This window comes from Schistocerca serialis, chromosome 9 (genome assembly GCF_023864345.2).
Source record: "Schistocerca serialis cubense isolate TAMUIC-IGC-003099 chromosome 9, iqSchSeri2.2, whole genome shotgun sequence".
Classification (NCBI taxonomy): domain Eukaryota; kingdom Metazoa; phylum Arthropoda; class Insecta; order Orthoptera; family Acrididae; genus Schistocerca; species Schistocerca serialis.
The window spans coordinates 25,991,387-26,135,565 of record NC_064646.1 but is presented as its reverse complement, the minus strand read 5'-3'; the positions used below and the strand labels follow the sequence as shown (position 1 = coordinate 26,135,565).

Sequence of the window (144,179 nt, the reverse complement as noted above, 5' to 3'; positions counted from 1 at the left end):
CACTCCTCAACAGCGATTCTGAGTAGATCCCTCAGAGAGGTTGGTGGGGCACGTCGCCCATAAACAGCCCTTTTAAACCAATCCCAGGCATGTTCGATAGAGTTCATTTCTGGAGAACATGTTGGTCACTCCAGTCGAGCGATGTCGTTACCCTGAAGGAAATCATTCACAAGACGTGCACCATAGACGCCCGAATTGTCGTCCATGAACACGAATGTCTCTCCAATATGCTGCCAATATGGTTGCACTATCGGTCGGACGAAGGCATTCACGTATCGTACAGCCGTTACGGCGCCTTCCATGACCATCATCGGCGTAAGTCGGCCCCACATAATACCACCCCAAAACAGCAGGGAACCTCCACCTTACTGCACTCGCTGGACAGTGTGTCTAAGGCGTTCAGCCTGACCAGGTAGCCTTCAAATACGTCTCCGACGATTGTCTGTTTGAAGGCATATGCGACACTGATCGGTGAAGAGAACGTGGTGCCAATCCTGAGCAGTCCATTCGGAATTTTGTTGGGCCCATTTGTACCGCGCTGCGCGGTCGTAACACGACGTCCTGTGGTTGCACGAAAAGCATTATTCAACATGGAGTCTTTGCTGTCAGGGTTCCTCCGAACCATAATCCGTAGATAGCAGTCATCCACTGCAGTAGTAGCCCTTGGGAGGCCAGAGCGAGGCATGTCATCGACAGTTCGTGCCTTTCTGTATCTCCTCCATGTCCGAACAACATTGCTTTGGCTAACTCAGAGACGCCTTGACACGTCCCTTGTTGAGAGCCCTTCCTGGCACAAAGTAACAATGCGGAAGCGATCGAACCGTAGTATTGACCGTATAGGCATGGTTGAACTACAGACAACACGAGGCTTGTACCTCCTTTCTGGTGGAATGACTGGAACTGATCGGCTGTCGGACCCCCTCTGTCTAATAGGCGCTGGTCATGGATGGTTGTTTCTATCTTTGGACTGGTTTAGTGACATCTCTGAACATTCAGAGGGACTGTATCTGTGATACAGTAACCACGGTCAACGCCTAAGTTCAGGAGTTATGGAACTGGGATGATGCAAAACTTTTTTGAAGTGTGTAGATAAGGCATAAAGGAATGCCAGATTAAAGAAGAAGCAAGGCGAAGGTATGCCTAGTCAACAACATCGTTATGAAAGTCAACATGACTTAAGACCCTGTTCCCCACCATGTGTGGCGTTAAACCCCGAAAATGTCACCTTTCCTAATATTCTGGTCAATGAGGGGTAGATTTTCTAGCGTTTTCAAAATGAAGGCATGTACCGAGAAGTTACCTACATCCGATTCACATTCCTGTTCTGTCTGATTATCAGTTACTGAGAAGTTTACAATAAAGAAAAAACAAAAATTGTGTGGTTTTACCCCACAAAACTGGGGTAACCAGGCTTTTTTCTATTTTTTTTTTTTTTTTTTTTTTTGCTCTGATGTAATGAAATCTAGCTTCTGCCATTTTGCATCTGTAACATGCTCTTTGCTTTCTTTAGCATGTCCTCCCTTTTTAGGAGTAAGCATTTTTACCCTTGCATTCTTCTTCCATTCGTTCTTTACTGGGTGCCGACGTTAGAAGCATAGATTTCGGTGCCTTGCCTGAAAGTTTCACCTGCATCTTTATTTTAAACAGGAGAACTAGATTTTCAGGTGGGTTGGTCTCACGCAGTGTATGTCGAATGTCATCTTTAGCAGGAGGAACAATTTAAAAATTTGTTGTGACGTTGTTGGAACACCGTGTTTTACTCCAAAACACCGGCTGCGATCTGCCCCAATTCATCATTTTCTGACAATTGGGTCTCATTATTGATTTTGTAGACCGTCTGTAACATTTATTTCCGTGGAAAAGTGTGGAATAAACGTAGTAGCGTCAACGAGTAATTCTTTGATTCACCTATTTCAAACATGAACTATACAATGTTCAAATAATGGATTAGAATAGTTATATGTAAGCAGGAAAATACGGATATCCCTTCTTTCCTGACCTCTGAAGTGCCCTGACAGGACTAACTTCCGTGGAACGAAAAGTTACAATAACAGAGACCTGCCACCTGATAGTCGGCTCCTGAACCGATGGCAGTCAGTTCAAAGACTCGGTACGGTTTTTTACCCTATGCGGGGCTTTACCTCACCTATCCTAAGATTCCACCGATGTTCATAAATATACTACTCCCTAGGCTATAGTTATATACAAACGACATGAATCATTCCAAAATTAAATATGGAAACGATGTCGCCATTTCGAATATACACTCCTGGAAATTGAAATAAGAACACCGTGAATTCATTGTCCCAGGAAGGGGAAACTTTATTGACACATTCCTGGGGTCAGATACATCACATGATCACACTGACAGAACCACAGGCACATAGACACAGGCAACAGAGCATGCACAATGTCGGCACTAGTACTGTGTATATCCACCTTTCGCAGCAATGCAGGCTGCTATTCTCCCATGGAGACGATCGTGGAGATGCTGGATGTAGTCCTGTGGAACGGCTTGCCATGCCATTTCCACCTGGCGCCTCAGTTGGACCAGCGTTCGTGCTGGACGTGCAGACCGCGTGAGACGACACTTCATCCAGTCCCAAACATGCTCAATGGGGGACAGATCCCGAGATCTTGCTGGCCAGGGTAGTTGACTTACACCTTCTAGAGCACATTGGGTGGCACGGGATACATGCGGACGTGCATTGCCCTGTTGGAACAGCAAGTTCCCTTGCCGGTCTAGGAATGGTAGAATGATGGGTTCGATGACGGTTTGGATGTACCGTGCACTATTCAGTGTCCCTCGACGATCACCAGTGGTGTAGGGCCAGTGTAGGAGATCGCTCCCCACACCATGATGCCGGATGTTGGCCCTGTGTGCCTTGGTCGTATGCAGTCCTGATTGTGGCGCTCACCTGCACGGCGCCAAACACGCATACGACCATCATTGGCACCAAGGCAGAAGCGACTCTTATCGCTGAAGACGACACGTCTCCATTCGTCCCTCCATTCACGCCTGTCGCGACACCACTGGAGGCGGGCTGCACGATGTTGGGGCGTGAGCGGAAGACGGCCTAACGGTGTGCGGGACCGTAGCCCAGCTTCATGGAGACGGTTGCGAATGGTCCTCGCCGATACCCCAGGAGCAACAGTGTCCCTAATTTGCTGGGAAGTGGCGGTGCGGTCCCCTACGGCACTGCGTAGGATCCTACGGTCATGGCGTGCATCCGTGCGTCGCTGCGGTCCGGTCCCAGGTCGACGGGCACGTGCACCTTCCGCCGACCACTGGCGACAACATCGATGTACTGTGGAGACCTCACGCCCCACGTGTAGAGCAATTCGGCGGTACGTCCACCCGGCCTCCCGCATGCCCACTATACGCCCTCGCTCAAAGTCCGTCAACTGCACATACGGTTCACATCCACGCTGTCGCGGCATGCTACCAGTGTTAAAGTCTGCGATGGAGCTCCGTATGCCACGGCAAACTGGCTGACACTGACGGCGGCGGTGCACAAATGCTGCGCAGCTAGCGCCATTCGACGGCCAACACCGCGGTTCCTGGTGTGTCCGCTGTGCCGTGCGTGTGATCATTGCTTGTACAGCCCTCTCGCAGTGTCCGGAGCAAGTATGGTGGGTCTGACACACCGGTGTCAATGTGTTCTTTTTTCCATTTCCAGTAGTGTATTACGACCATGCAAAACGAACAGGAAAATGTCATCTAATGCAAAACTTACAGACTAACATTACACGTTCTGAGAAACTGCAAGATGTATACTAACTGTAATTCCACCCATACTCTCACAGTAATTAAAAGAGTCAGTTTTTCAACGCTACTCGCCGTATATCGATCACTCATGTTGATACAATGAAGATGTTTTACCTGTTTCCATGTCAGAGAGCGGAAACGAGTTTCACGCCCCTCAAAGTAAAGTGTAAGTAGCATTTGTCATACCTGAAGGTAAGCCAGGAAAGTTTCTGAAACTAGTTTATGCCAATAAACAAGATTATCCATAAAGGATAACCTTATCTAATTTTTCCCTGTTGTATAGCGTATTACGTATTTAACACTTTAGGATACTAAAATGCATACAGTGTGCAAATAGAATGAAATTATATTCTTCTATCTTTCTTATGAAGCACAAAAGACAAAACGAACGCAGCACACAAATATTTACCTCCCGTTGAGAATACTCTACCAACCGTGTAACACGTGACTGATCTCTCCAAACGACTCTGTACTTCACTCCGATACTGCAATACATCCCGGTTGGCGCTACTGGCAGGCACAAAGTTTGTGCTAGGATTTGACCTGGCGTTCGTACCAGGAGCCAATTGCTTATAATTGCCTATAGAAATAACCGGCTCCCGAAGATTTTGTGACAGTTTACGGTTAATTAAACTCCCCATAGAATGAATTTCTCATTACAATCGTAGCCACTGGTGAACTCATTGCATATTACAGTTAAAATTAAGAAACATTAAAAAACGTAAACCACTGGAACAAAAATTATTGCCAGTGTTAGTGGAGCAAGTTAATTTACCGAGTTAAATACATATGTGTGAAAAGCCTCAGAATCTAAACAGTGAATGTACACTGAGACGTCAAATTTATAAAGACTGCATTGTCTAAAAGAACCTCTGAAACAATGTCTTTACTTATTTTTATCATTCAAACACTACGTACACAGTTTTCCCTGACAAAAACCACTCAAGCTTAACCTATTCATTTATTACCCACAATATACAAGTCCAACGCAATCTGACTGCTATACAATGACAACATGACTTCCAGTAATTAACACAGAAGAATGACCCTGAATTTCAAGAAATCCCAACAATAATAAAAATCCAAAAAATATGCAATTAAAGGAATATGAAACTACCTCCAACTCTGTTAACTGACTAAACTCATTTCAATCGCGAACCCCATTTTTTTCTATAAAACACTTACCTAACAGAAAATCTTCATAACACGAAGTACACCAATTACAGCAAGCAGCAACTACAGCCCGCTGAAAAAAAAATTATAACTACTATAGACTCTAATTGCTAGGAGGCATATGGTTAGCAAAAGAAAGAGTTTGTGGAAGACCAAACAATGTATTTAGCAAATTTTGCCTTATTCATGTGACAACCAGTTCTAAAAATTAGATAGTTGTTAAAAATTCCACAACCCAAGCATTACCAATAACATCCATCCTCATTTTACATTTACTTGCGTTTCACTTTACAACGCGTGTCCTACCAACACAGAGTCTCCACTAAGAAAAAACATATCCATACATTTCTCCATCCACTCGCCAACTGCTTTTCCGTCCCACCACAGAATCTCTAGCCTTGGGCGTAGAGCGCTGTCTGTGATATTAAGACAGTCTATAGTGATGCCAACATAGAAACAGGCTATTTACACCACTAATGATCGAAATGTGTGTTGCATACCGATTGACAGAGGTTGACATATTTATTCGCGCACGGTACAGTCCTATCACTTTTCGTAAATCCACATAGCGTAATGACGTACAAAGTTATATATGATCCTCACAAAAAGACATTTGGAAGCAATACTTTTTGTGTTGCTGTATAACGTTATACGTCTTTGTTCATATTCATCATGTAATGACATTTCAAGACAACAACTGGGCATCAACAAAAGATCTAGAAGAGAAACAGAGGGCAGTCGAGTTACATCAGCTGATACTGAAAGAATCAGATTTGGAAATGATACATTAAAATCAGTTTCTGTGTTTAGCTTTTGGGCAGTAATATACTCGACGATGGACGAACTATGTAGGGTATAAAATAAAAACGGGCGGTAATAATAGGAACGTTTCTGAAAAAAGAAAGTCTCTCTATTGAAATGAAAGTAGAGCAATAGCCAGTTTAGACAACATGAGAACTGAAGCTTTTAATATGTGGATCTGCAGAAGAATTGTGAAGAATAGCTGGAACTATCAAATAAGTAATCAATATTCGTCAACTCGAATCAGGGAAAACGAAATTTAATGCACGGCTGGACTAAAAAAGAAAAATTATTCTACAGGACACGTCTTACCACGAAGTAATCGTCAGTTTATAGATGTAGAAAAATTTGACTGTTGATAACTGTTGTGGTAAAATTCAGCCAACAAGGTCTTGCAGTCCTAGATAGGACTGGCTGTGCAGCGAAGAAGAGACTTGCATCAAACCATTCTTCCGATAGAAGACAACAACATCATTAAATGCAACCTTTTTAGGATATGCTTTACCGTGACTATTACTGACATCGATGAAACAACAAGTTTACTGTTACCAGTCAGTCACTCTTTATTTATCTCCACATGTTTAGAAGGTTTAAACCTTCGTCATCAGGTGGATTTACATTCGTTAGTATGACATACACTGCTGGCCACCGCAAATGCAACACCAAGAAAGAAAAGAGGTAGCACAACAAAATTTATTTTGTAGATAACATATTGACCAAGTATCAAATGATTACGTTTACAGACGTCTGTGACATGTGGTTCCTGCCAGAATCAGTAGCCAGAGTAGCCGTCATTGTTGGAGATCACCGCTGCCACACGTCTCGGCATTGAGTCAAAGAGACGTTGGATGTGTTCCTGGGGTACAGCAGCCCAAGTAGCTTCCACACGTTGCCAAAGATCATCTGGTGTGGCAGCTGGGGATGTAATCTGGGTCACTCGTTGAGCAACCATGGACCACATGTTTTCTATCGGCGAAAGATCCGGAGAGCGAGCGGGCCAGGGAAGCAATTCAATCTGGTTATTGACGAAGAACCTTTGGACAATGCGTGGCACGTGTGGTCGCGCATTATCCTGTTGAAATATGGCTGTGGCCGAACACTGAAGGTAAGGAAGGACAACTGGCTACAGCACCTCGGATATGTAGCACCGGCTATTTAAAGTACCGGCAATGCGTACTACAGGCGTGCGAGAGTAATATCCAATACCGCCCCATACCATAATACCCGGTGCAAGACCAGTGTGGCGGTGGATAATGCAGCTGTCCAGCATCCTCTCTCCACGGTGTCTCCACACTCGAATCCGACCATCGTGTTGCTGCAGACAGAAGTGTGCCTCTTCAGTAAAGACAACGTCATTCCATTCTGCCGTCCACATCCGTCTGACATCACACCATTGGCGACGGAGACGTCTGTGGTTCTGCGTCAATGGTAGACGAAGCAATGAACGTCTTGCGGACAGACCACTCTGCTGTAAACGGCGTCGAATGGTACGCGCAGACGCTGGATGATGCGTTACAGACGCAATGTGCTGTGCTACGGTTCGGGATGTCACTGAGCGATCCGTCACTGCAATGCGCACAATTTGCCTATCAGCACGTGCAGTGGTGCACCGAGGTGAATGCGATCGACCACGTCGGTCCGTCGTACCCTCCTGCATCCAACGGTCACATATCTGCATTACAGTTGTTTGGTTTCGTCCAACACGACTAGTGATTTCTCTGTATGATAATCCACAATCTCGGTAAGCCACTATCCTTCCTCTGTCGAACTCGGAAACTTGATCAAAAGATGTTCGCTGTTGTCTACGAGGCATAACTGATCGTCTTGTGAAACAACCACAAGGTAGACACACGTGCCGAACGTACACTCGTCGAAATCGCCAAGCCTTAAATGGCGCTATGAGTTGGCGCCACAGGCGCGCGTGACGTGCGTCTGCGCTGAAATTCTAATCAGTTGCATATCTCATCGCTGCAAACTCATGGTGTAAAGTTCACTTGATACGGATGCTTCCTTCAGAGTGTTGCATTTACGGTGGCCAGCAGTGTATATGTGTGTTGCGACATGATTTTTGGAGGTACCTGTGACACTGTCGCTAGTGATCACACGTTTTTATCACTGTCGTAAAGTATCACTTGTAAACTGTCATGATAGTTTACACGTGATGTCTTATGACAGTTATAGGGACCTGTGACCACTCGAGATAGAGCCACAATTATCTCCAAAAATCTTAACACAATACACATATGTTTCAGACTAAGAAATGTAAATGCACACGATGATGAAGGTTTAAATCTTCGAAACGCGTCGTAGAGATAAATAAACAGTGACTGTCTGGTAACAGTAAACTTGTTTCATTATATGATAACATCAGTAATGCAAAAGCATTAATTGCTCCTTTCTTTGCACAGTCGTGTTCAACGCATGAAACACGTCGTAATATGACAGTTTAGCAGCTAATAATTTCATTATATTTCAACAATAGGCCTAATTCGGCATTACAGCCATTTTCATGTACACCTGCGCATATTACAGTCATTAAATTTTATTATATTTGTATATGGGGTTCACTGTACATAAGTACTTATGGCTAACTAGGCGAGATGTACATATTGCATAGCTAGTTAGAGACATTATTTGAGCTACAGATGTTATAGTTGTTTGTGTATTATGTGTTTAAAAAATCAAAACAAACAAATCCCCCAAAATCGAAGCTGCACTTAAAAGATTCGTAATTAACGCGTTGGAAGTAGCATGAAAAATTATCTATACGACAAATTAAATGAACAGACCGACCTCAAGCATTAATATTGCCTAGAAAATTTTGTTGACGTTCTTGACATGGAAACACGTAGAAAATAAAGAACCGAAGATTAGATAAGCAGCTTAATTCTCTGCAACATCAACAAAATCGATGACTAACTGTAACTACTTTGTCAACTTACAGCATCACTGAGAACAGTCAACTAGCTGTCAAATTTCTGAGTAACATTCTTTTATCACAATAAAAACAGCATCTATTGACAAAAGGATTAATTAAATGTGCAATATGTGCGTCTCACACAGATATTTGTACAATTAACAGCATACACAAATATAGCAAAAGTAAATTAAATTTACCAGTTTTAATACTCACAGGTGTACTTGGCAATAGCGATACCGTCGAAATATATCTATTATACGAAATTAATTGAAAGTACTGGCAGGTAACTTTGACGTTTCAATTTAAAATATCGCATTAATTGTACTCTGTACGTCAGTTCCTCTTATAAAAGATATTATTTGAAACTGGTCACCATGAAAACGCCGACAGCAACATTCTGTCAGTGGAAAGAAGCGACTTTATTTTTTAGTAACATATGAAGGGAGCTCTTTCAATTGCGCTTTCGTAGGGAGTTAAGCTAAACAAACGAGGCGTAGCCCTCAAACAATGGAAGCTTTTAATGAAAAACAGTACTATGCCACAATCTCAACATTTGCGACTGCCACCGAGATTATTATTTAGAAGTGAGCAGTAATGTAATGCTCATTTTTTTTTTCACAGTTAGTAAGGGGAATTACAATCGTTATTAACACACTGTGAAACTTGGAATGGTATGTGAACGTCGCATTTAATCTAGACTGAAAAATTACGCACTTCGTAATACATCTCCTCCAATACCGTGGCAGATAATTCTGTTTAACGCAATTACACGTGGGTGCACTCCCATAACTAAGCATGCGAACTACGAAACGTGTGCGTGGAACATAACATCAAAGGCAACTAACTTGCATATTGGCTGTCATCCAATGACAAACCGTTATTCTTTGCCTCTCTGTCTCCTCCTTGTTAGTAGTAGTAATAGTAGCTTTATTCATCCGTAGATCTCTTTTTACAAGGGTATTGGACACGTCAAGGTATTTACAAATTTAGATAAATTTAAAATAAGCTAATTCGTATACAGATATATTTACGGACTTCTAGTTAGAGACAATCATTACATTTACTCCTGGTATACAATAGCTTTTTTGCAAATAACTTATTAAATAATGTAATGCAACACTGTTCACTCATATCTCACTATCAGTCACTGTCCACACTCTACACACATTGTTTCATAACACTTCACTCGCCACACACACACACACACACACATGCGCTGGTGATCTCTGGGCCATTTTCTGCACCGCAACTTCCCATTTGCTATCCTGAAAAACTGAGTCAGCATCCCTTCATAATGAGTGGGATATTGAGCTCAGAAAGAGGAAGAGGTGTTAGTATTGTGCTATGCATAATTTGGGGGGAAGTATTTCTAGAAAGGAAAAAAAGAAGGAAAAAGACATAAAGTTAAGGTGTTGTGTGGAATGCTGGATATTTTATTATATTAATTATTACTATTTATTTCTATAATTTTTTTTTAACAAACCCCTACTCTGTTTTAGCTAAGTAATCCTTGAATGTATAAAATGTATTGCATAACAGTCACTTTTTAGCTGCCTTTTTTAAATGTTCCGGAAGCTAATTGCTTTGACTTTGTTTACCTGTTGTTACATGACAAGTATCCACCACGATACGGTAACTACTTATGTGTTTACAGATAACCTGTTTTAAGGTACAACTACTACGCATAGTTTAAATGTATATAATTTTTACTGAAATAAGAAACATTGAAATATTCGCACATTACACTAGTGGTATTCTGTGGATACCGTAGAGACAGGTCTCTGGGATGCGGTAGACAGTCAAAGATGCTAATTTTATTTCAATGTAGTAAAATGAACTGAATTAACAACACAAAAGGTTATTGTACCTGATAGATAATGCTGGAGAAATAATAAAAACTTTGAGGTTTGCCGATGACATTATAAATCTGTCAGAGACAGCAAAGGACTTGGAAGAGCAGATGAACAGAAAGGATAGTGTCTTGAAAAGCGGATATAAGATGAACATCAACAAAAGCAAAACGAGGATAATGAAATTTAGTCGAATTAAGTCGGGTGATGATGAGGAAATTAGATTAGGAAATGAGACACTTAAAATAGTAAAGGAGTTTTGCTACTTTTGGGGAGCAAAATAACTGATGATGGTCGAAATAGAGAGGATATAAAATGTAGGCTGGCAATGGCAAGGAAAGCGTTTCTGAAGAACAGAAATTTGTTAACATCAAATATAGATTTAAGTGTCAGGAAGTCATTTCTGAAAGTATTTGTATGGAGTGTAGCATTGTATGGAAGTGGAACATGGACGATAAATAGTTTGGACAAGAAGATTATAGAAGCTATTGAAATGTGGTGCTACAGAAGAATGCTGAAGATTAGCTGGGTAGATCACATAACTAATGAGGAGGTATTTAATAGCATTGGGGAGAAGAGGAGTTTGTGGCACAACTTGACAAGAAGAAGAGACCGGTTGGTAGGACATGTTCTGAGGCATGAAGGGATCACCAAATTAGTATTGGAGGGCAGCGTGGAGGGTAAAAATCGTAGAGGCAGACCAAGAGATGAATACACTAAGCAGATTCAGAAGGATGTAGGTTGCAGTGGGTACTGGGAGATGAAGGAGCTTGCACAGGATAGAGTAGCATGGGGAGCTGCGTCAAACCAGCCTCAGGACTGAAGACCACAACAACAACAGATAATGCTGACTGCAAATAAACCGAATATAAGAGTTTTTTGAAAACAGCAAAAAGATGCTCTAAAGCGCTCCTCTACCCCTGCGGTGTACTTAAGGTGCAGAGATATTTCAAACCCAATATAAGAGATTCTGCGAAAACAGTGTAAAGGTACTCTAAAGCGCCTCTCTCCCGCTGCGATTTACTTAAGCTGCAGGCGGACGGGCGTAAACTACCGGCCGCAGAGTTCTCAGGCGGTGGCAGCTGGCTGTGCCTCTTGAACCGAAGTTAAGAAACTGCCAGAAATAATAACAGAGATGTAAGTTACTTCTGAAGTTGGAAGGCATCATATATAGTGTCTACTATGTGGTTACAAGTTAAGATGCATCTACTTCCGGTGGTCCCGTGTGAGCCGTAATTATCATATGGCAACGAAGCTTGGTAGAAATGCTAAGGCATTAACCCAGAACCGCTGTACGCTGTGTCGGAGGTTTTCTCGGCTCAGGGGCTGGGTGTTGTCTTCATTATCACCTCATCCCCATCGATACGCAACTCGCCGAAGTGGCGTCAACTAAAAAGACTTGCACCAGGCCGGGCCCTAGCCACACGAGATTTTTTATTTCATCGCCAAGTACCAAATCTACGACATTCGCCACTGGCCCCCTGTAACCACTCATGCCTTTCCACCAGAGTATAACATCTGAACTATTCAAATACTATGAAAAGTCATAGAAACTGGTACACCGGCCTAATATCGTGTAGGGCCACCGCGAGCAAGCAGAAGTGCCGCAACACGACGTGGCATGGACTCGACTAGAGTCTGAAGTTGTGCTGGAGGGAACTGTACCATAAATATTGCAGAGCTGTCCATAAATCTATAAGAATAAGACGGGGTGGAGATCTTATCTGAACAGCACGTTGCAGGGTATCCCAGATATGCTCAGTAATGTTTATGTCTCAGGAGTTTGGTGGCCATCGGAAGTGTTTAAGCTCAGAAGAGTATTCCTGGAGCCACTCTGTAGCAATTCTGGACGTGTGAGTGTCGCTTTGTCCTGCTGGAATTGACTAAGTCCATCGGGATGCACAATGAACATGAATGGATGCAGGTCATCGGACAAGATGCTTACGTACGTCTAACTTGTCAGAGTCATATCTAGACGTATCAGGTGTCCCATATCACGCCCCACAACATTAAAGACCCTCTACCAGCTTGAACACTGCACTTCTGTCACGTTGAATGATTCTGTTCCGTGGTCGTTGGTCCTGTTCTTGCAGGATATTTCTCTGGCTGCAGTGATGTCGGAGATTTAATGTTTTACCTGGTTCCTTATATTCACAGTACACTCGTGAAATGGCCGTAGGGGAAAATTTCCACTTCATCGCTGCCTTGGAGATGCTGTGTCTTAACAGTCGTGCTCCGACTGTAACACCACGTTCAAACTCACCTAAATCTTGATAACCTGCCACTGTAGCAGCAGTAACCGATCTACCAACTGCGCCAGACACTTTTATTATTTAAGAGTTACATTTGAACTAGAACTAGTTGATGTTGTGTACAAAACTGACTTTCGACGAAGGGCACAACATTCGCCACCTGGAAATGTGTTGCCATGGTTCTCTCCATTATTTACACTGTATTTCCTGTAATCGGCTACCAAATAATAGAAGAAAATGTAATCACAATTCTCGAAAGTCCTACAAGTGAAAAAAACAAAGCACAATCACAGGCAAATGAACTGAGCAGCCGTAGTTATAGTATGGAAAGAGCTTAAGCTGCTAATTTTTGTAATACAGGGAGGACTCATAATACAAGCTGTTTACATAGAACCTGACCCAGGATGACGCTCGATCTCGACAGAGATGCAACAGTACAGGGCTATTACAAATGATTGAAGCGATTTCATAAATTCACTGTAGCTCCATTCATTGACATATGGTCACGACACATTACAGATACGTAGAAAAACTCATAAAGTTTTGTTCGGCTGAAGCCGCACTTCAGGTTTCTGCCGCCAGAGCACTCGAGAGCGCAGTGAGACAAAATGGCGACAGGAGCCCAGAAAGCGTATGTCGTGCTTGAAATGCTCTCACATCAGTCAGTCATAACAGTGCAACGACACTTCAGGACGAAGTTCAACAAAGATCCACCGACTGCTAACTCCATTCGGCGATGGTATGCGCAGTTTAAAGCTTCTGGATGCCTCTGTAAGGGGAAATCAACGGGTCGGCCTGCAGTGAGCGAAGAAACGGTTGAACGCGTGCGGGCAAGTTTCACGCGTAGCATACGGAAGTCGACGAATAAAGCAAGCAGGGAGCTAAACGTACCACAGGCTGGTGCTCCACCGCACTTCCATCATTATGTTCGGCATTTCTTAAACAGGAGATTGGAAAACCGATGGATCGGTCGTGGTGGAGATCATGATCAGCAATTCATGTCATGGCCTCCACGCTCTCCCGACTTAACCCCATGCGATTTCTTTCTGTGGGGTTATGTGAAAGAGTCAGTGTTTAAACCTCCTCTACCAAGAATCGTACCAGAACTGCGAGCTCGCATCAACGATGCTTTCGAACTCATTGATGGGGACATGCTGCGCCGAGTGTGGGAGGAACTTGATTATCGGCTTGATGTCTGCCGAATCACTGAAGGGGCACATATCGAACATTTGTGAATGCCTAAAAAAACTTTTTGAGTTTTTGTATGTATGTGCAAAGCATTGTGAAAATATCTCAAATAATAAAGTTATTGTAGAGCTGTGAAATCGCTTCAATCATTTGTAATAACCCTGTACATAGTTAGGAGGTCTAAAACTCAAAAATATAATCGCTGCCACCAAAATATAGTTATTTATTAATGTAAGTAATGGCTTCGAGCACAAAAGTATAAGAATGCGCACATGCGCGAGCGCGCACGCGCACACACACACAAACACACACACACACACACACACACACACACACACACACGCACACACACAGAATGTTTACCATAATACACATATATGAATACAAATCTTTGAAAGCGAATAGAAAAGTCGAAATTTTCACCAAAATACAATTGTATTATTTCTCAGTGTAGGTAAAGTTTTGATTACACGACACACATATTACTGCAACAGTAATTTTTCTGTTGTGTAATAGTACAAAGGAATAGGTTCCATACTTGTACTGTTGACTTAATTTATAGGTCAAGAAGCACTCGTGAATTTTCATAGTTCAATCCTTGTGAAACTCCTTTCTAGCACAATGAACCCTAAAATTAAATATTTAGACATCTAAATAGTCTGTATTACTTATTAAGATACACATGGCTCACTTATTGGCACTACTGAAGTATACTGTATATTGATAGATGAGTGTGTTTCGATCTATATACCATACACCACATTCATCAAAGTACTTAAAACTGGATCCATAATGTACTGAAATACAAGTGAGCACTAAACCTGTGTACTTGTCAATTAGAATTATTATGGTAAACAATGTTGTTCACATGTCTAAATTCATCAGAATCTTATCCTCAAAATCGACATCAAAGTGAGCCAAACATTATAGTGACCTCATGCTGGTGTATTAACTACATGCTTTAGTTCGAAACATTGGCATTCTTTAATGTCACATAGTGACTGTTGGATGAAATAGCATCTACATCTACATCTATATCCAAACTCCGCATGCCACCTAACAGTGTGTGACGGAGAGTACTTTGACTACCTCTATCGGTTCTCCCTTCCATTCCAGTCTCGTATTGTTCGTGGAAAGGAAGATTGTCGGTATGCCTCTATGTGGGCTCTAATCTCTCATTATATCCTCATGGTCTCTTGGCGAGATATACGTAGAAAGGATCAATATACTGCTTGACTCCTCGCTGAAGGTATCTTCTCGAAACTTGAACAAAATCCCGTACCGAGCTACTGAGCGTCTCTCTTGCAGTCTTCCACTGGAGTTTATCTATCATCTCCGTAACGATTTCGCGATTACTAAATGATCCTGTAACTAAGCGCGCTGCTCTCCATTGGATCTTCTCTAGCTCTTCTATCAAACCTATCTGGTACGGGGCCCACACTGGTGAGCAATTTACAAGCAGTGAGTGAACAAGTGTAGTGTAACCTACTTCCTTTGTTTTCGGATTGCATATCCTTAGGATTCTTCCAATGAATCTCAGTCTGGCATCTGCTTTACCGACGGTCAATTTTATATGATCATTCCATTTTAAATCACTCCTAATGTCTACTCCCAAATAATTTATGGAACTAACTGCTTCCGGTTGCTGACCTGCTATATCGTAGCTAAATGATAAACGATCTTTCTTTCTATATATTCGCAGCATATTACACTTGTCTACAATAAAATCAATTGCCATTCCCTGAACCATGCGTCAATTCGTTGCAGATCCTCCTGACTTTCAGTACAATTTTCCATTCTTACAACCTCTCGATATACTACAGCATCATCCGAAAAAAGCCTCAGTGATCTTCCGATGTTATCCACACGGTCATTTATGTATATTGTGAATATCAACGCTCGTACGCCACTCACCTGCGGCACACCTGAAATCACTCTTACTTCGGAAGACTTCTCTCCATTGAGAATGACATGCTGCGTTCTGTTATCTAGGAACTCTTCAATCCAGTCACACAATTAATCTGATAGTCCATATGCTCTTACTTTGTTCATTAAACGACTGTGGGGAACTGTACCGAGCGCCTTGCGGAAGCCAAGAAACACGGCATCTAGCTGTGAACCCGTGTCTATGGCCCTCTGAGTCTCGTGGACCAACAGCGCGAGCTGGGTTTCACACGATCGTCTTTTTCGAAATCCATGCGTACTAGGGAGTAAGACACTTTCATATAGGTAAGAGGAATGGGTTCGTAAGCTCTCAACTACCCACTTCCGTAGTGGAAAATATATTTTGGTGAACCAATGCAATGGTATCTATTTTATTTTCCAATACAAAAGTTTCTCACCTTCTGCTGATAATGTTAACATGTCGTGACACACAGTGGAGTCAATACGACACTTTGAAGAAATAGTATACTGAACAGTAGCAATACACATTCATATAGTTAAGATATACTTTCAACTACCAACTTCCAAAGTCACCAAGTGTTATAGTGACTCCATGCCAGGTATTAGCTGTTTTTTGCAATACAGAGTGTTGGTCATCTGCTAATAACGCTAATCAGGCAAGATGGTTGAAGTTCACACATATAAACAACTATCAAGGACTGAAAGAGTATTATAACACCAAAAGCTGACAGTATGTGTGCCATAACTTAACAGTATATGAGCCACAATGTTGCCCCATGTTTCAGTAAAGTCTAATAAGTCGCACCATGTTACAGAGAAACTGTAACAACTTGACCACTATGCAATACAACATCTCTATCGGGCTGTCCCATGTTACAACGTTTCCCACTGTAGGGCGGCGGATGAGTTTGTAGAAAAATAATTATATTGCTGCATAAATGCTTGCATGTTGAATCAGTTTCTGGCTTTTAGAATGTTGTTAATGCTGTCTTTCGCCGTTCTCAACGCTGGCTCTCTATTTACTTTTTGGCACCCAGAAAGTGATTTAATAAAACATGGAACCAGTAATTAGAGATCCTAGTGCCCACTTTATCTGAGAAGGTTATTATAGCTGCAGCTTATAGCTCTGAGGAATTAGGAGATTGTCTGGGATTTCTAATCAAAAACGGTTTTCCAAAATAGTTGAGTATATTCTGAAATTCACTGATAAAAAACAAAAGTATCCCTACAACCTAACTAACAGAGCAGTTCAGAGTCTAATGCGCTGATGCAACTATAAATGTCCGAATTAAATGTTAAAAAGAATGCTCGCCATAATTTGATGAAAATATTTCATCAAACGCCATGCTAAATAATCGGTAGAATGTCTGTCCTGCGACGGCACGTGAAAATATGACAATACGCAAAATGAAGCTAGATAATGAAAATCATCCCAGAATTAACACTTCACATAAAATGTTTTCATGGTTCCGCGTATCTCGAGTAACTTAATACGGCACCCGAGGCTGTTTGTAGCAGTGACACTGATGCGACGCGGCTCCCGACACAGATGGCGTGTCATTCAGCGTCTGGAGAGAACTGGGGCCTTCCTTCCTCGCGCAGCGTTCTTATATATATATAGCCGCGGTGCGGACGGCTAAGGGAACGCCTGATCAAATCGGTTCTCTCGCCTAGCCGCTGGGCTAGTAACGCAACACTTCAAGTTACATAATAATTTATAGCTTCTTTTGCTGATGGCCGATGAAGCTCTTAATTTAAACGTGCATTCAGCACACAGGTAAGTATTGATAATAAAATTTTGACGTGGCTAAGTTAAATATTTTGGGCGAGAGAATTAATTAAATTACACTGTACGCAGTAGATGAGCTCTGAACTGGCCCTTTTGAGATCCGCTATCGCTATAATTTTATAGGTATTCAAAAGAAACTTTACACATCTTCATAGTCATAGCGGACCTCCAACCTATTTAAATCTAAACATCCTAGCCTTATTTATTAGCCTACTTAATCTATCTTGCTTCCTTCAGTTTTGAGACGAAAACCACAAAATCATGAATTTCCACTAAAATCTTAATTTATGAAATCCAAAGTACTGTTTTTATTAAATCATTATGAAAGGTGAATCTAAATATAAATTTTGAAGTCTCTAGCTCTTTTCTGTTGCGCCAATGATTTTTTCCAGAAAAACGTCCAAATTTCGAAAATGGCTGAAGTTATCGAACTGATATTTAATACACATTAATTTAGTATTATTCCTGACGTGCTAGAAAAGTTTTAATTCATTTGCTTGATTTTGTAAGGTATTGCGCAACATTTATGACGTCAGAGGTAGTTACAGTAGACCGGCTGGCACACAATGGAAACTGATGTGAATTTACAACAGCGTGAGTAGGCTGCTTCCCTACATCACCCTCTACTTAAATTTTTTGTTTATGAATATTAATGAATGAAAAAAAAATTTAATTACAAAAAGGGAAGCAAGAGTACAGTTTAACTCCCTATGAAAAATCAAAATTGAAATATAAACCTGTAGAAACATTAAAGAAAACGAATTACCTACATTAATTATTTAAATTGTAGGCATGTTCACTGCCTTTTAACCAATGTCATTATTCAAAATTTTAAGCAAAGTCAATGAAATATTTTGGCATACATTTTGCCTTAGACAAACAAAACATACAAATTGAAAAATTATGAAAATCTTAGATCCATTAAATACATTTTTACATACACAAATTCAAAGAAAATAACATGATACATAAACAGATGATTATCTCTTAGCAGTCTTTTCTAAACCTGAAAGAAAAGTTCACAAATAATTTTTACACACGTGGTTGTAGCCGCTTTGGCTGGCGTCCTACACTTCCATTCACAAGGGTAGAGGAGGGGAAGTTGCTATGGTGTGCGTCCTTCACGTTCTCTCTAAATTACATGGGGGAAAGGGGAGGGGTCACTGTGAGTTGTGTCCAAGTCACTCCACGCTTTCACGCAGCTACCAGGCTGCCATTATCTGGTTTGTCCTGTAGAACAAACAAAAAGAGTGCCTCAGACTCTGTTCACTTAATATCTAAGGGTGGGTCACAATGAAATGGGGATATATACATTTTCTCCTTCAGTATGTTGCTGGAACAAAGTTAACAGAACCTTTCTCAATTTTACTCTTACGGTTACTTAACTGTCATAAAATCGTTAAACAAATGGCTCAAAACGCCTTTAGTCATGTATTAGAGAAAATTTATGCTCCTAAGGCATACAATCATAAATCATATTTAATCTGAATTTATTCTTTCTGGGCCGGAACACTGAACCAATGCTCGGTACATTCCTGATACATTTGCATTTTAAGCACTTAACTGACTCATCTTTGATTACTTTATTCTTAGAGATAGTATGAGTATGATTAGTGGTTGTTTTCTCAGCTTCTTTGAACATGTGAGTAACTTTTGGTAATAGTACAGTTGTGAGTGTTCAAAACACACTACGTTTAGTTGACTACTAAATCCACTTATTGGTCCTCTGCTGTTGTCAGTTCCACTTCTGCAATTAGGTACTTACTTACTTTGAAGTGTATTTATGCTGAGCTAAACTAATATTTCACGTCTGTCAGTATGTTATTTATTTACTTTGCTAGTGTATGTACTTATTTAACACTCACTCTATTAATATTTAAAGCATAGGATAGCACATTTATTTCATATTCATAGTGTATTGCAGCTGATTAGTTTGCTCACGTGACAATCCATTTCCACTCGATCGGACGCTGAAACCTCAGGTAGTCTCTCTCAGACCTACCACTAAAGTGCATCAAGTAATTATGGACGAGCGTAATGCTAAATTCCTTAAACCTATAGGACACCATGAGCTGCTCTGTCTCATCTAACATAAGGGTACCTATGGTCGCATACACGCCTCCAATTCATAACCTCAATACGTGTAGGTGTATCCTGTCACACACTACACTAAAATAATGGCCAGCTCCAACCTTATAAATACTTCAGGGACGTGTCCTTCACGTCTCAACCACAAACACTGCTCAATTCTATTACACTGCCTTTCCTTGCTACACCAGGTGAGTTCATCCTTACAACTTATCTGCATATTTTTCATAACACTAAGCAATCTCTTTCTTACTATTTATTAGTTGGCTCTAATGCATACACTAGGTTTCACTATCACTTCAGATCCTGCTTGTACATGAACTCATACATCTTTTTAAATTACTGTTGGTGGACCATTTCCAATAAAACAACACTTAGTAGTTACTACATTACCAGGGTACTATACATAATTGTTACTCAAATACATTTGTATCTTAATTACGTCATACTTCTCTATTGTTTGTCACTATTAGGTTTGTCACATTAGGTATTTTGTTTCACTAATCGGTGGATGGAATGGTTACATAACTCATGGCTTGTTAGCCATGACAGAAAATTTTCATGTCTGGAAAGAAGAGGTCGAAATTTTTGTGGATAGGAAAGATGAAGAGTGAGTGAGACCTGAAAAGGAAAGAACATCTCACACAGCTGGGACTGCACAGCTGCCACACTGTGTAGAGGTTACAGAACAACCTCCTCCCTACAGCATTCATTGGTTTATTGTTGGCTTGGTAACCATAACGGAAAATTTTATGTGTTGGAAGAAGATGTCGAAATTTTTGTAGATAGGAAAGATGAAGAGTGAGTGAGACCTGAAATGGAAAGAAGATCTCACACAGCTGGGACTGCACAGCTGCCACACTGTGTAGAGGTTACAGAACAACCTCCTCCCTACAGCATTCATTAGCTTAATGCTGGTTTGATAGTCATGACGGAAAATTTTCATGTCTGGAAAGAAAAAGTCGAAATTTTTGAGGACAGGAAAGATGAAGAATGAGTGAGACCTGAAATGGAAAGAAGATCTGACACAGCTGGGACTGCACAGCTGCCACACTGTGTAGAGGTTACAGAACAACCTCCTCCCTACAGTATTTATTGGTTTAATGCTGTAAAGAAGAGTTAGAACGGAAAATTTTATGTGTTGGAAGAAGATGTCGAAATTTTTGTAGATAGGAAAGATGAAGAGTGAGTGAGATCTGAAATGGGAAAGAATATCTCACACAGCTGGGACTGCACAGCTGCCACACTGTGCAGAGGTTACAGAACAACCTCCTCCCTACAGCAGTCATTCATAACCTTTGACCACGCCACGTCGATCTGAAAATACTTTATGATGCCTTTTTAGAACCTGTCTCAGTTCTTCCTTTTGATTGGCTGAAATCCTATCGATTTCCTGCAATTTAGCTTCTAGCTTGTCTAAAATAATTGCTTCTTCTTCTTCTTCTGTGTTTAGCTTACTTGTACCAAGATTAACATCCTCGTCTCAATACCTCCTATTTTTCAGAACTCGTATAGGCAGCTCCCAAGTTCCATCATCAGTTACTACATGTTTATCACTAAAAGGGACTGTAATTACTCCGGTTATTGGCAAGACCATTTTTAACTGGCTTCTTTCAAAGTCAAAAACACTCTGAAATTTTGACAAGAAATCTATGCCAATTAAAACCTCAATACTGAGATTGTTTACAATTAAACATGGATGATCAATTAAATTACCATTAATGTTAAAGGGCAGTAAAGCTTCTTGCTTTACCGTTTTTGAAACCTTGCCAGTAGCACCAATTATTCTTAGTCCTGATACCTTCATTACTGTAAGCTTGTCTTTACCAGGTAATGCATCAAAGAAGGACTGCGATATTGCACTCACCTCACTTCCACTGTCTAAGAGACAACGTACATTGATACCCAAAATATTCACTGTTATTATAGTGTGGCTTATTCTAGGTTGTACAGGTGGTTTCTCAAATTCATCTAGTAGTTCCTTTTGGATTTGTCTCCAACTAAAGTGATCGACATCTGTCACAATGTGTAGGGGTTTCCTGAATTACATTTTCAGCTGCATTTTCCAGTCGGTCTATTAATTTTAAATCGAAACACCGCACGACTTCATTACATTTAGTTTGCTGAACATAACCCAAATTACTGTAGTCTGAGCGATTCTGCGCCTCCAGACCGGGCATAACATTAGTTACAGCTAAACAACTTTCACCATTATCGTCGGTTTCCTTCTCAAGTGACAACTGGTCACAGCTAATGGGTTCATTGACCCTCAACAGCCTACCCTCTACATTCTCACTTATCTCCTGTCCTAAATCTATTAGTACATTATTAATATCCTGCACAGGCACTTTAGATAAGAGCTCATCATCCTCATCGTAAATATAAGCATGAATTTCTTCTGCTTCTTCACCTGACAATTCAATATTTTGTAGCTCTTCCCTACCATTACACTGCTGCACCTTCTCTTTCTCTTCCCACTTACAAAGCGTCTCTAACACGGTATCTATCAAATACTGTGAGTGATCTAATATTTCTGTTGTATCCTTAGATGCTACCGACACTTCATCCACATGTTCAGTTTGAGTATTCTGATCTGTCTTACCAATTCCCTTAACTACTGGCATAGGAAAAGTAACCGCCTGGTGAGCGCCAGTGTCCTCATAGACGGGAACTAGTTTTCCTGCCTCGGCCTACTGCTGTTTCCTTTATTTTCTTTATAGTCGACTGGCATAGCATTACTTTCCGTACTGTTGTTTACATGCATATTTCTGTTTGGAACAAAATTATTATCCCTTGGACGCCATTGTTGGTTCGGATATTTATTTCCCCAATTCCTACCTCTCTTAGGATGGCGAACACCTACTGTTCTGATGTTTACATTGTCATTTTGCTCGTTCCTAAAGTTACTATTATTATTATTGGCATTACGGTTATTATGTGCTTGCTCCTCATTGGCAGCAACACGTTCTACACGTTCCAAATATTCAATGAAACGATCCAGATTGTCTCTAGGGGCTGATATAATTCTAGTTTGCCAGTACCATGGCAGTTTGGCTTCCAGACCTAGTATAATCATTTCTGGTTTTAGCTTTTCCGCCAAATGTGACAAACGTGAAATCCATGACCTAGCAAACTCTTTAATTGATTTCTTGCCTGCATTGAAGCGTTTTCCACTCCAAAATTCTCTCAACACTTCATTTTGCTTATTGCTAGACCAATACTCATTAATGAAAGCTGTCTTAAACTCTGCTAATGTTTTACACTTTAACTTAACATCAGCTGACCAACGCATGGCGTCACCTGCTAAATGGCTTTTAATAAATGAGATTTTCTCTCGTTCAGACCAAGTTGGTGGAATCACATCTTCAAAATCGTTCCAAAAATCTAGCGGGTGGATATTTTTATCTGGATCGAACCGCAAGAACTGCCGACACCCGATAAAAGCGGCGTTTGCAGCTACAACTTGTTGTACATTACCACTACCAGAAGTTACTGAAGCTACTTTACTCTCAATGTTAGCAATGTTAGTACTAATATTTTATGCTTTCATTTCAACATTATCTACTCTTTGCACAATATGAGTAATATCAGTTTTGATTGCATCTATGTCTGCTTGACATATGTTTACTTTTATATTAACATCTTTAAATCTATCTGAGCACAGTTCAGACTCCGCCTCGATCTTTTCTGTTAACTTGTGCTCCAGCTTCGCATCTTCCATTTGGAAGTCTTTGCAAACCTCAGCAACTTCGGATTCTATTGTCTTATACATTTCAGAAAATTGTTGAGCAACCTTTTTCTTAATATCCTCATGATTGTAATCAATTTTACAATTCAAACTGTCTAGATCCTCTTTCAACTTATTGCAACCAGCCTAGAAGGTATCGTCCATTACCTCCAATCGTTTATTAAAATTAGTTTGGCTGGCCATAATCTCATACTTTAATTCAGCATTATTGGATTCTAATTTATTGTTCATTGCCTCAAACCGCATATTAAAATTTGTTGGACTGGCAGCTATTGCTTGTAATATAACATTAGATCAACAGCCCCAGCATCTTTGGGTTGCTCACTGGCTGGCTTTCTATCACACTCAGGTGACGAAAAACTAGCTCCAACACCAGAATCATCAAAACTTAATGAAACTTCTGACTGATTAGTCATATCTAACTTCTCCTTCTTAAACTCTACCATCTCTGATGACTGTTTCATTTTTAATTCATCAGAGAAACTATCATCCAATAAATTTACAATTTCTACTTTCCGCTTTACTACAGGGGTCTCTATTATTGAATCATTGCCCCTTCGCACACTACTGTCAGGAGACAATACTTCATATTTCACTTTAACATTACTACTTTCCTGCATGTTTACACTTGAACCGTTGTCTGGATTTACAGTTCCCTCAACAGACATAGGTTCTAATTTAAGTTTAAACTCAGTTTCTTTTGGCGGTTCCATCGCCGACAGTCTTTTAGTGGAGATTAGTAAAAGTTTTAACAGCTTTTCACTTAACTTAGTTCCTTCTGCACGACGTATGGCGTTGCCGGCTCGGCGTACCAGGATTCCTGATGCGACGTGGCACGTTGAACTGCAGACGGCTCTCCGACGGCTGTTGTGTGTTTGCGTGGCCCGCAATTGCAGGCTCTGCGCCGGCTGCTCCAGCGGACGACTGCGGTGCGGCGAGACTGGCTTCTCGCGATGCCGGCAGCACCGCTAGACTCAGTGCCAGCTCCGTCAATCCAGATGCGTTGTTAATCCAATTGCGTCGTCCACATGCACACGTAACACATTCACTGTTCTATACTCAGTTGCGTGTCGCATTTCACTCGCGAATCCGAATAGTTAAAAATCACTTTCACTTAGTTGATTTCCCGGCAGATGCACCATATGTGGGGCGGCGGATGAGTTTGTAACAATTATTATTGTTGTATCCTTGTTTGCATGTTGTAACATTCCCGGCCGATGAACCAATTGTGGGGCGGCGGATGAGTTTGTAGAAAAATAATTATATTGCTGCATAAATGCTTGCATGTTGAATCAGTTTCTGGCTTTTAGAATGTTGTTAATGCTGTCTTTCGCCGTTCTCAACGCTGGCTCTCTATTTACTTTTTGGCACCCAGAAAGTGATTTAATAAAACATGGAACCAGTAATTAGAGATCCTAGTGCCCACTTTATCTGAGAAGGTTATTATAGCTGCAGCTTATAGCTCTGAGGAATTAGGAGATTGTCCGGGATTTCTAATCAAAAACGGTTTTCCAAAATAGTTGAGTATATTCTGAAATTCACTGATAAAAAACAAAAGTATCCCTACAACCTAACTAACAGAGCAGTTCAGAGTCTAATGCGCTGATGCAACTATAAATGTCCGAATTAAATGTTAAAAAGAATGCTCGCCATAATTTGATGAAAATATTTCATCAAACGCCATGCTAAATAATTGGTAGAATGTCTGTCCTGCGACGGCACGTGAAAATATGACAATACGCAAACTGAAGCTAGATAATGAAAATCATCCCAGAATTAACACTTCACATAAAATGTTTTCATGGTTCCGCGTATCTCGAGTAACTTAATACGGCACCCGAGGCTGTTTGTAGCAGTGACACTGATGCGACGCGGCTCCCGACACAGATGGCGTGTCATTCAGCGTCTGGAGAGAACTGGGGCCTTCCTTCCTCGCGCAGCGTTCTTATATATATATAGCCGCGGTGCGGACGGCTAAGGGAACGCCTGATCAAATCGGTTCTCTCGCCTAGCCGCTGGGCTAGTAACGCACCACTTCAAGTTACATAATAATTTAAAGCTTCTTTTGCTGATGGCCGATGAAGCTCTTAATTTAAACGTGCATTCAGCACGCAGGTAAGTATTGATAATAAAATTTTGACGTGGCTAAGTTAAATATTCTGGGCGAGAGAATTAATTAAATTACACTGTACGCAGTAGATGAGCTCTGAACTGGCCCTTTTGAGATCCGCTATCGCTATAATTTTATAGGTATTCAAAAGAAACTTTACACATCCTCATAGTCATAGCGGACCTCCAACCTATTTAAATCTAAACATCCTAGCCTTATTTATTAGCCTACTTAATCTATCTTGCTTCCTTCAGTTTTGAGACGAAAACCACAAAATCATGAATTTCCACTAAAATCTTAATTTGTGAAATCCAAAGTACTGTTTTTATTAAATCATTATGAAAGATGAATCTAAATATAAATTTTGAAGTCTCTATCTCTTTTCTGTTGCGCCAATGATTTTTCCAGAAAAACGTCCAAATTTCGAAAATGGCTGAAGTTATCGAACTGATACTTAACACACATTAATTTAGTATTATTCCTGACATGCTAGAAAAGTTTTAATTCATTTGCTTGATTTTTTAAGGTATTGCGCAACATTTATGACGTCAGAGCTAGTTACAGCAGACCGGCTGGCACACAATGGAAACTGATGTGAATTTACAACAGCGTGAGTAGGCTGCTTCCCTACACCACGATAACGATCTATCAAGATAATTGTTTTTTTTTTTTTTTTTTGAGTAAATTTTTCCCAGTTTAACCATTTTCCAGTGAAACCCTTTTCTAGCGTAATTTCAGTAGTGCCAATAAGTATTTTAGTAAGTAATTCAAAATATTTAGGTATGGAAACATATAATTTGGTGATTCATCGTGTCTTTAAAATAAGGTACAAAAATCTAATTATGATCGTTCAAAACTGCTTAGCCTATAGATTGAATCAATGGTGCAAATATGCAAACAATGTTTATATCTCATGTTGCAGAATAATTAAGTTATGGTTCTAGTGTCACATGTGTTCTGCAGTCGAATTATTACACATATTGACAAATAATACTTGTGGTTAATTTTGTACATAACTTGAAGTATGTCTAATTGAAATAGAAATAAAACGCATTATTAACCGGTCAGTAAGATCAGTTATACATGTTGAATACAAGTAAGACCGACAAACTGCAGGGATGTATTCCGAAGTGGAAAAGGGTGAAAAATGGTCATATGAACATGTGTCCAAAAAATCTATAGTGTGCGTAAAATGATAACAAAGTGTCCCAGAACGCATCACTGAGCTGCATTGTGCCAACGTCACAACAGGCATTCAAATGGACCTTCGTTGGATGCAATGCACACTTTCATACGCCGCATCATGGATTGCCGCACTCTTTTTCACATTCCAGCCTCGCACCGAATGTCGTCACAGGTGTTATGAACACGCTGTTGAAGGGTCTGCACATTGGGAACTGGTTCAGCATACTCATTGAAATGCCCCAAGCGATAAAAATCGATGCGGTTTAAGTTCTGTGATCTCGCAGACCATGCTAAGGGCCTCCATGTCCTGTCCAACTTCTAGAGAAGATGTTGTTGAGGTGTCAGTCAGCTGTAATGTGGAAGAGGGGTTGTACTCCGTCATGCAGAAACCACATAACCTGTCGTACTACTGAAGGCACATTCTCAAGCTGCCCAGTTACAGTATTCCGCATGAAGACCAGAGATGTTCTTCCATCGACACGTAGTGGAATAATAACCAGTCCAAGCATGTGGTCACCAGGAATCCCTGCCCACACACTGGTGCTGAAACGAAACTGATGAGACAACTTAATCAGTTGCCGAGGAATGTCTTTAGCCTACGGATAACGATTAAGCTTATCGATGATGCCAGTTCTGGTATAGGATGGTTCGTCGGTAAAGTGGACTGATGACAGATATCCTATTATTGCGATGGTCTGCTGCCAAAATCTTCGAGAAAATCTTCTCTGTTGGGGGAAATCCGCTGCTAATAAGCCTTGAACTCATTCCAGGAGACAGGGTTGGTAGCCATTGTTATGCAAGATACACATATCGTACATTAGCCTACAAAACATTGGTGGGCCCCTTGCCTGGAGTCTGTACTAGGGTTTGTCTAAATATCCCATAGAACTCGGCCCTCCAAATCTGATGTTCATACAGTCCGCCACCTCCCTGCACGTTCCTCTCTCTGAAAGGGTTCATGATCACACAAGGTCCAAAAAGAGCTTAAAATGTTGTATAGTATGTTTAGTGTGTGTGTGTGTGGGGGGGGGGGGGGGGGCACTTGCTTTACCGTGGCCGTGCTACCTCTTGATCGTTTCCTTCTTGCTGGTGGCAAGCAAACACCATCACGTGCAGCTTCCGGCATGAATACCGGTCCATCCTTCTGCTTGCAGTACGCTGCGTCCATCATACTGCCTGGAACACACAAGGAACCCACGACATGTGATCAGAGGAACTGTCATACGTCTGCTGTTTGTCGATTTTATTAATATTCATTCTGTACGTTTCTGATCCATAGCATGATGAGCTAGGTCCCCCCCCCCCCCCCCCCCCCCATACAAAGGCGCTTGTTAAGATGGAACATTACTGACAAAATATTTATAAACCTTAGGCGGTGACATTTCGTTCCATATGGAACCAATAACATACCATCATATTGAAAAGCTGGTACTCTACACATATCCAATACGTGAAGATACCATTGTCAGGCTTGACATAAATATTGTGTGCGTTGGTGACGCAATTTTCTATAAGATATGCAAATAACATTGACACAGACATTATACTGGCAACGGCCTTGCCGCAGTGGATACACCGGTTCCCGTGAGGTCACCGAAGTTAAGCGCTGTCGGGCGTGGTCGGCACTTGGATGGGTGACCATCCAGGCCACCATGCGCTGTTGCCATTTTCAGGGTGCACTCAGCCTGGTGATGCCAATTAAGGAGCTACTCGACCGAATAGTAGCGGCTTCGGTCGAGAATACCATCATAACGACCCGGAGAGCAGTGTGCTGACCCTACGCCCCTCCTATCCGCATCCTCCACTGAGGATGACACGGCGTTCGGTTGGTCCCGGTAGGCCACTCGTGGCCTGAAGACGGAGTACACACATTATACTGCTGATGTACTTTTGCCGTCATTTCAGAGATTCAATAACATTGTGACTCTTGCATCACGGAAAAATTTAGATCTGGAATTGTGTACTCTAAGGGTACACTGTGCCTTACGTAAACGTAAAAATGGAATTAATTACATTCCTAACGTAGGTCCGTAATTTAAACTGTCCCTTTGTTTGTTTCTTTGTCTGCTTAGAACAGTACTTTTAATCAAAATATGTATTTAGCACCTATGAATTTAGTGGACTTGGTATTGTGACAGTGCTTCTTTTGGGCCTAACTGGAAAGGTCAACTATCTGTCTAGCAAGCTAGTTAATTAGTTACATGTTCCATAGCTCATCTGAATGACACTTCTGTCGATAAAATGTGAACAGATACAACTTACAGTATGTTTAGTGTAAAATGTGTGTTCATTAATGCTATGCCTAACTCGTGCCACCAGTCTATTTCTTTTCTTTTCTCTTTCCTCTCTCTCTCTCTCTCTTTCCCCTTTTTTATTTTTTATTTTTTTACAGGCTATCAGTTTTGAAACAGAAATTCGTCTGTAGAAGACAAGAAGTTGGTCCAGGACGAAAAGATTTTAGGTTAGATTTCAAACTTGCTCTGCAAGTGCGATTGTGCGATGAAGAACTTTTTGTATTTCAAGGTTCTCCCATTATCTAGGGTGTTTGCAATTTTGTTTCTCTATCTTATTGCCGATGTGGAGACCGACTGCAAAGGCGGTATTTAAATTAATAACGTGCTCCAGTAGGCGGGTGATGTAGAGTAACTGTGAGCAATGAAAGAATAAACAAGATAAGAGTTAACGTCCCCTCGAAGAGTCGGTCATCAGAGATGGAGCACAAGCTCGGATTACGGAAGGGTGGGGAAGGAAATGAGCTGTGCTATGTTCAGGACTGGAGCGCTGTGGGGAAATCGCGGAAAACAAATCTGGATGGTCAAACTGGTATTTGAACGGTTCTCCACTTGGATGAGAGTCCAGTGTGTTAGCCACTGCGCTACTACGCTCGACGTGAACAATCTAGTGCCTCTATTCAATGTCTATTTTACTATACACTCCTTCGTGCTAGTTACTAATCTCGATTTTGTGCTTTACGATGCGATCAACGATAACAGGTTGTTATGCAGGCGTCCTTTGTTTCTGTCTGGTGTACGTGGTACACTCTTTACACATCCTACAGTCTCCTCTCAAAGGGATCAATGGAAAACGATAAATGTAATGTACGCAATCTGACGTTGCTCACGGTATCCCCGATGGCTTGCTATACGAGGGAGGTCAATGCTCGATCCGCACCAACAAAACAACTGATGACAATATCAGCTTATGAACTGTACGATAGAGTGCTTCACCAATGCGTTACAACTAGGGTTGCGAGAAACCGAGTATTTTCAAAAACCCACCCAATGGGTAAAACTGGGTCTCATTGGGTGTTTCGGGAATTTTTTCATTTTGACGATCAAGTAACTGATGTCAAATTCCTTTAACTAATTTAGCCAAAACACTAATACATACTCGCAGTTACTTTAATATAGCCTCATTTATTGCCCTGCAACCGCTGCATTCATTGACAGAATCCTAAACGCTTCCATGCTTTCTTTGGCTTGTTTGGTCAAAATCAAGAAATAATTTAGGAGAGAAAAGATACAATAAATTAGTATAGATTTATAAATATCTGCAATTAAATTAAATTGTACTTTACAGTCATTACAGTTCTACATGAAGTTCTAGTTTCTATTCTGGTAGTCTGTTATTTAACTGTGTCTCTTATATAGTAAGGAAAGTTAAACCACAAGATTAATAAAATACATTATTGTGACAGTTAATATCTGTTTTCAATGAATTAATGTCTCTTTTAATTTGTGTAAGACTAACTATGTAACATATTGTTTGTTATTAATTTTCAGTAGTTAGGTACAGTTTGGTTCTATTGGGTTTTTTGATGTTTCTTTTGATATCCGTTTGTTGAAACAAAACCACGTGGGATTTTCTGTGGCCAGGTCGAATTACAACAACCCTCATGGCGACGAACACTGTCAGATTGGGAAACAGAAATAGAAATGCAGACACACTGGTAATATTTATTCTTAGAGGGTGATCTAACGAGGATCAATTTTAGGAGAATAATTTGGTTCCGAGATTCAGATCAAGTTTGAGTTCAGTAAGTCATCTATTTAATCTAAGATCTCAACACAATTCACATTAAAATGACAGAGAACATATTTACAATGAAATAAACGAAGTATCGTTAAACTGACTGAAGGATAGGTCCAATAAAAATTCACCTAAAACAACTAAAACCAAAGCTCTCTAGAAGCTGAATTAAAGCAAGAATATCCCGCTAACACTGTGGATAGACTTCGAATGCTGCTCTGGAGACTCTACAAGTTTTCTTAATCTATCCCTTCCGTAATGCAATATAGACGAGCCCCAGGTCCACCGAACAATAATACAAGATGCGTAGCAAGTCCCACAAAGTAAGTGCTGCTAAAAAAGCGGATAGTGCTAATGCAGAATTCGACACTTGCTCCAAACTCAGCAGACGTGCGCCAGATCACGCCGATCGCTGCCATATAAGGATGTGTAACATGGCCGCGGGTATAACTGGTGGGGGCCCCCTAAAACTGTTCTCACTTTGACCGTGCTGCCTGTTCACGCCACGTACCTGATACTCCCGCTGCGTATCACGGTATAAGTGTATATTTCTATTTGTGATTTTGGTTGGGGTGGCTTTAAATATTGTGGACTAGCATGAGACTTTTAATTAACTTATACCGCGATAACACTCGTACGGACATCGGCTGCCCCCAAGTACGTACGATATAATGTTTTTTAAGCACAGCGTGCGATTCACCGCCTTGTAATAAATAGTTTGCTTGAGCGCTGCTATTTATAAAAGAAAATATGCGTATACTTGCGCAAACTGTAATTATTAATATGGGCCTCAGGGGCTACTGGTTAATTATGTATCAAATTACATAAAGATTAACTGAGATATTGTGGAATGTACTGATTTTCAATGTTTCTTGTTCTTTATTTGCAAGGAAAATCTGAAGAAAGTCTCGTCTGCCGTTTGTCGGCGAAAATGAAACATACTGAACTCATTCAGTGTTGTGAATTTTGGTAACTGAAATTAATTTTGACTTCGAAATTAATGAAAGATCAAAATTAAGAACTCTCGCATTTACATTTAATAACATGAATCGTCAGCGTAATGGCTGACTAAATCCTGATAGGGGAGATGAGCTGCCGGCACTACGAAGTTCTGTAAATCGTTTATTAATTATAATTAATGGTTGCGATCATGAGAGGAGACAACTAAGTCAATTATACACACTTTCTAATAACAATTTCTGTTAAATTTTTCAAAACTACAGATAAAACTTACGTTAATTATCAGACAGCTCTACAATGGCGGCCTACCGCTAGGCGAAACAAAACAAGAGAGCTAGATCACTCAAAGCATTGTCTCTGATCTTCATGGCCTATGTTACACAGAGATTATACAAAAAAACTGTGTTTTGTTAATTACATCGATATTTGTGTTTTGATAATAATAACTTATGTTCTTTACTATTTGTTATACATCGCACACACGTACACAGTCTTGAAATAATTTATAATTCACATGTCTCATAACAAAAACTTCCTTTCCCTTTCTCCAAATGTCCATTTATGTGACGTACCGTCAAATGCGGTCGTATTATTTCTGCTAAACACTGCTGCTGTCTTCTGAGACGATAAGAAAATCGCAGATTGCACTGTTTACTCTCTAAGTCGTAAGTGTTAATGCCAATTAACATTCTTGCTGATTTGATGAGAGGTCATAATTATCACTCCTTTATTACTGCCCAGTAATCTTGACGATGTTAATGTCTGTCACTGTTATACTTCACGCCGTTACATGAATTTCACGGTCTAAATCTGGCCGAACCTTCGGCGATAGATACACAGGCAATAATGATGATTATTTGTCCACAATTATCACTTGGACGTACGCGTAACCGACACGACGCGGGTGATTGTTGATAATGCGGAAACACGATGACCGAACGCATTTCCTCATGCTCGCTACAAGATACTGGCACTTGATTGCTCTCCTTTGTGGTAAACTGTTTTACTGATCCACTTTAGTTCGTTCATGGCGCTGATGATTGATGAACGGTACGACACGCAAACGGGCTGATACTCCAATACGTTATCGGCGGTACTGCTCATTACTAATTACTTCTTTATGCAGTTTTCACTGAATCCACTTTCATATCTCATTACTTCACAATAGCAGCACTTGGAGCCACACTTGAACTTCCACAATAATGTATTTTCCACGCAGAGCTGCCACAACACAACATAACTGCTTCGTGTCCCGTGCTCGACTCTACAAATGCAACCGTTCGCAAAGATACTCCGCAACCAAGCTAGCGATATCACAATACGCTTACAGCGTCAGACTACTGCGTCAGCAAACGTGGACCCCTCTCGGAGTCAGGACTAGAAGTCTCTCTCTCTCTCTATGGCAGGACTCCAAGTGTACGAAAATATCCTCCTTTTAACTGAATAAGCAACTATTTGAAAACTCTGCGCAAAGTGATGACTCAATGCTGCTACCATCATGACCAACAAAACGTTGCTTTATTTATATGAATGCAGGGGAACCGTGCAGAAATCTCTCAGTCTTGGCTTACAGAACACATCTTAACATACAGCGGTTTTATATCAGCTGCTAGGCATGTTCCACTCAATGGTCGGTCGATCCCTTCGCTGTGAGCCATAGTGGCGGTAAGGCTCATTTGCTAAGACAATAGAGTGTGGAGGGAAGGGTGGCGAATTTCCACATCGTGTCCAAGCAGAGAAACGGTGACCCGTTCTTAGATCTGTGTAGAGGGGGGTGAATTCATGACACTCAGTGATACACTACAGGCGTGCAGTGGCTTGGTGGTAGACTGCATTCAAAGGAGAAAACTGCATTTACAAAGAATGGTCTTATCGCAGCCGACTTCCGCAAACTGCAGTACCCTGGGGACCCACGTCATTTCTCCAGACACTCTGAGACTGATCTTCTGTGGTCAGGTCAGCCCACGTGATCAAGACTTGGGCCCGCACATTTCTAGAAGGAAAATGTGAAAGCTTCAACCTGGGTTAGAAAGAAATTTACTATCTTAAGAAATAGCCAATAAATAAACAGAAAAATAATCACGTATCACATAGCGACATGTCACAGCTGTGTCAGAAGGCGTACGAAGGACAAATTTTGTCGTTCGTTGTAGGAATACATGCAGCAACACTCTTCGAATAGCCAGAAGAACCTGCGAACTCGGCAGCTGCTAAATATGTGAGAGAAATTAGATATACAGTACATCCAAATCGCCTTCTCACTTTCTCTCTTCATTTCCGTCTCTCCCCTCTCTTTGTCGATCTCCACGCCATTCCCTCCTCTGTCCCGCAACTGCTCTTCCTCTCTCTGCCCATCTCCTCCACCTCTCTCTACAACACTTTCTCCTCCTCCTTCTTCTCTCTATTCATCTCATCTATCAATATCTGTATGTCTATTTCTTCCACCTTTCCACTCATTCCTCTTCCACGTTCTGTCTGCTATTGAGCTCTCTCTTTTGTTACTTCAAACGAAAGCTTCATTGGGAACTGGAGTCGCCTAACATAAATGAGGAATTCTGTTGGGATCATTTCTGTACGGATTTTGGGAGAGACACCTGCAAATGATGGATCTGTGAAGACAGTAGCTTCAGTGACAGTATTATGAATAGTTTTAATCTGTGAATTATTGCAATTTCGGACGATCCAGATCCCGTAGTAGTATTCTGATCGTAAGCCTGTAATGCATAAATAAAAATTCCCTGTTTTTTTGTTTAACATTATTTGTTATGAGAAATACTATACAGGGTGTTACAAAAATTCATGGGCAAACTTTCACGAAACATTCCTCACACACAAATAAAGAAAATATGTTATGTGGACATGTGTCCGAAAACACTTAATTTCCATGTTAGAGCTCATTTTAGTTTCGTCAGTATGTACTGTACTTCCTCGATTCACCGCCAGTTGGCCCAATTGAAGGAAGGTAATGTTGACCTCGGTGCTTGTGTTGACATGCGACTCATTGCTTTACAGTACTAGCATCAAGCACATCAGTACGTAGCATTAATAGGTTAGTGTTCATCACGAACGTGGTTTTGCAGTCAGTGCAATGTTTACAAATGCGGAGTTGGCAGATGCCCATTTCATGTATGGATTAGCACGGGGCAATAGCCGTGGTGCGGCAATTCTTCGTGCAGTTGAGGATAACCTTAATGTCAGCGTCAGATGAGTTGCTCCTGTACAAGGTAACGTTGACCACGTCACTGTATGGAGAGTGATACGGGAGAACCAGTTGTTTCCGTACCATGTACAGCGTGTGCAGGAACTATCAGCAGCTGATTGGCCTCCACGGGTGCACTTCTGCGAATGGTTCATCCAACAATGTATCAATCCTCATTTCAGTGCAAATGTTCTCATTACGGATGAGGCTTCATTCCGACGTGTTCAAATTGTAAATTTTCACAATCGTCATGTGTGAGCTGACGAGAATCCGCACGCAATTGTGCAATCACGTCATCAACACAGATTTTTTGTGAACCTTTGGGCAGGCATTGTTGGTGATGTCTCGATTGGGCCCCATGTTCTTCCACCTACGCTCAATGGAGCACGTTATCACGATGTCATACGGGATACTCTACCTGTGCTGCTAGAACATGTGCCTTTAAAAGTACGACACAACATATGGTTCATGTACGATGGAGCTCCTGCACATTTCAGTCGAAGTGTTCGTACGCTTCTCAACAACAGATTCGGTGACCGATGGATTGGTAGAGGCGGACCAATTCCGTGGCCTCCACGCTCTCCTGACCTCAACCCTCTTGACTTTCATTTATGGGGGCATTTGGCAGCTCTTGTCTATGCAACCCCGGTACCAAATGTAGACACTCTTCGTGCTCGTATTGTCGACGGCTGTGATACAATAAGCCATTCTCCAGAGCTGCATCGGCGCACCAGGGATTCCATGCGACGGACGGTGGATGCATGTATCCTCGCTAACGGTGGACATTTTGAACATTTCCTGTAACAAAGTGTTTGAAGTCACGCTGATAAGTTCTGTTGCTGTCTGTTTCTATTCCATGATTAATGTGATTTGAAGAGAAAGTAATAAAATGAGCTCTAACATGGAATGTAAGCGTTTCCGGATATGTGTCCACTTAACATATTTTCTTTCTTTGTGTGGGAGGAATGTTTCCTGCTAGTTTGGCCGTACCTTTTTGTAACACCCTCTATATCAGACAAACAATTTGTGTAATGGTTTAAATGCCTTGCTATGGTGATTAAAACTGACTGCGAAGAAGAAAACGAAATCGCACATTGACACTTGGATACCATGAACCCTATTGTAGTGTAGCAAAAGTCAGGATATAAAGGGACACAAATACAACTGCCTTATAAAGGGTAAAGCACAACTCAACCTCCAAATTTGAGAGGACGTTCAGGGATACCTTCAGAGTATTTTGGTATAAGGGAGTCACTGTCTCCACATCCCGTTAATGAATTACTGATACTTGTTTGGTTTCATGTCCCAAATAGCTTTGTTCTCTATTGCTCTGAAGGTTACGCACAACTGTATCAAATGTTGACGGTATGCGCAGAATGTTTGTAATCTCTTTTGCTTTATATTTCCGAAATATTTTGTCAATTTTAGACGAAAGACGGCCGCTGTGGCCGAGCTGCTGTAGGCGCTCCAGTCTGGAACCGCGCTACCGCTACGGTCACAGGTTCGAATCCTGCCTCGGGCAGGGATGCGTGTGATGTCCTTCGGTTAGTTAGGTTTAAGTAGTTCTAAGTTCTAGGGGACTGATGACCTTAGATGGTAGGTCCCACAGTACTCAGAGCCATTTGAACCATTTAGATTAAAAGTTTCCAATACGGAAAAGAAAGTTACGGATTTAGCTACGATACTATGTTCCGTTTCCGATGGTTGCATTTAAGACTGATAAAGTCCAACGGCTCCCTATGATGGCGTATACATTTCCCGACAATCCTTTTTTTAATTGTTACGACTATTAAGAATATTATTCGCATCTGAAACAGTATGTGGTCCGTGAACGAAGTATTCTGATAACGTACACGGTTTGTCACGCGGATAACGGGAATGGCTCAAAATGGTTCAAATAGCCATGAGCACTGTGGGACTTCACATCTAAGGTCATCAGTCCCCTAGAACTTAGAACTACTTAAACCTAACTAACCTAAGGATATCACACACATCCATGCCCGAGGCAGGATTCAAATCTGCGACCGTAGCGGTGGCGTGGTTCCAGACTGAAGCACCTAGAACAGCTCGGTCACAGCGGTCGGCTACCGGAATGGCACAGGCAGCCTTTTTCTCTGGGAACATTCGCGTCATTGCCTCAGAATAAACGTTAGAGAGACACCATATTTTTCGCTCGATCAAAGTTCTGAAAGTGCCTTTGTACGAGTGGTCAAGTAAACTGAAACACCAGTTTGGCACTAGCTTAACGACTTTCCCAGAACCTGAAAGTTCAGCCTCAAACTGTGATTGGAAAAGATGAACTCCGCCTGACATCACTGACGTAGTGATATAGATCAGTTCAGGATTTTGTCAGTAAAGTAATGAGACTGGCTATGGTGAAAATAATTTTATTGATTAGGATTGCCGGCCCTGGTGGCCTAGTGGTTCTAGGCGCTACAGTCTGGAACCGGGCGACCACTACAGTCGCACGCTCGAATCCTACCTCGGGCATGGGTGTGTGTGATGTCCTTAGGTTAGGTTCAGTAGTTGGGTTTAACTAGTTCTATGCTCTAGGGGAGCGATGAGCGCAGAAGTTACGTCCCATAGTGCTCAGAGCCATTTGAACCATTTCCTTTGATTAGGTTTGTAAATATTGTTGAAATCATTCCGAATTAACTTCTTGAAAAGGCTGCCTGGAAGTCATTTCTTTCAGAGATTTTGCAAGAGCTCTTTGGATTGATGGAATATTGTCAAAACGGTGACATTTCAGGTTTCTCTTCAGCTTTGGGAACAGAAGAAAGTCTGGTGAGCTGATATCGGGGCTGTACCGTGGCAGCGACAGGGTTGGTACCCCTACCCACGTCAGGTAGGCGGACGGAACGAAGGTGGAGTAGGCTGGAGCGTAGCTTCCCGCGGTCGTGAGTGTCCAGTCGTTATCGTTTGGTATCTCTGCCTGGGCTTCTTAGTAGAAGACGACGTTGGCAGTTCATCCCGAAGAATTTTTTGACTTTGGCCACATTCTCGTCCAAACCACCCGTTGGTAGGTGTCCAGGTGGCTCTATGTGTTCAACGGTATGGCATTCGTTCTTCAACTCAGTGAACCACCTGTATTCCTGGCAGGACCTTGGCAGGACTTCGTCTATGTAAGCCTCCTTAACTAAAGCTAGCGTCTCTAAAGAAGTTTTTCCCTGGTAAAAGCTAAACTTAATCTCGTAACGTTCCATTTTTCACCTTTGCGCCAGCTGTGATTGTCAGTGATCAGAGCTTAGGCGCAACTGCTGTCCGAAGCATTAGTTAACTAAGATACACAAACAAATCTCACCCCCCCCCCCCCAAATCTTCCGCCCCTTCTCCCGCCAGGGAATACCCTTCTGTAGACTGGAGCACTGGTGAATGATTTACGGTCAGACTGTTTATGCAGGGTCTTAAAAGGGTGCGTCGAATATTTGAAGGACGGTAGCATCTAAAAAATAAGAAAAAGAACTGTCTAGTTAACATGAACTCTAAAATGAATACCCTGAGATGTATGAGCACTTCCTCATCGTGGATACAGTGGAACACTTCGCAACTACGGCAAAGTCTTTGCTTTCCTTATTTTGGGAGGAGGCAGTATGGACCAAAGCAAGTAAAACCGTCGAGTGAATGTGCGCTCTGAAATATGTATCTTAAGAGCTATTAGTATTTTTTTTGTCTTTCCTATTGTAAAACACAATTCTTCTATTGAATAGGTGCTCACAGCTCTGAAGGTATGTATTTTAGGACCCATGTTTACTGAACATGTTTGTCTCGTTTTGGTCCATACTACCTGTTCCCAAAATAATGAAATGAAAGAGCTTGCAGTAGAAGAGCTGAGTACCGAAGATGGACAGGTAAGTGCTCTTAGCTCTTACGGTATGCGTTTTAGAACCAGTGCATACCAACATTTTTTTCTCGTTTTGGTGAGTACTACCACCTCTCAACGTAATCGACACTTTTCTTAACGTAGTGTTTTACTGATCGAATCATACAAATAAAGCAAATGAATTTCCTGTAACGTCTAAGATAATTATGAATTTTTTAAATAAAGCTTACATGATCATTATTAAAGTTTTTTTGTTTGTAAGTGGATATGGCAACTGTCCTCTTCAGATATAAAAGAGATAACAACTTCCAGTTCAAGGTTCAGTGACACTATTGACACTTGTGCCTAATCGAGTAGTAAACTAACTGTTGCCCAGAATTTGCCTACGTTTTAATACTTTAACTGAACCTTGGTCTGGAATTTCTAAGCTTTGTAATATGTAAAGGTGGCATTCGGCGTTATAAATAAAGACCATTTTAATGGAAATCCTGACGGCTTTATAACAAATGAACGATTCGTACCATGAATATTTTACCATAATAGTGGCGTGTCTAACATCCAGTCATGAATGTTTTAAAAATCATCTACATCAATCTAAGAGGGGAGATTCATCTCATTCTCGAGAGGAAATAAAGAAGGCAATAATCACATTGTGTGCGCCGAACAGTGAAGGAAACACGGGGCGCGTGCCCTGCTAAGTCACTTGCTGAAATTAGCATATTACGCCGGTATGCAAACTGTTATCGAATTTCTTTGCTGCTGAGGCCGTGAAGATGTAACATTCAAGCATTAATACACGGAATAAATTGAAAAGTAACTCTCTGCACATAAAACAGCAACCTTAAGACCTGTCAAATATCCTTCCGAATGGGACTTCTTGGCAAGGGCTACGAGTGGTAAAATCGTGTATAAAAAAGTACCACTTATTATTTTTAACAACATAACATCCCACTTAGACACTGACCGGCAATGTTGGCTTACCACCAGTCGCTTTTTAACTGCAGTATTCTGTCATGTTTATTTTTAATTTTTGACAGGACTTCGTGTCAGTTAAACAACGACGGAGACTCTTGGTTTACACCCGTCGCTGTTTAACTGTCATGTAGTGGTCTAAGAAGTTAAAAATGCAAGTGACTGAATGGTGCACAAATGATTTTTTTCTGTATTAAAAATTATTATTCGGATATGTTTGTTTGTGAGAGTACACTTTTGAAAAACGGACTGGCTGACTTGGTGTGGCAAGAATGTTTAGCTTTTCTCGTGTAACGTGCTACATGCCGATGGTTTTTAGTCATATGCATCGCGCTGAATGTTGTCATTACTGGAGATTTTAACATAATGCGCTGTCAGATTTGTTACCAGCCATGATCCATAAAAGATACAATGAACATTTAACTCTTAGCTAGCAGTTAACGTGATAATGGCCCTGTATCATTGATACGAACTGCGTCTACGATGATCCGCCTCCATTTATCGTTACAGAAACAAAAGAAATTTCTGACGACCGTAAGTGACCAAAGAACGATCATTTTAAGAAAGTGGCTTATGCATCTGTCCCGTGCTTTAATTTATCCAGTTTCAAAATACCGGGTTTTAGTTACTTCCTATTACGTTCTTAACAGCCACCAGTAGAGTTAAATGCATTTATTCGCTCGGCGTAAGTGACGCATCAGGGCAAGTCGATCCGGAAATGACAGATTTAATGTATTTTTCCGTAACGGCAAAAAGCATCTCATCAGAAATTTCGATATTAACCGCCGGAATGATATTCGCGCTAAGCCATGTGCGAAATTAGTCGATCCGATTGCATGTTTTGTAAGTCAGTTTAAATACCCGTATTTGCGGCTACTTTTGCTGATAATATTCATTCCAATTCATTCACCAGCCGTCGCTTTAGGCAGCCCGCAGCTCACTATTTGCTAACGCCGAATTGCAGAACTATGGTACAGCATGGAGATTCAAAATACTGGCACCGATTTAATGAAGGAACTGTGGACATTAATTGGTGAAGTACATGCAAATATTGACGTAAGCTAAATACATATCAAACGACATTTGCTTGTAGAACGTTTCGCAATTCGAATACCATTTTCAGTTAGCACTATCTGATGCAGTGACTCACCTACCTGCTAAATTCCGAGATCATTTTTCATAAGGAAGAGTCGTGTTTGTGAACCGTCAGCGGGCGGGGGAGGGGGGGGGGGGAGGTGGTAAGGCATACTTCGGATGCTAGAGAAGGCGTTTCTGCGTATTGTGAAGCGTTTCCACTCCATTATGTACACACAGCACGCCACACGCTTTTTTGTTAATCCTTTGTATATTATTTCCAATGAAAAGGAAGCCCCCTATGATTAACACGGATAATTCGTGAAAAAATCATTTTATTTAATGTCGAGAACAAATAGCACGCCACATAGTTTCTCGTTTTCATCAATTAATGATTACTGTAGATAGAGGTATTACTGTGTACAATACGTCCAGAAAAAAGAAACCCCATGATAATTACAAAAAGAACAGTCATGAAGAAAACAGAAAGTAATTTAAGAAATTAGAAATTATGTAGAAACAGGTCGCCCAGCAGGTATATCAACTTCTGCCCTTGTGAAATCACATTTTAACACACATTACGAGGAGCAGTAGGAACGATTTCTTCAGTACTGCGTAGACTTGGGTTTTCCTTCAGATGGTCTATTTTCGCATTATTTTCGTTACTTTCCTGTTTAAACATTCCCACAGACGAAAATCACAAAGACAAATCTGCCGAACGAGGGTCCCACAAACTTTTGTTTGTTATTCGTTCTTTTGTAAACGATTCCCCTTCCGCTTTCCTTTATCAGCTGGAGAAACTGCTTGAACTTATGACGATGCGGTAAAGATTCAGGTTTAACACCTTGAGGTGCAGAATCACAAGATGTTCGTTTAACACCTGCTGTTTCAGAAAGCCGCCTCATGAATTTTTCGAGCTGGCCGTAATTTTCTGCAAATTTTTGCAATGCATTCGGGAGTTCGAACTGAAGTCTTACATATTACGCATTGTACGGGGTGAAAATTAATAAAACCAGCAAATTGCCCCGCGCGGAGTAGCCGCTCAGTCTGAGGAGTCTTGTCACAGTCCTCGCGGCTCCCTACGTCGAAGATTCTAGTCCACCCTCAGACATGGGTGTGTGTGTTGTCCTTAGCGTAAGGTAATTTCAGTTAGATTAAGTACTGCGTAAGGTTATGGACCGATGACCTACGCATTTTGATCCTATAAGACCTTACCACAAATATCCAAATTTCCAGCAAACTGCAGGGACAGATTCCTGACTGGAAATTCAGGAAAAATAGCTTCTGAAAAAGCATCGCTGTCACGGTTGGTGGCGCTGAAGAATGAAAGTTCTTCTGACCATGTCCCGTGTCTATAGCCCACAGAGGGTGAATACGCATATTGGTGCTGCCAATTCTAGTAGACGTAGCTCGTTGGTAATGAGCACTGATGACAGATATCCGATAATAGTGACGCTCTGGTGCCAAAAATATCGACAAAACCTTCGACTAGAGGGCAATCTGCTGCTGACAATCCGTACTCCAGTTGCAGGAGACAGAATAGTAACGGTTGCAGGATATACGTAATCGTACTTCAGCTTACACCTTGTTGGCGGCCCACTTTCCTGCAGCTTGTACGAGAGTTCGTCTCAATGTCCTGTAGAACCTCGTCCTTCAGATCAGTCGAGCGAGGTGGCGCAGTGGTTAGCACATCGGACTCGCATTCGGGAGGACGACAGTTAAAACTCGCGTCCGGCCATCCTGATTTAGATATCCCTGAATTTCCCTAAATTGCTTCAGGCAAATGCCGGGTTGGTTCCCTTGAAGAGGCACGGCCGACTTCCTTCCCCATCCTCCCTTCATCCGATGGGACTGATGACCTCGCTGTTTCGTCCACTCCTCCAAAATCAACCTACCAACCAACCTTCAAATCTTGTATTGGCACAGTCAGCTGCCTCCCTGAACATTCACCTGTCTGAAAGCAATCTTAATCATACAATAGACCAAAAACGGCGTGAAATGTGTAAATGTGGTTGGTGCCTTCGAGGGTACTTACTTTGGTATAGAAGTGTGTCCTCTCTACAGTTTCCATCAGCTTGGCAGTACACTACCACTATCTCAGCTTGTTGCCGATGTGAATCACGGACCATTCGGCTGCTTACAGTACGCTGCGTCAATCATACAACCTGCAACACACAAGGAGCACAAAGCAGGTGGTCGGAGGACCTTTTATTCGTCAGTGCCATCTACCGATTGAACGATGCATTTCCGGAGACATGTTCACAGCATCTCGCTCTCGCCACTTCTAGTCAGAAATCCATCGCTGCAACTTGTCAGCTTTATTGATATTCAATCTGTGCTAGACACATCACCACTCAGCCTTCATTATTTTTATCAAGGTCTGAACAGTATTTTGAAATTAATTTGTAGGTTACAAAAGATTCAGTAATGATACTCCTCCGCTCTTTCTTCAGTCGTAGATTGAAACATTTGCAAAGATACAGTCGGTACTAGGCAATCAATCTCTGGAAGAATTACTGCCTTTGACCATGTTCATTAGGATGCTTTTAAGGTGCTTTTTGGCAGATGAGTCACACCACCACTCAGAGTTGATGGCAGCACTTGTCCATTAGAGAAAATTTGGGACTGAATGGACTCAGAGCGTCTAGTAGGTAGCTGAGGTACGAAGACGCAGATGTGATAAATGACTATACTATAATTGAGTAGGACTTACGTGGAATTAAAGTCAGAGTTTTCGTGCATTCGCAGACTCTATTCCGCAAATTTCTATTTTTTTGACTTATTGCAACGCTTGGTGGGACGATATTTCCGGAATTTACAGAACTTTAATGAATGCCCTCTATGTTGAAGTACACGTTTTTGAATTTATGAGATGTGTAACCTTTGAGGCAGAGTGCAGAACCGCGTTTATCCTTATCCATCCGAATCTTAGGGTATTTTAATTCAACACATTCCCCTTAGAAAGAAAATTTCACTACTTCATGATGTATATCGATTTCCTTGTGCCTACGTTCTGTACGTGTTGTGATTCTTTGTACACTGTGTGGTGGCTCCTGTAGTACACTGTGTGGTGGCTTTAGCTCCGTAACTCCATGTGTTGCGAACTTGCATCATACCAAAGCCACGTTAGAAAGTCGAAGGTTGGCTGTCCTTGAGCTTCAGTGACTGTAGATCAGACTCTACACGAAGCTACCAACGCCTCTCAATTGTGCCGCCATTTTCTGAGCGTTTTGGGTACTTCTGTAGCGACTCGCTCTTCGCGCCTTAGTTCAGGATACACAAACGAAAAGTTAACGTCATTGTTAGAAAAACTACAACCAGATACAGTGCTACGTTCAGTTCTGAAAAATATTTGTTTGTTCTATAGTACCTGTGACGTGATATATGTCTTAATTTGATTTAATAAATTAGTGGCACATGCCAGTGGATTAGAAAATACGGTTGGTGCAAAATACTTTTCATTACGCGTTTGTGTGCATCTGTGGGCGCTTGCAAGAGATGAAATCAAGCGAAATGAAAAGAAATATTTCCATTGATTAGCAACACCAAAAAAATGGTTCAAATGGCTCTGAACACTATGGGACTTAACAGCTGTGGTCATCAGTCCCCTAGAACTTAGAACTACTTAAACCTAACTAACCTAAGGACATCACACACATCCATGCCCGAGGCAGGATTCGAACCTGCGACCGTAGCAGTCGCGCGGTTCCGGACTGAGCCCCTACAATCGCTAGACCACTACGGCCGGCTAGCAACACCAGAATGCTTCACTGATTCATTATTTACATATGAGTACACGAGGCGCGACAATAAAGTAATGAGACTGATGTGAAAACAAATGTGGCTTACCGTTTTAGTCAAGCTTATTGTTGTCTCCTTCAAAGTAGTTCACTTCTGATTGCACACACTTTCTCCAGCGCTTCTGCCGTTGATGGTAACATTTATGGAACTCATCTGCTGTAACATCCTCCAAGACACTCGTCACAGTTTTTTGGACATCTTGTGTTGTTTGAAAATTGTGTCCGTTGACCGTCGTTTTGACTCTTAGAAATAGAAAAAAGTCGCACGGAGCTACATCTGATGAATAGTACTGAAATTTGTTTTGAGGTTAAAAACTGCTGTACTGACAGAGCAGTACGGGATGGCGCATTTTCGTGATGCAGAATCTAATTATTATTAGACGAACCGTTTCCCGATTGATGTTCAGTTCTGCTGCAATCATTTTCACAGATAATCTTCGATCAGATCGTACGAGCTCACGCACCATGCCCAAGTTGACATCCGTCCGTGAGGTTGACGGTCGTCCACTGCGGTCTTCATCTTCAACATTCGTTCTGACTTTACAAAACATTTTATACCAACGAAAAACTTGAGCTCTTGATATAACCTCCTCTCCAAAAGCCTTCTGAAGCTTACCGTAAGTTGTCGTGTTTTCACCAAATTTAATGAAAAAAGAAATGGCATACCTCTGCGCAATATTATGCGGTTCCATTTCCGTGACGAGAGACACAAACACGTGTTACCTTATTGCTGCAGAACTCAAGACTGAGAAGTTGCATCGCTGTGCCGCTTGGACTAGATGCAGTTTATAGACCACGGTCAAAGATATTGTGCCTACACAAGGTTGCATGGTTGCCACATCTTGCAAAGAAAATCAGTCCCATTACTTTATTGCCCCACCTCATTTACACCTTAATTTATTACATGTTTTCAATAATTCGTGCGAACCTCTGATCTCAACTCTATTTGATTGATTACGTTTTTTTGTTATTGTGATGTGGAAATTCTAGTGAACTGCTAACACTTTGAAGCTTTTATATTCTTATCGATCCCAGAGATTTTATGCTACACGAAATAAAACTGACGTTTCAAAGCTCGTATACCACTGAAACGTCCCCTTAGAAAAATTATAAATGACTGTGCTTAATATTTTTAGCGCAACGCATCTGACTTTCAAAAATCCCTACAAAAGAATGGCCCTCACTAACAATAACCTATACCTTTCATGAATCACTTACCTCACAAAAATCTTCGTTACTCAAACTACTGCAATACAGCGAGCGCCAATACTGCCAACTAAATAAAAGATTCTAACTGCTGAAGTCACTAACTACTGATAGGCATCGTTAGCAAATGAAAGATTTTGATGAAGAACAGACAATGTATTTACCTTAATAGTGTTCAAAAGTCAGATAATATATATCAGTTCATGACATCCAGTCTTACAAATTTACTGTCTCTGATGGACACACGCCCAGATCATTCGCTCTCAAAACTCCGCCATCTCTCTCCCCACATCCACCACTGCTGGCTGATCGCCTCCAACTGCGCAACGCTACGCGCTGTTAACAGCCAACAGCCCAACACTACAATAGCGAATATTACAACAATGGTAACCAGCCACAGACTGCACACAGCACAGCCAGTGGTTTTCATACAGAGCGCTATGTGGCGTTACCAATATAAAAACCTAAACAGCCTACTTACACCACCTTTGGAGATGGATTGTGATAGTTCCAAAATTCTCCGTAATAAATAAAATGATGTAGCACAATTCAAATCAACTACAGCAGAGCAGTCTGAAAGAAGGGAAAAGACATGACAAAATGTGACAGGGAGGCTTTCTACCGCCTGCTTCGTACCTGAGTGGTTAGCGTAGACGGCTGCCACACCAAGGACCCGGGTGCAATCCTCCGTGCTGCTGCCAAGGGTTTTTCCTTGGTGTGGGGGCCATTACGATCCGCACTTAGCGTCGTGATGAACGATAAACAGCAGTTCTACGGCGTGGTGGGTCTGCAGTACGAGTGGGTGAGCAGTGTCTTGACCATATGACCCCGCGTACCGCAGCTTCAAAAGGCAGAGAATGACATGGTGGTCGGTAGACATACGTTGGACCTTCTTAGCCTAGCGAGGACTTTGTAAGCCTTCAACCAGTATCCAAACAGGAGTAGTATGCAAGAAGCTTCGGAGTCCAACGTAAACGGTTCGAGATGAGTCTACCCAAAGTGACGTTGCAGGTCAACTGATATGAGGTTGCTCACACAAGGTAAAGACGTAGAATATCAAAGTGCAAAGGACAGATTGTATTCGTGGGGAGAAAGTGTAACGTTCACCTTTGGCTAGAAAAGAGAATAAACTGTGTCCGAAAACTTCACGAATAAGGCTATGTTGCAGTATTTATAATTATTAAAATCACATGCCATGGCTTATTTTTCCCTTTTAATCAAGTAGATTTTATCCATGTATAATCAAAATGATATAAAAAATCTTATACTGTGAATTGCTTTAAGTGTTCAACTATCAAACAGCTGTTCTCGATAATTTGCGACATATCCAGCTATACCTGACAGTTACAACACATCTTAGACTTGACTGTAATCCTCATTGTTGTTGTTGTGGTCTTCACTCCAAGAATGGTTTGATGCATCTCTCCATACTACTCTTTCCTGAGCGAGCTCTTCATCTCTGAGTAACCACTGCAACCTACGTCCTCCTGAATGTGCTTTCTGAATTCATCTCTTGGTTTAATGTGTCTACATTCAATTATCCTTTTTTTGCTTTCGTTGATGTTCATCCTGTATCCTCCTTTCAAGACGACGTCCATTCCGCTGAATTGCTATTCCAAGTCCTTTGCTGTCTGTGAGAGAATTGCAATGTCATCGACAAACCTCCAAATTTTTTATTTCTTTTCTTTGAAAATTAATTCTTACTCCAGTGCCCTGATTGAATAACATCAGGAATAGGCTACACCCCAGTCTCACTATCTTCTCCAGCACTGCTCCGCTTTCATGCCACTAGAGTCTTACAACTGCCGTCTGGTTTCGGTATTAGCTCATTACTGGTTGCGAAATATTATTTTTTAAATATTCTTTCAAACAGAAATTTGTTAAGTTATTAAGAGTTTAACCCTGCTTTAAACGTAGTTAAATGTTCTCAACATCATTCTTCATCACTTACAAGTAACTCTAAAATTTTGACATTTGTACTGAGCTGTGTTTGTTAGCCGGCCGCGGTGGCCGTGCGGTTCTAGGCGCTCCAGTCCGGAGCCGCGCTGCTGCTACGGTCGCAGGTTCGAATCCTGCCTCGGGCATGGGTGTGTGTGATGTCCTTAGGTTAGTTAGGTTTAAGTAGTTCTAAGTTCTAGGGGACTAATGACCACAGCAGTTGAGTCCCATAGTGCTCAGAGCCATTTGAACCATTTGTGTTTGTTAAATAACGGCGTCGAGCAGTATACTAAGTTCGCTCATTTTGCATGGTAATAAAGAACATAAGGGACGTGACAATTCTTTGTTCCAGAAAAGACTGATAACTCATTAAGATATATAAAATGTAATCTATTGTCATTGAATATGCCCATTTCCAAATATTAAAGCAGGGTTAACGAGCAAGTGGACATCGTACTGTATAATTTTTAGTAGTACGTTAAAATTTAATAAGTCAAAACCTTTAATAGATTCCTATGATATAACCTATATGTGAGAAATTTTGGAACTGTGGAACACATACACTATGTGATCAAAACTACCCGGACACCCCCAAAATCATACGTTTTCCATATTAGGTGCATCGTGCTGCCACATACTGTCAGGTACTGCATATCAGCGATCTCAGTAGTCATTAGACATCGTGAGAGAGCTGAATGGGGCGCTCCGTGGAACTCACGTACTTCGAACGTTTCGAGTTGATTGGGTGTCACTTGTGTCATATGTCTGTACTCGAGACTTCCACACTCATAAACATCCCTAGGTCCACTGTTTCCGATGTGACAGTGAAGTGGAAACGTGAAGGACACGTGCACCACAGAAGCGTACATGCCGATCTCGTCAGTTGACTGACAGAGACCGCCGACGGTTGAAGACGGTCGTAAAGTGTAATAGGCAGACATCTATCCAGACCATCACACAGGAATTACAAACTGTATCAGGATCCACTGCAAGTACTATGACAGTTTGGTGGGATGTGAGAAAACTTGGATATCACGGTCGAGCGGCTGCTCATAAGCCACACATCACACCGGTAAAAGCAAAACACCTCGCTTGGTGTAAGGAGTGTAAACATTGGACGATTGAACAGTAGAAAAGCGTTGTGTGGAGTGACGAACCACGGTCCACAATATGGCGAATCTATGGAGGTTGTGGGTATGGGAGTGACGAACCACGGTCCACAATATGGCGAACCGATGGAGGTTGTGGGTATGGTGAATGCCCGGCGAACGTCGTCTGACAGCATGTGTAGTGCCAACAGTAAAATTCGGAGGCGATGGTTTTATGGTGTGGTCGTGTTTTTCATGGAGGGGGCTTGCATCCCTTGTTGTTTTGTGTGGCACTATCACAGCACAGGCCTACATTGTTGTTTTAAGCACCTTCTTGCTTCTCACATTTGATGAGCCATTCGGGAATGGTGATTGTATCTTTCAATATGATCGAGAACCTGTTCATAATGCACGTCCTGTGGCGGAGTAGTTTCACGACAATAACATCCCCTCGACAGACTGGTCCGCACAGAGTCCTGACCTGAATCCTGTAGAACACCATTCGGACGTTTTCGAACGGCCGACGTCGTGCCAGGCCTCACCGACCGACATCGACACCTCTCCTCAGTGCAGCACTCCATGAAGAGTGGGCTGCCATTCTCCAAGAAAAGTTTCAGCACCTGATTGAACGTTTACCAGCAATAGTGGAAGCTGTCATGGAGGCTAAGGATGGGTCCACACCATACTGAATTCCACCATTACCGATGGAGGCCACCACGAACTTATAAGTCATTTTAGCCATGTGTCTGGATACTTTTGATCACATAGTGTACTGGAGTGAATAATGATTTTTGTTCTATGTACGTGTGATTTAATTTTAGGTACACCGCACTTCCACACTCATCAAAGTGAAACGTCAAAGTAAATTTAATTCTTTAAATTATTATCTTGTTGACCAGTATACCAGCAATATTTGCCAATGGCTTGTTTTGTGTATTTAAAAAAGATGTTTTGTAGAAGCCAATTGTTTTCGCCTAATAATTTAAGAACATATGATATGTTCCAGATTAAAATATGTAATACATCGCTCAATAATGTGGTTCACCGTGTAGTCAAGCATACAAAATTTTTTTCTAACTTAAGCATTGTATAAGATAATTATACCTTAGTATTCAAAACCATTGATTACAGTTAATTGTTCTCAGCGATAACCACCCCAGCTCCATAATAGTGCTGGCTCTGAGTGTCCTTTTCATCTCCTTTAGTTTTCGTTCTTTTTCTTGGTTATTCTGGCCACCTTTGTCAAGCTTTCAGCACATTTTTCATCTTTAACTACATGTTCCCAGTCCACTCGCAGCAACCCACCTTTCATGTTGTCCCCAGTTTTGATATCTAGTCTGCTAGTTGTTTTTTATCTGCTTATAACTCCATCATTTACAAAAATTATGGAGTCCATCACACCAATCCGAAAACCCGACAGGCCAACAAAAACACGAACCCACGCGATAAACATCAGTCGACAGGTTGTTCAATGATATTAGAGAAACGAGATTCTATACAAACATCAGGGCCAAAATGAAACTACGAGACACAGTAAGGAAGGTTTTTGTGTCAAAGTAGTGTGGCAGCTAGGCATTCGCGCTCCGCATCTGCTTTAGAGAGCAAGGCATTATAGCACGAAAATGATGAGGTGCTATGCTTTAAGTATACTTTCCAGGAGTAGGAAAAATAACAGAATTTTATTAAATGAAAAGGTCCAATATTTTGGGCCTCATGACGTCCAGGTGTCCTTAACAATCTGGGTCAATCATGTCCATGGCACAATATTTAGCGCTAAGCTGAAGTACTTATACGTTGTTAACGTTAAGCCATGTACTTATGAGTGCTTAATTCAGTCAAGTTTTCTTTGTGCACACTATGAGTATGTTGCGCTAAGCAAGCTTCGCCTTTCCTTTTGGGTGCAGGCAGATAGCGTTATCATAAAATTTCATGGGCCTAAATTTTGCATGTAGGAGGACATTTTTTCATACCGCACGTATCTGCGGATACACACTTGCATCTCATCAGAATCTGAACTGTAACAAGCAATTAATCACATTTTTGGAATACTGAAATTCAAGAGCTCTTTGTAAAAGAAATTTATCGATTCCTCTTAAATGAATCATTGCGGAAGCAAACTAGAACTACATTCGCCCTTACATTACAGAATATTGCGAAATTCACATAGGTACCTCATAGAACGATGAAAAGATGTAGGCCTTTCAAGCGATAAGTGACAGTTCATGCTGTGTCAGAATTAACCATGCCCATCACGTCGATCGAAAGCTCGAATGAGTGAGAAACGGTAGAATAACATCCTAGTCACGTTGTGGGGTCGCTTTCAAATTGGATACACTGGATTTGTTATTCCAAAAGCCAGCATTAACACATGGTACTGACACATGACACTGCCTTACTACGCGATTGAAGCCCTGATTCCCCTAGAAATACACTCCTGGAAATGGAAAAAAGAACACATTGACACCGGTGTGTCAGACCCACCATACTTGCTCCGGACACTGCGAGAGGGCTGTACAAGCAATGATCACACGCACGGCACAGCGGACACACCAGGAACCGCGGTGTTGGCCGTCGAATGGCGCTAGCTGCGCAGCATTTGTGCACCGCCGCCGTCAGTGTCAGCCAGTTTGCCGTGGCATACGGAGCTCCATCGCAGTCTTTAACACTGGTAGCATGCCGCGACAGCGTGGACGTGAACCGTATGTGCAGTTGACGGACTTTGAGCGAGGGCGTATAGTGGGCATCCGGGAGGCCGGGTGGACGTACCGCCGAATTGCTCAACACGTGGGGCGTGAGGCCTCCACAGTACATCGATGTTGTCGCCAGTGGTCGGCGGAAGCTGCACGTGCCCGTCGACCTGGGACCGGACCGCAGCGACGCACGGATGCACGCCAAGACAGTAGGATCCTACGCAGTGCCGTAGGGACCGCACCGCCACTTCCCAGCAAATTAGGGACACTGCTGCTCCTGGGGTATCGGCGAGGACCATTCGCAACCGTCTCCATGAAGCTGGGCTACGGTCCCGCACACCGTTAGGCCGTCTTCCGCTCACGCCCCAACATCGTGCAGCCCGCCTCCAGCGGTGTCGCGACAGGCGTGTATGGAGGGACGAATGGAGACGTGTCGTCTTCAGCGATGAGAGTCGCTTCTGCCTTGGTGCCAATGATGGTCGTATGCGTGTTTGGCGCCGTGCAGGTGAGCGCCACAATCAGGACTGCATACGACCGAGGCACACAGGGCCAACACCCGGCATCATGGTGTGGGGAGCAATCTCCTATACTGGCTGTACACCACTGGTGATCGTCGAGGGGACACTGAATAGTGCACGGTACATCCAAACCGTCATCGAACCCATCGTTCTACCATTCCTAGACTGGCAAGGGAACTTGCTGTTCCAACAGGACAATGCACGTCCGCATGTATCCCGTACCACCCAATGTGCTCTAGAAGGTGTAAGTCAACTACCCTGGCCAGCAAGATCTCCGGATCTGTCCCCCATTGAGCATGTTTGGGACTGGATGAAGCGTCGTCTCACGCGGTCTGCACGTCCAGCACGAACGCTGGTCCAACTGAGGCGCCAGGTGGAAATGGCATGGCAAGCCGTTCCACAGGACTACATCCAGCATCTCTACGATCGTCTCCATGGGAGAATAGCAGCCTGTATTGCTGCGAAAGGTGGATATACACTGTACTAGTGCCGACATTGTGCATGCTCTGTTGCCTGTGTCTATGTGCCTGTGGTTCTGTCAGTGTGATCATGTGATGTATATGACCCCAGGAATGTGTCAATAAAGTTTCCACTTCCTGGGACAATGAATTCACGGTGTTCTTATTTCAATTTCCAGGAGTGTACATCACTGATTAGGTTCTCCATGAAGTATGAGTACGAGATGTTGCAGAGATATTTTATAAACTCAGCTCTGTTGCCCAAGTAAGGTGTGGTGCAATCCGTGTAAAACAGCTTTTATAATTTCTAACATCTGAAAATATTGTTCACATCAGGCCTTCCTAGGCTTCCTGTTTAAATTTAAGATTTTCTTTAATGTCTAAGTTATTGTAATGCTGCCTCTTTTCTCTTGTTTCCTTTTTTACCAACCTTACAAGAATGCTTTGCTTCATTTTGAGCATTAAGTATTATGTTGTCATTTGTTGACTCTTTTGCGTAAAGCGATATTTTCCTACTGATCTCATGGTATCTTCGTTAATCATTTAGGAACTCTGGACCACTATGGGTTCTCCTTATCGAACTGTAAACTTTCGTGGTCTGGGTTGACTTTGTTATTGTATTATTTTCACTGGACATTGATACTGATGCGGACACTTTTCAAAATGGCGGCTCGAAGTTTATGTATCGTGCTGACGTTAGAGAAATTTGTGTCTACATTCTTTTGTGTATTAATTACATCCCAGGTTTGGTCTAATACCATGAGAAAACGTAGAAGTTTTGGTTCTGAAGCAGACTTTTTGCATGTCTGCAATCTGGCGGGCTTACTTTCATTTATACTAATGGGAAAATTGATCAGAGTCCAATATTTATTACGTTTAAAACCAGTGTTCCCTGTGTATGTATTTTATAACATGATCGCCTACTGATACTGACGTTTCTGCTATTTCAGTTGCATTGTTGACTAACTGTGGCATGTCAAAGCAATGAAGAACGGCAATGACGCTGCTACTGGTTTCGTCCATGATATATGGGTTTATATTTATGTCTCCACGTAAGATTAACTTGTTATTGGGCATTAGAACTTTGTTCAGAACCTAACTTAATCCTTTAAAAATCGGTCAATATGTCCACATATGACTGCTACACACAAAAAATAATGGTGTTTTCTTTGTGGATACCAGTATCATTTAGTTCAGTACCCAATCAAAATATCCACGGGTGTGCTGCCGGTCTATAGTGTCCAACGGGCACAACATTTCGGCGATCAAACATGTCGCCATCATCAGGTGAACTGACGGACTGAGCTCCTGTGAACGTGCCGGCACGGAGATCCGTACGCTATGGCTGCTCGGAGGGAACTGGGTTCGGTCGCGGCAGCGGACGATTTAAATACCCTCTGCCCGCGGCGCGCTCCCTCCGCCGTCCGCGCCCCGCGCCACGGTCGCGCGGTGGAACAGATTGCGACGGCGTCTGAGATGACGTCAGTGTGATGGCTCTGTCCGCCGTGGTCGTCACAACTATACGTTTGCTCGATTTACTCTTAATTAACCCGATCGCTGGTTCCCAAGCCTTGCTAAGATTATAGCCACAGTCAAGGTTTATGAGGTCGTCATTGGTGCGAATTTCGATGGCCTCTCTAACAACGCTGTCCCAGTATCTCGACGTCTGTACCAGAATCCTCGTGCGGTCATACTCCATGGCGTGATTTTCCGACAAACAATGTTCAGCGACCGCCGACTTGCTCGGATACATCAGTCGAGTGTGCCTCTGGTGTTCACGCCATCGATCCTCGACGGTACGCATCGTCTGACCAATATACGACTTGCCACATTGACACGGAATCTTGTACACGCCAGCCTTCCTCAAACTTGTTAGAGAGGCCATCGAAATTCGCACCAATGACGACCTCATAAACCGTGACTGTGGCTATAATCTTAGCAAGGCTTGGGAACCAGCGATCGGGTTAATCAAGAGTAAATCGAGCAAACGTATAGTCGTGACGACCACGGCGGACAGAGCCATCACACTGACGTCATCTGAGACGCCGTCGCAATCTGTTCCACCGCGCGACCGTGGCGCGGGGCGCGGACGGCGGAAGGAGCGCGCCGCGGGCGAAGGGTATTTAAATCGGCCGCCGCCGCGACCGAACCCAGTTCCCTCTGAGCAGCCATAGCGTACGGATCTCCGTGCCGGCACGTTCACAGGAGCTCAGTCCGTCAGTTCACCTGATGATGGCGACATGTATGATCGCGGAAATATTGTGCCCGTTGGACACTATAGACCGGCAGCACACCCGTGGATATTTTGATTATCAAATACGCCGGGAGAAACTCAAGAATCAGTTCAGTACCTGATATCCCAAAATGTTCCTCATCTCTATGATAAGGACACATATGAATTTAAGTGGTGGCGTTTTCTGGGCTTTCGTGCTTTAACCTGTAAAAACGAATGATTTACATTTTCGCTTTGTTGTCTGTCCGTTCGTCCGTCTGACTGTACATCTGTCCGACTGTTAAGAACCGTTTTCGTCAGGAATGAGTAGACGTATCAAGTTCAAATTGATGTCACATGTTAAGTTATATGGTCCCTTGGTGGTGAAAAAATTTTTAAGCTTTTAAAAAAATGCGATCATAAGATACGGTAAATTACGTCACATAGTTTGAAACTCGAAGATACACTTCCCAAAACTTAGGATACTTCCAGTTCACCCAGAATCATGAAATTTGGAACGAAGAAAGGTTTCACGATACAAGTAAAGGGAAAAATAATATTCTGGTTATTTTTAGTTATACCACACGAATAAAACGCTACTTTTGTCAGTTGTTATCCGACTTCGAGCTTGAAATTAAAACATTATTCAAAGTCTTGGAATCCATGGGATAGGGATACTGCCATATACACAATGCCTACACAAACAATCAAATATCTATGGAACTTTTGATAGTGAACACGACTCGCACCTGCCCAATTTTTTGATATGTATACATGATCCTCTTGCAGTTGAGGAAGTCCTACAGTATCAGCTTTCCCTGTCATATGAGGATAATGTTATATGCAGTTTCTGCATCGCCGTAGCAGTGCTCTGCAATGTAAATTACTTTCCAGTTCAAACAACGAAGTTCAACTGAAAATTGCTCTCTTTTCGTACTGAAAGGAAAATTTTGACGACGGATTGTTAGATCTATACGGCTTCCTTCCTAACCAGCCCTAGTGACTTCTTTCTGATTCTGATGGCTAGTAAGAAAGATTTTGGCCGTAATGGTATCTGTCTTTTTTGAGCTTGCTGCAGTTGCCTCCGTTGTAATGGGCGCAATTTTAAGCAGGGAAACCATTTTTTTGGGCTTATCCTAAAAAAGTTCTAAGACTGCTGCCAATGACAACGCGTATTTGACGATTAGTGGCCCGAAACCCACTGACTGCACTTTCCCTAATTAGCTAAACCTTCCACCCCTCACCATTCAGGTATAGGCCCTGACATGTGACGCTATCTGTCAGTAGTATCAATTGGTACCAGTGCAATACGCCAAGTATAACCCGTCACAACAATCAGACTCAGCGGCCTATTAATACGGTTTACTGTTCTATTGAAGCAAAATCGATCAACTCAAAAAGTGCAGAAGTCTGGGAAGTTATCTTGTCAGAGTGTGAAGAAAATTCCGATTGCTTAGATTCAAACGAAACCCATTTCACTCCCAAAACTAAACGTCAGAGTTCTTCAACAAACATAAATATAGCATATAACACGAAATTCTTGAATAATTAAGGAAACGACTATAATGTTTTTCAGTTAGAGTTGAAACAGCTAACGAGGGAATGATCCAATAAGACATGCCGAAACCTATCCTGAAATTTTTTGCACAGGAAGAAGACGACGAAAGAAGTGCACTGTCAAAAATTTGCCTGCTATGAGGCACTGTAAGTATTTTAAAAAATAGCTGAAAATTTCCAAATTCGCGCCAAGCGGCTGTAGAAATGTAGACCCCCCTACCGGCGCTGTAGCAACAAGCCGCATTTTTAAACAGGAAACAGGACACAACCCGACCTTAATTAGTAAAGGACGTTTCTGGTTACCGTTCGTTTGTAGTTTCTCTGACGCTACAGTACACAGTCACTATTCTCTCGAATTAGCCACTCAAGTAACATCTATTACAAATTATCAGTTGCTTTTTGCACTGTTGGTAAGTATTGACAATACAGATAAAGCTGAATTAATCTTTATTGCGATTTCGTAAGGCATACCTCGCTAATAATACTGCGAATTGGCTGACTGCACACAGTTTTTCTTTGTGCAGTGTGCCTGGTGCCAGAAAAAAGTTTGTTTCTGTCATTCAATAGACACCCCATATTTGTGACGACTACAGGCATACTGTTTCACTGATGGTCAAATGTACAATATTCAAACATTTTTCAAATGTTCAAATGGCTCTGAGCACTATGGGAGTTAGCTTCTGATGTCATCAGTCCCCTAGAACTTAGAACTACTTAAACCTAACCAACCTATGGACAACACACACATCCATGCACGAGGCAGGACTCGAACCTGCGACCATAGCGGTCGCGCGGTTCCTGACTGTAGCCCCTATAACCGCTCGGCCACTCTGGCCGGCCAAACATTATTGTAAAGAATTCTTATAAAACGTAGTACTGCAAAACACATTTCGATTCAACAAGTTACAGGTCCTCATTGAGGGAGGTCGTCTGTGACATCAATCACTGCCATGATTTTATTTTCTCCGCTAGCTACTTTTATCAGAATTACATGAGAAAGAACTGAAATGTCGATATGAAGTTATTCAAAAACCTGTCTGAATAGTTTAAGCCGGGTTTTCACCGAAGCAAACTAGCTAACCAGCACGAGCTAAATAGAATTCAGTCTGATGTACCCACTAGGTCTCTTGCAGGTCTATCAACTGGACGCCACTAAAGCCACTGAAGTGTCCCTAACCTTCCCGAGTTACCTCATCCGAAGATGGAGACCTGAAGTTTAACGTGGAATCCGAACCACATGTTTTTCTTGGCCACTCCAACATCTGTAAGAAGAGAATTTCCGCTTGAAAATCATAGTGAAAAGTTTGTGGTCTAAACGGGATTTGATCCCGTACTCACTGTATCACGAAGCGCGCGCTTTGCCACTAGACACTTCTGATTTAGAAAAAAAAATGAGTATGACCATTAGACTCTCCACGTGTAGTTGAAACAATACCTGTGTCACCTCTTGAGATGGTGCTCGACATCGGTAATAAGTGTTCTCTTTATAAATTTCCCCTCAATTGTAATGAGAAGCCAGGGAAAAATGGCAGCCGACATATATGAAAAATTTTGGACCAGTGCTAAGGAGAGATGGAGATGCAATTCCGTGTAAAGTGCATTATCTCCATGCATGTCACACTTCCATACAAATTGAGGCACTTGAATTCTTCCTTCCCTGCACCATTTGGCACACACTGTCAAGAACAGTGCTCTCGCCATGCAAAATAATCCTCACTGAAAAGAAAAGTTCTGCATTGTAGCTCTAAAAAGATAGATTTACATCCCGTATGCCGAATATTAAAAGGCTCTGAGCACAATGGGACTTAATTTCTAAGATCATCAGTCCCCTAGAACTTAGAACTACTTAAACCTAACTAACCTAAGGATATCACTCTAATCCATGCCCGAGGCAGGATTAGAACTTGCGACCGTAGCGGTCGCGCGGTTCCAGACTGTACCGCCTAGAACCGCTCGGCCACTCCGGCCGGCGCCGAATATTAGCTCCTAAATCTAAAAACTATACTCATCGAAAAAATTTTGCACCACTTCCATTCCGTGAGTTTCGGAACATGTACAGACAATTAGAATAGAGATCAACACAAACATCATTTACGCCCTTTTTATTGATCATGAAAACCACACAATGCATGCTGTACCACCATACAGCGAGACCTTCATAGGTGGTGATCCAGACTACTGTATACACCGGTACCTCTAATACCCTGTAGCAGATCCTCTTGCATTAATGCATGCCTGTATTCATCGTGGTATACTATCCACAAGTTCAAGGCACTGTTGGTCCAGATTGTCCCACTCCTCAATGGCGATTCGTAGTAGATCCCTCAGAGTGGTTGGTGGGTCACATCGACCATAAACAGCCCTTTTCCATCCATCCCAAGCATGTTCGATAGAGTTCCTGTCTGGAAAACATGCTGACCGCTCTAGTCGAGAAATGACGTTGTCCTGAAGGAAGTCATTCATAACATGTGCATGACTGGGGCGCTAATTGTCGTCCGTGCAGACGGATGCTTCGCCGATATGCTGCCGAATTGGTTGCACTATTGGTGGGAGGATGGCATTCACATATCGTAAAGCTTTTACGGCGCTTTCCATGATCACTAACGGCGTACATCGGTTCCACATAACGCCACCCCAAAACAGCAGGGAACCTACATCTCGCTGCATTCGCTGGACAATGTGTCTAAGGCTTTCAGTCTGACCAGGTAGCCTCCAAACACGTCTCCCAAGATTGTCTGGTTGAAGGCATATGCGACAGTCAGTGGCAAAGAGAACGTGATGCCAATGCTGGGTAGTCCATTCGGCTTGTTGTTGGGCCCATTTGTACCGCACTGCATGGTGTCGTGGTTACAAAGATGGACCTCGCCATAGGCATCGGGAGTGAAGTTGCGCATCATGCAGCCCATTGCGCACAGTCTGAGTAATAACACGACGTCCTGTGGCTGCATGAAAAGCATTATTCAACATCGTGGCGTTCCTGTCAGTGTTCCTTCAAGGCATAATCCGTAGGTAGCGGTCATCCAGTGGCTTGAGCGAGGCATGTCTTCAACAGTTCCTGTCCCTCTGTATCTCCTCCATGTCTGAACAACATCGCTTTGGTTCACTCTGAGATGCCTGGACCCTTCCCTTGTTGAGAGACCTTCCTGACACAAAGCTACAATGCGGACGTGATCGAACAATAGTACTGCCCTTTGAGGCATGGTTGTACTACAGACAAGACGAGCTGTGTACTTCCTTCCTCGTGAAATGACTGGAACTGATCGGCTGTCGGACCCCTCCGTCTAATAGGCGCTGCTCATGCATGGTTCTTTATATCTTTGGGAGGGTTTAGTGACATCTCTGAACAGTCAAAGGGACTGTGTCTGTATACAGTCAACGCCTATCTTCAGGAGTTCTGGGAACTGAGGTGGCACTAAACATTTTAAGAAGTGTAGCCCGCACCACCGTTTAGTATAGGGAAAATTAGTTTTGTGCAATATTCTGAGCACAAGTTGCAACCAGGTGAGAGTTGGATTAGAGTGAGTTACGCATACCAACATTTGCGTAGTAGAATAGAGGCCACAGGGCCATCAGATTGCTGAAAGAGTATACGTAGCGATTTTGCATGCCGCAAGTCATAGGCAGAAAGGGTCCACTGGCCAACCTAGCGTGTTACGAGTACGTGACGCAAAGCGGCGGGTATGACAAAACAGAGGCCCACAGACAGGTATAAATAGGTGCGGTTTTCTAATGAGATTTATTCAAGTGTGGAGGCTCTCCTGGACAGCGAGTCGTGTCACACCACCAGCTACACATAGCAGCAGATGGGGCGCCAGCGTTCCAGTCCATGGCGGGTAGCTGGTTCGACCCTCTGAGGTTACACGGAGCCACGGAGGCTGTAGAGCCATGAACAGGAGAGTGGCTGAGAGGTATTGTGGGAGAGGTAGGAAAGGAGATGTGGATCAATATGTCAAGAACTCTATACATTTGCGAAGAGAGCAGATTTGAGTCGTAAACAGATACAGCTCCAACGATTGCCTGAATTGACATATCAATTTTCTTTGTTGGGGATTGATGTCTTAGGACCTTTCAGCCAAACACCTTCAGGGAACAGATTAGTTCTGAGAACAGTAGACCATTTACCGACGTATGTGGAGATTGTGACTATGCCAAATCAACAGGCAGCAATGGTCGCCCAAGCATTAGTAAAAAACTGGATATTGAAGTTTGGTGTACCAGAAACACTAATTACAGACCAAGGGACCAACTTCATGTTAGATTTAATTAAACAGCTGGATAAATTGTTAAACGTAAGGAAGCTGAGGACAAGTGTGTTGCATCCACAGATAACGGAAGGAAAAAAAATGGTTCTAATGGCTCTAAGCACTGTGGGACTTAACATCTGAGGTCATCAGTCCCATAGACGAAAAACTACTTAAACCTAACTAAGCTAAGGACATCACACACATTAATTCCCGAGGCAGGATTCGAACCTGCGAATGTAGCAACATCGCGGTTCCAGAATGAAGTGGCTAGAACAGCTCGGTCACAGCGGCCGGCAACGGAAGGACAGAACGGGCACACAGAACAATCCGGAAGGTGCTGAGTTTTTATGTGGATTCTCGTCACCATTAGTGGGACGAGTATTTGAAGCATATTGTATCCACATGCAATGCAAAAGTCCATACAAATACCGGTTTGTCTCCATATGAGGTAGTGTACGGACGGAAAATGCCGTCACCGATTGGTTTGGTGAGGTTACAGGAAGGAAGGACCGGTGAATCAGTACGTCAATTCGCAAGGACAATTCGGGATGTTTGGGAACGGGTACAAAGGCGAATACAAAGGCTTTGGAAAGGCAGGAATGCGCAGTAAAGCGATAAGGAAGTTTACCGCAGTATAGAGTGGTGCGATGGGTAATGCTGCCCAACCCCAATACGGAAAAAGGGGAAACGAATAAGTTCCTCTCGAGGCATCGAGGGCCATACCAAGTTGTTGAAACCACATCCCCCGTTAACGTTAAGCTTAAGCTGCCAACTAGAACAACGATAGTACATATTGGGCGGTTGCGGCCATTTAAGGGTTGCCCGGATGTGATTCCTGCGTGTCACAAGAAGGAAAGAGGCAGAAAGAGAGAGTGAAGAGAGGTGCTAAGCACAAAGAAAACCAGGAAGATAGAGCACAGCGTGAAGTACTGTATGCTTGGCGATCCAGAAAGCAGTAGACTATTTGTAGTTTATTTTGTTTTGTTTTCATGTATCATTGGGTTTGTGTAGAGTAATTAGCCATTGTATGTTCGTATATTTATTTTGGAGTATTGCGAGCCTCTTGGGCAGCAGTCTTCTTGAAGAGGGAGGAAAAGTGATGGTGATCCCTGTGCTCAGGTCTCTGAATAGTGAAGTGTATCGTCTGACGTATGTGAAGTGTTGTTAGAGGAGAAATCAAACGAAGTTCTGGAGAAATAAATGCGTGGAAGTAAATTTTTTGGCAAAGCCATAATAAATATGTGTGGAACGATGTCAGAGTCGTACGATTTCCTGCTTAAATTTTTTGTTACCGACAGTGCTGGGTCAGGAAAGTCATCTCTATTGCACCAGTTCATGGAATGTAAATTAAGGATGAAAGTAGCCACACAATCGGTGTTAAGATAAAAGATAGTGAATGTTGGAGGAAAATCTGTGAAACTACAAATATGGGACATGTGCACGGAGCAGTTATTCTTAGCTAAGGGGAAAGGAACAGACTGTCCAAGATACATCATGGAGCCAAAATTGACCAAGTAACAATTCATGGACGCAGTGGATTTTCTCCATCTACGAGAATTTGGTAGTAGTAGCCGGTCGCTTTGTGCAGGGAGTATTTGCAGAAGCGAAATGTACAGAGATCGAGATGAGCGGAATTTTATTCACTGGAACTAAGTGTGACATAATAGGACCAACTTTCCACCTGCCAGCGTCAATTTCAGGAGTCACGCAATTGAATGTTATACAGCCAAACACCTAGTGCAACATGTTGCTGAGTGCAGGGGAAGGCAATGGCAAATAACGATCATTTTGAGCACCTCTGTACCAAGAGTCATTGCAGCCTTAACTTTGTTATGTTTTCATCAGGTGGAGAGCTAATTCCAAGAGGAAACTAAGGGTAGGCCAAGTCCCAGTGGATTGGATACTGAGGGTGTGAGACGAGTAGGTAAGGCGTTGATCCAGCAGAGGTCATCCAGGTAGGAATTTTTACGTTTTGTTTCATGTTATCACTTTAAGAGGCACTAGACTACATTTAAGTTTTCTGATAGTAAGGAAATATGTCATATTGGCGACCCAAACAAGTTGAGAGCTAGTTAAGTGTCGACCAAGGGACCAGGTCTTTCTGAACAGGGGAATAACGTAGCGGCACCACCGTTTAGGATAGGGAAAGTTAGTTTTGTGCAATATTCTGAGCAAAAGTTACAGCCAGGTGTGGGCCAGATTGCAGTAAGTTACACATATCTACAGTTGAGGAGTAGAATAGAGGCCGCAGGGCCGTCAAATTGCTGAAGGAGTATACGTAGCGGTTTTGCATGTCACATGTCACAGGCAGAAGGGGCCCACTGGCCAACCTAGTGTGTTATGAGTACGTGATGCAAAGCGGCAAGTATAACAAAAGAGAAATGCACAGCCACGTATGAACAGGTCCAGGTTTCTGACGAGATTCAATCTATTGTGGCAGCTCTCCTGAACGGTGGGGCGTGTCACACCACCAGCTACACGCATCAGCAGATGGAGCACAAGCACTCATGTCCACGGCGGGTTGCTGGTTCCTCCCTCTGTGGTCGACGCGGGGTCCGTAGCCAGTCAGCAGCTGGCCACTCCACAGCTCACTACTGCTGGCCGTCATCCTGGCTTCCAACACACGCCGGAGGCATCCCGAGGTGAGGGCCGCCAATTTGGATGCCGGATCGCGGACGCCCTTTGTTGCCGCAATCTCAGTCACGCTGGCAAGAAGGCTTCAGCTGGCTGCCTGCGGGTCACAACGAGCCGCGCTGAGTTGGCATGGACACAGGCCCCTGAGCCAAATGCCAGCATCCTGGCGACGCTGCAACTCCGCTGGCATACAAGGCTGGCTAGACACGATACCGCATTACACGGGCTGCTAGGGTGCTTCCTCAGCATTGCAGGGCCCTGCCGAGGTATACAAGGGCACTGTAGTTGGAAACAATAAATCACTTGGAAAGCTCGGATGGGCCTTAATATGGTGCCTTCTACCTCTTTCCGCTACATATGGTCATCATGATACATTCAGTGGCAGAAGATGTCCCTACAGATGTGTGTAATAACACAGTGATCAAGGGCAATGTTCACTATCTCGTGTTCTCTTTTGATTCCTATAGTATAAACGATTCTACCCATATACAAGTGAATGGTAGCGAATTTTCTGCAAATGCTCATTCGTGCATGTTCTCTTCTATTCGCTCCATCATAAACCTGGCTTTAGGTGCTTAGAATTGCTAGCTGTGAACTCCGGATAATTTCGCCAAATGGCACTGCGTGAGTGATTCGCCAAGTCGTGTGCTAGGTGGGCAGGGATGTACAAATCTTTGTTATTCACGTGGCAAAATATTTGTAAATTCAACATATTTTTCAAAATACTAACAGTGCCTCATAGCAGCTAAAATTTTGGCAGTTGATTTCCTTCGTTGTCTTCTTCCTGCATAAAAAACTTCAGAGTACATTTCGACATGTCTTATTGGGCTATTCCTCTGTACACAAACTCCCATTTGGTAATGAAAATTCAGTAATATGACCTCTTATACAGTGTAAACACACTTTACTTAATTGACAACTGATAAAACCAAACTTTTCGGTAGCGTGCGATTGCAACAATACTGAGCGAGCAGCTGCGCTATGATTGATCAGTTCCTGGAGACTGATTATTGACGTCACAGTTTATATCTACATATACATATCATGGATACTCTGCAAATCACGTCTAAAGTGCCTGGCATAGGGTTCTTCGAATCACATTCACAATTCTCTATTATTCAATCTCGTATTGCGTGCACAAAGATTGAACACCTATATCTTTCCATACGAGCTATGATTTCCCTTAGTTTATCGTGGTGATCGTTCTCCCTATGTAGGACGGTGTCAACAAAATATTTTCTCATTCGGAGGAGGAAGTTGGTGTCTGGAACATTTTGAGAAGATTCCGTCTCAACGAAAAACGCATTTATTTTAATGATGTCCAGCCCAAATCCTGTATCATTTCAGTGACACTCTCTCCCATATTTCGCAATAATACGAAACGTGCTGCCCTTCTTTGAAATTTTTCGATGCACTCCGTCAATCCTTTCTGGTAAGCATCCCACACCACGCAAGTTTTCTAAAAGAGGACGGCAAGCAGAGTGTAGGTACTCTCCTTTGTAGATCTGTTACATTTTCTAAGTGTCCTGCCAATAATACACAGTCTTTGTTTAGCTTTCCCCACAACATTTTTTATGTGATCCTTCCTATTTAAGTTGTTCATAATTGTAATTCCTACATATTTAGTCGAATTTACGACCTTTAGATTTGACTGATTTATCGTGTAACCGAAGTTCAACGAGTTCCATTCAGCAGTCATGTGGATGACCTCACACTTTTAGTTATTTAGTGTCAACTGCCAATTTTAGCACCATTCAGATATATTTTCTAAATCACTTTGCAATTTGGCTTGATCCTCTGATGAGTTTATTAGCCTATAAACGACAGCGTCATCTGCAAACAACCTAAGACGGCTGCGCAGAAATTCTCCCAAATGGTTTGTATGGATAAGGAACAGCAAAGCGTCTATAACACTACCTTGGGGAACGCATGAAATCACTTCTGTTTTACTCGATGACTTACCGTCAATCACTACGAACTGTGATCTCTCTGACAGGAAATAACAAATCCCGTCACATAACTGAGACGATATTCCACAAGCACGCAATTTCAAAACAAGCAGCTTGTGTGATAGTGTCAAAACATTTCCAGAGATCCAGATATGCAGAATCGATCTGAAATTCCTTGTCAACAGCACTCAACACTTCATGCGAATAAAGAGCTAGTGGTGTTTCACAGGAACGATGTTTTCTAAATCCATGTTGACTGTGTGTCACGAGACCGTTTTCTTCGAAGTAATTCATAATGTTCGAACACAATATATGTTCCAAAATCCTATTGCATATCGACGTTAATGAAGTGGGCCTGTAATTTAGAGGATTACTCCCACCATCTTTCATGTATATTGGTGTGACCTCTGCAGCTTTCCAGCCTTTGGGTACGGATCTTTCGTCGAGCGAACAGTTGTATATGATTGTTAAGTATGGAGCTAATGCATCAGCATACTCTTAAAGAACCTAACTAGTATACAGTATGGATCAGAAGACTTGGTTTCATTAAGTGATTTAAGATGCTTCACTACTCCGAGGATTTTTACTTCTACGTTACTCATATTGTCAGCTGTTCTTGATTCAAATTCTGGAATTTCGAAAGGCTGTGTTAAGTAAATCTGCTTTGGCAGCACCGTTTTCGATAGTATCTCCATTGCTGTCGCGCAGAGAATGCATTGATTGTTTCGATTCGCTAACATAATTCACATACCACCAGAATCTCTTTGAATTTTCTGGCAGATTTCCTGACAAAGTTTCTTTGTGGAAACTTATTATAAGGATCTCGCATTGAAGTCCGCGATAAATATCGAGCTTCTCTAAAAGATCCCCAATCTTGGAAATTTTGCGTCTGTTTAAATTTGGCGTGTATGTTTCGTTGTTTCTGCACCAGTGTTCTGACCCGTTTTGTGTACCTAGGAGGATCAGCTCCGTGGTGTTTTAATTTATTTCGTATAAATCTCTCAATTTCTGCAGATGCTATTTCTTTTAATTCAAGCCACATCTGGTCTATACTTATAAATTATTAATTTGGAAGCAGTGGAGATTGTCTCTCATGAAGGCGTCTAGTTAATTTTTATCTACTTATTTGAATAGGCGTATTTTCGTATATTTTTGGAGGATTTGGGGGTTACAATATTGAATCTCACTATAACCCTGTGTTCACTACTTCCTATATCTGTTTTGATTCTTGTTATTAACTCAGAATTTTTTGTTGCTAAGTGGGTTCTCACAACCGTTAACTATTCTCGTGGGCTCATGAACTAACTGCTTGAAATAATTTTCAGAGAATGCGTTTAGCACAATTTCGGATGATGTTTTATGCATACATCCGAAATCAAAAATGTATTTTGGTCAACATATCGAGAATAAATTATAGTCACCACCAGTTACAATCATATGAGTCGGGTACGTGTTTCAAATCAAACTCAAGTTTTCTTTGAACCTTTCAGCAGCTGTATTATGTGAATTGGGAGGTCACTAAAAGGATGCAATGATTATTTCATTCTGGTTGCCAACAATGACTTCTGATCATAATAACGCACAGGAACTATCTACTTCAATTTCGTGTCAAGATAAACTACATATAAGGGCAACAAACACGCCACCACCAACCGTGTTTAGCCTCTCCTTTCGGAAAACCGTTAGGTTGTTCGCAAAAATATCGACTCAGCTTAAATCCGGCTTTAGCCAGCTTTCAGTGCCTATAACGACATGAACATTAGTGCTTTCTATTAGCGCTTGGAGCTCTGGTACTTTCCCAACACAGCTACGACACTTTGCAACTGCTATATCGACGGTTCCTGTATCTATGTTCATCCTGTGTACTGCCTGTTGCAGACCTTCTTGTGTTTTCCCGAGACCCTCTAACCTAAAAAACCGCCCAGTCCACGCCACACAGCTCCCGGTGTCCGTGTAGCCGCTTTCTGCGTATGGTGGACACCTGACCTATTCAGCAGAACCCGAAACCCAACTACCCATTGCCGCAAGTCGAAAAAGTTGCAGCCTATACGGTTGCAGAACCGTCTGAGCCTCTGCTTCAGACCCTCCACTCGGCTCTGTACCAGAGGTCCGCAATCGTTCCTGTCGATTATGTTGCAAATGGTAAGCTCTGCTTTCATCTTGCAAGCAAGACTGGCAGCCTTTACCACTTCTGTTAGCCGCTGGAAACCAGAGACAATCTCTTCTGATCCGTAGTGATACACATAATTGGTAGTGACGTGGGGCACCACATGCGGTTTACGTTGCTTAACACATACCACAACCAAAACACGTAAATGTACCCAATAAAAATTCTGCAGACGAGTATGGAGACACATCCTCGAAAAGTATAACCAAAAACACACGCAATAACGGCTACAATAAAATAAAGCAGGAAGAGAATTAGAAAATAGCTATAACTACTGCTTATATATAAGTCAACAATGTCAAAACAGATTATAATACGCTTCACTGAAATTACATTTGTTTCTAGAGAAAGCTTGTGTGACGAAAAGTTTACCGCAAAAGAAAAAGAAATTACAGATAAACTACTCGAAATTCTTGAGTTTTTACAGCGAGAGACCGTTTGATGCTGCAGCTTATCTTTCTGTAGACGATGTTTCGTGACGTCGACGGCAGCTCGTTGGTACTTGCGGTGTAATTACTGTGACCGTATTACTCATCAAACTGCTGTGGATACAGCCTCTTAATTGACATAGGGTCCATCATGCAATGTTATTAATCTCGTATGCGCTGCTATGGTAACAGGCTGGTCGGACGCAATCATCATTGTGTGAATCTAATTCTGATTACGGCGTTCCTTATACACACGATTCCGTTAATAACGTTCGGCACATTGCCTTCAAACAGTATAAATTTCAATAACCACTTGCTAATCGCGATGTTACAGTCCGTACAGTTCCTGTAACCACGATCGCAAACTTACAGTCATGGCGAAAGCAGACCCACATTTCACGGTTTGCAGCTCTCCACGGCGTCGGTTAATATTTCAGCGCGCCACAGATTATTAACTAGCAAACCAGATTGTAACTCGAAAGTGTATTAGTTTGTATCGTTACGTTAGCCGCAGACAGTTTGGCTCAAATGGCTCTGAGCGCTATGCGACTCAACTTCTGAGGTCATTAGTCGCCTAGAACTTAGAACTAATTAAACCTAACTAACCTAAGGACATCACACACATCCATGCCCGAGGCAGGATTCGAACCTGCGACCGTAGCGGTCACGCGGTTCCAGACTGAAGCGCCTTTAACCGCACGGCCACACCGGCCGGCGCAGACAGTTTAGTTCTCACTACGACAAGAACTCACAGCACTGACACAGTGTAACATTTTCTTCTATAACGTTCACGTTTAAGTTTAGATTAAGCCACGAAAAAAAAGAAAAAATGAGAACGTGGCCCCAAATTTTCATGTGTTTCTGTCTAGTACGATTACACAACACAAACTGTGTGTATGCAACGACGCTACACTCCTTCTGTCTTTACTATCCGACTGCAATTATCGATATCGCTCTCGCATCACAGTTCATGAAACAGCGCTGCATATTACGTTTTGTTTTACACAGCGCATTACACATTACCATTGCGAAGAAAATGAAACATGTATTGAAACTTTTGCATTTTCAGTTAAAAACTGATTCATGTAGCAATGGAAATGAAAAGTAATGAGATTTTACGTTACAAAATGAAACAAAAATAATATTCTAGAGTATCAAAGACGTACGTACAGAGCAAAAGAAAGCAGAAGAAAAAAAATGTCTCTCATAACACTCGCCAACAGCCATTTGGAATCTGTGATGTAATACATCAACTAGTATGTATTTTGGTGTGTAGAATCCGAATATACCTTTCAAAATGTTGTAGTACGTACAATGTTTGAGTTTTTAAAGGTAATTAATTTTTCGTATTCAGTATTTCGCTTTTTTCTGTTCCCCTGTTTTGATATTTAACTGTTCTTTTTACTATCATAAACAGTCTTGACCACAAATTATTTATTCCTGTGACCAGTTTCGACCACAACTGTCGCCATCCTAAGACCAATGAGCAAGAACCTACCTCTGATGGTAGCGATTTAGCTGTACAACATAATCAACAGGAATGGCAACTGTTTATTGATTCCAGGCAATCCATTTCCATTGGTACCTTTGGCTTATGTCGTAGACATGAAATAAACTTATGAAACCATGGCGTTGCTGCTAGACGCAATCAAATATAAGGAGCATGAATGGCAGCTTTGCTGTGATTTAAAATTTGTGGCACTCCTTACAGGTTTGCAGGCTGCATTCACGAAGTACTAGTGCTTTTTGTGACTTTGTCACAGCCGTGACATCAAGAACCACTATACGGTCGAGGAATGGCCTACAAGGAAGTCATATGTTCCTGGAAACGTAAATGTGAACACTGGTCGAGTACGGTCAAATAAGAAAATTGCTGAAATATCCAATATTTGATACCAAACCCACAGATATTCAAATAGCTGCTTGGCCTTCTTTTAAAGCAATTGTGAAGGGCGTTTTGGGTAGTATAAAACACAGTAACTGTGTTACCATTGTGAATGACCTGTTGGACGACTATAAGAACACGGGGTGCAGAATGTCGCTTAAAAATCACTTATTACATTCTCTCTTAGATTTGTTCCCAGAGAATTTGGGAGCCGTAAGCGGTGAGCATGGTGAACGCTTTCACCAAGACATTCTTATCATGGAACACCGTTACCACTGCCATTGGAACCCTTCGATGACGGTTGACTACTGCTGAGGTCTCGTTAAGCAGAGTGATGAAACGGCAAAGAAAGGAAGAGATACGTCGTCGCACTTTTCAAAAACCAAAGACTATTAAAATAGAAAAAAAGTTCTTAAACAATTTTGACATTTTATTGTCATCATGCCGATATATACATTATAAATAGTACTGATTTCCAACGTTCTGAATGTGTATTTTTGCATGACTCAATTGTGTAAATTTTCGCTATTCCCATTCCTTATCCTGCTGTGTATCTACGAAATGTGACGTCATAGAGGAAAACTGGTTTTACCAGTGTATTCAGCATCCTGAAATTAGGTAAATTCACCCATTTAGAAACCAGATGCAGAAAAAAGTTTAAATTTCTTAAGTAGTATAATTAACAAGATCTTCACACATGCCCCCAATTATATTATGAGACAGTCCCAAGGACCCCTGAAGGTAAAATGAGTCCACAACATGTGAGAGATCTGAATCACAAAACTACTTTATGTTATTTTTATTTGTTTACTTTCTTAAGAGCATCGATTTTGACTATTGAAAATTAGATTCAATACAAGAAACATTAGTCATCAAATATATCACGAATTAATATGCAGTTCATCTAAAAATAATGAAAACAGTACTTTACAGAGAAACAATGTTGAAGAAGTCCATGAATTAAGAAGTAGTAGATATAAGTTCTCAAAATAAGCTGTATGGAATATGTGAATTGTTGCAGTTTAAAGTAAGCAACATAAACAAATAACTGTAAAATACTTATACCATAACAATGAAGTCATGTTTAGTCAGTTCTTCACCCACAGTAAATATTAGTTTTTATCATACACTTTTGAGTGTCTTAATATCTTGTTCATGTATGGCTCTATAATTACTGCGTCCTAATTGCTGTGATTTTCTGTACTCTAATGTATTTTAACATTCTCAATCCATAATTTACCTTACAAATTGTTATTACACGTACTTTTCTTATTTTATCACATATCTCCTGCAGACTTCTGCTCAGCAGCCTCCTGTAACAGCCGAAAGCTGATTCCCAAAGTAACTAATTACGTAGCTCATCATACTTCGAAACATCTCACATCATGCACCAGCTCAACTTCCCATTACCAAATCAATAATGGAATCCACTATCTTACAAAACATGTACACAAAACCTCCTCTTAATTACCTTCCTTAGTTAAGTAAGAAATATTGGTAACATGTATCCAAAATCTGGATCGCAAGTGCTATATTTATTGGCTATCATAATCATCATCTTCCCTTTCCTTGTCTTTAAAGTGAAAATCACAAACTCTTTTTCAACTCCTTCCTTCTGGACACAATTATTCAGCAAATATATCTAGTTATGGTTCACAATACAAAAACATTTCTTAAATATATTCTCAGGTTATTGTTATGTTACCAATTTCTGTTAGGTTTATTGTCACTATTATTATTATTTCTTTCTTGTCTCAGACGTTATGTCTGGTTAAAAACGGAAGGTGACGCGGACCTTGATCAAGTGTGACTTCCTTTTAACTGTACGGTATATGTTACATTGCATTAGGAACTTTGGGGTAATTGAACAAGTGTCAATAATTACAGATTTCTGTAGTTGTATGTATAAGTTTGGATGTAGCTGTATTGCATTGATGTACTGGTGGATTATTGTGTGGCATGACTCCTGTAGTTGATAGTATAATTGGTATGATGTCAACTTTATCCTGATGCCACATGTCCTTGACTTCCTCAGCCAGTTGGATGTATTTTTCAATTTATTCTCCTGATTTCTTTTGTATATTTGTTGTATTGGGTATGGATATTTCGATTAGTTGTGTTAATTTCTTCTTTTTATTGGTGAGTATGATGTCAGGTTTGTTATGTGGTGTTGTTTTATCTGTTATAATGGTTCTGTTCTAGTATAATTTGTATTCATCGTTCTCCAGTACATTTTGTGGAGCATACTTGTATGTGGGAACATGTTGTTTTATAAGTTTATGTTGTAAGGCAAGCTGTTGATGTATTATTTTTGATACATTGTCATGTCTTCTGGGGTATTCTTACTTGCTAGTATTGTACATCCACTTGTGAGCTACTGTTTCTATTTGTTGTTTGCAAAGTCTGCATTTATCTGTTGTGGCATTGGGATCTTTAATAATATGCTTGCCGTAATATCTGGTGTTTGTTGTTTGATCCTGTATTGCAATCATGAATCCTTCCGTCTCACTGTACATAATGCCTTTTCTTAGCCATGTGTTGGATGCGTCTTGATCGATGTGTGGCTGTGTTATTATTATTATTATTATTATTTTGTGTTTACTTTCCATGTTTCATTTCAACTACCCCTATTTCAGTTTCTCATGAGGCATATAACTTCACATTCTCTTCTCACACCACAAAATATAGCTCATATTAATTTTACTTTCATACTGAACTCGATCATTCCTCCTGACTACATTATAGCATGGTCCTCATCAAGCCCAAATTCTAACATTTCTAGCTTCTTCTCTTACCTCATTTTTCTCTGTTGCTCTTTATCTCATATTGCCACCACCCCAATATCTCATCTTACATCAAATATTTTCTTGCTAACTATCATTCTCATCTCGGCCTTTTCCACTTTACCAATTCTCCAATACTTTTCTTTACCATTGCCCATTAACATTCATGATCATTTCCTGCAGTCACTTCTTACTCGCAGACACACACCCCTTACTTAAATAATACGATTTCTCAGTTACTCTCCTCCACATTTCTACTACACAACATTAGTTGCTTCCTGTTCTCAGTCATTATTCCTACACAGCAACAAAATACCCAAAATCCGTTGTTATTCCTGTTCAGATTACAAATCCCAAACTAAATTTAGATATTCATGGTCTTTATCACAGTTTTCATTTGAACCCATTCATCATCCACATTTCGATTTACTAATATCCATCATTCTGTTCAAGAAATCCCTTAGTTTGCAGTCCTGACCTTCAAAACTACATCCCTTCACATAGTCCCAATCCGTTACCTACAACTCTAAAACGTTACATGTTTCTGATATAATGTCTGAATGTTTTAATTTGCTAATAATTTCCTCACACTATTCATTCACACTTTCCTTAGACCTCCTATCAGTATCTGGCATGACCAACATAATTTTATTACATCATTGTGTATATTACCGAATTAGTACACATCCAAGAATTGAGTGGTACATTCATTAAAATATTTGTACCTCTCTGGAGCATATGATCCCATTTCAGTCCTTTTCTTTTTAAGCTAATACAGCATTTTATCATCTTACTTTTTTCAGAGCTGTCAAGTGGAACTTGACGCCTAACAGTATTTACGCCAGAAATTGTATTTACTTCTACGCTGAAATAGACAGCTATGCTTTCAATGGTACTATGATTCTGTACTTGCATGACTGACGACACTCCCAGCACCTTTTCGTATCTAACCCTGTCTTCTAAATCCTCTACCTTACTCTCATTTTCAGAATTGATCTCTTTAATCTCTTCCGCTTCTACCTCGTTCTTCATACTATATTCCTGGAAAATCTGGTCACAGTCGGTTTCTGCTTGAGCTTCATGTTGTTCGTCCTCAACATTTTGGACTTCATTATTTATTCCAACAATTCTAGCTATTCATTTCCAATACTTTCGGACTCACCTTGTTTTGTAATCGCTGTACTTTTAACATCCGTAAACGTCTGATCTATTGTTTTACCTAGCTTATCTAACATTCTCTACTCCGATTTTATTACTTCTATTGTCCTTCCCCCACTACTTTCATTTCGGTAACAGCATGTAAACATACTTTCAGTCATTGTTTTACAGACCTACTGAAAACGAAACACACCAAAATAAATTACAACACCTTATAACTTTCAAACTCCGACCCGTAAATTGAAAAATCCCTTCAGGACCTCAGTAAACCGATACTGTCCGGCCGAAACACGGTCGACATATCTAAAGAAAACGGTTATCAGAGATCTACTTTGCCTAATTTTGACCTAGAATTTCGATTATTTAAAATCAAAAGAAACTCGTTCTACACCAAAAGAATATATAACACTAATATTTCCGCAGATAAATTCGTGAATAATTATGAAGACGGCTATAATTTTGTTCACTTGCAACTGAACTAAATAAACTCACATTTGGTAAGCGAGAATGCCGTATATGGCTTCTTATTGAATGGAAACACAGTTTACATAGCTGGCGGTTGTTAAAATCTAGGTTTCGGGTTGTGTGCGTTGCACCAGTAGCAAACGAGCAGCTGTGCTATGATCGGTCGGAGACCGGAATCCAATGATGGACTTCATAGTTTACATGGCATAATACATAATGCACCCAAAATACGTAAATAACTAAACTCCGCCCAGACAGGCCTTTTCAAGGCCCAACGGTACCGACCGGCCGCCGGGGCATCCTGAGCCCACAGACGTCACTGGATGCGGATATGGAGGGGCATGTGGCCAGCACATCGCTCTGCCGGCCGTATGTCAGTTTACGAGACGGAGCCGCTCAATCCCACGAGGGCTGAGTACAACCCGCATGCCAACAGCACAAGGCAGACCGGATGGACACCCATCCAAGTGCTAGCCCAGCCCGACAGCTCTCAACTTCGGTGATCTGACGAGAATCGGTGTTACCACTGCGGCGAGACCGTTGGCGAAACACGTAAATACATCCCATAAAAACCCTACGTACATATGTGGAAACATACCCTCCAAAAGAGTAAGTAAAAACACATGACAAAACAGCTACAATACAGTAAAGGAGAAAGTTAGAAAATAACAATAACTACTGATTATCGTAATTCAACAAGTCAACGAAGACTGTAATACACTTCACAGAAGTTACATTTGTTTCTGAATAAAGGCTGCATGAAGAAAGGATTATCACAAAAGAAAAAGAAATTATTGTTAAACTACTTCAATTTCTTTAAGTCTTTACAGGGCAAAGTGCTTGGCGTTTCAGCGTACCTTTCTGTAGACGATGCGTCGTGACGTTACCGTCAGCTCGTTGGTACTGGCGGTGTAATTACGACGACCCCAACATTCATGAAATTCATACAGATACGTCCTTTGGATTGGCAAAGGCTCCATCAGTCAATGTTGTTTTCCTCTTTAGCATTTCTGTGGCAACCGGCCGATCGGACGTAACCATTGCTGTATACATCCAATTTCGTATGTGTATGATTACGAACTTCCTTACACACACGATTCCGTTCACAACGTCCCGTGCCCAGTTTGAAAACAGTAAAAAGCTCAGTTGCAGCCGTGATCGTGGTGTTACAGGACGAAGACTTTTAGCAATCAATAATAATAGTATACACCATCAAAGATATATGTAGATGGCAAAAGGAAGCAGATGAAAAAAGAAAGAAGAAAGAAAAGAAAAATATATCAGACGAGTCACCACCTATAAAACATGCCGATCCATGTACAATTTGTCTCCTGCTCAGCTGACTATTACGTCCCGCGCTTTCTTCTTATGACCCTACACCGCAACAATGTACTGAACTCATCGCTGCATTAAGGTTAAATATGCTAGTGATCCGTTACTCTCATTCTAGCATTTCCGGCAACAGACAGTTTACATCTTGCCCATGACAAAGTTTTAGCAGTAGTACTTTCTTCGTGCCAACATATTTCTAACTTCTAGTCTTCCTGAACATTATTGAAGCTAGCTGCTCACACTCATTTCTATGTAGAGGCACCTCTTCCGTTAATTCTGGTAGCTGCTAAAATCTCTTATTCTTGTGTACAGTGAAAATATCAGACTACATCCTCTTTCTCCCAACCTTTCTTCCAGATGCTATTTCGCAGATATTCTCCACGCACCTCTTCCCTAATACTTAGGAGCTCTGTCCTTGCTTCCTCCAATTGTGTGTGAAGGGTACAGATTCTCCCTTCCTGTTCCTTAATCAGATTATTCATGCAGTCCCAAGATAAGTCCTCTCTGTCACATCCAGTGGCGTATCTACAGCACCTCCCGCCCAAGCCACTTTCCCACGCAAGAAACCATTTTCCACAAGATACATGGCGAATCCCAGTTCTCACTAACCTATGAGAACTGTCGCACGTTCCTGTCGTGACCAAAAATACTGAAAGAAAAGTCAATAAAATGAGAAGTCTTAGCTACACTACATCATGTTAATATGCAAAAGTCTGTAACTTTAATGGGTGTCGGCTGTTTGCAATTGGAGGAAAACTTATGATAACAATATTGTAAGAAGTTCGGTTGCCGCCTTTTCTTTACTAGTTTAAATGCAGTATGTAATTATAATGATTGAGTGTTTACTTATATTTAGAAGAATTTGAGGTAATAAATTTATTTAGAAAAATTATTCTGAATATGTTTCGGTCTTTTTTTTTTTTTTTTTAACAAAATCTGGATGCGCTCTTACTCATATCTGTCCATGGGCAATCAGAAAGGCTACGGTTGTCAACACTGTAGATCTTCCAGCACAGCTACAAACAGAATCCAGTAGGGATGGAAGCACTGCCAGTACCAATGACGTTCTTCCGAAGTCTCTACCGACAGACAGATTGAAAAGAAAACGTCAAGAACAATCGAAAACTGGCCATAAACTAGCAGGCTATGTAAATCTGACGATTCAAGTGTTTCCACTTCAGACTCTATGGAATAAGAAGCCTGTCTGAGGCAAATCTTCTAGCCAGTCAACTAAATCCACAGCCTTAGCACGATCCTCATCTCTGTGGATAACATCGCTCCCAAATTAGGTTGGTACATCAGTGAGTTCGGGATACACGTGGAGGAAGTGAAATTCCTAAAGCAAGGAATGCCCCTGTGCTAGTGGTTCCAAGAAACAAGTCATAAGGAGATGATAATGATGATAACTGCTGTGACCAGACGAAACGCCGGCCGGAGTGGCCGTACGGTTCTAGGCGCTACAGTCTGAAGCCGAGCGACCGCTACGGTCGGAGGTTCGAATCCTGCCTCAGGCATGGATGTGTGTGATGTTCTTAGGTTAGTTGGGTTTAATTAGTTCTAAGCTCTAGGCGACTGATGACCTCAGAAGTTAAGTCGCATAGTGCTCAGAGCCTTTTGAACCATTTGAACCAGACGAAACTACTTTCGTCCTGCGATAACTGTTGGTTTTTTGAGTGCTCTGAAAGAAGGCTTACTAAACTCAGACACATGAAATATTAGTTCGCTTTAACACAGAAATGAATAAAAGATTTACTTTACTTTGTCACTATTCTTTGTCACGAGTATTCCTTGACAATTTTCACTTGGTACTGACTACGAAAGCATCTCTTAGGCACAAATTAGGGAACAAAGTACAACTTACTGAAAGAAGATTGTATTAGAAACTTTAACTGTCACTGTCCTGCGTGATGGTGTTGAATCCTGTAGCTGACACGCTAAGGTCGCAGGTTCGAATCCTGCCTCGGGCATGGATGTGTGTGATGTCCTTAACTTAATTAGGTTTAATTAGTTCTAAGTACTAGGCGACTGATGACCTCAGAAGTTAAGTTGCATAGTGCTCAGAGCCATTCTTTTTGTAGCTGACATCTCGAACAAAGACAGAGCTCTTGCATGCTCTACATTATGTTGACCTCAGTACGATGGCAGTGCAGAGCCGATAGGGGAGTGTGGTCTTCAGGAGACCATCCTATACTTTGCTGTGCACTGCAGTGAGCTCTCTCCAATGTCCGTGGTATCGATATGCGTTGTCAACTTTTGTGTGGCACCGCGATCTCTGGGCGGTACCACAATGACGCTAATGACTATATATTTAAGGAGAGTAATCATCTACGGTCATTATTCTCTTATCAGTCCCTCAATATGGAATCTGTCTACATCTGTAGCATATCTAATGCGTTAGTATGAAATGGTTTTCTGAACATTAGCATAGCCCAGATCTGAGGGGGATGTCGGTAATATCCCAGTATTTACTTAGTGAGATGTGGGAAACCCCCGAAAAACTATATCCAGCCTGGCCAGGTCACAGGCTCTTCTTAGGTCGCGAGGCACAATCTCTCCGGGTCAGGCTCACTTCCCTGTGTCCCTGAAGCGACATGTTACAACGCTCGGCTGTATGGTCGGGTGACATCCCTGTGCTGAGCGGGCATACCCTTCAGCGTCAACGTGACCTGACTGGGAGAAAGCCTGAAGCACCCAGAAGACACTGTCTAGCGTCAGTGAAACTTCATACACGTATACACCGTCGGCAGGTAGATGATTAGGGTAGCAGTTCTGTTTGACAGGTCAACCACCAGAGTGCATTAGCGTTATCAGGCGTGGTGGCGTGTGTAAGGGCGTGAGCGATCACTGTGATGGACCCGATGTGGCTGGCATACACTTGCGAGACATCGTTATCAGCGCATGACGAACTTAGAAAGGGACCTCTCATTCTGGATCTGTATTGGGCCTGTTCGATGAATTACGCAATATTCAATCTTGTAGGGCATCAGAATGTGACAGAGGCCTGATGTAGGAATTCATGGGAATGTGAGGCCAAGTATACTCAAACAGACGAATTCAGTTAAATTATTCACTACAGGAAAGTACGTTTCCATTTCCTTCTGCCGACATCAGATTGACATGTCTCGTAATAAGAGTACGACTACCTGCTCTGCAGCTGTCTTGGGACCTTGTCCCTAGGCTCATAATGGGGTATTCGGGAGACATAATTACAAAAATGAGTGGTAAAAATTATTCTTCTGCTCTGATATTAGTGACAGTAACAGTGGCAACTTGGAAGCTAGCGGTCTGGCATTGGCACTGAGAAGGAATTATTTGGCGTTTTCTGCATAACCAGCAAACACCTGATCCATAAAGAATCAAAAACTCATGTATAACACAGCCTCAAACGTCTGCTTACTTCACAAACGAGTTAATATGGTAAATATCTGGCATTAAACGTACAAGCGAGAAGAAGTGTAGAAAGGGTTTGAACTTAATGTTTAAAGGTTGTTGGAAGTCGCTAAATGCTCTCACTTATGAAACACTAGACAAACACTTTGTGGGTAATATGCGCTCCATTTTGAGCAAAAGCATGACGTCATATTTTCTGAACTGTATATCGTACAGTGGTACAACTTCTTAGGTTCGTCCTGCTGTATGTGGCTATGTGAATACCGTCTGCAAAATGTGTTGCGGATATAGTTGTAGTGAAGTAATAAATTGGACCACCATGCTTCATGCTGAAGTTTCACTACAAAAACAGCGAAAATGTAGTAAGCAGTAACCTTTTTCTTCCTTTCATTATTTTGTAAGACTGCCTGTGAAAAGAAGTTTGATTCAGATTTCCAATTATGTTTACATTTTTATTAAAGTCAGTGAGTGCTTTCATTGTCAAATGTTGGATGAATATAATCGGGATAAATCGTGGGTACTGCACTACGTCAGAATACATTTTATTTTACTACTGTAACCACTTGCCGGCCGGAGTGGCCGGGCGGTTCTAGGCGCTACTGTCTGGAATTGTGCGACCGCTACGGTCGAAGGTTCGAATCCTGCCTCGGGAATGGATGTGTGTGACGTCCTTAGGTTAGTTAGGTTTAAGAAGTTCTAAGTTCTAGGGGACTGATGACCTCAGCAGTTAAGTCCCATAGTGCTCAGAGCCATCTTTGTAACCACTTGTCTTACTGTATTGCATCTTCAACAGAAGAGTAAATTTCCTAATGAATAGATTATGGCAGTATTTTGCGTTTTTAAATTCAATCAATACCTATATGAAATATTGATAATCTAGTGATTCTTGCCCTTGAAAGCTGTTAGACAGACAACCTACAGTTTCTACAATGGAACTTAAACCATGAACCATGAATCGAATTAGCTGTTTAGCAATATAGATTTTATTGGGGCGGGGACGCCAAGTTTTCGTTAAAGTAGATTGCGAACTAAGCCTTTGAATCGCAAACTACCAGCGTCTCATGATTACTTTGGCATATGCCCTCTGCACCAGGGTATACATCACGCCACTGTCCTGTTAAAGTGACAATATTCCCATGTTGTTAGGCGACGCCAGGTTCTCCGGTAACAACATAGTATTCCCCCCTCCCCTCCCCCATTCTGTCCGACACTTTTTCTCTTTTGCAGTCTCACAGGATAGTCCCCCCACTTCCTGCCCCCCCCCTCCACTTGCCACTGTAACCGCAGAGCTAGCTCTTCTTTAAGCGCGACAAAGCAGTCCAGCCACGCTTCTGTATTGCCGCCTAGCACTCGCCGAGCAGCCGGTGTGTGGGTGTGTTCGGAGGTGCGAGGCGGAAGCTCTCCACTCGGGCGCGACACGTCGGCCTACAGGAGGCCGGCGCAGCCAACCAAGCTCTGAGGACGCCTACACGGCGCACGGACGAAACAACCGACGATGGAATGTCCAAATTAAAATTCCTCTCGAGTGACCCTCTCTCCGTCTCCCTTGTCTTGTAGTCATGCTTGCTCACGTCACGTTGGCGTCCCTCTCTCTCTCTGTCTTTCTCTCTCTATCTCTCTCTCTCTCTCTCTCTCTCTCTCTCGGACACACAAATCCAAACGAAGAGGGAAAGAGACACACACACACACACAGAGAGAGAGAGAGAGAGAGAGAGAGAAGGAAAGAGGAGTCGCTCTGTTCTAATTACTTCCTCCTCCTTTCCCTGCTCTCGCACACCATACGAGCGCACACACGCCAGTGTGCATGCCTGCGTGTGAGTGTGTGTGTGTGTGTGTGTGTGTGTGTGTGTGTGTGTGTGTGTGAGTGTGTATGTAGTGGAGAGACACAAAGGAATGTTGGAAAGAGCGCCTGTCCGCCTGACTCTACTCTGAATCCCTACTCTTGTTAGCTCTTAATTTCACTTCTCCATCTTCCTTGCTCTGCCACAGTCTTCTTCGGTGACAGAAACGCTACACATCCTCATATAATAATTCCCAAGCACTGTCTGAAACTATTTAAATATCGCCGCCCACGTTCAGTGATATATTTATTCAGGAAACTGGCTATGCTTTCGCATTTCTTCGAGTTCTACTTCGCCTTGAGATTTAGTAACTCCAAAGCTATGACTAACACACACAATTAAAAATACTGGAGTAAGCAGGGAAGAGCACTGCACGTTAGAACACGCTTGAGATTTTCATCTCCAATCAGCTGTGCAGTAAAAAAAAACAACAATATTTTTGCTCGTTCTGTTCTTAAAATATTATTTTTTCACGAAATTATAAAAATTGCTCTGGAAAGGTAAGAGGTTCCCAGATGTGAAGAACTGTTTCTAGGTCCAAAATATGTCTAGGAACAGAAATTCTGTTCAAATTTAAAAGTGTTGCAATTGAGCAGATCTTACCAATGCTGCATTTACTACTTTATGTGTTACACTATAACTCTACTACACACCAATTATCGGCAAGTAAAATTAGGATAAGAAATACTATAAAAACAGTTACAATTTAAAAATATTTTGAAGTAGAAGCTACTGTAAACTACATAGGTGTCCCTTTTCAACACAGGGAAAATGCTGGTGCATTAAACTGACCTAGCCCATCTGCAAACATTCCGTGTTCCGTGGTTGGAGAACAGTTTTCGGTTCAGGATGCGGAATGGTGCACGACCGACGAAAGAGTGGTTTAACCAACCAAACGTTATGTATCTGGTTTTAAAAATATACTCTATAACTGAGAAGTTAACAGAATCCTCCAAATAGATGTAATATTTTATATAGTACTCACACTCTAATATCTGGAGCTTATAATGTTTAATAAGCTATGCAAAACACAATCTCATGTCTCACAACAACAGAGGGAGCAGAAAATGCGGAAACTGGTTAATGTAGTTTCTTCTGCAGATTCCTTCATGTGATTTTCAAATCAGCCGCCGGCCGGAGTGGCCGTGCGGTTCTAGGCGCTGCAGTCTTGAGCCGAGAGACCGCTACGGTCGCAGGTTCCTATCCTGCCTCTGGCATGGATGTGTGTGATGTCCTTAGGTTGGTTAGGTTTAATTAGTTCTAAGTTCTAGGCGACTGACGACCTCAGAAGTTAAGTCGCACAGTGCTCAGTGCCATTTGAACCATTTAAATCAGCCACTACATTAAAAGCCACGTGGAAATACACTCCTGGAAATTGAAATAAGAACACCGTGAATTCATTGTCCCAGGAAGGGGAAACTTTATTGACACATTCTTGGGGTCAGATACATCACATGATCACACTGACAGAACCACAGGCACATAGACACAGGCAACAGAGCATGCACAATGTCGGCACTAGTACAGTGTATATCCACCTTTCGCAGCAATGCAGGCTGCTATTCTCCCATGGAGACGATCGTAGAGATGCTGGATGTAGTCCTGTGGAACGGCTTGCCATGCCATTTCCACCTGGCGCCTCAGTTGGACCAGCGTTCGTGCTGGACGTGCAGACCGCGTGAGACGACGCTTCATCCAGTCCCAAACATGCTCTATGGGGGACAGATCCGGAGATCTTGCTGGCCAGGGTAGTTGACTTACACCTTCTAGAGCACGTTGGGTGGCACGGGATACATGCGGACGCGCATTGTCCTGTTGGAACAGCAAGTTCCCTTGCCGGTCTAGGAATGGTAGAACGATGGGTTCGATGACGGTTTGGATGTACCGTGCACTATTCAGTGTCCCCTCGACGATCACCAGTGGTGTACGGCCAGTGTAGGAGATCGCTCCCCACACCATGATGCCGGGTGTTGGCCCTGTGTGCCTCGGTCGTATGCAGTCCTGATTGTGGCGCTCACCTGCACGCCGCCAAACACGCATACGACCATGATTGGCACCAAGGCAGAAGCGACTCTCATCGCTGAAGACGACACGTCTCCATTCGTCCCTCCATTCACGCCTGTCGCGACACCACTGGAGGCGGGCTGCACGATGTTGGGGCGTGAGCGGACCGTAGCCCAGCTTCATGGAGACGGTTGCGAATGGTCCTCGCCGATACTCCAGGAGCAACAGTGTCCCTAATTTGCTGGGAAGTGGCGGTGCGGTCCCCTACGGCACTGCGTAGGATCCTACGGTCTTGGCGTGCATCCGTGCGTCGCTGCTGTCCGGTCCCAGGTCGACGGGCACGTGCACCTTCCGCCGACCACTGGCGACAACATCGATGTGCTGTGGAGACCTCACGCCCCACGTGTTGAGCAATTCGGCGGTACGTCCACCCGGCCTCCCGCATGCCCACTATACGCCCTCGCTCAAAGTCCGTCAACTGCACATACGGTTCACGTCCACGCTGTCGCGGCATGCTACCAGTGTTAAAGACTGCGATGGAGCTCCGTATGCCACGGCAAACTGGCTGACACTGACGGCGGCGGTGCACAAATGCTAGCGCCATTCGACGGCCAACACCGCGGTTCCTGGGTGTCCGCTGTGCCGTGCGTGTGATCATTGCTTGTACAGCCCTCTCGCAGTGTCCGGAGCAAGTATGGTGGGTCTGACACACCGGTGTCAATGTGTTCTTTTTTCCATTTCCAGGAGTGTATCACGTATTCCCAGGTACCCATACTGCAGGTGCAACACTTTCCCATAATATAAAGTATTCCCTAATAAGTGACTGCATTCATAATGTTTAAGACACCTTCTCAATCGTTCAATCGTAATTGTTCAATCATTGTCAAGTGTGAACTGTATTGTCAAGTTAACCTGTCGAGGATTACAGGTACCGTGAAGGGTCTCTACATGAGCCTGTTCATCATTTTATTCAACATTTATCTTAATGTACCCAACTCTGGCACCTCCGTCCCGCAGTTCTAGGCGTAAAAAAAAAAAAAAAGAAACAGAGCATTTGAGTGTGTCTTTAGTATAGAGCTATATACCTCTGTTTCTCCTCACATTTTACTATTAATAAGATTTGTGTTAATTACCAGAGCACCACACAGATATTCGATACATCTATGTGCAGTACGTAACTATATACATCCTTTCCTCCTCTCATCTGATGACTGAAAAATACAAACGAGACTGCTCAAGGTAAATTTCAATATCTAGATTCTTGGGAGTAAAAGTAGTCTGCTACTGTGGCAGAATAGGCAACCCAAAGCACATACCAGGTAGCAAAGAGGTTTCTGTTCGCCTTGGACGTAATTTTTGTACAGGTTGCCACCTTACAATAGGGAGCTATGTGGGCACTTCCGGAAGAACGGACCACATGGGTTCCGAAAGGGTTCGCTCAGCAGTGTTCGGGAAACGCGAGACAACGCCACCGACTAATTGTGAGTGTGCCTATTCATAGTTAATTCATTAGCTTATTTTTGTAGATTTCAGCTCCAGTCAAAATTAATGTCTTGCTCTCATCGCTCGCTGCACGTTGAGCGGTATACGGAATTTGTCTGGTTAGCTTCAGAATGTTATAACCAGTTGCACTTGGCCACACATGGAAGCAATTGTTCTGCTCTACCTCTGTTCGAACATGTGAACTCGTGATATATCTTCTCACTTCAGTCAGATTTAGCTCGCTGTTGATCTCACGACTATGGTATAATTGAACAGATTTCTTAAACTTGGCTAATTTAGACTTCGGTTCGTAATCTATTTTCCATGTGTCTCTGTCGTCTCAGCATATGTTAAGTACGAATCTCAGAGCCTTAAGTTCGCAGATCATGTCTCACAGTAACATATCCTGTCCAATTTGCTTAGCTATTCCAAATTTTAGCACTCATTTTATCCAGAATTTGTGTTTGTGACGACCACGTGTTCTCTGATTCCGAGTCATTACGTGTCACAGTTACTGGTTCAAATGGCTCTGAGCACTATGGGACTTAACTTCTGAGGTCATCAGTCCCCTACAACTTAGAACTACTTAAACCTAACTAACCTAGGGACATCACAGACATCCATGCCCGAGGCAGGATTCGAACCTGCGACCGTAGCGGTCGCGCGGTTCCAGGCTGTAGCGCCTAGAACCGCTCGGCCACTCAAAGTTACTGATTCTCGGGTAAAACTTCCAAATTAGTTTCAGAACCTATTCTATGGAGCAACTATTAACAATTTATTCTCATCGGTGAATTCTTGTTCACTTGCTTCGTGCACTCAAACCTAGGAAACAACCGTTTGCCACTCATGTGCATACCGGTGAAGTTTTTCTTTATTCTTATATTTGCCCAGAATTTCTATTATATGTGTATATTTGCGTGAATGTCGTCATTGGAAGTTCCCTCTGACGCTTTCATAATTAATATTAAATCGCGGTCGGGTCTCCAAGACACAGTTGTAAATGTAATAGTGTAACTCAGCCGAGAGTGTTATGAAGAACAGCAGCCATCACCAATTTATTAGTTGTTTACCTTACTAGTTTGTTCAGGTGTTCTTGGATAAACGTGATATTTTTACCAAAGCACATCCTTACGTATTCTCTCGCAAACTTCCATTTTACGTCCTACTGCAGTCCATTGTGCAACAGATAAACATGACTAAGTTATTTGATTAATATTTATTCGACTATCACAAGTGGGTCAGATCTTTCATCGAAAGATACTCTTCAAACAGAAAGACGTTATCATGAGGAGGAGCACACGGGAAGGACTGCATAAATCCTGAATTAGCCTCTTAGTTTTTGTCAGAACGATGTATGACACATCCAAGGTCGTCGCAAAAAATCAAAAATCCGTCAGACCTGATAGTAAAGGGCATCCTTGGCAACTGGAACGTTACAGCTCCGAACCGCGGTTCGACCAAGGAAATTTTCAGTACGCCTTTCATTTATCCTCCATATCCCAACGAAGTAATGAGCCCCCAGGAACAGCAAGTGATTCGGATTCCATGTTAAAGTGTCGGGACCGATTTCCCCCTTGGGTAGCTGGAGCAGGTTAGGAAAATGAAAGTCTCCGAAGTGGCGACCAAATGAAAGACTTGCATCTGAGCATCGTGACACACGAAATAATTACCATCATAGGTCAACCTATTAGACATATGCTGCACACAGTACACAGAATCATTGCAACTAATGACATTGTTTCATGCATGTAAATATCTTTGAGTGAACTGTTTTTATAATTGGTTTAATACGGCTACCATGGTTCATTGTTCAGAGCTACCCTCTTCATCTTACAGTAACAGCAGAAGGAGACGTGCTCCATTACATTTTCGTGTATTATTAACACCTGCAATTTTAGAGCTGTACAGCAGCTTCTTTTACAAACGAAGATAATCCCTGATGCCCTAACATATGTCTAATCATCCTGTTCCTTTTTTCAGTAAATTTTTATATCCTTCTTGCTTCGTCCGTCCTACCTTCTTTTGCTTCCAGAAGTAAATTAATCCCTTCACTTCCTGTCTACACTTCGTCTTCATTCTAAGTGTGATACAATCGGTTTTCTGCTACTCCATAATACATTTGTCATTCTGACTGGATGTCAGAATTTAATCTAGATACAGATTTGTACACAACTTTAAATAACAACGAGAGAAGTATGGAAGAGGTATTAATCTATTCGAGCCAAAATTACTACACTACTGGCCGCTAAAATTGCTACACCAAGAGGAAATGCAGATGATAAACGGGTATTCATTAGACAAATATATTATACTACAACTGACATGTGATTACATTTTCTCGCAATTTAAGTGCATAGATCCTGCGAAACCAGTACCCAGAGAAACCACCTCTGGCCATAATAACGGCCTTGATACGCCTGAGCATTGAGTCAAACAGAGTTGGATAGCGTGTACAGGTATAGCTGCCCATGCAGCTTCAGGACGATACCACAGTTCATCAAGAGTAGTGACTGGCGTATTGTGACGAGCCAGTTGCTCGGCCACCATTGACCAGACGTTTTCAGCTGGTGAGAGATCTGGAGAATGTGCCGGCCAGGGTAGCAGTCGAACATTTTATGTATCCAGAAAGGCCCGTACAGGACCTGCAACATGCGGTCGTGCATTATCCGGCTGAAATGTAGGGTTTAACAGGGATCGAATGAAGGGTAGATCCACGGTCGTAACACATCTGAAATGTAACGTCCACTGTTCAATGTGCAGTCAATGTGAACAAGAGGTGACCGAGACGTGTAACCAATGGCACCCCATATCATCACGCAGGGTGATACACCAGTATGGCGATGACGAATACACGCTTCCAATGTGCGTTCACCGTGATGTCGCCAAACACGGATGAGACCATCATGATGCTGTAAACAGAACCTGGATTCATCCTAAAAAGTGACGTTTTCCCATTCGTGCACCCAGGTTCGTCGTTGAGTACACCATCGCAGGCGCTCCTGTCGGTGATACAGCGTCAAGGGTAAGCGCAGCCATGGTCTCCGAGCTGTTAGTGCATGCTGCTGCAAATGTCATCGACCTGTTCGTGGATATGGTTGTTGTCCTGCAAACGTCCCCATCTGTTGACTCAGGGATCGAGACGTGGCTGCACGATCCTTTACAACCATGCGGATAAGATGCCTGTCATCTCGACTGCTAGTGGCACGAGGCCGTTGGGATCCAGCACGGCGTTTCGTATTACCCTCCTGAACCCACTGATTCCATATTCTGCTAACAGTCATCGTATCTCGACCAACGCGAGCAGCAATGTCGCGATACGATAAACCGCAATCGCTATAGGCTACAATCCGACCTTTATCAAAGTCGGAAACGTGATGGTAGGCATTTCTCCTCCTTACACGAGGCATCACAACAACGTTTCACCAGGCAACGCCGGTCAACTGTTGTTTTGTGTATGTGAAATCGATACTACTGTTCAGTCGTGGGATCTATGGAGATTATATGTCAAACCCTAGTAAATTTCTAAAACTAATACCACAGCCTAGTTGCAATGACCAACAGAAATCATTAATCCTAACGCCGCTAATTCGAAGAAGTTGGTGACTGCTAGAAAACATTAAATCTAACGCTGCTTATTCAGATGAGTTGGTGGGTGTTTCTCAAGGACGACGCCACAATAGTGTGCCCAGAAATTCCCCTTGGACAAATCTGTCTTCTCCTTTAACACCATAGCACGTTTCTTTCCTAAAACTGTCAGAGTCGTATCTAGACGTATCAGGGGTCCAATATCACCCGAACTGCGCATGCCCCACACCATTACAAAGCATCCACCAGCTTCAACAGTCGCATAGTGACATACAGGGCCCATGGATTCATGAGGTTATCTCCATACTCATACACGTACATTAGTTAGATACAATTTCAAACGAGACTCGTCCGACCAAGCAACAAGTTTCCAGTCAACAACTGCCCAATGTCGGTGCTGACCGGCCCAGGCGAGACTTAAAGCTTTGTGTCGTGCACTCATCAATGGTACACGAGAAGCTCTTTGGCTCTGAAAGTCCATATCCATGATGTTTCGTTGAAGATACGCACCCTGATATTAGTTGATAGAATAGCACTGAAATTGGAGGCAATTTGCGGAAGGGTTGTACTCCTGATTCGAAATACAGTAAGATGCGCGTAGAGTAATCACCCCGTCTCTGGTTGTTGTGGAACGAATTCCCCTTGATAAGTGAAACAGAAATAATTGTTGTAGAAGTGTCAAGCACGACATTGAGATTAGTTGGAAAGAGGGAGTGGTAAGCAGTACTTCCTGAAAGAGAAGAACTTGTCAGCAAATTATTCGAGCGATTATTAAAACATTGAATTAATAAAGGTAACAGAGGAGCCGCAATGAATAACCACTTCTATGCCCATTACTTCCTTTATTCGGGACTGTGTGTCACTCACATATTACATCTAGGATCTGTAATTAAAATTACTGGAACAAGTTCCCAGAAGGGTCAAGTAAGCCGTATAATATCTGCTCTTTTTACCCACGAAAGGGTTGTGAAACTAAGAGTTTGATCGTTTCCATATTATATACAGATATTCCGGAAGTTCTTCTTCCCAAATTCCTCGAGGATGATTCGTGAATGGGAGAGTGTGGGTAATAGAATTATATATAGCACCTCACACCATAAACATACCAGCATTCACAGTTGACTGGCTTAAATGGCATAGAGAAACATGTAGAAATGCTATCATACCGCTGAAATATACACTACTGGCACATTAAAATTGCTACACCACGAAGATGACGTGCTACAAACACGAAATTTAACCGACATGAAGCAGATGGTTAGCTTTTCACAGCATTCACACAAGGCTGGCGCCGGTGGCGACACCTACAACGTGCTTACATGAGGAAAGATTCCAACCGGTTTCTCATACACAAACAGCAGTTGGCCGGCGTTGACTGGTGAAACGTTGTTGTGATGCGACATTACTGATGGCATTGGTCGAGATACAATGATTGTTAGCAGAATATGGAATCGGTGGGTTCAGGAGGGTAATACGGAACGCCGTGCTGGATCCCAACGGCCTCGTATCACTAGCAGTCGAGATTACAGGCATCTTATCCGCATGGTTGGAACGGATCGTGCAGCCACGTCTCGATCCCTGATTCAACAGATGGGGACGTTTGCAAGACAACAACCATATCCACGAACAGTTAGACGACGTTTGCAGCAGTATGCACTATCAGCTCGGAGACCATGGCAGCGGTTACCCTTGACGCTGCATCAAAGGCAGGAGCGCTTGCAATGGTGTACTCAACGACGAACCTGGGTGCACGAATGGAAAAAGGTCACTTTTTAGGATGAATCCAGGTTCTGTTTACAGCATCATGATGGTCGTATCCGTGTTTGGCGACATAGCAGTGAACGCACATTGGAAGCGTGTATTCGTCATCGCCAACCGGCGTATCACCCAACTTGATTTTATGGGGCTGCCATTGGTCACACATCTCGGTCACCGCTTGTACGCATTGACGGCACATTGAACAGTGGACGTTACATTTCAGATGTGGCTCTACCCTTCATTCGATCCCTGCGAAACCCTATATTTCAACAGGATAATGCACGACCGCATGTTGCAGGTTCTGTACGAGCCTTTCTGGATACAGAAAATGTTTGACTGCTGCCCTCGCCAGCACATTCTCCAGACCTCTCACCAATTGAAAACGTCTGGTCAACGGTGGCCGAGCAACTGGCTCGTCACAATACGCCAGTCACTACTCTTGATGAAATATGGTATCGTGTTTAAGCTGCATGGGCAAGCTGTACCCATACACACCATCCAAGCTCTGTTTGACTCAATGCCCAGGCGTATCAAGGCCCGTTATTACGGCCAGAGTTGGTTGTTCTGGGTACTGATTTCTCAGGATCTATGCACTCAAATAGCGTGAAAATGTTATTACATGTCAGTTGTAGTATAATATATTTGCCCAATAAATACCCGTTTATCATCAGCATTTATTCTTGGTGTAGCGATTTAATGGCCAGTAGTGTATAATTCAGTTGCCTATGAGCAATGTGTACCATGGGGTAGATTCTGAGGCAGAATGTTCGTATCGTCGGGCCACATTTCAGTGGGCGTCTGAGCAAATCAGCTACTCCGACGGCATTCATTATGGTGGGTCGTCAGTGCCCGAAGGAATATGTGGATGTTCTGTATACCTGTAATTTAGCTCATAACCCAACCCCTATCAGCCCCATCCCCCACCCGCCCACATGTACGAGGGTTAGCTATAGCATTTTAATTATTATCCCTAGTAAGTTACGCTGATACATGAAACTTGGCGATGATTCACCCACCAGTACAAAACAGTCTCCCAAGCGATGAATGACTTGGCAGACAATTGAGCGATCTGGCGCCTTTGAAAATGTTCGACTTCCAAAACCTCCTCCTCGCCGTTCCCAACTTCCTGCCACCGCAATGAGTTTTTCGTCCGAGGCAAGACAAGGAAGTCATTGAATTCCACGTGAGAAGAAATATTTTGAATTTCTGACACTGGCAAATAATGCCGATAATAGTTATGATCTTCTGAAGAAGGCTATTAGGTGCCTGAAACCGGCTGAGGAAATAAAATTTCTTTTATGCAAGTGTTTACTGATTATTTCAGTAGTAACTTAATTAAGGAAATTAATTTAGTACAAGGTGATTAGTGAAACGTTATAAGCTACCACGTGTACCAGAGTACTCAACTAATTTTTGTAAAATAATAGTCCGCTACTCATTACTTCCTGTAATGAACCTGGAAGTTCACATGTTTCTTATTGTAGTTTCGGGAACTTGCCTTGAAGAAAATTCGATCTGGATACAAAGTCCATTTTCAGATATTCTTTATTACAATCATCAAATAAGATGTTAATTTAGGGGCATACAATACTATGAAATGGCAGATACGTTAGCAATAGAAACAGTTCGTAACAGACCAAAAGTGCATTTAGGAACTATAGCAACAGATGTCAACGGAACTGCGCTATTCGAAGTGAGGAACGCATTGTCCAAGAGGTGTGCAACATCTTCACAGATCCGAGGAAGGGCAAATGCAGATGTACGCTCCTCAGGGACGATGAATCACTGATGTGGTTGTTAATTCATACTCACGAGAATTAAGTTGACGATGAAAAAATCGTCGCATTTACAGAAGCGCTTGCATTGTATCGCCGTGTTCACTTTCTTCCTGTATGCGCTCTGTGAAGACAGGATCTCAGTCCTCTCCTTCGTGTCTCCATGACGCATTTCACGGTAACCAGTGCTCTGGTGCGAAACCCTAAGAAACTGCGCTGTTTAATGGGACGCTCCATACTAACTACTTCATCGGAGCTCAGCTATAGTACCAATTTGGTGCAATAAATGATTTGACATTCAGAATACGCACAGTATTGTAGCTCCGACGTCAGGCTGATGTATGATACCATCAGCGTGACTATTTCTCCTCAGACCAGTTTCTCAGCGTTTCGTGTTTATTGCGATGCTTATGAAGTAACAGACTGTGGTTACTACTGACAGTATCTTGTAATTAATTTGGGCAATATGGAGCCTCTACAAGGTCCATCTCATCATTCATAAGAGCCTGAATAGATTGATTATTCTCAACGAATTCTGGGATATATGTGTTGTGTCGGTATCTGGGCCGACACCGTGAAGTTGAGATGGCTGAAAAGGCACGCTAGACTAATGCAGACGGGCGTGAAGTACTGGAACAGGATACGTAATTAATGTTAGGAAGACAAGTACGTAGCTTGATTAATACTTATCTTTAATATCATTGTGGTACATCGATCTTGACGATACACAGGAGACTTTAAGTACAATCACTGTATGGCTAATGGCACCTTGCTAGTTCGTAGCCATTAACTTAGCTGATGGCTGTTCTGTCTCTCGGCTAATGAGAGAGAAAGGCTTCGTACATCTGGTCGGTAGCTAGGTTCTCGTACAACTGGGGCGAGTGCTCTCTCGTATCACGAGACCTGCCTTGGTGGTGGCGCTAGGTCTGCGATTACACAGTGGCGACACGCGGGTCCGACATGTACTAAATGGACCGCGGCCGATTTAAGCTACCACCTAGCAAGTGTGGTGTCTGGCGGTGACACCACATTCCTCCCCCGCAAATCGGCGAACGGTCGTGTGATAAGGCTTCCGCCCGCCGTGGGGAGGACCACATGTTGACGTCTGCGATGAGGTGGGGAGCCTAACAACAGGCGAGGCTGTGCCACCCGCACCCTGCCATTCGGTCCGAGGGGAGCTAGGACACGCCTGAAAAACTAGTCCAGGGTGCACGGCAACATGCGGTGTATGCGCCCGTAACGAGACAGGAGGGACCGAAGGATCAACCTCCATTCCGTCGGGGTAGCCGACGCGCGATGACGTCAAGTGGTCCGGAGCGGGCGGGAGTTCCATGGCGGAGGACAGCTGGTCACGGGAAGCGATCGGCGGCGCGTGACCCTGGGAGGCGCTTGGCGGCTGCAACGAAGCGTCGAATGCGGGCGGCGCCGGCGGGAGAACAAGCGGCGGCGGCGGCGGCTGCTGCTGCTGCGGCGGCGGCGGCGGCGCGTCGCCATGGGGCAAAATGGAAGGCATCGTCGGTAACACCTGGGGATGAGGCGAGTCAGTAGATGGGTCCCCAGGGCGCTGACCGGACGGCACCGTCGCTGAAAGCAGACGGGGAGCGGCAGAACCCGAGCGACGACAGAGGCGCAGCTGATTGAGATGCCGACGCACCTCACCCGAGGCCCCCAAAACCAAATACATCGCGCGGCCGAGGCAGCGAAGAATGCGCCCTGCGAGCCAACGCCGTGAACCTCGATAGTTGCGATAAAATACAACGTCGCCTGGAGCAAAAGCAGGAGTCTGCCGCTGCACAGAAACCTGATGCGGCGGATGCAGCAAAGACATCAAGGTGCGATGAGGACGACCATGGAGCAACTCAGCCGGCGAGCGACCATCTCGGGGCTGAGAGCGATACGAAGACAAAAAGAGCAACAATGCGTCCTCCCGAGAATGCGACTCTTTCAATTTCAACATCTGTGACTTGAAAGTCCGGACCAATCGTTCAGCGGCACCGTTTGACTGAGGCGAAAACGGCGCGGATGTCAGACGTTGAAGACCATTGGCCTGGCAGAATGACTGAAATTCTGCGGACATGAATTGTGGGCCATTGTCGGAAACAATAGTCTGCGGAAGACCTTCAATGCAAAAGATAGCAGACAACGCTTGGATGGTGGCGGAGGACGTCGTGGAAGACATCCGGACAACAAAAGGAAAATTACTGAAGGCGTCGACCAGAACCAACCATCGAGCATTCCAGAAGGGACCAGCAAAATCAATGTGCAAGCGTTGCCAAGGGGAAGTGGCTTTTGGCCACGCAAAGACTTTCCGCGGCGGTGCGGACTGTTGTTCGGCACACGCCGGGCACGAAGAACACATATTCGTAATCGCAGCATCGATTCCGAACCAAGTACAGTGCTGACGAGCAAGTAGTTTCGTTCGCACTATACCCCAATGTCCTTGGTGAAGAAGCCGTAAAACAGAGGACTGTAACGAACGTGGGACCACGACTCTGGACTGATCATTATCAGAACGCAACAACAAAACACCACGTCGAACAAAAAGTCTCTCCTTGTGAGCAAAAAATCGGCGAACCAACGGATCCTCGATCCGAGACGTTGACAAAGGCCATTGCGTAGCAACAAAACTTAAAACAGTAGCAAGGACAGGGTCAGCAGCTGCGGCTGTAGCGACACGACGAAAATCAATCGGAAACGATTCGACCACTTCATCGGTTTCCGAATCAATGAACATGCAAGCAAGTTCGGAAGAATCGAATGCGTTATCCTCAGCAACAGGCAAACGGGACAACGCATCGGCGTTTCCGTGCTTAGCAGTGGACCGATACAAGATATCGTAGCGGTACTGCGAGAGGAAAATAGACCAGCGAATGAATTTCTGCGCTGTACGTGGAGGTACAGGCTTGGTCGGATGAAAAAGCGATGTCAAAGGTTTGTGGTCTGTGATGATGGTAAAGTGACGACCATACAAGAAATCATGGAACTTAGTAACACCAAACACGAGAGCCAAAGCTTCTTTCTCTATCTGTGAATAATTTCTTTGCGCAGACGAGAGCAATTTGGACGCAAAGGCAATAGGGCGATCATGGGAGCCAACTTTGTGCGCAAGCACAGCACCGATCCCGAAATCCGATGCATCTACCATCAACAAAAGGGGTTTCTGGGGATCGAATGGCGTAAGGCAAGTATTAGAAAGCAACGCCGATTTCAACAGGCGAAAGGCGCGTTCGCATTCCGTCGTCCAGAGAAACGGAACACCTGTACGGCGTAAGCGATGAAGCGGAGCTGAAAGGGAAGAGGCATTGCGCACATTCACTCACACCTTGTGATTCTGCATTGTGCAATGTTCTTGCGACCTCCTGACGCAATGCGTGGGGAACATTGCGCGCTCTGAAAAATTTCGGTTGCGCGTTTACCGTCAGTTCTAAATGTGCTTCATAGTTTTGAGCGCAACCTAAGCCCGGTGCAAAAATGTCTGCAAATTCGGCACACAGCCGAGAAACACTGTCTGTAGGCACAGTCGGATTAACTGATAGGACCTGATTTACAATAGACATGTTAAACAACTGAAATAAATCTAGACCAAACAAATTCACTGCAGAAGAAGAACGAAGAACGTAAAATGACACAAGTTTTGTTTGTCCCTTGTATGTTGCAAGAAGGCTGCACTGTCCTAACACAGGAATTGTCTGTCCGGAATATGTAGTTAGCTTAACATTTGCGGAACGCAACGGAGGTTTGCCCAGTTGTTTGTACGTGTCGTGATTGAGCAATGAAACTGCAGCTCCGGTATCGAGCTGGAATGGTATCACTTTGCCTTCAAAGTCTAAGTCCACAAAAAGTTTATTGTTCTGCTGACGACAAGAGCGACTGTTTTGTGCAATTGGAACAGACACTGGTACAGAATCACTTGCTAATTGACGTGATTTCCGGCGACGTCGACGCACAGTTTTTGTGGGACGAACACAGTTACTGGTAGAGAAAGTGTCACTGGACGAAGTGGAATTAACGACATGAATGTCCATAGGCGAAGGTCCACGAGCCTGAGTGTCCTTGGTTCGATTCCGGCGCGAAGCAAAGGGCCTGGAATGATTGTGATTGTCTGATCTGAGCTTTTTCTGGCAAACACTTTCAACATGTCCTTTCTTATTGCAGAAAAAGCAAATAGCTTGGCGTGACGGGCAATGTTCACGCGAATGTCTAGTAGCACACCGCGGGCATGATTTCACTACATTTGTGGGCTGGCGCGGCACACGTGGCTTAGCGCGCGGCGGCAGCTGCGTTTGTTTGTGCGATGGCAGTTGTGCGGACGTGCGCGAGGCCCGGTTACCGGGCCGCGCAGCGCGTCCAGCGGGCCGGTTAATGTTACACACGGCTGGCGAAGTTTCAAAAGATTCCTGAGCACAGTCAAGTGTGTCCTGTCTATCCAATATGTCTATCACTTGTTGAAGGGAGGGATTAACTAGTTTCAAAATTTGCTCCCGTATGCGAACATCAGAAACGTTCTGTGCAATTGCATCACGCACCATTGTATCTGAATAAGAAAGACCACAGTCACATTCAAAAGCACAGTCCCTAGTAAGTCCTTGCAATGTTGCTACCCACTCCCTATTAGTTTGACCGGCCGTACGTTTTGTACGAAAGAACGTATACCGTTTTGCAACCACATTAACTGTTTCTTTGAAATAAGCATCTAATGCAGACAAAATTTCCTCGTAGGACAGAGTTGCTACGTCGCGTCGGGGAAACAATTTCACTATCACACGGTATGTGGACACACCGACACAAGAAAGCAAAAACGGCTGCCGCTCTTTACCTTGAATTCTGTAGGCTGCTAGATGAAAGTTGAACTGGCGAGACCACTCGTGCCAGGTCTCATCGGCTGCCACGTATGGTCGAAAGGGAGGTGCAACAGCGTTTAGTGGCAGCGGTAGCGAAGAAGCGGCGGCGGCCGCATCGGTTTGAATGGTACGTTGACCCTGGACGAGCTGTCCAAGGGCATCCAGTAACGCCTGCGTCTGCTGATTCTGCAAGCGATAAAATTCGGACATTACATCTGGAGAATGTGGCGAAGCCATGACACAATTAAATGTAAGCAATCAGAAAGAACTCGTTTATCTCGTCGCCAATGTTGTGTCGGTATCTGGGCCGACACCGTGAAGTTGAGATGGCTGAAAAGGCACGCTAGACTAATGCAGACGGGCGTGAAGTACTGGAACAGGATACGTAATTAATGTTAGGAAGACAAGTACGTAGCTTGATTAATACTTATCTTTAATATCATTGTGGTACATCGATCTTGACGATACACAGGAGACTTTAAGTACAATCACTGTATGGCTAATGGCACCTTGCTAGTTCGTAGCCATTAACTTAGCTGATGGCTGTTCTGTCTCTCGGCTAATGAGAGAGAAAGGCTTCGTACATCTGGTCGGTAGCTAGGTTCTCGTACAACTGGGGCGAGTGCTCTCTCGTATCACGAGACCTGCCTTGGTGGTGGCGCTAGGTCTGCGATTACACAGTGGCGACACGCGGGTCCGACATGTACTAAATGGACCGCGGCCGATTTAAGCTACCACCTAGCAAGTGTGGTGTCTGGCGGTGACACCACAATATGAACACAAGTTCGAAATTTATTTGGAAGAAATTGTGATTGAAACTTTAGATGACCATGATATGGATCCGTATTACGAGAGAGAAAGTGATGACGATACGAGTTCCAAACAGGAAGAGGATAATGATGATGATGATCACAGTGATGACAGAAGAAATGATATGCTATTAGGTGAAGATGATCTAAGACGAAAAGTGTTGTTTCACCGTCATTTCTACTTTTTTTGGCAGTGGAAACTGCTTCAAATGGAGGAAAGCAAAACCAGACACTAACAACCAAACAAGACAACATAACACTGTGTTGTTAGATTCCTGGTCTGCAACTTAGGGCTAATCGCTTCTGAAAGAATCCAGTTGTTAAACACGTTTGGGGTGCACTTTTGTTTATGACATTTCCGATGAGATTCGACAGTAGTCAAACAATGAAATTGGTATAGCAAATGTACCTTCATATCTTTGGAACATGATATTTGGTGTTTTTGAGCTGAAAGCTTTTATAGACTTCAAAGCAGTCTCTAAAACTGGCAATGAATCAAAATGGCTCTGAGGACTACGGGACTCAACATCTTAGGTCATAAGTCCCCTAGAACTTAGAACTACTTAAACCTAACTAACCTAAGGACACCACACACACCCATGCCCGAGGCAGGATTCGAACCTGCGACCGTAGCAGCCCCGCGGTTCCGGAATGCAGCGCCAGAACCGCAATGAATCCATAGATAAATGTTTCTTAGTGGGTGGGACAGCACGTAATATTTTTCTCAGTACCATAAGAAAAGGTTTTTCTACATGTCGGCAACTCTTCGATTTAAAAGCTCAGATGACAGTGAAGAACAGAGAAACTAAGTTTGCACTGCAACAGCGTCAAATATTCTTGACAGATTTATTGAGTACTGTCAGCAATGTCACTCTCCATGCTTACTATTTGTATTGATGGAATACTTGTGGGTTTCCGCGATCAATTCTGTGATGCACCTGCAAAAAAAAAAAAAAAAATAAAATGAAATAAAAAGAAGCAGATAAGGAAGTAAATAGTGTTGCATTGGCATCCATGTTAACTGGCGAAAGTGTAAGATGTATCAACTGTGCAACCTGATGAAATAAATGTTTGCTGTGACTGACAACAATGAAAATAGTATACTGAATGAAGTTGAGACTACTGCTGTGACAGATGGCATAGTGCTTAATTGCAGTGTTAATGTTGTTTGAGATATGCAGGAAGGCATGTGTTTTAATAATGTCAGTAACAATAGTGATGAGCAGGCTGTAGAAAGAGCATCAAATACTTCAATTGATACTAACTGTGAAGTGTAGAATAGGGCTGTAGAGTATAAGGTGGTAACTGTTGTGTGAGTAGTTATGCAGATCCGGGTCACTTAATTTCTGTTGTAAGTAGTATGTATAAAGAAGTGGCCACGCATATTTATTTCTACGGTCGCAGGTTCGAATCCTGCCTCGGGCATGGATGTGTGTGATGTCCTTAGGTTAGTTAGGTTTAAGTAGTTCTAAGTTCTAGGGGACTGATGACCTCAGATGTTAAGTCCCATAGTGCTCAGAGCCATTTGAACCATTTGAACCATATTTATTTAAGGAAGACTGGGGAAGAAAAGGGAAGGTGATTTCAGTCTAAATGATTGCATAGTTAGAGCCAAGTGTTTGCAGAATTGTACACCTGAGGACTAGGAGCTGAGCAAGCATAATTATGCTAGGAAGCTTAGGGAGTTGAATAGTGAGAAACGTGGCTATAATGTTGCAATTGCAGCCTGGAACCAATGCGAGACGTGCAGGAACAGTCACTGAGGTTGTAGAAGATAGCGACAGGGATGTGGAGCCATGTAGACTCAAGTGTCGTGACCAGCTGCGCTATGTTTCTCGGTTGTGTATCCACGGCCCGAGCAGCCCGATCAATGTGGTACGACAGATTTTCGACTGAGCTTAGATCATTTAAGTTTGCTGGCCAGGGGAGGGGGGGGGGGGGGGGGGCGGGGAGAGGGAAGAAATAAACTGCATGTAGGGTGGATATGGTTCCTAAGGACAGAAGCATACTTGTTTTGACCCGTTGTGGTTACAACGACGGAATCAACTACGCAATGCCAGGAAACATTCTGTAGACCATTACGCTCCCTCATACGGCTTTTGTGTTTGTTCCCACACGATTCACATCATACGGCAATTTGACCAATGCAACATTTCAATTTACAGACCAAATTTCAGCCTTCGTCGTAGGTGAACAGCAATCAGCATGGGCGCAAGAACCAGGCGCGAGCTGCGGTGTTCTGTACGTAGGAAACGTTCGCTGAACAGCCATCGAGGAGACACTATTGTAAGTCCCGAAGTTCATTTCGGCAGTCAGCTTCTCACCTTATCTACGTTTATTCCTCGTACACATCTCCGCAGCCGCCGTTCATCCGTGTCTTCTATGTCCTGTGGTGTACCACCGTTGCCTCGGCGCGGCTTTTGTGTAGCTCCATTTTTCCATTCACGGTACGCTTTAACTAGGACAGCAATATAAAAGTTTATAAACTTAGCCGTTTGGGAAATGCTTCTGCACTTGTCCTAAAAGCAACTGGTAACTCACTTCTGGTCGTCTTATAAGTCGCTCCATTTCCGCATTACGACAACGACTGCACTGTTTTCCGCATCCCCCGACGCATTTTATATACCTACCCCGCTAGTGAAGCACCTGACGTCTTCGAGCGGTTGTTGAACGTTGACGTGGAACATATGTCACGGTCGCATTAATGTAGCTGGGCCGTCTGCAAGTATGTTGACCTTTTCTGGGGGAAATAATCGTACAAGAAGTAATTTTCATGTTTCTGTACGTCCTAAGAAATCAAAGATCATCATATACATACTCGTATATAATCTACAACCAGCTAATGTTAATGAAAGCGCTGGGGAGGTCAAGTGAAAGACTGGTGCAAGAGAACCTACCTCTAGTTTGTCAGCTAATTTTATCATTGATGTTGCATCGTGATCACTATCGACTCTACGTAACGTGAAGTATCCATGTCGTATTTTGTGACGCATGCAAGTTTTGTCTCACGCATGAAGATTTTGCGGCTTTAATTCGTTTTTATACTACAGAATACTATAAAAACTTGCTATTACTGTGCATCGGACGTCAAGGTACTACATAGCATAGTAAAATGGGAACAGACCTTTACAATACTGTTTGCAAATGCCATTTTGCGGTAGACAGTGACACAATGTAGTTTGTAACACGGTCAACCGCGAAGAGGACATTAATTAAGTTGCTGCTCTAGTCTGGTTTGAATTATTACCCGGCCGCGGTGCTGTGCGGTTCTAGGCGCTCCAGTCCGGAGCCGCGCTGCTGCTACGGTCGCAGGTTCGAATCCTGCTTCGGGCATGGGTATGTGTGATGTCCTTAGGTTAGTTAGGTTTAAGTAGTTCTAAGTTCTAGGGGACTGATTACCACAGCAGTTGAGTCCCATAGTGCTCAGAGCCATTTGAACCATTTTTTTTTAATTATTAGCTTACGGGTAGCAGTCCTCTGTTCGTATATGAAGCGCTAATTAGCACTTAACTTCAGTATGGAGTGGTTGTATCTTTGTACATAACGAAAGGCAGTAACGAAATCTCTTTTGTATTGCGAATTTGTGTGGATCTTCATTCCATGACATGATTTTATCACAACGCTGTCTTTTATGAAGCGTTTATTCTGCTGCCATTTTAACAATATCGTGAACAGAAAATTTGTGTCAGTTTGCTGCGAAGACACGCAATTGTCATCCTGAAACGTACTGTGTGCTGACGTTTTGCTCACTGCCTCATATGGAACAGTTGTTAGTGAGATAAAGTTTTCTGAGTGTCGTGCAGCGTCATATGGCAAAGTGAGAAAACTTTTTTATCAACTGAAGCTGGTCGCGGAAACCGACGCAATTGTTGTAGTAGTTAACATGTTGGACTGCTGCTTGAAAATACGACAGTTTGATGTGAATAGGGCAATAGTAGCTGTATATTGGGGATTGTAGCGCACGTTTTCTGAAGTAGCACTTTCTCACGCTTTTTCCTTACTTTTTGCACTTTTTCCACACTTTTCAGAAATCGCACATTTCCAAAACCAGCAATTTTTCCACTTTTTCAGGCTCTTTTTGCAACGTTTTGACAATTCACAATTTTTCCAAAAATCATAAAAACTAAGTGACACGATCAAAAATCGACGAAGAAACCGACTATTTTCTATCTCACGTTTTCTAGCGCACTTATAGCGCAGTTTCTCAGACTTGTAAATAAACGATCCGTGAAAACCCAGAGGTCAAAATGAAAGAAATTAGAACAATGTTAAACAGTGCAAAATCATTCTCTCACTGTCTGAACTCATTACTGAGTTTGCAGACTCCTCTAATGCATTACAGCACGGAAACATGCCCTTTGAATTAACAGAAGTATTCCATTATTTCGTGGTGTTCGTCTACCACTTTATACACACCACAGTACGGAAACGTGCCCTCTGAATTAACAGGAGTGTTCCATTATTTCGTGATGTTCTTCTAACACTTTATACACATGGAAGCTTGATATTATTTCGTGGTGCAAAGACATTTACCACACTGTCTGAACTCATCGCCAAGTTTTCAGACTCCTCTAACCCTCCATACACACCACAGTGTGGAAACCTGCCTTCTGAATTAACGGAGGTCTTCCATTATTTCTTGGTGTTATTAAGTACACAGGTGAGGGTGAGAATGAGTTTACCAAATAGGCATGCCATCACCAATTTTCCACTATATATGGCAAGGAGTATGGCCACTCATCCATGCAATAGCTTTTCAACTAGCACAAAATCTTGGAAATCAAAGTTCATATGAGAACATTCGAAATATTTTTATGAATGTCAGTTAATTAAGAAGAATTCATAGCCTAAAAATAAATACAGACAAATGTTATACATTAAAATGTTAAATTTTAAGAGAGTTCACAAACAAAAGAAAAGTTAAGCTTCAGCTAATGATGACAGCACAGAATTACATTTTGCAGATTAGCTACCAGATGGCTCTGTCACATGATAATTAGCACATCCACCATCAGATGGCAAAGACATGACTGGTTAAAAATTAAATTTTGCTCCTCACTTTAGTTTAGAGACTTGTGAATCAACCAAGTAAGCTGGTTTCATAGCCCTTAGGGGCAGCAAATTTTTGTCTTTACATAACTTCATTATATTTAAAGATAAACAAATTCTGTTTGCATATTTGGACAGTACTTTTAACCTTGAAAAACAGCTACCCGAAATACACGGAAGATTGTCGGGTTGTATAACTCGATGATTTGAGGGGCAACGTACTTTTTTCTTAATTTCTCAGGCTAATATTGACAGATTTTAAAAATTCAAAATGATAACATTATCTACGTCAAAATATCTATCTAACCTTAGCTAACACACAAAAACGAAAAACCAATTTAAATGTGAAAAAACATATTTTCAATTATTTCAAATTTATTTCTCTTAAAATGTTTCACAAAAAAAGATAAACATGCAGTTAACATCTCTATAACCTTTTCTAACTTTTTCTTCATTTATCCACCTAAAAATTTTCACTCAATATTTTATATTGTGAGTCATACGTCATGTGTTTTTCACCATACGTTACCATACAAGACAATGTTTTATGAGGTATTTTATCATTAAAGATGACACACAATTTCATTGTTGTCTTTGGGTAGTTAAGACATTTTTTCTGCATGTCATATCTATAACATATGTAGGATAGTTAGTGATAAAATTGTATGGACTCATATCAGATCCCCTTTCAATTGTTTAACACATTTAAAATCATGAATGAATTATAAGCCTTCAGAAAGTTATCTGGTGGATCAAAGTCCCACATTTCACATGATCAAAAAGTGAAGAATCTTTATAATAATTGGTAATATCTAATTAAAAATTCTTTTGTCACTTAAACCAACAACTTCATGTGTATGTAAATCATAAAAAGATATTCGTATTTTTGGATTCTTAAATGTGTTTCGTCCTAATTCGAGTTCATATTCTGGATCATATATAACCATTGGAACACTAATTTTCATATTTTTTACAACTATTTTACCTTCCTTTGGTACTGCTCCAGCAATTTCAGTTCTATCCTCATTGGTGCTACTCCATCTTAAAAGGCAATCACTACTAGTACTACTAAATGTGAAAGAAATAGTTAATTCACCTTCCCATATCATTTCTTTATAATCCTTGAAAAATCCTCCAAGTAATAATAGTGGATATAAGACTTCATTATTTTTTCTGATTATTTTAACATTGTTAATGATATGTCCTTCTAAGGCTATATTGTCAGACAAAGATGAAGATAACAGAAGTAAAAATGATGAAGAAATATAAGGATGTTCAATTCTAGAAAGAATATTATTTCCTTTCTTTATGGTTATAAAATCAGACAGCTTAATAATATAGTTACCTATGAATTTCACATTTGATTTTCCTCCATAATCAGTAAAATCCATTCAATCTTCTCAATTACTTCAAAATTCATGTATATTTGAGTTCTTTTAGGATGTAAACATCCATCTCCAATGTTTATATTAGTTTTTAAATCTTTGTTATAAATATGTACATTGGATTTAGTGTTTTCCTTCACAGGAAACGACTGAAATTGATAGCTCTCAATCTTTTTCATATATTTAAGAAAAAATCTGTGAAAAATTATTTCATTTCCAAATCACTGTAACATTTGCTCCATTAAAATCAATAATTTCTTCATACTCATCACTTAGAATTATTATTAAATCTTGAACTTTATCACGTATTGGTAAAAATAAAGGATTATCTGGCTCATAAATAGTAGATGTCCAAACATAATATATGGTTGAAAAGATGTGATAATATTTGCTTCCCTGTGGAAATGAGCACCATTTTTAACAAACATACCATTTGCCAAATTGAAATGTATATTGATTAACTCAAAGTGGATGATTTTAGGCACATTGTTAGCAATAGTCTACTCATTTTGTTGAATAATGTGATTACTGAAACTTAACAAACCTCAAATACAAGCTTTTTTATTTATATTTAATAGAACATCATTTTCAATAACAGTTCTGTTTAAAATTTGATCTTCTTTAATACTTATATTAGGTATCACACTTTCATGAATAATCTTTGAGGTTCACCGATGGCATTGTAATTCTGTCAGAGACAACAAAGGACCTGGAAGAGCACTTGAATGAAATGGACAATGTCTTGAAAATATTTCGCAATGTCCTAACCCTCAAGGGCAGGTGTAGGACAAAATCAAATTTTTTATTGCGTAATTTATAGACTGATTCCTTAAAAACAACGTCACAAAGTTTTATAATCGCGTTCTAACTGGAAATATGATTTAAAAATATTTGGTTGGGTGTCTGCGCCTGCCACACCGCCTCTTTGTATGTTGCGATCCACACCTTCTCTGCCTAGAAAATTTTTGTGCGTAAATTGTTCGCGCACACAATCAAAACGTACTGCAGATGAGTCTCGAAGGCTGTGAGAAACATTATATTTGCCCATTCCTTTGTTTATAATGTGGTTTTTTTAATAGTATGTGCCACAAACTTATTTCAGTTATTAGTTTTGCATGTGTCAACCTAATATGCTTGAAATGGGTCATAACAATTGTTTAAAAAAAGTGAGGAAATTCAATATACAAAAGTTGGCTGAGTAAAAGATGCGAGAGAAAGGATTACTCCAGGAAGACGAGGAAGAGAATAAACATAATGAATATTGATAGCATGATCACTAAAGGTATAGGAACATTGTCAATAATTGAAATACAAATTTCAAATGCAAATTGCCACGAACTGAATTTTTTGAGCTATAATGCACCATTTCTCAGGACCTATAAAAGGTAATATCATGAAATTTGGCATAATTCAGAAGAGCTAGTTACTGAATAGTAATACAGCAGTCTCAGGTAACATCAAACCGAAAAACTAATTTCAAAGCGACCATGAGCTCAAACATAAATCTATTCCACACGTTTTATTTGCCTCTTATGCAGGTGTAAACTGTGAAATCCAGTATTGTTGCTTGATTACTTTACGAGAAAAGGTACATTATACAAACAATGGTAATTAAAAATTCAAATGCTTATATAACGTATGTCAATGCGCATTTTCAAATAAAATTTGCACAGAGTATCAAGCATTGTGTTGTACATTATAGTCACAAGTTTTACTATTTTAGCTGTAATATTTTAGGAAATATACACATTTAAGCACAAGAATGCATTTCGCCCGACGTGTGGCCTTAAAATTGTATTCGAATTAAAATAATTTTTGTTTTTGCCAATACTTTCGATACAATCTGTCTGTTAGATCTTCTCTATTTCAATCACAGTCAGTTATTTTCCTGCCAAATAATTTATTTCAGTTACCACTTTATTGTCTCATTTCGTCTTTTCATTCCCTCGCTGCAGCCTGATGTAGTTTAACTATTTTCCATTAATGTTGTTCTTTGTTGTTCGCTTGGCCACAGTGTCCACTTTTTAATCCAGTTTTTCAATGGTCGCCAGTTACCACAAGAAATAGTTGGTAATTTTGAGGACATAGTTATCTCTGTCAAGACGTTTTCCTTCTATTTCAACAGATCTTCCAAGTACGTTGCCATCTCCAACATAATTAAATGTCGCTTGCTAATCTCAAAGTTCCAAATTTTTTTCTCCTTCAACTTTAACGCTTTTCCTACTTTCCTAATGTCTCATTTGTTTTCTTTACTGTTTGCTCAGTGGACAGATTGTAAAACTTCGATTGAAGGTAACAAATCTGTCTTACTCCTTTCTTTCCATGCAACATTTGCGCGTCCTTCGAGATTTGTCACTGTCTTCTGTTTTCTGTAGGATAGACTGGGGCACATTTACGCAGAGCACTTTTCTCGGAACCAATCTCGATAGACCACTACCGACAAATGGAAGATGAATAGTGTCATTTACTACGGGCTGTCAAAACCTTCTCGGTACAATGTGAGTGAAAGTTCAAGCGCGAAGATCATTTTTGAGTATTTTTGCAAGGTAAGTAAATTTTTTTGTAAATCTAATCTGCTAGAGAATATACATATTACATTCGACAATAGGTAGCTATACAGGAGATCACTCTACTTTACTACATTTGTATAACTTGAAAGCCTGACACTTATTGCTGCAGTTTCAAAACTAATTCTAATATGACTATGGGGTGTGTTTATGCAGTTGTCTTGGGTCACGTTTATCCATTGCCAACCTAGCTCATGCCCCAGTCAAGGAAACGTTAAGACAACAGCGACTGGAAGTACAGTGTAAAATATAGAGGCACAGAAGAATGAAAGTTAGAAACTGCTAAAAAAACTATTTGAATTTAATGAGTCTCAATAGAAATAATTAATATTTTGAGAGCAAGGACCGTTAAGGGCTAGATATTGCTAAAAGCAAGCACAAGGAACAATGGATATAGGACTACTGCTGACATCATCATTTTCCACCCAGAGGCAGGTTTTCACATGTTAAGTGGCAATGTTCTCCTGTCTTCTGCCATCTCTTCCATGTTCGCGTAATTTCAGCTTCCCTTTATGTTGATTACCGTCTTGCTTGTCCTTCCTCTCAATTACTTCTTACAAATCAGTCCTTCCAAAGCGTCTCACGAGAAGCACTCCCGTGTCAGTGAATGTCCCATCCCGCTCTTCTTCCTTCCTCATCGATCAGCAGCAGTAAGATGAAGAGGATGAAAATTTCCTTTTGTACTTATTGCTTTAAATGATACAACCAGTCAAAATGAATCACGAGTGCTCCCAATGCTTCAGAAGCAAACGATGGGCTCACGACGATTGTGCCACACGAAACACATAATTTTTTATGTCCTTAAATTCCAGCTCTAACAGTGATGATACACAGGCCTTTAATTAACACTAAAACTTTTATAGAAGCCATACTACGATATCAGGTGGAAGCTATCCCAAAACATTGTTTAATATATGTAAAATTGTCATCGTCTGCCATATTATATCGATTATGGCTTCCATTTTGTTTACAACCAACAAAACATTTTTTGAAAAGCTTTGCAGTGTGTTTAGCTTAGCCATTATTGTTTTCTAGGACATGTGTAAACGTTCCCCAAAGGTGCGTAGATCTGCCTCATATCTGGGGCGAGTGTATGCGCTCGACTTCAGCCTGTAAAAAGTTATTTTGCACTGTTAAATGCAGTGTTGAGTAAGAAGTATGTATATCAAGTTACACTTTAGCAACCGTTTTATACGACTAAACAATTTTAAAAATGATAAATTTATGAAAAAAAAGGAAAAGAAATTCCGAGAAGATCCTTCTAAATGTACCCCTGTCAAACCGACAACTTGTAGGTAACATTTCGCTCTCTATATTTTATGAGTGTCACCTGCATGATTTCAATTCGTGTATTCTAATTAACAGAGCCCGAAGCTTTCTCTGCATCTGTAACTGCTGTAAAGGTAGGTTTGCCTTTCTTTAATGTGTATCGTAAGAAATTTTATATGATTAGTATCGCCTCGCATATTCTACGTCACGCTGAAAAACAAACTGTTCTTCTCCGGCATTTCATAGTGTTTCCATTCCTTTGCACTGGAATTATTGCAGTCTTCCTGAAGTCTGCGGATATTTACTGTCACGTATCTCTTGCATAGCAGGTGGAATTGTTTTGTTATTGTATCTCCTTTCTCTTAAGGATCTCAGTAGCTATGAGGGAATATCGACTACTTCAGATACCTTCTTTCATTTCAATTCTTTCAGTGCTCTGGCAGAAGCTCACAGTATCAGATAACCCAACTAATCTTCATCTACTACCACCTACATTTCTGTGATACTATCTCGAAATTCGTTTCCCTTTTGTCTCTCTTCGATGTATCATTTTCACGTGTCATTCTTCTCTTCGCTGCAAAGCACAGACTGCCATGTGCACTTTCAACGTTCTTGCTTCTGCTCTTCTTTAATCTGAATGTTTCTGTAATAGTAATATTAGTGATACCGAAGCTCAATAAACAAAAATTCAGTCACCCAAGTGCCCAAGCACAGATGAATCATTAAACCGTTGCAGATGGAGCAGCGATCGAGTCACGTGCTCAATAGGTGCAGGCACTGCCTCTACTTGAGCACAAAGTGAAATGATAATATGGAATTTTTTGGTAGGGAGAACCCATCTGTGGTTTTTTGGCCACCTGGTACCAATCTTTATATTTGAAGTAACTATGGAGACTTGCACGTCGATGACGATGAAGACAACACAACACCCATCCCTCGAGCGGATAATCTCCAGTTCTTTCGGGAATCAAACCTGGGTATCCTGTAATGCAGGCAAGCACGCTGACCACTCTGCTTCGAAGTGAGCATATGGAAGTAATGTAACGTGAGACATTTATTTTTCAGGCACGCATTGTGCGTATGAACGCGTAAAAATAAGGACTGACGGTACAATGTGTTTGGCTGTAACCGTGGCCTTAAGATGCGAGAAGTTGCTGCATTTGTTGGTGACTCGAGTCGGACAGTCTAACGTGACTACAGGCAGTGGTGTAACAAGCGTGAACACGAAACCACACGTCAGAACTGTGCTTGGAGAAAAATCCTGACTAAGGGCGACCAGAGACCCTTTTTATGCCTTGTGAATCAATATTGCTCACAGAACTGCTGTACGCAGTGGATGAATGTCGATCCCAACCTTTTAGTGAGAGAACATTGCGACGAGAATTGTATGCAATATATATTTGTAGTCACAAGGCCATTGCTCACACTGGCACATAAAGACGACTACAGCAAAGTTCATCGGTCTGGATGTATGTATGACTGGTTTTCTGAACACTTCTCCACCCCATTGGCGTACTAAATCATCGGAACATTATGTAGCAAATAATAAAGTTAGTAGCGTTGCCTTGGCAGCTATGTTAAGTGATGAAAGTGTATCAGCTGCGAAACGTGATGAAATAAAGGTGTGCTGTGTGACTGACAACACTGAAAATAGTGTACTGAATGAAGCTGACACTACTCCTGGGAAAAACGGTCATAATTGTGTGAAGGCAATAGTGCCTGTTTCTGGTGTTAATATTGGGGAAATGGAGGAAGGTACGTGTTTTAATGATGTAAATAAAGATAATGTCAAGTAGGTCGGAGACTCATCATCAATTTTTTGTACTATTTGTGATGTGCAGAATAGGGCTGCAAAGGGTAGAATGGTAATAGCTGCTGTGAGTAATTATGCAGAACCCAATAACATAACTTCCTTTTAAATTGTGTGAATGCAGAAGTGGGGCAGGCATAATTATTTAACTTAAATAGGGAGAACAAAAGGGAAAGTGATTTTAATCTAAATGATTGGATAGCCTTAGCGAAGTTGTTGTAGAAGGGGACACCTGAGGACTGGGAGCTGAGAAATCATGATTAGACAAATTAGGAAGTTAAACAGTGAGAAACATGACTATAAAGTAGCATTTAAATAAATATTTTATGGGAATAAATATTTGTAATTGATGGGAGAAGGAAGTGTGTTCATGATAGGTAAAGTTAGTGAGTGCATTGAGGATGCAGAATGTGGTAATTTAACTAATGGTTATAGTCAGGATGACGAAATTCAAACGTTTCGTTTGCCTAGTGATGAACAGCGAATGATAATGTGTGAGAGTGACAAATACAGAACGGATGGAGACAACTGAGATAATTTGACCACGTTTCAACAGCAGTTTGAACGTGAGACTTCAGAGAAAAGAAAATATAAATTTGCTACGAAATTATGTGACTTAAGTGTAGGAGATACTGACTTTAAGAAGGCCTTTGAATTTATGTTTCAGGGGATGTTGGTTTACAGTGAAGATCAATTGTGGGCTATAACTAAAGATTGTATAAATGAGGTGGAGGAGGACTTATTAGCTGAAACTGAGCTGAAGCATGACTTCGATGAAAAAGTAGAGTCAATAATAAATATTGAAGTGGAAGGGGTTTGTGAAACAGTTCTGCTGGACATCGGAAGTTCTACATGTGGAGTGCCCAAGAGTTTTTATGATCACATTAAGAACCAGAAAATGGTTAAATTTTCAGTAACAGGGATGAGAATTAAAAATATTATGGTGAATTATAGTAAGCATGTTAGGGATGAGTTGGTATTGATGTAATTATTGGTGTAAAACTATTTAGTCATTCATTTCTTAAGACCACAAATTTCAGTTTACCATAGCTTTAGAGATTGAACTTTCGAGTAAATGCGAGACATAGGGCCAATTTAGACTTTAAGGATTAGGCGAGGGAGCTTTATACGACTGGGGGGAGAAAAGAGGTGAAACTTAAAAGTACACTCAATGATGAGGATTTAATGGCTAGTTTACATGTGACACTCTGTAATGATATGAGGTAAAGGTTGAAGTAGGGATAAGGAATAAAATATGTAACACAAATGGGATTTCTGAAAGTGAGATGGCAGAATTATATCAGAGATGTATTGTCCAAACCCCTAGGGAGTGTGACAGATTTGAATAATCACTTCTGCTGAAACCTCTTGAAACAATTAAGGTCAGGCCACGCCCAATAGGACCAGCAGGTAGGGAAGCAGTTAGTATAGATCTACCTCATATGGTAGAATGAGGAATTGTTGAGCAATGCAGAAGTGAATATTGCGACCCCATAGTAGTCGCACGGTGTGCACTTGGTTCTACAAGAAATAAAATTAAATGAAATAATATTGAGGGAAACAGGTCATCCTGAGAGTATGGACGATTTAGTTCTAGCTTGGAAAAATGTTAAATTATCGTCATCAGTGGGTCTGACCGCCAGATTCTGGCAGGCGCTTTTATCAGGATAATGCAGGAAATATACCGCCTTCCTGTTCCGATGTAGGGTCTATCAGTATAATGTAGTTCTCTCTGGTCTGTGCACATCTGCTGCTGTGTTTAAGAGGGCTCTAAGCTATGTGCTGGGGAGTTAACTGATGAGAAGACTGACCGTATACGTGGACGTGCTGTGTCAACGTGGAGTTTGCACTACTGTTTCTTGCAAGATGTATTTTTGGATTTACAAAATGGTGCTATGATACTGAAGTTAAAGGAATGTGAACTTGTCAGAGCAGAGGTAGATATCTTAGCTCATTTGTTGTCATCAGGGTTTCTTGTACCCAATGAAAACAAGATAAAAGCAGTAGCAGGCAGTGCCCAGCCAAGGAATCATAAGCAGTTGAAGTCATTCATCAAAGTGGTGAGTTTGTATTGGAAATTTGTAGGTGATTTGAGTCTGTATTCAAGAAATTCGTCCCTCTTGTTGAAGAGAAATACACCACGGATGTGTAAAGCTGATTGTGATTGGAATTTTAATAAAATAAGCATAGTTTAAGTAATAGTAGTTTACTCCATTACCCAGAGATATCTCTCCTATTCTGTCTTGCCATAGTTAGACTATGGCATAGCTGCTGCTTTGTTTCAGAAGAAGTCAGTCAGTGAAAATGTGGAATAATAGAGTATATCAATTGCCAGTAGGGTGCTGACGAAATACGAGCAGGCCTATAACATACCTGAAAAGGAATTGCTGTCAGCAGTAAGAGGATTTTTAAAATTTCGAATATACATTGAAGGGCATGAAACCATTGTAATGCCCGATCATAAGGCTCTTACTTAGTTACCAAACTATAACTTGTTGTATAAAAGGCTCAATCAGTTGACCTTGCAAATATCCAATATCAGATAGGCAGTAATAATATAGTTGCTGATGTGTTTTCCCACTTGTCAGTTGGCAATGATGGGAATACTGAAGAGGAGGACGAAACGACCGAATTTACAACTATTTACATGAAGAATATTGAAGGGGAAAGACAAATTAGAAGTTTATGTAAGGACATGAAACCGATACAAAATGCTGATCCTAATTTGAATGTAGTTAAGACCCGTATGAGAACAAGTTTAAGGAGAAATTCGGCAGATGGTATGAAGTATTCAAGGGGGTGTCGTTCTCCAGATAGAAGAAAAGAAACAAGGTGTGGCAACTGTTCTGGCCGGAGAAACACATACACTATGTGATCAAAAGTATCCGGACACCCCCAAACACACACGTTTTTCATATTAGGTGCACTGTGCTGACACCTACTGTCAGGTACTCCACATTCGCAAATTCGGTAGTCATTAGACGTCGTGAGAGTGCAGAATGGGGAGCTCCGACGAATTTACGGACTGCGTACGTGGTCTGGTGATCGGGTGTCACTTGTGTCATACGTCTGTACTTGAGATTTCCACACTCCTAAACAGCACTAGATCCACTGTTCCCGATGTGATAGTGAAGTGGAAACGTGAAGGTACACGTACAGCACAAAAGCGTACAGGCTGACATCTTCTGTTGACTGACAGAGACCGCCGACTGTTGAAGACGGTCGCAATGTGTAATAGGCAGACTTCTATCCAGACCATCAAACAAGAATTCCAGACTGCATCGGGATCAATTGCAAGTACTATGACAGTTAGGCGGGATGTGGGAAAACTTGGATTTCATGGTCGAATAGTTGCTCACAAGCCACACATCACGCCGGTAAATGTCAAACGACGCCTCGCTCGGTGTAAGGAGCGTAAACATTGGACGATTGAACAGTGGAAAAACGTTGTGTGTAGTGACGAATCACGGTACACAACATGGCGACCCGTCGGCAGGGTGTGGGTATGGTGAATGCCTGGTGAACGCCATCTGCACAGAGTGCGTAGTGACAACAGTAAAATTCGGTGGTGGTGATGTTAAGGTGTGATCGTGATTTTCATGGAGGGGGCTTGCACCCCTTGTTGTTTTGCGTGGTACTATCGCAGCACAGGCCTGCACTGACGTTTTAAGCATCATCTGGCTTGCCACTATTGAAGAGCGATTCGGGGATGGTGATTGTATCTTTCAACACGGTCGGGCACCTGTTCATAATGCACGGCCTGTGGCGGGTGACTGCAAGACAAAACAACCCTGTAATGGACTGGCCTGAACAGAGTCCCGACCTGAACCCCATAGAAAACCGTTGGGATGTTTTGGAACGCCGACTTCGTGCTAGGCCTCACCGACTGACATCGATACCTCTCCTGAGCGCAGCACTCCGTAAAGAATGGGCTGCCATTCCCCAATAAACCTTGCAGCACCTGATTGAACGTGTGTCTGGGAGAGTGGAAGCTGTCATCGTGGCTAACGGTGGGCCAACACCATACTGAATTCCAAAATTACTGATTGAGGGTGCCACTAACTCGTAAGTCATTTTCATCCAGGTGTCCGGATACTTTTGATCACATAGTCTACGGTTCTTCATAAATTGTGTACATCTGAGCCACAGACATTATGGGTCATGGAAATGTCTGGGAGTGCTGCAGAATTATATATTGCTTAACAACATGGACCACAGATTGTGGAAACCACTAGGTGCTTGTGACAGGTGTCAATGGGTCAAACAGAGCACTTTGCTAGGCAAGGGGAAATGCAGAGTATCTTGCCAAAAATGTGAGGGAACTTGTAGCAGACGATGTGTTTCGCTCGGTGTCAATCAATAGAGGTGGACAAAAATGCATCCAACTTCCTGTAGATGTAATTTCCAAATGTATGTAGTTATATGTTACGAATAAGCCTACTAGCAGGACTATGATTAGCTCGCGTCCTACTATGTAAGCCGAAAGTGGTGCTTTCTAACAAAAGATCACAATTAATTTCACGGATACGGGAAAGTTTCATGGAGGTGGCAGGTGTGAAGCACAATAGGACCTCAGTTGTCAGGAAATCCAGGCTGAACGGTACATGTGCGACCTTCGTTTATACCAGACATACTGCAGCCACGGGCCGTGTGGGATTAGCCGAACGGTCTTGGGCGCTGCAGTCATGGACTGTGTGGCTGGTCCCGGCGGAGGTTCGAGTCCTCCCTCGGGCATGGGTGTGTCTGTTTGTCCTCAGGATAATTTAGGTTAAGTAGTGTGTAAGCTTAGAGACTGATGACCTTAGCAATTAAGTCCCATAAGATATCACACACATTTGAACATTTATTTTGCAGCCACGGACATACACCACTTGGGCAGAATATATGGCCACGTTCGGATATGAGATGAATAGTGTAAAAAGTAGTGCTACAGGATTCATACCACCTGAAGTGATGGAGAGTGAGAAGGCAACTAACCCGATAGCCGACATAGTGAGTTTTCCGAGAGGTACACCTGTCTCCGAACAGAAGGGACAAAAAGGAATTTGCAGGTGAAGTGGCGATGGGGGCACTCAGAGGAAACACAGCGACGTGTCAACAAACTACAAGGTGGATGATTTGCTGTTAGCAGAAACCAAGGAACGATCAGACAAAGTAGATGGGGAAACAGAAGTTTTTTGACCTGTGGTATAGTCCGTTTGTGGTTGTAATCCGTCCTCACCTAAATGCGTGCTGGTTGATGTAAACAAAGTCATGGAAATGGTTCGAACTCTCGAATATGATTGAGTTACACTTGTACAAAGAGCCAATGTAATGAGTGAAACATACGTTTGATAGTAAAAGGCATATACAATTATATGAAGTATATAATTTCCATGTTTTTAGGCCAATATGTTGAGAAACTAATATTACTGTGTATCTGTGTGCTTAGTTTAATATTTTTGAAAAGGTAATTTTTCTGTATGGCCAACGCCCTTGCTGCAGTGGTAACACCGGTTCCCATCAGATCCCCGAAATTAAGCACAGTTGGGCTTGGCTAGCGCTTGGATGGATGACCATCCGGTCAACTGAGCGCTGTTGGCCAGCGGGCTGCACTTACCACTTGTGAGGCAAATCGACGAGCTACTTGACTGAGAAGTAGCGGCTCTGGTCATGAAAACTGACAACGGCTGGAAGAGCCGTGTGCTGACCACATGCCTCTCCGTATCTGTATCCAGTGACGCCAAGGGCTCAGGGAGACACGGCAGTCGGTCAGTAACGTTGGGCCTTCCGAGTCCTGTTCGGACGGAATTTAGTTTAGTTCATTATTTATATGAGAGTGTTTATACAATTTTTTATTTTGGGGGAAATATGTGCTGTATATTCTGGACTCCAGAATTTACGTATGGGTGACTGTAAACTGTGGAATAACAGCTATGATATACAGTTAAGGCTGATAGTTTGAATGGTGTGCTACAGACCACAACAGCTGTGGTTACTGTGTTGCATATGAGTTTATGACTGAGTATGGAAAGGGAATGAGGAACATAGTGGGTGATATTTCATTCACTACTACTGAAATGGTGTGAAATGAAGTTGCATCGTTCTAAAGTGGGTTATTTTCATTTGGTCACACACCAAACTTCTTTTGGTGTGTGGGGGTAATTCAAAAAAGGATTGACTGATAACAACAGAGTGAAATATATAACAGTGTAACCTAAATTACATGAATTGATCGGAGTATTGTTTCTTGAATACATAATTATTTTTGTCTGTATGTTGTGTGGTTAGATTTTGTACTATTGTATAAGGGGATATTTAACAAATTTACTTTCATCTCATTACATAAGAGTTGAACCAGACAGTAATGAACAGCAGACAGCCTAATATGGAAAGGAGTAGCCAAGGTGGATGCTGATACCTACACTGAAACCAATCATATGTCTGTACTATTATTGCCACATTTTTTCATTCCATGTGTGGTTGGAAAGCCTTGTGTTAATGTAATACAGTGGCAATAATTTGAGCTATTCTGTCTTTAAATAAAAAGTGTTATTGCTACAGAGACAAAAAGTCTGTACTGGTCATACGTTTCTTGCAAGCTACCTATCTGCTTGTGTCAAGTCTCTCTCTGAACTTTAGTCACAGTTGTGTCGAGCCTGGGTGTCACAGCGGGCTAGCTTCTCTCTGACCGGTTCCTGGTATTCAAATATCTTTAATGGTTGGTCACTCATTCTGTGATTTTGTTGTTGTTTCTTGCTAGAGTCATATCAGCTGGCTGGCCGGAGGGCCTGAGATCTGCGCCAAACGTTGATACTGCGTCACTGTAGCGTTTGCGACGTGTTTTAGTACGTCACGGAATATAATACAATGTTAATTGTATACACAGGATAAAGAGCACAGATGATTTTAATAACCAAGCTATGAAGATGTGCGCACGGTTATAGGACCCTGAGTGTAAATCAGAGGTTGATGTGCCGTATTATAAATTTAAATGTTTCAATGCTTCCTTATGTTGTTCTGTCCGACTAATGCGCTACCGCTTACACACAAAAGACATTTGTTATAGGAATTTGGATTAGTTTATGTGGTTTCCAACTGACAAATGCGTACTTAATTTTCGCTAGGCATAGATATACCGATAGTTAAGTTTGTTTAAAGAAGACAGTGATGCGACATAGGTTAATTTAGAATAGTTAGGTCAAATTTATATACTGGTTTTTGAGATCATTACTGTCAGAGATTATGAATACTGGTGTCTTTTGGTGCTATTTATTACACCATTTACTTTGTGCATGTTGAAACAAGTGAGGGTATTGTTAGCATATCGCCTATTTTGCGACCAGCAGCGTCGCCATAGCAAGGTATGTCTACCTACTGTGACGCCACCCCATAACAAGGCATGTACCGTCTGTGATGGGCAGGAGAACCTATAGTGAACTGCCACGTGCCTGACAGACCCAGGTCAGAGAGAGCGCGTGGGACGGCTGAACGCTGGGACAGAGCCGCTGGCGGCTTGGAGAAATTTCGGCCGTTACAGTACTATAATGGAGCCAACTCGCGGACCTAGAGCACACCCGCCTCCACGTTGAATAATACAACAAAGATTAATAAAAATAGAAACAGTGAAGGTACTGAGGAGCCAGTTCGCTCATCTTCAAGGCAAAATTATGGCGATGGTGATCGTCGAGACAGTCACTCACACAATCGCATGTGAGCGTACACACACACACACACACACACACACACACTGTTTTTCCGAAGCTGATTTTGATGTCAGAGTGCAGTCAGATCAAGATGTATAACGTATAGTAACCAATGATTTTAATGTTTTAAACGGTGTTGCGTTTACATTCAGTTACATTAATAACACACTGTACAGGATGACTTTATTCTTTTCAGTATTGTTCACCAGCATAGTACAGTCTATGACAACGCTGGTCTGCTAAAGTGTGATAATTGCCTTGAAGGGAAAAAGAACCTGGTACGAAATTGCATTAATAATGTAGCACATTTACTATTTAATTGATTTCTTTGGTAATTATGAAACTGTTCTACCAGCAAACAACAGAAGAAAACATTAATATTTAAATGCTTATCCATTATTTCCCTGTAAAGCAGTGTTGAAATCAATAATGGAATAAGCATACTAAGTTGTGATGAGTGCTAAGACTGGGAGGTGTCGACGCAAAGGGGAAAGGATCAGAGTAGAAATATACTTTGGATACTAATTATCCTAATTAGACCTCTATTTTCGGGATACCACCTCTTCAGCAGTCGTCATGGTGACTGCAAGTCACTGGTGGAGCCTACAGCTGCTTACACCGGAAAGAATTTCGACTCCATGAACACCATCCTTGCAGTGGAGGATACAGGAAAACCTCAAGGAAGGGGCGCTAAAGATATCTTGAGCTTCCTTTACTTTTACCATAATAAAAAATAATCAAGTCTCTTGCAAAGTTCAAGCAAGTTTTATTTAAACTGAGTATACACATATACAAGATAACGCCATCTTATGATACAAAAAAGTTACAATTGTGGTTCTCTTCCTCAAATGACGAATTCTATGCGTTTATTCTTCCTGGAAAACTGGTTAATTACATCGTCAATAGGACAGTCAATGTCAGGGCGAGTATTCAACAGAGCTAAGCCATTAAGTGAACCCTCCTTCATTGTCGACGTCAGTTATGTCTTTGTACGCCGCAATGTTGAAAAAGTCCTTTCTTCTGTAGTAGCAGATGCAGGTAGACAAACATTTATATTGTACAGCGTGTGCAAAGTGCGACAGTGAGATCTAGGACAAACAGACAACTTTTTTCTTATTTATTCTTCAGTCTTCATATTTCTGCCTCTGAATGTAAACTAGCTTCCTATTCAGCGAATAGTCCGTATTTATAACACTACGTATTGAAGGTTCTCTGTATAAGAAAACGTTTCTCGAATAAATGGCAGACGGAAAAACGTATCGAGATCACTAGAAATGCCGCGCCTTTTCTCGTAGGTATGTGTTAGCTATCTATGTGCCAGACAGAAATGTATAAAATACGATGACACGGACGCTCGTGCTATATAGGAAAGTGCAAAAACTCGATAACTCGATTCAGTCCAGTCGAGTGAACGAATAGCGTGCGGGCTGGCTGGCGAAGACGGCGCGGGTGGAAATCCCGAAAGAGGGGTGGGGGGGGGGGAGGCGGGGGCGGTCAGGGGGTGCCCTCGCGCCCTACATATATATCCACCACTGCATCCGAGTACCAGCTAGTCACTTCTGATGCCTCCAATTTTAGCCACCCTGTGAATTTTCATCTGTTTCCTTACGGGATTTACGTAAATAAGTGTTGACTGATCCAGAACTTATCATCGATGTATCCGTTGTAAACCAACTGGAAAATTCTCCAGTAAGCTAGAATTTATAGAAAAAAGGAGGAGTTCGCGATAGCCTTTTGTGATGTAGGTGAATCAGTAGTTCGGTTACTGTAAAGAGGTACAGACCCGGAACGTCCCGGTGCCAACTAGAGCACAGCAGTTCGTGCCCGATACACGTCAGGTATGCAATGTGAGAGAGAAAACCCTATAAACGTAACACCAGTTAGAGGAGTTTGCTGAAGGCGATCGCTGGCGACTATTGGGGACTATGGGCTCCCCATAGCTATTCCCTCAGTATATTTAAACATTTTGTCGTTTACGTGAATACGTTCATGGTATGGCCCCATGAAAAAGACGCTATTAACAGTTTCTCAAACCAATTTAATAGCCTCCAAGACAGCATTAAGTTCACGATGGAAAATGGTGGAAGTCTTCAGTTTCTAGGTGAACTGGTTGATGGAAAGAATGGTGGGACACTGGGACATAGAGTTTTTGGAAACCTTACGCAGATGGACCGTTAGCTGCATGCATCGAGCTGTCATCAATCGTTCCAACGAATGGAGTGCTGCCAACTTTGACCAGAAGAGCTTATGCCATTTCAGATGTAGGAAGCCGGACACAAGGTGGATCATCTTAAAGTTGTGTTAAAGATGAATGGCTACACACACAAACAGATCTGTCGTAATTTCCAGCTTGTACCTTCGCGGGAACCATTAGAAGATATCTGTAAATCGGTAGCTTTCCTACTTTTCCCTGGGATTGTATTTTCGATAATAACAAGAATTTTTAAAAGATATGAGATTAAAAGTGTGTTTCGTCCGCCAGTCAAAGTTAGAGCGCTTCTTGGCTCAGTGAAAGAATGAGCTGAGACTGAGGAAGCCCGTGTGTAGAAAATTCCCTGTTACTCTCGGAAAGCTTGTATTGGTGAAACAATTCCAACCAATCAGAACCGATGGGTTGGGTACCAGGACCACACTCGTTTGTTTCAGCTGTCTTTCCGAGGAGCGTCAGATGTTGTATGAAAAGAAAGAATTGGTTGCCTCAGCGTCCCTCTGTGGACTCTGTTTCCAAAGAATCCGTTAAAATTCGGCAATCTGACAGTATTATAAACAGAGACCAAGTTTACTCTTTAAGTACGGTCTGAAACCCTGTTTTATCAGACATTAAAAAACAGCTGTCTTTGGTTCGGCCATCTGAATAGTTTTTTAAGGCAATTTTAACTATTTCGCCATGTTCCACCGCTGGAGTGCTACATGTTGACTTTCTTTAGAGGGCAGTTACAACGATTTCCTGTGTACATGCTGTTGGCCTTCCGCGGCCTGAAAGGAGACGCCGCCTCCAGTCCGAATTCAGTTTCGGTGTGTCCGTGCAACAGCATACTCACCTGAAGATAGAGGCCAGGTGTACCGCAGCAATAATGTGTCACTTCATGGTCTGGGTGCGGACCCGCGAAGAGTATTATCAGTCGTTACACCAGGAAAGCCTAAGCAGTCACGGCTCCTCAATCCCTTCTACGTATGTATCCAACTTCTCTGCACATTCATTCTTCTTGACTAGATTACTCTCCAGGTTAGCCAAGAGTGCTAATGCGCTGCTTCCTGGACTCGGGTAGGCGCACCGGCCCCGGATCGAATCCGCCCGGCGGACCGTCGTCGGTGGGTGCGCCGGCCAGCCTGAATGTGGTTTTTAGGCGGTTTTCCACATCCCGCTAGGTGAATACCGGGCTGCTCCCCACGTTTCTCCTCAGTTACATATTTCACAGACATCGCTCGCACTATTCCATTCATTACACTCGATGCAGACAGCAGGCATACACTAATTCCATCCTGGAGGGTGGCGGCAGGAAGGGCATCCGGCCACCCCTTCCAACTAACCTTGCCAAATCCGTTCCTAACAATGCCTACCCTGCGTCAGTGTGGGACACGGCACCAGTGGAAGAAAGAAAGAAAGAATTCTTCTTGACTAGTTTCTCAAATTTCAGCCTACTCTTCATCATTACTGATTTATGATCTGCGTTTGTACCTTCTCCTAAGGGACCTTACAACAATGGGTACTCCACTAGCAGATTTATAAATAATGTCCAGATAAGAAAAAACATAAGATTCATTACTGAAGACTGCAGGCTCTGTCTTCAGTTGAGTCAAAAATTCTAAAGCAGAATATTGACTGGCTTCATAGGAAAAAGCTTACAAGGTTGAACTTCAATGCAGAAGACTAAAATAATTTACTTCACTCCATTAGTCTGAAATATTATTCAGTGCTGAAGACATTCTGATTAGGATCAATTACTGATACTTCCAAGGGCATTAGGTTAAGGTTAGCTTCTATAACAGGAGTCCTCAGTTCGTCGATCGCGATCAGCCGGTCGTTCGCCATGGCTTTATGAGCTGTTTTTGTAAAACGTCAATTATTTGACTATGAGTCTTCTGAGCGGTATTTGTAGGCGCCAAATCTGACAACAGTGTCTCCACCTCTTTCGCCTCCCTTTTCATTTCACAGGCTTTAACGCTCGCCCTGAGCAATAGTTTTTCCTCCTGCATTGTGAAGTTACTACTTGCGAACAGTAACTTGGCGCATTGTGAGAAGAGGTTCGGTGAACACGGAGAGCATTTAGGGTTTGCTGGAGGATGCGGTGCGGTGTGCGGTGCGGGAGCAACAAGCTCCACCTCCGGTACGCAACACAAATCTCGGTTTTCGATCTTCGGCAACAACAATGTGCACGAGAGAGGTAATGAACAGTTAAATATTTTCTGTTATCGAAACTGATATTTATGTTTGTACTGACATGTCAAATAATCGTCTCATCTTCGAAACAATCGCGACCAAAATAGCCCAACAGTTCACACCACAGCGACAGCACAACTCAGCAACACTGGTGACTAACATGCTGTAGAGTTGGCAACGAACGTCTCTCGATCTCTACGGCGCCAAGTCTTCCAACCTCTACCAAGTGGTACCGATCGGAACTAGGGTGTCTACGAAAAATGTTTATGAGGAATGAGTGCAGCTAAACTGAGGAAATCATACCACTTCCGTGCTAGGTGGAGAATTGCATTTTGTTACAAACATAAAGATTGGTGTTTATTTTTGGCATGTAATACCTAAACAAAGGATATACAGGGTGTTACAAAATGGTACGGTCAAACTTTCAGGAAACATTCCTCACACACAAATAAAGAAAAGATGTAATGCGGACATGTGTCCGGAAACGCTTTCATTTCCATGTTAGAGCTCATTTTAGTTTGTTCTTCTACCTACGCTCAATGGAGCACGTTATCATGATTTCATACGGGATACTCTACCTGTGTTGCTAGAACATGTGCCTTTACAAGTATGACACAACATGTGGTTCGTGCACGATGGAGCTCCTGCACATTTCAGTGGAAGTGTTCGTACCCTTCTCAACAACAGATCCGGTGACCGGTGGATTGGTAGTGGCGGACCAATTCCATGGCCTCCACGCTCTCCTGACTACAACCCTCTTGACTTTCATTTATAGGGGCATTTGAAAGCTCTTGTCTACGCAACACCGGTACCAAATGTAGAGACTCTTCGTGCTCGTATTGTGGACGGCTGTGATAAAATACCCCAATCTCCAGGGCTGGATCAGCGCATCTGGGATATCATGCGACGGAGGGTGGATGCATGTATCCTCGCTAAAGGAGGGCATTTTGAACATCTCCTGTAACAAAGTGTTTGAAGTCACGTTGGTGCGTTCTGTTGCTATGTGTTTCCATTCCATGATTAATGTGATTTGAAGAGAAGTAATAAAATGATCTCTAACATGGAAAGTAAGCGTTTCCGGACACATGTGTGCGTCACATATTTTCTTTCTTTGTGTGTGAGGAATGTTTCCTGAAAGTTTGGCCGTGCTTTTTTGTAACACCCTGTATAGAACGCCATTTTCGAAGTTCTCAAAGACTTAGAATCGGAAGCTGCTGTTGATAGTGATGAAGTGGAAGAAACATTCTAATCTTAAAGGTAAATTACAGTCTCAGCAGTCACTTTTTGAAAAACCTGTACAAGGATATCTTTGGTAGATATAAAATTTCGTGTATCATAAATATTGACGCAACATACAAAATCTTTTCAGGGCACAGATGTTGAGGATTGCTTTCTGGCAGCTAGTGAGCTCTTGTTTTCCACATTTGGCAATAAGTTAGAGATATTATCAGCCAGCAGATACATGGCTCTGTCAAGACCTACTGTAACACGAAAAGGAGGAATTAACGGTGGAAATTATATAAGGTCATATTTAACAGATTTACAGTCCTGCTTGACTTTCTTATCGCAGTTAGATGAGTCAGTAGATGGAGTCGATTCATCTAAACTTTTTTGTAAGACTAATACTTTCGCATTTCAGTGTAAAAGAATACTTCCTTACTGTTTTGACCTTGGAAGACACTAAACGAGGAGAAGAATTTTACTTTGCATCAAAATCCTTCATTTCTGAGTATGATTTTACAGTTGAGAAGCTTGAGGCCGTTACTACTGGTGGAGAGCCTTGCGTGGTAAGCAGATACAAATGATTTGTTACCTTGTATGCGAACAAGTATCATGGTATCGTGCCTAAGCAACTGCTTTCAGTACATATTTCTAAAGTGCCACTTGTTATGAGTATTGTCACAATAAATGTGAATTTAGTTCGCACACAGTCACTACAGATATGAACGTTTAGACTGCTATTGGAAGAACTGGGTAGCCATTGTGGAGACTTGCTATTACCCATCGAAGTTCGATGCCTGAGGAGGGGTATGCTTCTAAAAATACTGACAGAACTTCTGCCACCGATAAAACCTTTTGAGTCTGAAAGAGAGGATGGTTGCTCACAACTGTACGATTTGAGCTGGTTGTTGAATCTGACGTTTGTAAATGATATAATAGTTAAACTAAATGAGTTAAACAAAAAACTTCAAGGAATACACCAAATTGTCATAACTCTTATGTCTTGTGTAAAGTGTTTCACGCAGAAACTTGACCTATGAATGGCACAGCTACATAAATTAAATGAGAAACCTTTTCATTCTCGTGGAGAGAAATCAGATGCTCCACCTTGAACTTCCACCGTCGGAGGGCTGCGCGGACTTCAAGTCCCTCCGCCACACCTCCAACTTGCCAATAAAATGATTTTACTGCAATGATATCATTATACAATGGGAAAGAAACTATCTCTACATCAAGACAGTAAGACCACTCTATAGCGGTGACACTGTACTAACACAACCTACCACAAAAAAGGGCAAAATGCTTACCTACGGATGGCTGAATGGTTGTCAGCAGAACTATCGTGGCATGAAGTCGACGTTATCCAGCTTCAGTCGAGAAACTTCATGGAATAACCCTTACGATCGTATAATTTCAATAATCCCACTCGACGGTCAGTTCCCGAAGTAGCCTTGGCAGCATGTGGGCGGCGGGCTCAGTTTAGGCGGAACAGAATACGCTGCAGAAGTTTCACTGAGAAGCCCTTCACTTCCTCCATATAGTCCCTATGTGGTGTCACCGCCAGACACCACACTTGCTAGGTGGTAGCTTAAATCGGCCGCGGTCCAATTAGTACATGTCGGACCCGCGTGTCACCACTGTGTGATCGCAGACCGAGCGCCACCACAAGGCAGGTCTCGAGATACGATATAGCACTCGCCCCAGTTGTACGACGACTTTGCTAGCGACTACACTGACGAAGCCTGTCTCTCATTTGCCGAGAGACAGAATAGCCTTCAGCTAAGTCCATGGCTACGACCTAGCAAGGCGCCATTAACCGTATCTGAAGATAGTCTTATTTGTATTATCAAGAGCGATGTACCACAAGGATGGAATAAAGATAAGTATTCGAGGAGCTGCATACTTTTCTTATTAGAATTCACTACTTATCCTGTTCCAGAATTCACGCCCGTCTGCGTTAGATAGCGTGCATTTTGGCCTCCTGTATCTACAAGGTGTTGGCACATTTACCAACACATCACCCTATCCCTCCCCATGCAATTTCCATAATTTCAGATGTTCGAAGTAAGACATTCGTGTCCACTGAATTGTTGTTGACGAACAGATGCACGGCTGGATACACTCACGATTCCTAGGTTACTGCATATATTTGTCACGGAGGAATCGACCAGCTTGTTTCACAGCAGGATAAATTTTTTTTAACAGTAATGGCGATCTCTTTTGACATAAAAAGTCATTTACTTTATCTCATCTGTCTCGTTTTCATTTGACTGCCCTTTATAGTTTCTAGCATCTCCAGATGTTTGTTGAAATACCTAGTTTTTGTTATGGATGCATATTCCGGAATATTTGTCGTTGGTAGACTACCGGAATTCTGGAAAATTCGGTGTTTTTATAAACAACTGCATTCTCCATCCATCTGTCTTTTAGTGTTTTTAATAAACGTGCTTACAATGCTAATTGTGGCGTTTCACTGAGAACCCTGCTTTCGGCTGTGGAATTAATTATAGTTACGATGTGACATTATTTGGACGAGACGCCGGGTAGCTCGAATCATCTACATCACAGTAGCTCCTATTAGGCTAGGTAAGAGCCGTCACCAACAAAAAGAGGAACAGCATTACGAGCAGCACATCGTTCCTCAGATCCGTATATTCAAGAAACCAGTAGATTCCAAGCGAACAGCTAGTCAGGCGCACATCAGGCATCTATCAGAGTCCTCTGTCAACGCTGATAAAAACCTTCCGAAATGACTGAAATGATTCGACTGAGTTGTTTGATATTTCTCGCCGTGGATTTTCCTGTTTGGCTTTTGAATATCAGACAGCAGATAAATAATAATAATTATTATTATTATTAATAGTAGTATTTGATCAGTTTATTCAAATTTTGCGCTCTTGACAATGGCTTTTTGCGTAAGGTCCGTTCATTGTAAATTGCCAGTGATTTTCGTTATTCGTAGTTCGAATAATTCCAAAGCTTTGGTTCGTACTGGACCTTTCATATAATTTTTAACACGGAGCCTTTAACCTTGCCAAGACGCCGCTTAGTTGGAACAATAGCTTGTAACAAATATGAAACACAGAATTAGGAGATAGCACTGTATTCACAAAATATTATACTAAATTAACCATACTGACACTTACATAAATTTTGTTACTATGTGCCACTATGAGTACGCCTGGTGAGTTTGCCTCTCGATATTAATGACGGTGTGCCCAAATAATTATCTGCAGCGATGGTAGACATGCGTCCTGTCAGGACGGCTTCCAGAACAAAATAGGTGCCGTCTCCTCGGCAAGACAACTGAAGTGCATAATTATTCTAATGTTGGCGCGGGATTAACCGAGCGGTCTTAGGCGCTGCAGTCATGGACTGTGCGGCTGGTCCTAGCGGAGGTACGAATCCTCCCTCGGGCATGGGTGTGTGTGTTTGTCCTTAGGTTAATTTAGATTAAGTAGTGTGCAAGCTTAGGGACTGATAACCTTAGCAGTTAAGTCCCACAGAATTTCACATACATTTTTTTTTTTATTCTAATGTTTCAGCGACTGCATGCCACAATCGATACAACCACTTATGTAATTTTCTTTGTTCTTAACTTATATCTACGTTTTTGCTATATTTCCACGCCCATCCTACAAATGTTCCTTTACAGTTGCCGAATGCAACATGCTATTTTCAAAAAATTGCATCTGCATGTACATCGCACTCCGTAAGCCACAGAAAGCTGCGTGGCCGCGGCTAATTCTGGTTCCAGTATCTGATCCGACATTCCCTTTTCCACTCACGAGTGGTGCGTGGGAAGAATTATTGTTGGAACAACTCTGTGTTGGCTGCAGTTTTTCGAATTTTCTCGTCGTGGTCATTTCGTGAGATGTTTGCGCGAGAAAATTGTTTGTTGTCCGACTCTTCCTGGAATAATTTCACTCGAAGTTTGGGTAGTAAATGTCTGCCACTGGAGATTCTTGAACATCTTTGTATCGATCTCGCGCCGTCTAAGAAACCGTGACGAAACGCGCCGTGTGTATATTTACTTGGACGTCACAGCCCAGCAGTGGCTTTAGAGCAGCGAAGAAAAACTCAGCAGCTGGACTAAAAGAAACGCCGAAGAAACGTTTGGTGACAGTTAGCAGCAAGTCCGCTTAGCGGAAGAACAGTTGAAGAACAAAGCCCAACGTCGCGGGATATGACACAGTCGTACATACACAATACTGTGGCCCTATGCCACATTGTGAACGCAAAATATGATCGAAGCTGCCTAATTTCACACCTGATCAAAGGAGTTCTTCTGGTAAAGGAAGTTTCAGCAGCTAAGGAAACCACGAAGACCATCTGTTTAAAGAAGGCCGTAATTGCACGATGAAACATGAAGTATGACAGCAATCCATAAAGGAAGGCAGATGAACTATCTAGAAATAATGGAAATTAATAAACATATGTCTGATAGTCCAAACTTAGTACCGAGTGACCAGAGACAGTTCCTTTACTCCCCACTTCTAACTACAGATACTACACACAATCCCATCGAGACCACGTTGTAAATTACCCCTCTAACTCACATGTCCCATTTTCCTTTATTTCCGTTGCTATAATTTCTCCTGTCGTGTTAAAAAATTAGTTCGTGTAATCATAGCTGCTTCACTTACTTGGTTAATCTCACTAGTATATCTTAAGTGTTTGTAAACTAAGAACTATTACAGACAGGATTATTTTGTGCAGCCAGACCTTTGGAACATCCCACCAAAGATTATTGTTCAATTTATTTCCTTCTATAAACATCTATTTAATTATGTTTTGTCTTAGTTACACAGTGATACACTGCATTTACATTGATATAATCCCTTTTCTTTTATTTCTTAACCTAACGTTAATATATTAATCACCGGAAATGAAGATATTCTGTATTTACCCTAGTTTTCTTGAATCTGATGATGACGCAGCAGCCGAAGGCCGGTTTGTGAAACAAATAAAAAATACTCTAGTATACTGGACCGCTGTTGTGTATGTTTTAATTCATAATGTATAAAATATGGTGCCAAGGTCGGACTGATCACTAAATCAATGGAACATTCCTGATATTCTACCAAGAACCGATGAAACAGTCAATCAGTGCAATACTCCAGTCAATCATGTTGAAGTGTGTTCAGGCTGCATGCTCTACCTGAATGAGAAAGTATCGCCTATTCCTTAATCAAGAAATAAAAATAGTGGGGCATATAGAAAAGGCTAGGAAGCTCTTCCTGATCCAAAGGAAACAAGGATATTCATTGATTTTTCGATTGCTTGATACTTTATGATTTGAGAAGTTTTTTCAGAATGCGCACAAACTCCTAGCGATTCATAAAGGCCTTCTCTACCGTCCCTAAGGAGTCACCTTCATTTTATACAGTCCTAGCACTGTACGATTAGAATACCGAGACCCAACTTCACGCTGATGCTAATAGTAATTGCACAGGCCAACGACGGAAAAACTTTTTTGCTGATAATACCTCAGTCTTATGTTTTTTAGGGTGGGAAATCCAAATATGATACCTAAAAAACTGTATCGCCCACCATTTCCTCACATTTTACAGTTAAATTTATTAAATTAAGCTATTTTAAAGCATTTAACAGCTTTTATATGGTTAAAATAATTTAAAAACGAGGTGTAATGAATGTATATGACGTTGGTAGCATTGCTGAAAAACATATGCTGGCAAAAAAAGGTCGATTACATTTTTGTGTTAACAGATGGTTTTTTGTTTGCTGTCAACCTAACCTCTCTTTCCCGTTTTCTGTACATGTGCTGCGTGCAATGTCTAATCGTGATTGTAAAAATATTTTTTGTTATGTTTGTGGTGAATTTGTGATTAAAAGACACCAAACCAACAAACAGACATTGTGAAAATAGTTTATCTATCATACTTTGGCTCTAAACTTGGTGATCAAGATAAATCTTGGGCGCTACGTAACGTATGTTACGTGTGTGTTGAAGATCTGAGAAAATGGTCCCAAATGCAGAAAAAAACCCTTACATTTGCTGTTCCTATGACATGAAGGGAGCCAAGAAATCATTCTGATGATTGCTACTTTTGCAGTGTTGATATTACTGATCATAATTCAAAAAACAAGAAGATAATAAGCTACCCTAACTTTCCGTCCTCCATCCAACCAGTAGGTCATGGTGTAGATTTGCCAGTTCCGGAACCACCAGATGATTTAAATTCTATTCCAACATAAGTATTTTCTGATATACAACCTCTTTTACAAGAACTAGATTGTGATGAATTCCATTGTAATACAGAAAGTCTAGGGCCCTTGTTTACTCAGACCGAGCTTAACGATTTGGTTAGGGATCCGGGCTTAACGAAAGAAAAAGCTGAATTCCTTAGCTCTAGATTAAATGGAAAGAACTTACTCGCAGTTGGAACTAGCATATACACGTATAGAAAGAGATAGCAGCAATTTTCTAAGTTTTTTCAGCAAGAAGGTGATTTAGTGTACTGCTCAGGCATTCCCAGTCTGATGAATAAGTTTGGTATTGAATACAAAAAGGAAGTCTAGAGGCTGTTTATTGATTCAGCCAAAACTAGTTTAAAGGGTGTTTTATTACATAATGGTAACATGTATGTATCTATACCTGTTGGACATTCTGTACATTTGAATGAAAGCTATGAAAACCTAGAAATAATGCTAAATAAAATAGGATTTTCTGCTAATGGTCGGACTATATGTGGCGATCTAAACGGAACATGCATTCTCCTTGATCAGCAAGGTGGCTTTACAAAATTTCCGTGTTCCTTTTGTGAATGGAACAGTAGGGATGGGGATCAACACTGGTGCAGAAGGAACTGGCCGGTGAGGGAGTCTTTAAAACTTGGTGAGAAGAACATTCTATGCAAAAAACCTTGTAGATCCAAAGAAACGTACTCCTGTCATCTCTACATCTAAAGTCAGGTCTAATGAAACAGTTTGTAAAGGCTTTGCCTAAAGATGGACCATGTTTTAAGTATCTCAGCCAAAAGTTTCCACAGCTTTCTAAAGCTAAACTAAAAGAAGGCGTCTTTGTCGAACCTGACATTAGAAGATTGATGTTTGATGTTAACTTTGAATCGACAACCACCTTCAATGAGAAAGAGGCATGGGTGTCATTTAAGCAAGTTGTTACAAGGTTCCTAGGGCACGAAAAAGACCAAGGATGTGTTTCTATTATAGCTACAATGTTAAAGAAGTTTTAAACTTTAGAATGTTTAATATGACCGGAAGTTCACTATTTGAACAGTCACGTTGACTACTTCCCAGACAATGAGGGTGAGGAGCAAGGAGAGAGTTTTCACCAGGACATTCAGGTGATGGAAGAACGCTACCAAGGCCGCTGGAACACCAGCGTGATGGGGGACTACTGTTGGTCACTTCACGGAGAACTTCAGCCAGCGACTCATTGTAAAAAAAGCAATACAAGAAGCTTCAAAGAAAAAAGAGATAGAAAATACAAACCAATTCCAGCTGACAAGTGAAACCTCTATTAACGCCTATCATTGTTTTAAGTAGCTAACTGTAAATACAAACAATGCTTATGTTGTAACACAGCGGGGCATTAATTTCCCCGTCTACCATAGAGCATAGGATTTTTATACAATATAATAAAAAGCATATTGCTCAAAAACCATGGGTGATCCAAAAAAAGGCTAGTTTAAAAAAACTAAGGCTAGATTTGGATTCAGCTCATAAAAATCTATAAAGATCAGCTAGCAAAGTAAAAAAAGTTAAAAAAATAATTCGTTGGTCTGTGTTATCTATGCGCAGTTGTAATAAAAATTCAGGAAGATCCTGAATAGGTAATAGGTTATGGTTCCAAAGTGCTCTACAAGTCCAATGTGAATTAATCTACAACCGGGAAAGAGTGCTTTGAAGTTATTTACGCCATCAACTACTTCGGCGGAATTTATTTGGCAACAGTGTGAGAGACCATCATTCTCTTCGCGTGCAGACTATCCAGAGAAATCCGTTAGGCGTTGAGGCCTCAGGAGTATAACGTATCAGTGGCAAACAAGAGCGGATGCAAAAACAAAGACTGCGACAATCATTAACCAGTGAATTAGATGACATTTCTATTGAACAAAGGGAAGATCAAGCAATGGTGAAAACCATAGAAGTCTTGAAGAAGGGCAACCTACCTAAGGGTATTTGAACTAACAAACGGAACATTCTGTGAAAGTAACTATGGTTAAGAGCCCATAATGGTTGGTCGCTATCCCAGATCGTCTAGTCCAACAACTATTCTGAAGTATTTTCACGAGGCTCCCACAATTAGATATCTGTAATTCATAAAGGTTCTAGACGGAATCAGATGCAGATGTCACTGGCTAGGTCTCTACTGATCAGTTAGACATTACTTGAAGCACTGTAAGGAATACTTACGATGAAGCGCGTACTTCAGTGCCATTGGGGAATTTGGTGCCAATCTCGACTGCAACAGCGCTATTCCAGTTTATTGGAATTGACCTCTTAGGGAGGTTCGAAAAATCGACAAAGGGGAATCGTTAGATGATAGTCTGCGATGACCACCTCACGTTCTCTGCTGTTATCAAAGATGTCCCGACTGCCGAAGCTGCACAAATAGTCAGGTTTCTTGGAGAATCGCGAAGCACCGCTCTGATGATCTCTGATCGTGGGAATGTTGTTTAATAGAGACAAGGATCAGAGGCAATCTCTCGTTGCGACACCACCCACTGAGTGAGAACTGCCTATCGTCCACAGTGGAATTGCCACACAGAACGTTTCAATAACACGTTGCCAGATATGTTCTCCATGTTATGTCGAACAGAGAATCTGGGATCCAGTACTGCCGTCTGTGATATTACATGCAAAACAGCGAAACGCGACGTAGAAGGCTTCGTAATGTACTTTCTGCATTCCAGTCGCGAGGCGGAAGTAACAACGGATCATTGTTCCCGTTCCATCACGGAATATACTTACCATGACTGCGTGAAACACATGATCACCGGGTGCTAGGCAGCTGGCTCGCATGTGGACCTAGACGGCTAGAAGATAGACCGAGAACGCTATTGTCTTCGCGTCCCGCATGTCGTGTAATACACACGGAAGTTGTAACTATAGTCTGTGTACAGAAGACCTGTAACGACTATTATACACATACCATTAGTTAAGTTACCTTCCAGTGGTATCATGACCTATTACAGCAAGTTTTAGAACTCTGAGTAGACTGTAGCGAAGTAAGCTATTTTTTACTTAACGTGTAACGATGTTGAGATTCCGTAAGTGTGTATTTTCATTCATTTATTCAAGTCCTAACGACCTTTATCCGATGCTATTTTCTTGTCAACAGACCGTTAATGGAACGTTAGCCACTTTAACAAGTAAGATAGCACTTTTCGATATATTTCTTGCATGAGTATGACACGTGTGTCGTATTTGATACAGTGGATTTGTATCTGGGAAAAACGTTTGTTCATTTTTAAATAGTCAGAAGTAATTTCTTATCAGTTTGGACACAATTCTCTTTTTTTGAGTGATAGTGTGTGAAGTACCTATAATTGTAGCAATAGATAACAATATAATAATAATAATGCTACTAATAATAAGAATAATGACTTGGCTGAAGGAGAAATGAATAAAATTTTTTCCTTAGTGCCAAAAGATGAGATGGGTCAAGAGCTTCTGAAGACACTGGACTTGGATATCTAATGGAACTTACTGAAATGTCAAGCAATGATGATGGTGATAACACCTTTGTCCCATCAACTGACACGGTATCTGTAGGTAGTTTTGTCATCACCATCATCACTGCTTAACATTTCATTAAGTTCTAATAGATTTCCAACTCGAGTGTCTTCAGAAGCCCTTGACCCATGTCATCTTATGACTTAAAGGAAAAAATCACTCTCAAGATGGCTGGACGGCATTCAGCCGAAATGTTAGAAGATGAAGTGGAATTTATGCGGCTGCGCGTTCGAAATTGAATGGAACAAGATGTCATTCAAACGTTCTGGATAGTCACTAAACACAACAGCTGAAGAAATAAAGTATTTTTTGAAAGATCTATTAAGCTGTCATATCTTGACCATCATAGAGTGCACAAAACATCCTCTTTACGAAAGTGTAACTACTCATCTGTGTACTATGATGAAATTAAATGATTTATATGTGTGGTTTACTGTTCATTTCAAGTGTTAAAAATATAAAATCAGTATATTAGGCAAGTCCATTTACATAATTTGCTTGCTCTCACTGCAGCTGTGTCGTATAGGACTTTTTTTCAAAAGTCTAGCCCATAATTCTTGAAATCAATTGCATTTGATTAACCTTGTTAGTCAGTTTATTAGTTGGGTAAACATGTCATTCAGCTGGTGCCTGTGAAGAAGCAAGCCAAGCATCGGACAGTGAGATATACTAGAGACTTGGCGGAATGTTCGACAATGAAGATATTTTCTAAAACGCTACTGAAGGCCGTACCGAATCATCTGTCGCTTGTGGGATGTCGCATGTGAGGTAGGTTATTGTAACCCTTCATCGATAAAAGCACTGGACTTCATGCAGAGAATATGGATGACGTCTCTTCCATATTCTCTGTACGAAGTCCTACTGTAGTCGAGAGGCAGACAGCGTTTCTAGGGAACAAAAGACCAACTCGACGTTTGCGTGTGTTTCGATGGGAGGGGCTATGTGCTATGCTCATTAAATCGACGGGAAAAAGAGGATCCGCCAGCACCGCCCTATGGATGACTGTCGATGGTTACAGTTTACGAAGCAGTGAGTCGCTGTTACTCCAGTAGAGCGAATAATGTTACGAATTGTGGTATATGCAGTGTGCCGTTGTTATTTCCGACGCCGGGTTAAATTCTGTGTTTTGCCACGGTCAAATGTTCCCACTACTAAATGATTGTTATTTGTTATTTATCATTCCCAGAGGGAACTTGAAGTATCTTACTGTTTTAATATTAGTATATTCTGGAATATTCGATGTTTATACAAATACTAACATTCTGGAATATTAAATGTTTGTATATGTAGCTTCACTTCCGCCCATGAGGTCAGTTGTTTTCTGACATTACGTTTTTGATAATCGTGCTTTCAGTGCTAAATGTATTTTATTGACGATCTTCATCTTGGATTTGCGACTGATAGTGGTTGATACATGACAATATAGTTAAACTACAGAATAGATATTCCTTCGCATGTGTTCACTATTCTCTTTCAGGATTTCCCTCTTCCTCAGTTGTTGAATTTACTGTTGTGTAGTTTTCCTTTGAGAATAAAACAACATATCGTTAGAGCTTCGAACAGAAAGATTAAAAAGGAACCTCCGGTCTGTCCTACGTAGATATGTAACATAATGTCACAGGGTATAAAATCTGATACATATAACTCTGTTTTGAGGGGCTATAATCATCTTTCACTTCACCGTCTTTGGTAGCACTGTAGACAGGTAATGCCTTGGAAGGAAATGCTCCATGAACAATACTAACTTGAATCTATGAGCGACTGCAAGGAAACTGATTGTCACTAGAGCGGCTTTATATAGGCAGAGAGACCGAGTGATGTGGCTCAGCGGTTAGCACAGTGGACTCGCATTCGAGAGGACGACGGTTCAATCCCGCGTCCGGCCATCCTGATTTAGGTTTTCCGTGATTTGCCTAAATCGCTTCAGGCAAATGACGTGATGGTTTCTTTGACAGGTCACGGCCGACTTCCTTCCCCATCCTTCCCTAATACAATGAGACCGATGATCTAGTTGTTTGGCCTCTTCCCACAATTCAATCCAACAGCGGAGAGGGGAGTGACACTGGGCTGAAGCCTGTGGAAGTTGTTCAGGATGTACATTGAAGAAGTGGGAGAACAAATGAAGGAGAAATTCTAAAGTTCATGGAGAGAAAATAAAAATTCAGAGATTTGTTGATATTATTTTATATCCGTCAGAGAAGACGACGGATTGGAAGATCAGTTGAGGCCAATGGAAACTGCAACGTGAAGAGGTGCAAAGATGAATATCTGTGAAGTAAAACAACGATCATGGAATGTTGTCAAATTACATCAAACAACTAAGAAAGAACTGTGTTAGGAAATGAATCACTAGAAGTTCTGTTTGAGGTTTGCTATTGCAATGGAAAAGTAGAGAATTAGACAATGGTCGAAGAAGAGAGGAAGTAAAATATAGACTGGCAACAGCGAGAAAAGCGTTTCTGAGTAGGAGGAACTAGATATCGTTGAACCTAATTTTAGTTATTAATAGTTTTTCGACGTTACCTGTCTGGACTGAACGTCGTATGGAAGTGAAACGTGGAAGATGAACAGACAAGAATAGACGCATTTGAAATGTCTACGAAAAATGCAGAAAATTATAGGGGTTGCAGGTATAACTAATGAAGAGAGAAAAGAAATTTGTGACATATTTTAGTTGAAAGAAAGGACAGGATAGTAAGAGACATTATGAGGCATCCAGAAATCATAGATTTGATAATAGAGGAAAGTGTGGCGGTTAAGGGCAGAAAGGTGTGCAAGTAACCGAGGGCTGCTGCAATTATGCAGAGATGAACAGACTTGCACAGGATAGACTATCTTGATGAGTCAAATAGAACCAGCCGTTCAACTTGAAACTAATCATGTTGAAAGCTGTTATCTAAAGAACCTTTAATTCAAAACTGTATGACTTTTAAATTCGGATTACTTTCTCGCCCATGTAAACAGTAACGGTGTAATTTATTTTCGATGTTGTGGTCCCAAATACTCCTAATTGTACCTGACTAAAAATGAAGCTGAATATAAAAAATGGTAATCACTAACAAACAGTATGGCTTCCTCGTCGAACAGTTCAACACACATACTAAATGTTGTCTATTGAAACTATGGCCTATTAGAAAACGCATCTACTGAATTATGAACGAATACTAGCCCCCTCCCCCCCCCCGCCCCCCCCCCCGCCCCCCCCCCCCCACCACGAGGTTCGAGTCCTCCCTCAGGCATTGGTATGTGTGTGTGTGTGTGTGTGTGTGTGTGTGTGTGTGTGTGTGTGTGTGTGTTGTTGTTGTTAGCATAAGTTAGCTTACGTTAGATTAACTAGTGTGTAAGCCTAGGGACCGATGGCCTCACGGGTCTGGTCCCATAGGTACTTACCACAAATTTCCTAATTTTCAAACGAATTCTGTTTCTTAATTTCACCTCTTAAAAACCGTTTACGTAATCAAGTGCTTCTTATCTGCAAGGAATAATTCAACCGTGCTGCTTCTCGTTCAGTGGTAAGAATTTAAACTGCTGCACTGCACGGTCCTGAAATGAATCCCTAAGCGATTAACTGCCTTACCATTTACTTTAGGATTCCTTTTTCCACATTTCAGATGGCTGTCCACACAATAGTGCAAGGCGTGATAGTACAGTAATGTTAGAATTTCGATTCAAACTTTGAGGATAAAGTTAGCGAATTTTTTTATAAACGATATTAAGATCCCTTTAATGATACGAAAGTGATTCGTACTAACAGAACAGTATGATCTTCCTTTGCAATGTCATATACAATGACAACTAATAAAGACAAACACTATTTAAGTTAGAAATTTGCTCTTTACTTGTCCTGCAAAATGCTTTTGACTAAAAGTGTAAGGCGACGAATAATAATTAAAATTCTGAAGACGTGATCAATAATTCGCTCTGGACCCCAAAACATAGATATCGTTGAACAGAATGGGATGTTTATGTTACAATAATTACGAGGCTAGCGTTTGCAGCAACTAAGAACTCTACAGGGTGACAATTACTGAAATGTAAGAAAGAAAATTGTCATAAGTTGTGAACGGTTTGCGTTACAACATTCAAGCTTCGCCGGGAGTGATGGCAACAAGATTGCGGATGCATGGTTTGGTTTAGCAACGAATCCCAGTTTCATTTGGATGGGTTCGTCAGTAAGCAATATTGGCGCATTTGGGAGACTGGGAAACTATGGAGAAGTCTCTTCACCCTCAATGGGTCACTGTGTGGTCTGCAATTCCCAGCCACGGTTAAACGATACTATATTCCTTGATGGCACGGTGACTGGCGAACTGTACGTGAAGGTTTTGATAGATCATTTCATCCCCATTATCTTGATTTCGACAAGATATGGTTCGTGCAGGACGGAGCTCTACCCCATCGAAGTAGGTGAGTGTTTGATGTCCTGGAGGAGCACTTTGGGGTAGGGCATTTTGGCTCTAGGGAGCCCAGTGGCAACTCACATGGGCCTCCATTGGCCGCCGTATTGTCCGGAAATGAACTTCTGCGACACCTTTTTGTGGGGCTTCATTAATGACAAGGTGTACAGTAATAACCCCAAAACGTTGCTGCAAAAGAAAACAGCCATTCAGGTGGTCATCGATAGCTTCGATGTTCTAACACTTCAGCGGGTCATGCAGAATTCCGCTATTCGTCTGCGCCACGTCATCGCCAATGATGGCAGGCATGTCGAAGTATCATAACCTATATCTGAATATCTGTAGTGACGTTTACATATTGAATAAAGTGTGTGCACAACGTAGTTTGTAACTTATTTATGCTTTTTCCATATAGTTTCATAATTGTCAGCCTGTACCTTCTTCTAAATGTGTCGCTCTCTAAGAAATCATCTCAAAAGCAAACTCTAACCTCCGTCACTCCAGGGAGTATCTAAAATACAGTTCACTTTCAATTCAGCGCGTCCGGCATCAAAACTCTTCTCTCACCAACGAATCATCACACTCTCTCCCCGCAGCCGACTCTCTCTCTCCCTCTCTCTCTCTCACTCTCTCTCTCTCACACACACACTCACTCACTCACACACGCAAAGACACTTTCTCTCTCTCCTTCTCTCTTTCTCTTTCCCCTCTATCTCTATTGTCTACATTCAACAATACTATCTCAGGTAACGAAAGAGTATTATATCACTTACGCGTTCCGGCATAGAAAGATTCTCATAACTACAAACATCCCAAACAAAAGTGCCATCTCTCACGATACATACACCTTTCAGACTCCGAAGACGAGAACAACAAAGACAGTTGTACTCTCTTTAGTAGGCTATTCAACACTCCGCAGACGTCCACTGACGACGGCTTCGCAGATTCCCACAGCCCCTGGGATCCCGGAGACGGTGTTAATTGGCGCAGAGGACTCCCTGTCGTTCGTCTCCACCTCCCTCACCACCTCCCCCTCCCCCTTCACCCCCCCACTCGACCCACTGGGCGTTTTCCACCACACCGCGCACCCCGGCTGAGCCTCTGACGCAAACCCTCTCGAGTAATCCACCTTCCTCCCTGCCAGGGACTTAGGGTGTTCCTGGAAAAAGACCGCACAGTAGCCGCCCACACGGCCCGGCTTCGACTCGTCGGCAGAAGCCGTTGTTGTCTTGGAATAGCTGCGGCGCGCGCTAAATTGCGCACTTCTAAATATTTACAGAGCGCTCCGCGCCGGGAGAAAATGGCGGGATTAGCGCAACCCCGGTATTCGCGCCTCTTGTGCGGGTCTGTTGGGGGCCCCGTGTTTGTCCACCGGGGCTCTTGTGCCGCGCGAGATAGCAACTGGAGACGCCTCACTGTGTACTGTATCCAAGTGCGACCGCAGAGCCGGTGTTATTATTTCAAAAAGCGACCTCAGTTCCAGTCCTTCTTGACTCTCAGAGATATACATTCGTCTATTGCCTGGGTGCAGCTCCACCGCGTTCAAAATATAAACTTTCAGCAAAACTAAGTTTTCGGCCCTGTGGCCCCTAAAAGTAACAAAGAATTTCTCATATCACTGAAAAATCCTGCGACTGGATTTTCTCCACCAAATTGGTTCAAATGGCTCTGAGCGCTATGCGACTTAACTTCTCAGGTCATCAGTTGCCTAGAACTAAGAACTAATTAAACCTAACTAACCTAAGGACATCACACACATCCATGCCCAAGGCAAGATTCGAACCTGCGACCGTAGCGGTTGCTCGGCTCCAGACTGCAGCGCCTAGAACCGCACGACCACTCCGGCCGGCTTTTCTGCATAATTTGTTCATTCTTTTCTTGTGCTTCTCTGATTTATATCTAGTGCGAAGCTGTCCATGGCGTACCAAACACGGTTGCCGATCAGGATGTGTATACCACGCTTGGGCCAAGGCTAGGCCTAACTTGTCTTCGCTCACTCCTTCCCCGAAGTACTCGGTACAAAGTGCTATTTCTCTTTGGGTAGCGGTGTAGTACCTTGGCCGGCGCAACTATCTTCAGTCCGACATGATAGTGGTATCAGTGCTGTGTATCCTTCGTTATTCGTTCGTGGTATGAAGGACGTACGCAGGTCCGGTGGCCATTTGCAGAAAAAGCGGCTCTCTAGCGACCGATACTCACGAGCCTTTAAAACTGAATGGTGCTGACAGAAGAGTGCGATAAGAATTCTGTATTTATGCACTCGCTTAATTGACAGATACTGCAAATTTGCTATGAAACGACAATACGATACATAGTAGTTATAAACTAAAGATACTGTTGACAATGAAAGAGCAAAAAATTGCAACGATCGGCTTATGGGATAAATTATTCTGTACATCAAAAAGCACTTTGTGCTAAATTTGCACGCATGGAGCACGTCAATAAATCGGGGGAGGAATAGTAAAATTTCTGAAGTCGCACACATTTTTGCATTGTCAGTTGCAAAAATTTTCGATGGAATTTGTAATCTCCCCCCTCCTTCCTTGTTCCGGCAGTTGTGGACATTAAACAATGCCCAGTCCAAGTAACTATTAAGTAAAGCTTTTATGAAGATTTGAGAGAAGCGAAGATTACAATAAACTTTCAAGTTTACTTACCTTGTCATGTTGGCTGTAGTTCTTCTTGGCTGGGGGTCTGATTCTTGAAGCTGAATATCTAACATCAGGTCCTCACGGTTCGTTCGAACTAAATAAATTGGAATATTGTTCTGGCAGAATTTCTTACGTAAATATATTTTCTACTGATTTTCTCTCATATTAGTATATGATATAGTATTTTGATTTTTCACATTGACAAAGCCGCAATTACATTGTTCACATCTATTATGCAAACATACGTCAGATCACATCAGAAGCAAGCTTATGACTCTCACACCCTGCGAAAATAACAGTATTCCAAAGGGTTTAGAATTTTTCTTAATATATGAATTCTTACCAGTTTTCGTTTCATTATTCATATAATTGTTTAAATGGCCCTGCGCACTATCGGACTTAACTTCTAAGGTCATCATTCCCCTATAACTTAGAACTGCTTAAACCAAACTAACTAAAGGACATCACACACATCCACGCCCGAGGGAGGATTCGAACCTGCGACCGTAGCGGTCGGGCAGTTCCAGATTGTAGCGCCTAGAACGGCTCGGCCACACCGGCCGACGTTTCATTATTAATTTCGATTATTATTTCATAAATGAATCCAGAAATAAGCATAGTAAACAGTACATGATTGCGTTATTGATAATAGAATTTTAAGTGTGCAAATAATTCTTAAATTCAAATGCTTTTAAAAAAAAGTAATTTTAATTGTACGTTCAGAATTAGTACTTGATTGTAACATCGAAACTAAATATTTTATAAACTTAATTCCTTTTCATAAATATTAACTTGAAATATAACATACTCTGTATAAAATTATATGAAAGTTTCCAGAAAAGCAACTGAGATAATACTGACCTCTCCAAAACTCGAAAAACAGTAATGCTAGAGGAGGACGTCCCGTTATACGATAAACGAAGAGTATGGAGAGTTTGCACATGTAATACTGCAAAGTACGTTCGTCTAGTCAAGGTGCACACCTGAAAAGATTTTAGGATTTAAAACCTGCTAATCTTAAATTTATGAAGAAAAAAGGACTGCATGAACGAATGTCAAAACATCTAGCATGGACTAAAAGCCTTGCATTTTAGGTTATATTGACTCCACACTGCCCACAGTGGGCACTACATTGTGAAAAACAACTGATTTCTGGTTTAGTAGGGATGCATTTAAAGAAAACCACATTATGGAAGGGACATATTCCGACATAAAGCACCGTCAATTTCCCTAAGCTCACCGAAACTAAAGAAAAATGAAGGTTCGAAGAATTAATTGTGGCGTGAAAATATAACAAGGATGGTTTTTAAGCGTTTGGTGCACACTGCCAGGCTTCACAACCATTTTCGAGCTGTTTTTTTAACCTTATTCGTTTCAGAAGACAGCACGCACGTGCGTGTGGAGATGTAACTGATTGACCTGCAATGTAATTCTACTTTGAAACAGATATTCTTTTACTTCAGAACTGCTCTGGAGGTATACATTGATTCCTCAGGTAAGATTATACAAGACTTCATGATGAGGTAACAGAAGTGCTACAATATTGCGATCAAGACACACCGATGAGCCAAAACGTTATGACCACCAGTTTAATAGCGTGTGCTTCGACGTTACAAACACAGTAAAACTGAGTGCCGGCTTTCTCGGCGAATTTCATATGTGAACTCTTCACGGGTTGTCAGCCGAGTAGCGTCGTCGTCTCGTAGCAACGTTTCGATGGAAGCGTCTCTATCTTCTTCAGGCGAAGTGTCGGGATATCGTCGGTCAAGGGCTGATATCTCTGCTGGACCACTCTCCGCTTCCCGCCGCCGGCCAATCATGCACCTACGGAATCGCCCGATGCACCTGTAGGGGCCGGTGGTGGTGGGGGGAGGGGGGGACGTGTGTGAGGGGGTTCGTGTGTCAGCGTCCGACTCTGTCTGCTCCGTCCGTGGCCCTTGGTGGAACGGAACGATCTTCTCTGATTTTCTTGATTGCAGGCTTCCAGGCTGTACTGAGATGGCAGCCACTGTCGCGGTTGATTAGGTTGTCGAGACGGAGAAGACAGAGACCGACGCCGGGACACGAACCCCGCACACACGTACCCCCGACCACCGGCCGCTCCAGGCGCATCGGTCGATTCCGCGAGCTCATGATTGGCCAGCGGCGGGAAGCGGAGTGTGGTCCAGCAGAGATATCAGCCCGCGACAGTCGATATCCCGACCACACACGCGACGCCCTTGCGCTGTGGCTGCCGAAGAGTGCGGACTATCTGTGCTGACGCTGCCGAGGCTAACCCTTTGCTCTAGATCTTGTAGCGACCGGTTACGCGCATTCACGCATTTGGCTACTCGCCTTGCGAATTCTCGCTCACCAGCGTTACTTTCTTTCAGATTCGACATCAGCCTGCAGCGGCCTTTAGGGAGTCGGGTGGCAAAATCCACGTGGCGTGACACCCAATATCAAAGAAAAAAATAACTGTCGTTGCTTTCTAAAGAAGCAAAGTTGTCGTGTTGGGGGCCACGACATGGAGGAGGAGCCGAAACGAGGTGATCGCTCTGGCGAGACGCAGGGTGTGGCAGATGTAGGTCCAAGGGAGTTTTCCCGGACGACGGCAGCGTCTAACCCCCCAACCACCGACAAAGACGACGAGCGAGAGTGGTGCTCGAGGCCGCCGGATGGACGTGGAAATTACCGCGAACGTACGGCGAGGCGCCCGCACACTCTCAGGATGGAGACGAGGCATAGAGCCGCCGATCCCCCTGACAAAGGAGGAAACTGCCGCCACCATCGCCAGGCTGACCCCCGAGGAGAGTAGCATCTACATGCAATGTTTGGCCATGGGCACCGAAGTGGACAGGGAGGAGGCACTCTCGAGACTCCAGTCCATGGTCACGAAATCCAAGTGCATGTCGCAATCGCCACGACAGATGCCGCGCGAACAGTCGCACCAGCCTCTCCGGCTACAGAAGCCGCAACGTTCTTGCCAACGTCCAGGCTGGCAACACCCGACGAGTCTGTAGGGGTCGAGCAAATCTCGCGGAAGCACCCAGCCGCGGCCGTAGAGGACACTCCCTCCCCCCAGGCAAGTTCCGGTCGCGCTAGGCGCAAGACGAGGAGGGTACGTCGCAGGACCACCGCATTGCCAAGGAAGCTGCTACCGAAATGACAGAGCCACTCACGCTGGCGGCTCTGCCATACACGTGAAGAAGTCACTGCGCCACCACCGGGTTCAACTGCCGCCGCTCAACGCGCTGGAAGCCGCAGGAGTGGCCGTCAACACCATTGCTGGAAAGATTCTTTTCTTGTCGGTGTACCGGCAGCCTGGCAGACCGCTAGACGAAGCCGATTTCGAACGCCCTGCGTCGCTGGAGGGGCGAGCTTTCATTGCCGGGTATTTCAGTCCGAAACATTATGGAACTCGCGAACTGGCAACCGCCACTCCCTCGCTGTTCACCGTAACGGCGTGATGACCGTGGGGTCGTTTGACCCCACGATCATTCCTGTACGGGGACAACCGGAGGTGATTGATATTGCTCTTCTTAAGGGTATCAGGTAATTCGCGACCGCAGAGACGTGTAACGTCCTGCCCTCCGACCACGTACCAGTCATTTTTTCCCTCGATGTTGTCGGAGCTTCTCTTCCAAAGAGCCGTCCGAGCTATTGCAGGCTCGACGAGAAGCGCTTTCAGACGAAAGCCCTCGAACTTCTCGAGGTCGCGCCAAACCCCGCAGACGTTGGGGCAAACACCGCCCTAGCATTCTTCACCCGCAGAATACTCCGAACATCACATGAAGCCACACTGAGACATCGCCCACGGCCAGGAGACTTCTCGCGACAGCTACCGCGCCCTATTCTGGTCGCGTTCACCGAGAAGAACCGTCTGTTTCGTGAATGGCAGCTCACTCGCCAACCAGACACGAAACGCCGCTTAAACAGCATGAGACGGGAAATTAAGGCAGCAGTCGAAAAACACCGTACTAGGAATGGGCACACTTTGTGTCTGCCCTCAGTCCTGACGATGGTAGTCCATGGAGGGTGGTAAAATCCTTCCTACGCTGGCGACAGCGAATACCGACCTTACAGGTCGGGAACGACTTCGCCAACGCTCCGGACTCGAAAGCCAGCGTTCTGGCTGACGCATTGCAGCGAACCTCACACCGGTGGTCGACGTCATCGACGTCGAGCAAATGGTTCAAATGGCTCTAAGCACTATGGGACTTAACATCTGAGGTCATCAGTCCCCCAGACTTAGAACTACTTAAATCTAACTAACCGAAGAGCATCACACACATCGATGCCCGAGGGAGGATTCGAACCTGCGACCGTAGCAGCAGCGAGTTCTGGACTGAAGGACGTCGAGCACATACGGCGGGTCCACGAGCAACTACCAGCCTTTCGCGCCGCAAGGGAGGAAGGCGACGTTGTCGAGCCGATAACGGAGGAAGAAGTTGCTGTGCAGCTTCACTCGCTGAACCCCAAGAAGGCTGGAGGCAGAGATGGCGTCATAAACCTCATGCTGAAGAACTTTCTGGCGGAATTACATAGGCAACTTGCCGCTGTTTTCAATGAGATCCTCCGATCGGGTGTCTACCCCTCTGCGTGGGGACCCACGCCTGGCATCCAGCTACCGACCCATCAGCCTGCTCCCATCTCTCTCGAAGGTATTCGAGAGGCCCTACGCGAGAAGACTGATCCGATACTTCACCCAGGAGGGCATCATCCCGGACGAGCAGTTGGGGTTTCGAGAAGAACATGTCACTTCCGACCAGCCCCTGCTGGTGGTAGAACCGACGATGAGGACACTGGAAACAAGGGAATACCTTAGGGCAGTGTTCCTAGACGTCTCCCGAGCGTTTGACTCGGTGTGGCACGACGGTCTTGAGTTCAAGCTTTTTGAACAAGGGATATCGATGCCCCAGATGACGCTACTGCGATCGTACCTGTCTATACGAACCTTCCACGTGAGGGCCTACGACAGTACGTCCGCAGACCGGCAGATACGTGCAGGGGTGCCGCAGGGGTCGGTCCTCGGCCCCTCCCTGTACTTCCTGTACACTGCCGACGCCTCGAATGTGGCAGGAGTCGGACAGGCGCTGTACGCGGATGAAACTGCACTGTTCCCTCGCAGCATGAACGGCCAAGTGCTGAGAAACCGCCTCCAACGCGGGTGCGACGCCTTGGGCTCATGGGCAACAAAGTGGCGGTTGAAATTCAACGCCACAAAGAGCCA

At 42.4% G+C, this 144,179-nt stretch overlaps 1 pseudogene; it reads left to right on the top strand.

Annotated features, from left to right (window-relative positions):
* The first annotated feature begins 28,326 nt into the window (after positions 1-28,326).
* LOC126419974 (5S ribosomal RNA) lies at positions 28,327-28,444 on the top strand (annotated as a pseudogene).
* The last annotated feature ends 115,735 nt before the right edge of the window (positions 28,445-144,179 follow it).